The following is a 141069-nucleotide window of genomic DNA, read 5'->3' as shown; positions in this document are numbered from 1 at the left end:
CAGTGCCCCTCCCCCCCTCACATACTTCAGCCATCACAGCCTTCCGGTATTCATTGATCGAGCTTCGCAGAAAGAATAAGTCTGTTAATTAAAGACCTTTAGAGATGTCCTCTTGTTTCGTGTCGGAAAAGACTGATTACTAGATTGTTCTTAATGTCTCGGTAAGGTTCTCGATCTTCCCCTTAGTGGAAAAAGTAGTTTTGCTAACAAAGCATTGCGTGGTTTACGAACTCGACCTCTTCTCAGTAAACTTATGTCAGTGTTGTTTCTAGTCCTCGTCTTTATCTCTTGTCTTGTTCTGTAATTTCCAGCCTCTCTCTTCTCTCTTTTCTTTCTATCTACACACAAATCGCACTCAAACTTCTCTCTGTTACTTCCGACTGAAACACGTCTGAATCCTCTTTTACTCTCTCAGTGTTTTCCACGATCCTCCTCTCCCTCCTCATCCCCTTTTTATCTGTAACTACATCTCATGATCAAGCTTAGCTTCACAGAGTTTAAGTCAACTAACTGCTGTCCCTGCCATGTGTCCCATTCGATAGACCCCTCCCCTTACCCCACAGTACTACAACAACTACTACTACTACTACTACTACTACTACTACTACTACTACTACAAAGTCTGGTTGATCCAAACCAAAAAAACAGGCCGAACATCAGTCATCTCTTTTTGATCTTCTCTATGATTTTGTTTCTTCTTTCAGGGAATGCCACAACTCTACTCCTTTCTAACTCTGAGTCCCCCTTAAGACACTGCACCCGTTTGGCATTGAGAGAGATCTTGACCTGATATGAAATATAACCATCGGTGTCCAATTTGACTCCGATTAACGGAGCCACGATTGTAAAAAATACAGAGAGCAAACTAAAAAAATATCAATCAGTAGGATCAATCCAATTAGATTGAGGATACTCTCTTTGCGCGGATGCACGGCTGCTTGTATTGTGAAAGTGGGTTTTGAGGGAAATTGGGGGGGATGTTACTGGGATGGGTAGGTGGGAAGAGTTGGGGCTTAGATAGTGGGAGTGAAGTCAAGGCATGCTGCATGCTCTGTGTCGGGGTTTGTGGGATTTTATTTCTAGCGGGTGTGTTGTTGCATGCAATCCCCCGCACTCTGTGTCGCACGGCTCTCGAGCCTGCCGCTGCCTGCCGAGCGCTGTGGATGTTGGCCGATGCCCTCTGCCTGCCGCACTCTCGGCTCTGGGCATGCCCGACACTCGCACACACTCAGGAACACACTCGCACGTACACAAAACCCCACCGCCGTCAAACAACGTGCTTGCCATCGTGAGTGCCCAACGCTCATGTTCGTCGGTAAATCCGATGGACGCCAGGATAGAAACGGCAAGCGGCCCCAGGTGGCCCAGCTTGTTTTGTTCTATCTGCAGGTTTCTCCATTGGTTTTACTTGGTATAGACATGTAAAGACAGGGAACCTCCTAACAGGTGGGGGGAGCTCTATAGCAGATGCCTCAGTTAAATTAAACAGCAGTCTCCTGAAAAAAATAGCAGAATTACACCAGTGATACTGTTATTGTTCCCCAGTCGACCTATTTTGTGGACTCCAATTAAGTACCCTTAATTGGAGTCGGTGCAAATAATTGTGTGTAAGTAGGTGGGGAGGGATGTTGGGGTTGGTAGGGGAGGGTCGGTGTATGTGTACTGTTGTATACATCTATATCTATATGTGTGTAACCACAGAGATGTGTAAATGCGCCAGAGCATTCACACATTTAGGGAACATGGGCACAGGTTGGGTCGGAAGCCATTTTGGATCTGATTGTTCTTCCTTGTGGTTCTTGGCTCTCACAGTTGCTTAGCAGCAGATGGCCCCTCATTGGATAGCTGTGCTGTCACGTAGAGTATCACTGGCAAGAAAAAAAAAAAAAACAGGAGACACAGGAACTCGTCTTTCTTTCCTCAAGCAAATGCTCTCGCACTAATAAAAAGATCCGAGTGTGCAGCAGATTTAACACACGATCGCACAACAGTCACTTAATCTCACACACATATGACAGACAACATTAAAAACCCAAGAGCGGATATTCCCTGACTTGACGAATTATGCTGTGTTTATCAGATCTGAATAAGTAATGACCACAGTGAGGCTCAGTCGCTCTTGTCTAAACTCTAATCTGTCTCAGGGAATATCGAATAAAACCTGGACAGATCCAAGTCCACTTCTAATTGGCTGTTGTCTATGGAGCTCTCTCAACCCCGTCCCCTAAACCCCCCCGACCTGCTCCCCATTCCCCGGAGATTCAGGCACTCCGCTCTTTTAGCAAAGACGCACTCTCCTTCTCATCCTGTCATCCCGACTGGCTCTCCACAGAGGCTGCTGCGCATGGATCTGCCGGTCGCAGACGACAACACGGTGCATTTTAACTCCACCCTCATGGCTCTGATCAGGACCGCCCTGGATATAAAGATCGCCAAGGGTACGACTCAAAGTACTATCAACCCCTTTACTCTTTCATCTGTTCATCTTTCCTGTCTGATGTTCCCGGGTGGTTCCCGGGTCATTCACAAGTATTATCATATGGTTGTGTCCCTACTTTTATTCAAGTCGTCTTTCAGTTCTGGAGCCGGACTTTTTGATTTCACGTTTCAGTCTTTGTAAAGCTTTCACTCAAACTGTGCTTGTGCTCAAACTGTGCGCTTGCTCTCAGATTTCCTTCCCCCCACATTCAGCTCTTCTCCTTGTGCTCAGGCTGCTTCTGTGCACTTCTGTGTAATGTTGACAATTTAATTTGTCGACACTTCGCCTGGCATTCAATTGACTGACAGAAACTAAACCAAGAGCAGACATTTCACGTGTGCACAGAAGCAACGTGAGCGTGAGACACTGCAGCTCCGGAAGTCGGACAAAAAGTTCTGCGTTTGAGCACAAGCGGAGCAAGACTGAGCACAAGCAGCAGCTGTTTTACAAAATCAGAAATTGAAATCAACAAGTCCTGCTCTCAAACCGAAAGACCACGCTCTTAATTAATGAAAAACATGTTTTTCTGTTGTTCTCTCTTCAAAAAGGAATGTTTTTTATTATTGTTGACAAAATTATGATATTATGACACTAACACATTACTTTTTTGGGGGGGTTGTATGTGCATATGTGTGAATGGTTAAATATATTTTGTGTCATTGGGCCTCCCTTTTGGTCTTTTTCTATGTGTGTGGGATGTTTGCAAATGTGCGGATGTATGCATGTTGGATGCTCATGTGTGTTTGTGTATGTGTGTGTGTGTGTATGTATGTGTGTGTGGGGGGGCACTCTGGGTTGCTCGGGGGGGGCGCTGCACAGGGGGTGCAGACAAGCACCAGATGGATGCCGAGCTGAGAAAGGAGATGATGGCAATTTGGCCGAACTTATCGCAGAAGACTCTGGACCTGCTGGTGACGCCGCACAAGGGTAAGTTGAAGGAAGGTGCACATAGTGGTGTGTATGTGTCCGATCACCAACTCACCAAGAGGACAGCTTCGACCAGTCAGTGTCATTCACTGCTTCACATCTCCTGATCAGGCCACGACAACACAAACTCACTCTACATGGAGATACACATCCACTGCATACATGTACTCCAGGCTCACCAGCACATACATGCACACAGACCCTGTTCAGACCCGGTAATCTCAAAGGTCCTGAGTGATCCGATCACAGGTGGTCAGCGCTAAGTTCAGACCACATTCAGAGGAGGTCTGGGACACGTGTGGGACCATATGAAGGACGCCCCACAGGACGTCTCTGAGCCGCTGCCACATCTCAGTGTCTATTCGTCGGTTTGTTTTTAACATTCTTTATGAAGTTGTTGAAATCTTTTTTCATAGCTGCGCACATCCATTCATTCGGCCCCTCTAGACTCCGCCCTCGTTCTCACTCGCTCTCTCGCTCACACGGACACCAACAAAAGACAATGTTGTGTTTATTTGCCTATAGAACGGGGAAGTGGACACATTTGAATGACAGATGCGGACACACGTACTTAATGATGTCCAATTGTGATCAGGTCTCTCAGGACGGGAGACAGGTCCATACAACACACACACACACACACACACACCACACACACACACACACACACACACACACAGCTGCCCACACACTGGTCAGTCCTGGTATCAGGGGGTGTCTGCTATAGAAGATCCTCTATAGAAGTCTTTTCACTACAGGAAGAACTTAGAAGCAAATAAATTAGCACAATAGGCTGATAATTAAATTCAGTTTGAAAACTGAACGTGATGAATGAACATTTTCAGGTAAATCTGTTCAGGACCATAAGGATATTTGAGCGGTTTTAGTGCCAACATGACTTCAACTAGCATACTTCTGCATGTTTAGCTGTAACTTTGACTTGTTTGGCTACATGCATGGCAGTTGATGACATATACGATATGCTTTGTCATGTCTGATTGCCCAGTAATGTAATGAAGAGAGTAAGATATGTGTGGTCGTATCTTATCACGTGTTTTAATGCTGGAAGACTCGTAGCCGTGCCACTTTGAAAAGGTCACCGCCCATTCAATGACGCTATCTGAGAGCCAAAACAAAGCTCAACGATTTTTCTGATTTTAAATGTTTTATGTGTTTCATCCAAACTCTGGGGATACACGTCCGGAGTTTGTAGAAAAAAGTTGAGCTCCTGTTTTCCAGGGATCATTTGACGGAGGTGTCCGTGTCTTTCTTCGTGAGGCGGCTACTTCGGTCCTCAGCCTTAATATTGAGATTAAAGATTAAATACACTCAAGGTTTGATATGGATAGAGAACGATACGCGAGAATGTGAATTGATAGGTGAAGCATCTGCCTGTGAAAAGACTACCGGCTTTGTTGTGGTAATAACTGTGCGGTGATGTAATAACGTGTGTTGTTGTGCACCAGCGAGCAGGTTCAGCTGTTTCACTTCAGGATTCAATGTTTAAACGGAGGGGATCACTAATTCTTTAAGAAAACAAAAGAGTTTTAGAACTGCACTTTAATTAAAAACAATATAATTAATCCTGTAAATAAAAAAATGAATTAACCAAACAGAACAAAGGCTTGTGACAAGGAGGGGGAACACAAGCATGAAGGTGTGTGTTTGCATCCGTGTCATAATCCCAGCTCCTTTAGAAAATGTAATAATCAAATAGGTTTATCTATAGATATATATAAATCTATAGATATGTCGACTGTATTTAAAGATGGACGACGCTCCACAAAAGTGTCTCGGTCGCCCCCTGGTGGATGGCTCCAGTACAGGTCATAAATCCCACCTCCTCCACATTAACAGATGGGACATTGACCAAACTGAAAAGGTCAAAGTAGAAGTTAAAATTATATATATTTTTTTAAAAGGGTTCAGGATTTACAACTGACGCTGACTCGTGATTGGTCGAGTGCACGTCTCCATCCGCCAATCACGGTTCGTGTCTGCGATATTTTTGCTTCATCTCTGGATTGTGGGAAAAACATCGTCCGTCTTTATTTATATAAATCAATGGAGTAGTTTTAAGGTAATCCTGCTAAATAACAAACAAACAAAGAGGAAAATATAATAACTGGCAGAGGTAATGAGTTTGTTTCTCTGCCTCTGTGGGTGAGGAAGATGTAGTGACATTAATCTTTCACTCTTTCAATCCGACATGGTTTTTCTCAGCCATCATTTGTTTCCATAGTCTGGTTAAACTTTACTTTGGAGACGTAAAAATCTGAGCCCACTACAAGGAGACAGTTTGAATTCTGCTCCACATGAATCCGAGTGGTCCCTGCTGCTGGTGCACTCTGCATGTCACACTGGATTTCTCTTGTGTTGTCTCGTACCCCACTCCCATCCCCCCCCACGGCTCAGGGTCCCATACCACTCGGGTCTAATCTTGCAGGGTAACTTGTCATTTTCTCAGCAGCCACAGACTTGACGGTGGGCAAAATCTACGCCGCCATGATGATCATGGAGTACTACCGGCAGAGCAAGACGAAAAAGCTGCAGGCCCTGCGTGAGGAACAGGTAGACGCCAACCCAGAGAAATGCCTTGAACGCAGACATTTTTTTCTTCCTCTTCTCTTTCTCCTCCTCCTCTTCCTCCTCCTTCACCTGGTTCTCTCTCGTGACACCGCTGCCACTCTCCTTCAGACCGAACTTTGTCTCCTGCTAAATATGATTTGAAAAGCACCAGAGCCCTTTAGCTGCACGCTCCCTGAGAACCTGCCTCGTCCTTCTTCCAGCACCTTGTTTGTTTGTTCGTTCTTCTCGTGCTTGCGTGCAGAGGTTCTCCAGCTGTTTTAACTTTCTCCAGCTAGTCAGCAACTTCCCTCTCTGCTTCAAGTCTTCTGCTTCTTTTCACCGTGACATGTTTGCGCATGGTGGCGAGGATCCAGAGTTTGGAGGTTTACTCATTTGCAGCGATTGTCTGTGTTGTCGATGATGTTTTGCATTTTGATGACGATGACGATGACGAGGATGATGATGATGATACCACATGGCCTCACATTTTGTTCAGTGTCAGTGCTCTTCCCCCCCTCCTGTCGATGAATGCCCTTGAGATGCACTCGCTCCCGCTGCCTGGTCCACACTGTGAAACATCTCTCCACTCAGGCAATACCTCCGGTTCACTGCAGACTCCCTGACTGAGACACTTCCAGGGTTCCCTCTCATCCAGGGAAACACTTTTCCACTTCTGGAAACAACCTGGAAATTGTTCAAAATTACCAAATATCCTGGAAATAATCTTTATTTTCCTGGAAATTATTTTATTGTATTTGAGCTTCATGCATTGATCGTAAACGTGAGTGTGTGAAGCTGTGTAGTGTAACAGGAGCGCCCTCTCCTGCAACTCCCCTGTAACTACAGGCCAGTAACACCACTACTTTTTGATAACTCTCCTACGTCATAGTTTGCTTACAGTTGTTATTATTTTATTAATGTACTGATAGAGCAGAGTCATGTTATGAATATGAGGGAATGACTGGGAACCCAGACATTTCTTGCAGTAGTAGATTTGTGTTCTGCAGAAGGAAGGAGCGTGTTGGTGACTGGAGAGCATGTTACTCATTTTTATTTTTCATTTTTCCTTCCAAAGAGTTCGACCCTGCAGTCACAGTGTATGCTGGTATGTTCCTGAATGCAGCCATCCCATTGGACAGAATGGACTGGTCCAAACAGGCTCTCTCAACATCAGGCCTTTAACCGTCTCTGTGTCACTTTGTCCCACCGTCCGTCTCTATCGTGTCTCTGTCTGTGATGCAGCACTTCAAAGAAAGAATCCACTCAGAAACCTCTTAACCCTGTCACTTTGATATCTGATCATTTATTTTGTGTTGTTTCGATGGAGAATCCAATAAATTATTATTTATTGATTTAAACAGAATTAATAAAGATCCAGTTTCTTCCCTCAGAATAGAACAGATTAGAAAATAAAAGTATCAGATGGGTGATTCTCATTCCGTGTTCGCTGCATTTCACATTAACATAATCACAACGTCATTTATACTTTATGATAGTGAATGATTGGTTAATCTAATAATCTCATTGGATGCAAATGTTTATGCCACCGCAGTGAAGCTGTGATGACATCATTTCTATTTAAGCTCCAGGTTGTGTTAATAGTCCTGAAGGATGCAGAGAAACCGGGAAAAGTTTTCCTGGGATTCAGCTTTACATTGTCTCTCTATTATTTGCAGAGATATAATCTATTTTCTAATTTATACAAATACAAAGTTTGCTGTCAGGGGTGGTTTTGTAATTTAAATCAGGGCTGTAATGAGCTACTACTGTTATCTCTGTTATTTCTGTGCAGCATTACTGAATCTTTTTGATCATTTGAGCAAATGAAGGAAGCTACATTTTGACAATAAAGACAGAAACAAAGAATTTCCATCCATATCCTAAAGTATAAATTACAGAGATCAGAATTAAATTAAATGTGTGAAAGAGAAATGTAATGCAAAGATCACAACAGTGTGGAGAACCAGGAAGTGGATTCTTTGTTTAACTCCTCCTCTGTTTGCTCATCTCTCCCCCCCCCCCCCCCCCCCCCTCTGGTGTTTTCCTCGTGCCGAGTCGTTGCTGAGTTTTTGTCACGTGTCTGATATTCTGTTGTGTTGCTGTTTGTCTGCGCTCCGTGCTTCTCCTGTGTGTTGTGTGTAACCCCTCGTTTCCTGTCTCCCATGTCATCTCCAAACTTCTGACGCTCTCCCTTTATGCTTCCAGGAAGAGACGGGAGCTTGACTTATCAAGCTCTCCCTGTTTGGTCAATCCAGGTCGATTGTCACCAAGTTTCTTTAACCAGGAGCCGGTCCTGTGTGTTGGTGAATGTGTCTGTGGTGGTTGGTGGGATGTTGAGGTCCTGGGACCAGCGGCTCTGTATGTAATCAGTGCTGAGACTGATACATACGTCGCTGCTGAGGCATATTCCATTAGGAGCTGGTGGAGTTCCACAGCTCCTGGTTCCACCTCAACCCTCGTCTGCGTCCCTGGGGCTTTAGCTTTAGTGGACAAAAAACCAGAGTGTCCAGAGAAGGAAGGAGAGCCGATCCCCTCCTCGGCACAGGAACGACGCCTGGACAGGAACTGACGGACAGGCTGCGCTCCTAGAAGAACTTCAGTTGAACAGTCAGCTGGATTACTTGTCTGATCAGGAATCGATATTTCACACATTCAGAACAGCCACCATTTTAGCTTGATAACTATGGGATTTTCTTAGTAAGCCAGTCTACGGCGCACATTTAGAAATAAATCCACCACATCAGAACGGCTCCACCAGTCAACTAACCACCCTCTATTCAAATCTGTCAACTGGTTAAAGTATAAAAACTAAAGTGCAGCTTGACGAGCTTCCTGTCCAGCAGATCGGCCTCGTGTGTCTGACGAGGTTTGGACCTGATTCGGTTTCTGAACAGATCCAGCCTTTAGCCCCCCGGCTGTGGAGGGGGCATGACACAAGCTGTAGTGGTCATGAGGACTCCATTACCCAGGACCCCCTGGGAGCCACGCTGCCTGACCTCCGACCTGTCAGATGGAAGCACATGTTGCTTTTTAACACAACTGGTTCAGGATCAGATGTGTTCTTCCCACAAAAATGGCATATTACCCAAAAGATTCTGAGATCACAGCGATTGTTAAGCAGTGATTTTTGAGTAAAATGTCTTTTTACCTTTGTGTTTCATGAGTGTGGTATTTTGGTCCATGACCTGTGATTTAAGAGCAGTTGTACTTTTAATGCCAAAGTCAGAAGTTCCCCTCCGACACAGATCTGAGATCAGCCTTTCCTCCTCGAGCTCCAGTCCAAAAAAATGACTTTGTAAAGTGTCTCTTTAAACACGAGTTCGAGGAGGTCAGCAGATCCCTGATCAGTGGCCCGCCAGGGAACTTTACCTTGGCTACCCACAGCCATGTGTTTGCCGATGGCGCCCCCATGTGGGTGCATGCTGCGAGTGCATCCTGTGTTTGTGTCCTGTGTCCGCCCCCTGTGTGCCTGATGCCAGCCTGCAGGCCATGTCGTGTATCTCACACAGAACCGAACGCCATTAATGTTTCAGCGCATGGAGCCGCCCCCTGAGGGAGGGGGCACGGAGGGCCAGGGGGGGCAGGGCTTGAACGGCCCCCCCAGCACCCAGCCCGACAACATCAACAGCATGTGAGTGCACCTGGGGGGGGACAGGGGGGGCACATGTACTCTACTGACATGACTGAGACAGAACATCACATGAAGACACACATTTATATCCTGTATATATGTTAATGCACTATATATAAATATACTCTGTCTACATCCAGTCATTATATTTTAAATATTGGCTCCTTCATCAGGTGATTAGGGAGGAACCATGTTTGATAGTTGGTAAACTAACAATAATAATAAGCTCTATTCATTGAGCACCTTTCAAAACACAGTTACAAGGTGCTTTGCAAATTAAAAATCAAAACTCAAAGGCAAACAGAAGGAAGCAACTTCAAGATCACCCAGCGTCAGAGTAGAAATCTAAAAATAAAAAGTGTTACAGAGGAGAAAATAGTCAAAACAAGATAAAGTCAAATAAGTTTGAGATTTGATTTGTCAGTAAAATCAGGAGTATGAGATAACAGATCTATAGATGTGTCCTTAAGAGAGATTAAAAAAGAGAGAAGGACTTTGTGCTTATTTATTAGGGTCTTTATCACAACACAAATTGTCACTTATTCGACAATTAACTGAGAAAAGATTCACATATTCACATTCGGGAAACTGTCTCTTGGTTTGTAGTTCACCGACTTGTGTGTGTGTGTGTGTGTGTGTGTTACTGCCAGACCTCCAGAGGGTTGCCTCCCAGAGAGCCAGTCGTGGGTGTCGGACAAAGCCCAGGAATCGTTCCAGAAGCCGGAGAACTGGAGCCCGGACAGGCCGTACCCCGACGAGCTCCACGAGAACCGGCACAACCCGCAGGTAGGATGTGGTCACGATGCTGTGGTGACAGTCCATCCTCATTCACAGCTGAGCCGTCATGTGACCAAGCGCTGATCCACCAAAAGCATTTTAATTACAGGTGGACGCGTTAAGATGCATCAGTAAAAATCTGTCCACGAAAAGAATAGACAGCGACTCAGTGGAAAGTTAAATCCTCTGATTTTATTCGTCTCATCAGGTGAATATTAATATTTGTGGGATTCGTTTCTGACCTCAAATGAACGAGGATCAGTCAGAATCCATCCTGTTTCTAATTGAAGTCTTTCCTGATAAAAAACACAAGAGCTGTTTGTCCTGAATCCTCAAACCTCCGATGAACGACTCGTATCTGAAGAGCTGGACGTGGTTGTTGCTCCAGCTGAGACGACTCTGTCCTCTCAGCTCTTTATTCATGTTTCTCTCTTCATCCTTCTGCTCAGAGACATCTCCTGTTTACAGTCCTCCCATCTTCCCTTTCCTTGATGGTTTTCCTTTTTTCCTCCTGGAGTCGGTGGATGTGTTTTATGACGTGCACCTTTTCCTCCTCACTGCCCCTTACCTTCGTTTGTCTGTTGGGACGTCCCTCCTCCGCCAGCACCTCCTCTCTCACTTTAACCCCAAGTACAGAATGGATTTGGAAAAGAAAAGGCAGAGATCTGAGACACTTCCCTTCCTCCAGTCTCCAGAGAAGAACGTTTTCTTTCTGCAGTGGTCAGCGTTACACACTGATCTATTACATCAGTCGTTTTTAAAAACCAAAACACAGGTTGCAACCATTGATGTAAATAAAGATGGAAGACTCCACTTCCTCCCATGACCCAGAAATTAAGCCAAAATAAACCCCGGATTCGAATGCTTCTCACCAGAACCATGACAGAAACCATCTTTGCCTTGGCCCATGTCTCACCTGCTAACATGGAGAAGGCAGGGTTATCGACCTGTACTGCGGGCAGCCACTAGGGGGCGAGCAAGGCACTTTGGCTCCACTCTTCGGAAGCCGTCATGTCGTCCATCTTTATTAAAGTCTACAGTTGCAACAGTGACTTTCAGTTGCCTAAGTCCAACGAACTAGAATGAGCTTTATCTACGACTCATTGAATCTATTTCCTGGCCCGTTTGGTCAGCGAGCCCCTCCCCCTGTGTGAGTCCCCTCCCCCTCACAGACAGCGGTCACGCCCCCTCTCGTTGTGTTTTGCAGACGGTAGAGATGAGGGAGATGGGGCGCTATCACCCAGTGGATGGGCATGGGCGGACCCTCTCCATGCCCCGCCTCTCGGCAGACAACCAAGTGAGCACCTTCATCCCACCATCCTCACCTTCACACCTCCACCTCCACCCATTAGCACCATATTAATATCATTGTCCATTATCGTGAGGAAGTGAATTTGAAAAGTGTCTCCTTGCATCCCTGAAACTAAAACTTGTTTCTCAACCCGTGAAGGTTTATTCACGAACACACAGATTTTCTTTTCTTTCTGAAACAGTAAAAGACAAAATACAGGAGACACATATTTAACATCACAACTACAGTTAACAAACCAACAATGTACTTTTGATTCAGGATTCAATTCATTTTGGGGACAACTGGGGACAAATGAGCTCTTTAGTAATTTAGTAATTAAATTGTAGAATCCTGTGTCTTTGATTTAATGGTAACATTTCATATTCCTGTTTGGATGAATTAGATCTTTGTGCTAATTCTTTATTCTGCTTTATTTCAAGATACAATTTGTATTTCTAATATGCATTATTGTTACAGATCAGATATAATATTATTCATACTTTACAATAAATACATACATTTTCTGGAGATTAAAATATTTTATTTTTCAGTTCTCTGAATGGGAAACAAGGGTTAGGATGCAACACAACAGGACTTTTATAAAATTCACTTCCTCTGTCCCGTTCCTCTGTTTGTCTTCCTCCCTCCTCCTCTCCCTCCATCTCCCAACCCTCACCCCTCCCTCACTCTCACCCTCCACTCCTCCACTCCTCCACTCTTCCACTCCTCCACTCCTCCACCCTCCGCTCTGAGACATATCAGAACAGCGGAGCGTCACGCTGACGTTAGAGCAGCGTGTACGTCCGGGGTCGAGAGGCTGGATGAAGTGTCCTAGATATATATGTAAATATATATCTAGAAGACCTGAATGTGTAGAATATTATTCAAACCTGATCCATCTCCATTAAATCCTTGGTGTGTCTGTCTTGTGTAAACTGTGGCCAGAGTTCACGAGACAGGACCACGGACTCATCACGTTCGTATGGATTTCTGCAGCGTCTAAACAAAATCAGATAAAATCACACAGTGTCCAAATCACGCAACTTTATATCTGTGGTGACAGGTTCATAAACAACGGATGATTGGTTTGATCCAAGAAGTCCAGGGTCAAACTTAAAGCAACACTATACAACTGTCACTGAGCAACAGCGCCCTCTGCAGCGAACACACGGTTCTGTTGGGCTCCGTGCAATCAACCAACTATACTACCCATGATCCTCTGCTTCCTGATCCAGACGAGCTGCTGATGTAACAAATCCACCAAACTCTGATTAGAATTCTTAATGATTAATATGTTTCCCGATGAATATGGGAGATAAACTGTCTTTTTAACTGATCTACAGTTCAGCTTCAACAAAAAGTTGCATAGTGTTGCTGTGTAAACGAGGCGATGCAGCTTTTTAAAACTATAAAGTTAAAGATTCATGTTTTAATTGAGCGGCACGTCACAAGAGTGAAAACTGTACAACTTTGTGCACAAATTCAGTGAGAAGAAGTGATTACTAACAACTTTGGGTTCGATGCTTTTAACAAACATTCATATTTAGCTTTTACAGTTAAACCCCATGTTTAAAAAGGGACACACAGGATAGAGGATGTTTTGATTTCCTGTTGCTGGTTAGAAAACGTGTTGTTCTCTCCATCGCTTCAACCTCTACTTCCTCTTAAATCATGTGTCCTGTGGGTTTCTCTAAGTATTAGTAACAAAAAGTATTTCCAAATATTTCAAGCGCTGAGGATTTGTGTATCCTGTCCCTCTGAGGCCTCTGGCTGCAGTTTCACACGTTCACACTCACACGCGTGGCCACTCCGCCATGCCACCGCATCCATGTTGCTCTCACTCTGGTGTGTTGGTTCCTGCTGAAGTGTTCCTGTTTGAGCATTTAACCGGAGACGGACAGAGAATTAATGAGGCTCGCTAATACTTTGTGCTTGTGAAATAACAGTGCAGTTGTGCGTTATCATCATACAAATAGTTTTGTAGCTGTAGAAGTGTTGTGTATGTGTGTAATCTTTATATTTGTACAAATCAGTACAATTCCCATTCACTAACCCTTAATTCTTTCATTAATAACGTGCTGCAACATTTCCCCCCCAATTTGGACAGTGGGGATGAAATACACAACTGTACAAAATATTGCATCAGATACAAAACGTTTTCACTCACTCACAAAAAGTGACACACTGACCTTTTTTCACAAGCACCAAATATTATTGACCATAGTTTGATTCCCTAAATATTTATACTGAGGACGATGGTCCCTGACACATTTAAGACTGATTAGATTAAATTATTATTGGAACATTCTTTATGTTTGTAGTAACTTTTAATCTAAGCTCTGTTGTGTGTCTGCTACTGGTCCTGAAACACGCAGCACGAGTCCTGGTGTCGATATCATTAGACGCTAACTTGAAGGAATTAACACAATTAGGACGTAACTCCACATGAACAAAGGCAGAGGTGTGTGTGTGTGTGTGTGTGTGTGTGTGTTGTGTGTACAGTATACATGTGTGTCTGGACACTGTTACTTATTGTCTTCTAACACTGCTCTGCTTTACAGAGAGTTCATGCTGTCTCGGTAAGTGTGTGTGTGATTGTGTGTGATTGTGTGTGTGTGTGTGTGGACGCAGATGCATCTTGTCCTCTGTCCTCTCTCGCTCACTGGCACCTCGCTCTTATTTGTGTGCTCTGTTCTTCTTCTGCAAATTAACTGGGTTCTCTCTTTCTCCTCTTTCTGTCCCTCCTTTTTTTCACATCCTTTTTTACCTTTCCTCAATCTTTCTTCATCCCACCTTCATTTCCCTCCCTCCTTACCTGTCCCACATCTCCTTCATCCTCTTCTCCTCTCTCTCCGCCTTGATTTACTTTTGGTCCTGGCGGCTACGCTATGTCGGGCCTTTGCTCTGTGTGTGTGTGTGTGTGTGTGTGTGTGTGTGTGTGTGTGTGTGTGTGTGTGTGTGTGTGCGTGTGTGTGTGTGTGTGTGCGTGTGTGTGTGTGTGTGTGTGTGTGTGTGTGTGTGTGTGTGTGTGTGTGTGTGTGTACGCTACACTGCTCTACGTGTCATCTCTGTGTTTGCCTGCTCTGCAGCGGAGGAGACACAGGCCCCGTGGAAATAACCTCAGTGTATGTACCTCCCTCTTTCTCTCGACCTCTCTCGCTCTCTCTCTCTCTCCCTTCCTTCTTTTTCAAACTGGATCTGCACCAAATTGTTCTTTTCTGGTTATTTGGCTCCATGAAGATGGTCTGAGTCTGACTGTCGGACATTAAAGTGACTCTCTGACATTTGCAGACATTCCTCCTCTGCCCTTTAATCAGCAGCCTCTCAGTTGTGTATTTGTATTCTGTGCACACCAGGATCATAGTCTGACGCTCGGGGGGGGGGCAGCAGGTGAAGGGCGATCAGTCGGGTGTCCGTCACACACATGCTGCACAGTCCCTATCAGCTCAGACATCACTTTGTATCCACAAATAGAAAATTCTCATGGTCATGTCGTCCATCTTTACAAAGAATGACCCAAAACCCCCCACGTGCACAGCTGTTGTGTTCACTGCTGTTGTCTGATGTGTGCGACACCACAGGCAGAAGTGAACTCTGCAGCTCCAGTGTGTTGAAAGAAACTAATTAGTTTCTTTCACTGTTGCTGCCGAGGACAAACGTGCATATTTGAAATGTTGAGTTTGCATAATAATGCATCTCGATTCGAGTTTTCCTCACGTGAAACTGCTCAGAAGTCAGTTTACTGTGCTCGTCATCAGATCTGTGTTGATGCAGCGAGCCCCCCCCCCCAGCCTGGTGCTCAGAGCCTTTCAAATCCACTGCAGCAGAACTGTCTCTGTTCAGATCTACTTTGATCTTCTCTCCGTCTTTTCTGTCTCTCCATCCTTTCTTTGAGCTGTCCCAGCCTCTCTCTCTCTCTCTCTCTCTCTCTCTCTCTCTCTCTCTCTCTCTCTCTCTCTCTCTCGTGTCTGCTCGTGTTGAGGTCACTCTGCTCCTCCATTGTTGGTTCTCTGTGATGAGTTTCCCTGGAGATCTGCTTGTACGCAGTGTGCGTGCGTGTGTGTGCGTGCGTGTGTTTGTGTGTTTGTTCCTCTCCGTGCGTCTCGTGTGTGTTTTTTTCCTGCTGCATCGCTGCAGACTGGGTCAACAGTATATGACAAAAGCATGAACTGGCCTGATATGCAACTGTTGGCCTGTGCGGGGCACTGGCAGCGTGCCGGCATGTCATTGGTCGTGCATGACGTGGCTGAGCTGTGGGGGTGGGGGGGGGGGGGGGGATGCTATGGTGGAGTGAAAGCTGTTCAGAGGCAAAGTGGAGCTCTCATACATCGTCATCTGTACCGTCGTGTCTGTCTCTAGTGAGATGACGCCATTGTTTTTAACTTTTCCTCTTTCTTGTTATGAACAGGGATCAAAATAATTACAGAAATTTCCTGACTCTGACACATACAGAGGGATAAACTATGAAAAGACAAATTAACAGTAACTCAGTAGAGCTCATATCTCCACCAAGGACCAAGAGTCTCCTTATGAATCCACATTTACCTTCACTACATCCAGACTTTTATTTTTCTCATCAAGATGCATAAATTATTCCCTGAAAAATCGATGAAAATGTTCAAGAAAGAGAAAAAACATATATATACCGGATCCATCCCCTGTTCCGGATCCACAGCAAACTTTGATGGGTTCTTTCCTGACCCACAATGCATCCTTCCAACAAGTTTTGTGGTAACCCGCCCTGTGGTTTTTTGTGTAATCTTGCACATACACAAACAAATGTGCCAACAAACAAACAGACAGGACTTGGTGGAGGTAAACAAAAACAGAAGCTTTAACCATCGATTACTTTCATTAGGGATTGATCCGCCAGATATTTTCTTTCAATCTCAAGAATTTTCCGGCTCATGTCTCGTGCTTGAACCAAGTTTTCTTAGAAGTCAGTTCATGTTTAGTTTTAGTGGGATGCTTCTTCTTCTTCTTCTTCTTCTTCTTTGAGTGTTAAACAAACAAACATACAAACGGGGGTGAAAACGTGACCTCGTTGGTGGAAGTAATCACAACCCAATTATCAGGGAGTTCTTTGTCAACGTGTGTCACATCATTTTAAAGTGTGTGTGTGTGTAGACGTGTGATAACCTGCAGTATACTGTGCTGCCACCTACAGGACATGCATGGCTTGTGTGAAGCTGCTGGGTGTGTGCAGTGCTGATCCTCTTCAGGATGGGGACTGACGATGTGTGCTCAGCCATCAGGGCGACATGAAGCTTTCAGCGTGGGGGGGGGGGGGGGGGGGGGGGGGGGGACTCACAGGGTCAGAAGAGTCTGACCTGAACCCAGAAGGAAATCACAAAAGTCTGGCTCCAGAACGCAGCATGTAGACTTTAACTGGAGAGAGTTACCTGACATGTTAACGTACTCCTTCATTAAAAAGCTTGTAAAGTCAAGAATAGAACATCTCTCATCTCTCCAACACTCTCTCCATCACGTCAGGCCTTGGTCCTGATACTGTAAGATTTTAACATGCAAACCATCCTCGTGTTAAAATCCTACAACTTCCCAACAATTTAGATTGGGGGTTTTCAACCAGGGGTCCGCGGCCCCCTGGTGGTCCGCGACGGTATTACAGGGGGTCCGCAAAATTAACTTTGATATTTCAACACATTTCCAGATTACTCTTGAATATCGTGAAAAATATCTAAAATAAGAAAAATATGTCTAAAATAATATAAAGTTGATGAGGGGAATATTGAAACTGGCTTGGGGCTAGAAACTGCCAGTATTTTCCCCCTGTGCATGCGTGTTATAGGGAGATATAGGGAGTAGAAGAGCGGTTGACCTAGGGTTAGGGTTAGGGTTAGGGTTAGGGTTACACACACACGTAGGCACGCATGCGTAGAAACATCAGTGGGCCGCGGAATACTTTCTAGTCAGAATGATGGTCCCCCGGACAAAACCAGTTGAAAACCCCTGATTTAGAGGAATAAAATCTGTAGGATGTTCCTGTCGGGTTCTTGCAGAGCTCTTTGACCAGACTCAAAGGTTAAATAGTGTCAGTTTACCTCATCTGCTCGGCTGCCATGTTTGATTCATGTCACACTCTGTGTTGGGGAACACGCGAGTCATCTTCGGACGAACGTATATCTATCTCAATATCAAAATCAATTCAAGTAGAAAGTGGATTATAGAGATTTAATTTCTTTCCGTATCAGCGTTTACGAGATCCTCTACCGACATCTTCTTTGAGTTGTTATTAAACTTTGAATCTTCCAGCCTGGGTGTGACCTGAATGAAACACGGCTGCCACTTGGAAAGCGTCCAGTGGGCTCCTCTGCCGTTGTGCATGTGAGGCATGGTTTCTACAGCCTTCCTTCATGCTTGCTCTGTGTCTCTCTGCCTGTCAGCCATGTTGATCTCCGTCTGTTTCATTACCTCCATGTGTTGGTGGAGAAGCATGTGCTCGTTGATGGGTTAGCGATCAGGGAACTCAGAAACCATTATAGTGTCTTGTTTCAGATCAGAGCCACACAGGACAACACACAACCTGAATATGAATTGTCTGAGTGTGGTTCACCACCACCCAGTTTGACCAAAGTCATTTTGATAGAGGCACATGAGACAGAATCTGGATTTTAAACTAGATGCAGCTCTGTAGCTGTGTCAGCTGCTCAGTCAGAGTCAGTGAAGTGTGAAGAGAACAGACTTGGATTCATTAAATCTCACCTGCTTTCTCCTTTCTCTCTCTTTCTCTCCCCCACTACTTTTTTTATCTCTTTTCTCCTCATCACCTCACTTCCTCTCCTCCCTTTTGTCCCCCCCCCCCACCCGTCTGTATTTCTTTGTCTCCCCTCTCTCCTTCGTCCTCACAGACCATCACCGACACCAGCCCGATGCGGCGCTCCACCTCCAGCCTGGTCCACGGGCGCACGGGCCGGGGTGTGAGGCTGGACGACTACACCCTGGAGAGGGTGGTGTCCGAGGAGGGGAGGCACGGAGGAGGAGGACGCAGGCACCGGGACAGGAGTCATCGGGCGTCACAGCGCTCGCTGACCAGATACACGGACGCAGACACGGGTGAGGCACTCATCACGGCCATCTGACATGAACATGTGGTTTCAGCTGCTGCAGGTCAGTCAGTCTGTCCGTCAGTCGGGAAGTTGAGATTAAAGAAGAGGTCCCTTAATCAGAAAATACAAGTCTCACTTTGTGAATGTGAAACCAGGTAATGAAATCGTGTCCATCTCTGTAGCGCGCACAAAGAACCCAAATATATATATATATATCAGTTCCCTTAATATGCCTGATGTTTGTCACCAAGATTCCAGAGAAATCCATGAAAATGTTGAAAAACGCTCTTTCCTGCAAATCCCTCCGTCCGCCCCTTGATCCAGATCCTTTCCAAACTTTCACGGGTTCTTCTCTGACCCATGATTATGATTATTAGCAGCAGCATCGTTCGTAGCAGATTGATTTCAAATCTCAGGTGGATCCTTCCCGGCCCAACATTACACCAGAGGATGTGGCCCCTGAGCAAATAATGTTCTTCAGTACTTACACTAGAATTTGTGATGAGTCAAGTTTTTTATTAACAACACAAGAGTTTCCCTTTCAGCTGCTTTCGGGGAGAGTTGTTCCTTCTGAAGTTCCTCGGTTCTCACTCTGTTCGTGTTCCCGTTAAATTCTTAACTTGAGTGTGACAGAGCGTAGACTGATAACAAATGATGTCCCTTAAAGAAATTAGAGAAGTTATTCCATCTGGAAATAATGAAGACACGTGTACCGTAGCCATCATTTTGCATCGATGGTGAAGAAACATTGTCGTCATGTCAGGCGTAGCGCGGCAGCATTATGCAGTGAAGCTCAGTGAAGCGCGACTCAGCCGCAGTCGTTTGGGCAATTAAGCAAAATCTCTGCGTTCATGGAGGTGAGAGGCAGCAGGCTCGTGGTGGTAGTAGTCTACACATTTCATGCAAGTCTCGGCACAAAGACGTCCTTGAAAAGAACATTGTGCGAGCACATAGTTCACTTCATCCCTCATTTGGAGAACAAATTGGATTCTTCAGCTGTAAAACTAATCCAACAAGGCTGCCACAGTTAAACTCTAAATCCCCTTTATAATTGGAGAGCGCTCTAATCTGATGGATCCTTTGCTTCCCACCCTCAGTCCTTTTTAAATTACGTTTCCATGTTCCACCTTCAGGTTTTGCTTGGTTTTACCATAAAGTTTTAATATAACTTCCTATTGATTCTGCTACATGTCAGGAATCTAACCCCATAGATTCCCATGAGCCATGAGGCAGAAACACCAACACTTGTCCCAATAACAATGTGCGTTAGGTACCCAAGAAATATGAGACCGATTGGCCAGATGGTGGCGCTGTAATTAAGAACTAAAAATCAAGTTTAAATTATCTGTTTGGGTCGCACCATAACTCTGATTGACTTGAAATTTGAGTAAAGCTCAATGTGCTCTTCACAAAAGTTCTCTTGGACCTTTTTTTGCCCATTGTTATGTTGCCAGCACCAAATTAGTTTGTAGCCTCACGGTACTGAGATACACATTTCTGTCTTTCACTAAATCTTTCATCCAATACAGCAGCTGTCAGGACATTTTCTTTGTGTCCCTGTCCTCACGCCATATCTTGACAACGTAACGAATCCATTTGCACGTCCAAACGTAAACTGAGACATCTCCTTGTTAGGGCTCGGCACAGACCTCAGCACCACCACTCAGTCGGGTGACCTGCCAACCAAGGAGCGTGAACGGGACCGCGGCCGCACCAAGGACCGCCGTCACCATCATCACCACCACCACCACCACAGCTCCATGGACAAGGAGCGCTACGGCCACGAGCGTCACGACTACCCTCCCAGGCATCCGCAAGACCACCACTGGTCCCGGTCGCCCAGCGAGGGGCCTGACGGGCGAGGCCACAGACAGGTGGGCTCCAAAGACACCAAGATTAATGCCAAGGGTCGTAGAATAGAGGCGTCCCATGTAGTTTTCCTCTTTAATTTCCATATTTGTTAAATACCTTTGTATAAAGTGTTTTTTACCTAACACAGGTTGGATGAAACCTCTTGTAGTTTTAGTAAATGTTCCATTCTGTCATTATGGATATTTAAGTGCTGACGATACTACTTTACTAGTTGTACTGTACTTATCATTAAAAACACAAGTGCTTATGTTATCATCAGTCGAGCGGAGAGGAATATCATTTAAAAAAAAGACTGTTGTTTCAGAGCTGTTGTTTTTTAGGCGCCCGAGTAACAACTCCGGAGGCATGCCGTGAGTGAGCCTATGTGAAAAGACTGACTTAACAAAGAGAATACAAATATCTCAGGATGAAAAAGAGTGGACATTTATGTAGAAGACATCAAAGAGGATGTCCATATGGAGCTTTTCGTGACAGCGGGATGTCCCCTCGTCCTGCTGCTCCACACGGCTGCCACCCCTCTCCTGAACAGACTATCGATTGTCTGGAGTTCAATAATAAAATAGTTTTAATAAAACCACAGAGGAGAAGGTTTCTAGGCAGACATGTTAAAGTCCCGAACCAGCGAGAGCAGTCCAAACAACAAGAGTGCAACAGAGAAGAGACAGGAAGTAACATCTCAATCAACACACATCATTTTTTATATAGTCCACACAAATCGTTCACACAGTGAAACAGATCATAAAACACTGACTTATTGATATCAATCTCTCTTTTTTCTGTTATGCTTATTTTCTTTGTCACTGTTTCTCTCTGTCCATTTTTCTTCAATGTGGGCTTCTTGGTGTCAATTTTTTGCCTCATCACTGTTTTTCAAATGATTTTCAATGGTGCTTATCTCTTCTCTATCTATCTATCTATCTATCTATCTATCTATCTATCTATCTATCTATCTATCTGTCTCTCTATCTATCTTTACTATCTATCTATCTGTCTGTCTCTCTCTCTCTATCTATCTGTCTCTCTATCTCTCTCTATCTATCTGTCTCTCTCTCTATCTATCTGTCTCTCTTTCTCTGTCTCTCTATCTGTCTCTCTATCTATCGCTCTCTCTCTCTATCTGTTCACCACCTCTCTGCTCTACTCTGGTCTCTGTTGTTGTGGTGCGTTTTGATTTTCCTTGTTTACATTTTGCTGTAGGGCAGTAGTTCGGTGAGCGGCAGCCCGGTCCCCTCTACCTCGGGGACCAGCACTCCACGGAGAGGACGTCGCCAGCTGCCCCAGACCCCCGCTGTCCCCCGTCCACATGTCACCTACTCCCCCGCTGTCCGCAAGCCCAGCTACGGGCCCCCAGGGCCGGGCCGTCTGCGCTCACCCTCGCCCAGACACTTCTCCCCACCAGATCACGACAGAGGCTACCACCACGGACCCCCGTCACGTCAAGGCTCTCCCCATCACGGGGGTTCGTCATCGCGACACGGCTCGCCACGCTCCCCAAGGAACCAGTCCCCTCGCTCGCCCCTCCACGGCTCGCCTAGGTCCCCCCGAGGCCGCTGGAGTGGGCCTCCGCCTGGGGACAGCCTGGAGGGAGACGGGCCCTTCTATGAGCATGATTATGAGTATGAGCGGCACCATGAGCCCCCTGCCTATGAGCAAAGCCTCTCCCATGGCAACCCACATCCACATGGGGGAAATCCTCACCCACACCCACGCTCACCAAGGACTGCCCGCCATGGGCCCCCTCCGCCCCCTCACCCGCACCCACGGAGGGTCCCCAATGGCTACCGTTCATCCTCACCTTCCCCGCATCGACGGGGACCACCCGGGGCACCCCCCCATCCGCACCACCGCGCCCCCCATGCCAGAGGGCCCCGCAAGGGCCTGCATGAACCTTACAGTGAGACGGACGAAGATGACTGGTGCTAGCGACGACAGGGAGCGAGGGATACGGGCAAGAGAGGAGAAGAGTAGCAGCAGCCTCCGGTGCTCTGGCCTTGGATATGTAGACTTTATTAAAGCAGTGGTGGTGCAAACGTTGAGGGGGGTTGGACGCCCCCCCAAACCCTCTACCCCCACCCCTTGGACTCTGAATGAGAAGGGGGCGGAGGGGAGGGGGGTGATGGTGCTGCTGTAGGCTTTTACACATTTTGTGTAAGACTCAAATCAGCGACAGAGCAGCACACGAACATAACCAGAAAGACACAGCCAAGATAACTAGGGCAAGGCCCAGGCCCAGTTTACCTCTGCTTCTCTGTCTCAGAACTACACTTCCCAGAATTCTCTGCTTGACCAGCAAGGCCAGGCTGCAGGAGAAAGAGAAGGCGCGGGAACAGAAATCAAGGGAGGAGCATGTCGCTGTAAAACCGGCCGTTGATCATTGCTGTTTACGAGGCCTAAAAGCACTTCTCCCAGACTGACGCGTGATTGGTTAGTTTCATCAGACGTGTGCTGTCTGTCGCCGTCCAGTTTGCTGATGTAAAAGCCTGAAAACGAGTTGGAACGCAGCTCCACTGATACGTTTAAAGAAAAATACACAAAAAGCCAGGACCCCCCCAACCCTTACATGCCAAGCTATGCCTCCAGAAAATCAAACTTGAACAATGAAGAACAAAATGAATCTTTACATGACAAACAATGAAAAGAAAAAAGGGAGAACAACCACTTTATCTTTAACCTTTTTCCTTTCCAAGGGACAGAACCAGGAAGCTCCGCCTATACTGCAAAAACCAGCCAATCACAGCGCTGGCTGATATTTGATGAGTTTTATCATCTCTGTTTACTGTTAAAGACTCACCTAATGCTGGTGTGGCATCACTTCCTGTCCAGGGGCGGTGGTAGTGGAGGGGGCGGGACATGGCGTGGGCTCACTTCCTGTTTGAGTCCGCTACCGGGGGGGCCAACTCAGTTAACTAGAGAAGGGAGTCGGACACTCGGTAAAGCCCCCTCCTCCTCCTCCTCCTCCTCCTCTTCCTCCTCGGTTACTCATCTCAGCGCACGGCGAAAACGGTGACCCGACAGGAAATGACATCACACGGTTGACTGGGGCGGAGGAGAGGAAAGGAGGGATGGGGAAAAAGACTAATTTCTTCTGTATTTCTTCTATCGATTACTTCTCCTTCTTGTTCTTCTTCGGACATTGGAGCTTGGTTCTTCTGTTGCATTCGCTCAGCCTCCTTTGGTCTTTTTCCGAGTCCAAAATTTGATGGAAACCTGCATGATTGATTAAATACATACTAGAGAGGAAGTCTAACTGGTGTGGATGGGACCTGGGGGCTTTATAGGAAACTTTGCTTCTTTAGGTTTACAAAAGAAGTTCTCTTCTTTCAATCTCTCTCTCTCTCTCTCTTATCTTAGGCAGAGTTTTCGGTTCCGTTTTGCCGGAAACAGGCTTTGACAGTTGGCTAATTTCTTTGTCTGCCAATCCGGTTCAACGGCCACGTTTCTGCAACCTTTTAAACGACAGGAAACGCTTCAGGATCACGTTTAAGTTTCCTGTTGCTCCTGAGAAACAAGAGGGAGAAAGAGTGGAGAGAGGCGGACTTCTACCACACTTGATTTATTATTGTTAATGATGATTATGAATAATGATATCAATGTCAATGCAAAATGACGATGACAATGATGATGATGATTGACTGATTGATAGAACTGTAGATTTGTTGTCATGTTACTTGGAGTTCAAGTTGGCTATGCTACGTCCATCTTGTTTACATCCTTTATGTTTTTATTCCCCTGTTTAATAACGTTTACCGGGTTCCTGATGCCTTCACGGAACATTTCGGGGCAATGACGGCTTGGGGAGCATTTCACTTTGCAGCGTTGCGTGTTGTAACGCAACTCTCTCTGCAGAACGGTGGAGGGGGAGACCCGGGGAGTTTCTCTGTACCTGACCTGCAATGATTGGTGGGGTCAGTACTCTTGTCAAGGCAACCCAAAGATCAAGAATCCATGTTCAGAGCCAGGGGTATATTTCCGTTTGTTGACCATGAAGAAACCTCTGCTCTTTCCTCTGCAGAGGGTTGAGTCTAGTTTTAGTGAGGTTAGAGTTTTACCGAGGTTGAATTCTTCTGCTTGCTGCCAAAAAACTACAAATCTCTTTGTTTGGTTCTGTAGTTTCGAACAAAATCGGTTGCCAGCAGTGACAGCACAGTATTGGTGGAACAGTGTTGGTGTGAGTATTAGGTGGTGGTGTTTTTGTTTTTGCCACCAGGGTGCAGTTAACAGCACACATTTTCCACCCTGCCTTCCCCCTCTACAGGACAGCCTCCAGGCCACATCCTCGTTTCTAGACCTTCTCTTATATCTTATCTAGGTGAGATATACAGACACGAGTCTCGTCCTGGTCAGGACACGTAGGATGTAGCCTGGGAAATGCCATATCTGTCCGTTTGTAGGTCCGTCCCTCTGTCTGCCTGACTGTGCCAATGCTGACCCCCCCTCCAGCCCCTACTCTCAGGTCTGGATAACCAGAGAACAGTCACCAAATCACCAATCCAATCATGTGAGGTTGTAGCAAAGCTGACACCTCCTCTGCCAAAACCCACTTCAGTATCCACCAACCTCTCTTTCCTCATTTGCCTTTTTCTTTTTCTGTCCATTTACTTTCGTTCTTTTGGTTCTTGCCAGAGAGTGACACTGAGGACACTCAAGGCTTCACGGGACAGAAACACTCGGAACTGATGGTTTCATCCTTGTTTTTATGAGGGAGAACAATTATTTATTGACTATTCAATAACTCTAGGACAAGATAATAAAATAGAGATGATATAGATGATAACCTACAGATGAATCTAGATATTATACCGTAGATGTAGTTATAGATAACAGACAGAGAATAAATAGAGTTTCAGATATTTATTTATTTTGCACACCGTTCATGCTCATGGCACGGTCTACGACTTATCGACTCTTTTAACCTCGCGCTGTTGTCTTCGCAGTCGGAGACGCCGGTTAACGAACCCCAGTTCACAAGTTTTGACTCTATGCAGACCTCATAATAATCCTCATAGTATTATTTTGGAGGAGAAACTGCGACGCTGTGGTACTGTAATACGGATTAATGAAACTGGAGCGCGCGGATCTGAGAAAATGTGAAGATGGACACCACTTTTGCACACGTCACTCGACATCACACCCACAATGACCCCCTTGTCTTTCATGGGCCTCTGTGGCTGTCTTTTTCCCTCTCGTCTTGCGGCTGATTCCTTTCCCTCCCCCCATCTCTCTCTCCTCTCCCGAAATGTGTTGCCACCACGCCAACTAGTCGAGCAAAGCGTAGTGATAATGGGGATAGGGGATCTGTTTTCGCTGATTGTCTATATGTCAAGGTGTCGAGGGGCACAAACCTGAACCCCCTCTGCTCTTACCTTCCTTCTAGGGAGGTTACGGCAATTGGGGAAGCTTCCCCCCTACAGAGCCACAGTGCCTTCTGTATCAGAGTCACATTCGTCACCCCCCAAGCTCCTCACCCTAAGTCACTCCCGTCCGCCACCTCCTCACCCTCTGTAGTAGATGAGATCAACCACACTACGCCTTAAAGTCGAGTCCCCGCGGCTCCCGTGCTAGCATAGAAATTGGGAGAGCGGTGAATTGAGACTGGGCCATGGTGAGGAAAAAGCCAAGAGTCTAAACTTGACAAAGGGAAATCAGGACTTTGGACTCAGTCGGTGTAAATTTGTTAAAAACATTCAAAGACTTTAGCAAAGTTTGCCAGTTAATCAAAAGAGCCTCGCGTTTTTTGACTTTAAAGACTCAACTTTTCAGTGTTACCCTCTTGGCTTCACCTCCCTGTCAGGCTAGGCACAAGGGCGCCATTTTGTGTCCATCCCAGAGATGTCCTAGGTCCAGTTTCAGGCGGTGTAGTGAGAGGTTTACAGAGGTGCAAAGCGGTTCGCTTACTTCTCAGGTCCCTCTAGAGTTAGGTAGCTAGCTAGTTAGACCATGTGGGGAAGAGTCGGCTACGAAACCAGCAGGCCTCGGATTGAGTTATTGTATGGTTTTACCTGGCATTCCGTCAGACATGTTGACCCCACCCCCTCTCTCTCCTTTCACTAACCCACATCAACAGCCTGCACCAACACTCCACTCCAAGCGTGTTGACGGACAGGCCGGAAAAAAAAAAACACCTCCATTTTTGGCTCCACGACACCACTCGCTTGTCCAGAATTGTAACAGCGGATCCAAAATGGCCGACACACAACACTGCCCTTGTGTGAAAGCATGTTGTGTGCGCACTTTCCCAGAAGAAATCCCATTCTTTGGAAAACAAAGTGAACATTTGATCTTTTTTGTTGTTATTGTTGTTGTTTTGCTTCTATTTCTTTTCTTTTTTTGTGAACGGGATCGTGGGGGGAGGGGTTGCAAGTTTGTTTGTTTTTGCGCAGTCACAGCTTCTCTTCCACATTCGCTTTCTGTGTCGTCACCTCCAGCTTCCGTCACCCATCGGCCCCTCGGTTCATCGTTCGTTCCCATTGATCCTTCGTCCCGGGACGAAGGAGGAACTAACAACCGCACCCGCCCATCCACTCAGTCGGATGTGAAATTGTGTCAGTGGGTCAGTCGTGAGGCGCCGTGTCGACAGAAACACGAATAAGGGCTCTCTTTAAAAAATACAAACTTACCAGTGGGTTTTAAATGTACAGTAGTGCTGCCAAAAGTTGTGCTTATGTAGCTGAAGCCACGCCGTGGTCTCCCCTTTGTACAGCACTAGATGTGTGCATGCGTGTGTGTGTAGGGGGGTCAAGAGTGAGGCGGGGAGGGAGGGGGCGGGGTCAAAAGGTGATGAGAGAGAGATTTTAATGATGTGATGCTGTGTGGGGGGGGGGCAGTTATGGGGGGGTTGGGAGGGGGGAGCAGAGGTCGTAGTGATGTTAACACACAATTTCACAATGGCACTGGACCACATTTCCGGGCTCATCTTCATGCTCTGAAGCCATTTTATCACCGTCGCCACGGGGGGGGGGGGGGCTACTGCGACAGGGAGACATTTACTGTGTGTGTTTGTGTTTGTGACAGTGTGTCAGAGTGTGTGTGCAGTTATTTTGAAAAGCGTTTTGAGCCTGAACTGAAAATGTCATTATAAGTTGATCTGGTAATTTATTTGTTTATTTTAATAGTCAAACAGCCGATAGAAAATTGGCTGTTGAGCTGAATCCTGAAGAAAACATAGATTTTTCATAATATAAATAGAAGGCGAATTGAACAAGAGCTAAAGCAACTTGTCCTTTGGATTAAACACTAAATTGTATACATTCATAAATATCTGATTAATTTTCTTTTGGATCTTTGAGTTATTTCCAGAGAAATCAACAAACATTTTGAAAAACACATTATCTAGAAATGATAAAGAACTTGAAAAATCCTCACCATAATGTACTGAGCTCTTCCCTTCTTATGCTGAGGGAATCAGAAATCTGCATTACATATTTTCAAAGATACTATGAGATCATTAAAATTATAAGAAATAATTCTAAGCAATGTATTTAAGCATCTTCTTTATAAGTAAAGATAGAACAATTAAATTGGAATTTCAGATTCAACAACCAGAGAGGTTTTCTTTGATTATTGACCCTAATCACTTGATTTCACTGTATTTTTTATTAGTTTATAAAATGACTAATTGTATGTGTGTGTGTGTGTGTGTGTGTGTGTGTGTGTGTGTGCGTGTGCGTGTCCTGACACCATCAGCTACAGTAGGTTACCCTCAGTGCCTTACACTGTACAGGACACAGTGATATCTCCGTCTGAGCAGTGTCACAGCACGCACGCAAACTTTTAACGTCCTCGCCGCCGTCCTCTTTGTCTCCCCCCATCTCTCCCTCTCTCTCTCTCTCTCCCTCTCTCCCTCTCTCCATCTCTCTCTCTCTCCCTCTCTCCCTCTCTCCTATGCCATGTGCCGTGTGTTTCCGTTCTGTATTTCCCGTGTATATAATCCATAAAGTTTCTGAAAAACTGTCTCATCTCACTGTTTTTCATTCTTCTCTCTCCTCAGCATCTTCAGACACAGAGTTGTCTCCTCATTCTGGTTCCTTTACCACATCGCATGTAATTCCACTCATTGACACAGGGTGGCGGGATTGAGCTTCATCACTCATTATGAGAAGTGTGTTTGTGTGTTTGTGTGTCTGTGTTTGTGCAGGTTGAACGAGTTCGTGTTCTTGAGTTTGTGGGAGTGTTTTGTCTGTGTGTGTCTGTGGAGTCCAGCAGGTTTTAGGACTGAATCTGTCATTTCTAGTCATTTTATTTCTGTGGACACATGAACTTAAAGCTGCACTTATCTTGTTTGGCCACTAGGGGGTAAAATAACTCAAAAACAAGGTAAAAAAACTGATGTATTGCAACTTCAAAAAGTCGTTATAGCTAAATTTGTAATTTCTCTGCAAACTCTCAGATGTGCACAACTTCTGAAAACTCCTGAAACGTGCCTGTCTCCATACGTGTGTGTTCATGTTTGTATGTGTGTGTGTGTGTTTGTGTGATTTACAGTAAACCGGATTTCTTAAAGAGACGTAGGTGAATTGTCTCCAGCTGTCGCTATAGCAACCTTCAAGGCCCCTCTCTCCAGTTTCCGTCCATCTCTCTCTCCTCCTCCTCCTCCTCCTCCTCCTCATTTCTCTCTCCATTCGTTTCCCATCCCCATCGACCCGGTGGAGACTCGTTGCTTCCAGAAGATTTCTCCTGAGTGAATCAGAGGATCTCTGTGGAGCCACAACCCTCTGGAGCTTAGATCTGATTGACCCCTGACCTTTCAAACACAATATACGTCTCTTGATTAGTTCGAGAGCATTTGGGGTCTTATAGGAGAGTTGTTATTTTGTTATTTAGCTTTTGCACTCAGTTGCTTCAAATTGGCATAAAACAAACCTTTAGCTCAGTTATTTAATTGACATTTATCTTGATTGATGTAAAGTTTAAAGGGTAATTTTTTTATTCTGGAAACTTAAGCCAAAGATTGTGAAAATCACTTGTTTGTATCCGATGCCAATAACGATGGCAAGGAGTAAAAAATTCAGTTTTTATATATTAAAAATAAACTGGCGACAAATCCCTAAGATCTTATGATAACTAAGAAATGCATTTGAGGTTTGATATTTTACAGTTTATCCATAAACTGTTAGAAATAAAAGTAAAAGATGCATTGTGGGAAAACTCTCCGAAGCAACTACCATCCATCCATCTCATCACCGTGCAAACCATCCTACACTCGTCCCAGTAGAGACCGAACCAGTGCCACAGTAGAAAACCATACAGGATTCACTCAGCAAGTGGGGGGGGGGGGGAAAGAGAAAAAATAAATAACCATACATGGCAATTTAAGATAAAAGAGAAGTATTTAATTACAGATTTGCATGTGCAATGTGCATGCCACTATGTGGGGTTACAAGTCAACTTCAGGAATTAAAAAAATGAATATAAAGAAAAAAGTATATATATGTAAAAATATATATAGATAGATGTTTTTAAGAGCAATGTGTTTCTTTTTTCTTCTATTTTTAAAAACAAAAAATGTAAAACCTGACCCAAAAAAAAATATCAAAGACAAAAATGCAAAAAAAAAAATGCTGACAAAAAAAGGAAATGACTTTGGTGATGAAATCAAAGAATGTTTGTTTGTTATATTTGCCAGTTATTTCACGGGGGATAAACCGTGGGGGGGGTGATCAAGGATAGATAACACTTTAACTAACATTACAAAAAAAAAAAAGAAAAAAGGTTTTAAAAAGTGGGAGAAGGAACACGAAACTTTTCCTTGATGATAAAACAATCCCCTTGACAGTAAAGAGCTGCCTGAACCTGAATCTGGTGATGTTATTCCCGTTTATTCCGGCTATGAAATCCCTTCTTTCTCTCGCCCTCTCTCTTTCTCTGACCACCTCTGTCTCCCCCTCTGTTTCTTTCTCTATCTATCTCTGCTGTTTCTACCAGTGCATTTTGTAATTTCAAACAGAACTCTTCCTAAAGAACCTGAATAAACCAGAGAGAATGCATTCTACCCATCGTCCCGTGTGATTTATTGATGCCCTGTCGCACACACTCGAGTAATCAGATTACACCTGAGCAGATTACATTTACACAGGTGCAACATTTTTCTATTCGGGGAAAAAGGTTCATCGTTTAAGATGTACAAAAAGTCAACAGTTCATTTTAACAAAACACAGCAGGTGCAGACACAAATAAACTGATCTGTGGTATTAATTTTTGTATCATTTTACATGATGAATGGAAAGTTAGATAAGTGGAGAGAGAGAGAGGGAGAATATTACAAACAATTTTTTTTTAGTTTCCAGTAAAAATTAGTAAGACCATAATCAACAGTTACATCACTTCTGAGAAATACTTGATACAGTTTGTCTCATCATGAGTCTTTGTTCCTCTCATTTAAAGACATGTCGTGTCTCCTGATCTCCACCCGAGGGCTGATTCCTCTAATCAGACTCACATCATCAACACAATAAATGCAGGACTTAGTTGTTTTTTTTTTTAAATCAGCGTAAAGATGAAGGTTAAACTGAACCTTCATCTTCCTCAGACTCAGGATCTGCCTGAACGAAGAAGAACCGAGAAGCAGTGATGATCTTAGAAAACACACCAGGCTGTTTCTCCTTCTGTTTCCCAGTTTTAAATGTGAAGAAATCAAACGCCCCTGTACATAGTGTCCTCAGACTGTCTCCCTCCTCCTCCTCCTCCTCCTCCTCCTCCTCGTCTGGCACTACGTCACTGATGACACACACAGACACACACACCCACCCACACACAACCTTTTGCTGCATCTTACACTCCCTCCTCCCTGTGTACTCACGTTTTATTGACATCCCTCCTCCTTCCTTTTTTCTTGCTTTGAACAACGGCTGCTCTTCCTGCAGTCCCCCCCCCCCCCCCCCCCCAAATGATTTCCTCCATTCTCCACACACACACACACACACACACACACACACACACACACACACACTGGAGCATTCAAATGACAGCTAAATACACACAAACAATTGTCCTCTAATTAGATTTTTTTTTTAAGATACCTTTATTTGTGGACTTCTGCCTCCCTACCACACACAGACACACACACGCACAGACACACACCACACAATCACACAAGGCCAGATGTATTGTCGAGCTCTGTCCTCCTGCAGCTGAGTCTTAAAATAGCCTCCTCCTACAGATTCCGTCGCCCGCCAGCATCAACGCATCACTTCCTGTCTCTGCCAGCTCTGCTGCTGCTGCCAGACACACACACACACACACACACACACACACACACACACACACTCACACAGCCGTGTATCCATGACTTCAAAGGACATTACATTCACTTCCTGCAGAATAACCCAAACCATCTTCAGCTTTAAATGTTATGATGTTATGAGGAATTGCGTTTTGTCCCCATGAGAAAGTCCCAATAATGTGACTGTGTAAACCGGATATAGGTCCCACAACATGAGTAACACCTGGACCACACAGACACACACACACAGACACACACACAGACACACACAAACACGTGGGAGTTCTTACTCACTCACACTCAGAATTAGTCAGTGCTCGGCTGTAATGAAACGTTTCAGTCTGTCACACAGTCGCTACTGTGGGAAGCATGAGGTCATGTGTCCACAGCCTCTTGACATGTGATCATCAAATGATCACATGCACACGCACACGCACACCCACGCACACACAATAACACTTGACTTCCTCATTCGATTGCAGAAAAGCATGAGCCACTTTCTAATCACATTTCTACAGAGCATGACTTCCTGTTCTCTCACACACACGGTTTGATCAGTTGTTGGAGGTTGAAACCAGATAATATATCACCAATATCATAATACAAATATCCATGAAATATTGATTGTGTCATAGAGAATTTGAATCCTTTAATTAACGGAAAGAATATTGAAATAATCATTAAAAGTCTGTAAAAAAGAGGAGGTTTGAACTTGTTTGGTAGAAAGCTTCAGATTTTTTCATTTTGAGTCTGAGTCCAGATTCATATCTGTCTCCTCTTATTATGTTTCATCTGTTTGCTTGTTTGTTGTTTAGCAGGATGATGCAAAAACTGCTCAATAGATTAACAGACATTTTGTGGAACAAGGAAGAAACTATAGTATTTTGGAGCAGATCCAGATAAACAGGCGGATCCAGGGGTTTTCCTCCACTGTCTTTAACATCGTGAGATGAGGTTTGCTGTTTGTAGCCTCCCAGTAAAATATCCAGAGAAAGTCCGAGTGAGTCCATGTGAGAAACCAGCAGGACAATGTGTGGAAGCTTCCCAGTGAGCCAGTGGACGTGTGGATGAGGTTTCTAACACGTGACGGACGTGAAACTGGAAGAAAACAAACATCTCAGGATGAAGAAGAGGAGCCGGACACGTAGAAGATGAAGACATCAACCTGGACAGACGAGGAGATCCCAGAGCGAGATGATCATTCCATCAATGTATTAAGGTTTCAGTTGATGAGGTTTGTGTGCAAATCTGTAATTTATTCAGTTTAACAACACAAACCACAGCCATGGCTCCTCACACACATATGTTGAGGTTACATTAACACACGATGCGCACTGCGACGTGAAGGATCAGAGACCTCGGCCCCCCCGCACACATCTGGCTCCATCACCCCGGTTGGCCCGGCAGTTCATCAGCCTCCATCTCGATGTGTGGTGCATGCATCCTGTGTGAAGACATTTCCTGTGCTGATCTTTTTTTAGCTCCTGGCTGTTACTGAGCTGTTGGAGCCGCACGTCACTGCGACTGTCTGGCCTCTGCACTCTGCATCTTAATGAAGCTGCCTCACACGAGGCCATCGCTGGAGACATCTCTGCTGCAGCAACAGCCCTTACTATAGATATTATTGTACTGTTGTATTTTGTTGATTTAACTAAATGTCTGTTAAATCTATTGAGCAGTTTTGCATCATCCTGCTAAACAACAAACAAGCAAACAGATGAAACATAATAAGAGGAGATAGATATGAATCTGGACTTAGACTCAAAATGAAAAAATCTGAAGTTTTCTACCAAACAAGTTCAAACCTCCTTTTTTACAGACTTTTAATGTGATTATTTTATTATTCTTTCCGTTAATTAAAGGATTCAAATTCTCTATGACACAATCAATATTATATGGATATTTTTTATTATGTTATTGGTGATATATTATCTGGTTTCAGCCTCCAACATTTCTACTAGAAATACCTTATCCCCACTGCGTGTATCGTAGAAATGAATTAAATAAAAGATAAATAATCAATCATCCAATTCTATTTGAATAGCCCCTATTCAAATTAATTAACATTAAGTGGATATTAGAAACAACTGGTTTGTGTCTGAAAGCTTCATTGTTGTGGATGAGTCACTGAGGTGCAGTGAATTCTCTCATTAACACGAACATGTTCATGAAAGATTCTGGTTTTTGAGCTTATTCTGAAATAAGAAATATTCCCACTAAGCTGTTTGAGTAGAAGATGAAAAGCTCCGTCTTTCATTCCTTCAGCGACCTTATGGACAAGGTCATCACAGTGGAAACATCAAAACAGCTGAGAGCAGAGACCACACCCACTGACCAATCAATCAATCACTCAAATGTTATTTGTATAGCCCATATTCACAAATTACAATTCGTCTCATAGGGCTTTAACAGGGTGTCCTTAACCCTCAGCAAGAGCAAACCGCAATCCATGGTGCGGCCACAGAGGCCCTGGACCTGCGGGTGATAAAGCAAAGGGATTCCGGGGAAGGGGGATAGGGATGGAGAAGAGGAAGGAGAAGCTGGAAAGAGAAGCTCCGTGTGTCATGTGTCATAAAATAGAACAAGTAACGTTCTGCCGCACTAATTAGCTCTAACTATAAGCTTTATCAAAAAGGAAGGTTTTGAGCCTACTCTTAAAGGAACAGATGGTGACTGCCTCCCGAACTGGAAGTGGTAGATGATTCCACAGCCGAGGGGCTTGATGGTTTGATGACCAGACACCTTGTGTTCTCTGGTTGGCCGTCCGTCCCATTCTATCACATCTCATCCAAAGACTCAATTGGACTCGAGGTGAACTGATCAGATTTTAATAGTCAAAGGTCAAGGTCACTTTTTTACCTTTCACATTTGGAAACAACAGTTCATTCAGATTTGAGGATTAAAGTGTTTAGACTTGGTTCCTGGAGGTCAAAGGTCAAGGCCCAAGATGGTGGCACCAGGCTATTTGGACTTTATAGCAAAGTGTGTTTAGTTTGTTGGTCATGTGCCGCATTAACTCTCTTTAGAAAGTATGTTGGCAGAACTGATTTCAGCACATGTTCAAGGACGCGTTGTGTCATCTGAGGAACATTGTGTGTCTCTGCTGTTGTATCTGTGTGTGACGAACTTTCAGATTAAACAGCTCAGCTCTCAGTCTCTCATCCACGTCATCCGTCCAAATCACACGGAGCGTAATAATAACTTAATAATATTTTTCATTGTTATACTCTAATTTGCATTCATTAGTGACCTGATCATCCTCGTTTTACTAAATAATAAACTCAATTACAGCCTGAAATCCTCTTTGGCTGAATAATGATTGATCAAGGAGCTTAAAGATGGATTTCTACGTGGATTTTTAAATGTCAGCGTAAACACACACACACACTGAATGACCCAGATCTGGAAGATGTTTTTCATGATAATCCAGTGATGCAGTAGATCAGGGTCAGTGTATGATAAAACTGTGATCTGAAGGTTTATGTGTCCAAGCATAAGCTGCATGGGTATTAACACTCACGGTGCCATAATGCAGCCGCTGGTTCATAAAAACATCCGTGGACACACAAAGAGAGAAACTGGAGAAAACAGGAAGAGGAAAATTTCACAAATGATTTTTCTCACACAAACCTGTTTACTTTATTCACCTTTTGTAATTTGTCATTCAAAGCAGATTAACAGAAATATAACATTAGCATATATTTGACTAGTTTATCATGTGAACTTGAAAATAACCTATAACTTGACCTTTGAGCAAATATACACTAAACAGTAGTTTGATGCTTCTTTGAGCTCTCGCCACCCGGTGAAGTGTATGTGCTCCGTCTGTGACTCTTGTTGTTTGTGTGTGAGGTGAAGCAGGTTGTGAGGTTCCAGCCTGATGCACCGGAGTCACATGAGTTGTGTTGCGGACACAGTCTACACCGCACACGCAGACCCCAGGTCAGCAAAAGCCTGAAAGGACCCGACCTGGTCTAGGTCCCTTAAGGCCGTTTGCATCGGGAACCATCACCTCTTTGTCACTGGACCCGGGGAGAGGTTGAACTGGGAAGGATCCACCTGCTGGAGCCTTAGTTTCTCTGGGATGAAAGGACAAACATTGGTCGTCCACATTTTGAAAGGGGACCAGTCCAGTGTTCAGGTGCGGCCCTTTAATTGAGACACAGCTAACACGCAGTTCTATGAGGCATAAAAACAACCTGGTGTTGCTTTCAGGAAGCTAAAGAAACCTCATCATCAGACCTTTAAAGGGTAAAGAATCATCATCACTCCTCAGTTCTTCATCATCATCATCATCTTCCTCCTCTTGACTCACGTGCTGCGTTGACATGTGGATCGGGAACATAAACAAAAAGGACGGTGACGATAAACCCGAGCAACGAGAACAACCAGATCAACAGCATCTGTTTCAGGGCGTAGCCACGGCTTCCAGTCACAAGCAGGAGGTGCACAGCTGACGATGATGAAGACGAAGGCCTCAGGCTGTATAAACACTACCTGTTGCTCTCTGCATTATTCAGTGTTGGGCCCCAGCTGGAGCTGTGACGTTGCATAACTTGTTTATTATCTGAATCAGGCCATGTTGGGAAGGAGGGATATGATTCATGTCGTAATCCACAGGAAATTGTACAACCCTCGAAGCTGTGTGTTTGTTTGTTTATTCCAGCGTGTGTGTGTGTTTGTCTTTCTTTGAGCATGAGATTAGCGGCAGCAAGCCAGACTGGCGCTGGGTTGTACCAACCTCCTCCCTCTCATAAAGGATTGACCCCGTGAACTGTGGCCCAATATAGACCAATAGCCCCTTTAATTAGGAAATCACTGTGTGTGTGTGTGTCTGTGTGTAACTCAGCAACAAAGAGCTCAGGACGCCTCAGTTCCATTTCAGCATTTTATTACAAATATTTACAACATGAATTCGATCAAACGAATAAAAAGAGCAGCTTGAAATCTGAGGTAATGTTTTTGGTTCACACTTGGACAACAGGAACATTTCAGTGACTTGAAAACACAGAAAGTTTAGATTAATGCTCCCATCACCAGGTTCGTCCTTCTCCAAAGCTCCACGTGAACACAGCTTGTAGGACAGTGCAAAGCAGTAGTATTGATTTATTAAAGTCCACAGCAGCAGCAGCTGGATGTGTGTGTGTGTCTGTGTGCGTCTCCACTGCTCTTCCTCTCTGTGTCAGAGTCTGATGTCCTCGTACAAAGGCAGGAAATTCCCTGAAGTCCTGCTCCTGTGTGTGAGTCTGTGTGAGTCTTTGTGTGTCTGTGGTCAAACGTTCAGCAGCGCCTCACTTATTCTCTGTGTGACTCACTGATTCTCTGCTGAATCACACATTCACACACTTTGAGTCAGCAGCAGTCACTTGTTTGGACTCATCTCCGTGAAGGTGAATCACTGGGGGGGGGGAAGTAAGTGAACCAGTTCCCCTTCGGTTTTCCCCTCAAACTTTCCGGCCTCCCCGGTTCCCCTCCTCGGCCTGAGTCTCTGTCGCGCCTCCTTCTCGGCGTGTTGATCTCCGCTGGGGGCTTTTACGTGCCCGACCGGCTCACGCAGATCCGCCGCAGAGGTCGTGTCCCGGGACGGCCGATGTAGGTCAGCACCTCGGTGCGCAGAGGGATCAGATCGCCCTAAACGATCCACTCCTCTCGTAAGTCTCATTGGAGGCTATTTTCTCCCTCCATATGTTCAGAAGGCAGGTATAACCCGATTTAGAGACAAAGCGGTCAGGGACTCCACGGCCCCCGCGCGACAGCTGCCCAGCATGGCCGCGTACCTCTCCTCCCCGGGCTCCAGCCTCGCCCTCTTGCTGGGAAGGAAGTCAGGCGCCGCCGACACCTTCCCCCGGCGTTTCCTGGACTGCCTCGCGGGACTCTGGTTCTCTTTGTCCTCCGTGGATTCACCATCGAATTCTTTCTCCGAGCAGTCAGGCTCCTCCACCGCGGGCTCAGCTGTGGTCTGCTCGGACTGAGACTCGGAAGACTCCATTTGATCCCACGAGCAGGAGCCGGCTTCCATCGGCTCCGCGTCGGCCAGCTGCGCCTCGATCTCCCGGGAGGAGTGGTAGATGTCCCGGGCGGACCTCATGACCAGGGAGAGCAGGAGGCTCCGGTGGAGTCTCAGTCCGCCTCTCTGGGTCCGGGACGCGTACAGCTTGCTTATCGACACCGCCAGGATCCGTCTGGCTTCGGCGTTCACCTCCATTGCTGCTGTGGCGCTCATTGTTTTTACGCGTAATTACGCACGGTCGTTATTTGGCACTTTGACCGAAAGGCTCGAAAAATCTACTTTTTTCTTTTCCTGTCCAGAGTCAGACTTCGGTTTGGGTCTCTGCTGTTCACCCGGTGACGAGCTCAGAGAATTGAGAGCGTGTGAGCAGCAGGGTGGCGTTTTATTTCCTCTTTGACGTAACGTGGACTTCATTCCTCAGTGACAAACAGGCGCCGCCCACACCTGCTAGCTACACACAAACACACACACGCACACACATACACACACACACACACACGCACACACACGCGCGCGCGCACATACACCCCATCTGTTCCGTGAACCGTTTTTCTCACGGTCGATGTCTTTTATTATTTAAATGTCTGTGCGTAAAAAAATCTGTGGGTTAAACTCAGTTCCTCTTCCTCATGTTCACCTTTTATTATCTTCATGCATTACGGTAAATTCCCTCACTTAAAAACAACGTGGACCAACCAGTAAATCAAGATGAGATTAACAACACAGAAAGACAAACGCGTTTTATTCAATTGTTATACATCACTATACAAATATTTAAGTGTAATAATAGAAGAAGTCCCCTGTAACATCCCTGCATATCTTACAGTTTATATTTAATTATTAATTAATGATATATTTACGTTTCTGTAATAATTGAGATTTTCTTATAATCAATTCTCATCAAAATAAGGGATTTATAACATTATTTTAATTAGTCTTTGAATATCTATAACTTATAACTATATTTGTGGTCAATATAAGATTTGATATTATATGACATGTTCCACAGGAGATTGTTTGGACCTTTACAACATCTGGAGGAGCTGGACAGATGTTTGAAGAGATAGTTCAATGGAGTGAATTTAAAGAGTCTAATTGAAACATGAGGGAACAAATAAAAACAGATGAGTTGAGACTTTGTCAGTTTTAAATTCTGAGAAAAAACTCAGTTCGAGGAAATTACAATGGAGAAGGAAACGTGTCACATACACTAACACACACTCACACATACACACACACACTCACTCACACACACACATACAAACACATACTGCAACACGTCACTCACTCGCTCTCGCAGCCTCCATATATGGTCTATCCGGTAGTAAAGTGCCATGGGTACGCGCACAGTGGAAACGCCGTGACGCGAACGCGAACGCGCAACCGCAGCCTCCCTCCTCCCTCCCCTCTCTCTCTATCTCTCTCTCTCTCTCTCTTTCTCGCTCGGTGATGACATCACCCCTCCTCCATATATGGACCTGTAACCGGTGTGAACGAGGTCACCCACCAGATACCGTGATGACGTAATATGACAACTTTGGACCAACAGAAGAGGAAAGTGGAGAATTCTGCAGCCACATTATGTTTCAGTCATAAAATATTGATTATGAAAAATATTTTAAATACTAAACAAATAGTCCTGCATGACTGTGATAGTTGGACGGTTCATATTGCACATTGATATATGATCTATTTATCTTCTACAGGATACTTTTATAATAATAGTTCATATTATTGCACATTTATATTCTAACTGTTTCTAATTCTATTCTAACTAGCTGCAAATTCATTTATATTCTATTATGTATATATTGTAAATTTGTGTCATATTTTACAATCATTTGTCTTCTATTTATATCATATTACGTAGTATTTCATGATATTCAATATTGTTACTGTGCGAATGTGCAATATCTTTTAATTGTATTTATGTGTTTGTCGTGGACGCTGACGCTTGTTGCTCATTCAACAGAAATAAAAATGGTTCATTTTCACCTGTTGTCATTTTTCATGTGTTAAATACACATTCTTATAGTAGAAGTAATTGTATATCCTATAAAAACAGTGCTCTACATATATAAATTAGACAGCTGGCTGCAGTCATGTCATTTGGATCAGAACACGTACGACTAAACTCCACTTGTCACATGTGTCTCAGTCACTGAGTGAATCCCCCCCCCCCCCCGAGAGTTCAGCTGCTGGAAGAGCGGCCAAGTAGTAGCCATGGAAACCTTCACTTCTCCCCCCCCCGCGTGACGTGAACACGCCATAAGAAACACAAACACTGCGATGGATACCACATGTTCTTGCTGTGCAACATTTGTTTTACTCTAATTATGAATTAATTTGACAGTGACAGTTAGGATTGTTTTATTTCATCGTGAAATTATTGAAATTGAAATAAATGCGTTTCTTTTTGTACTGCATGTTAAAAAGTGTGTGATTAACACATTTAAAAAATACAGATCTTAGGACGGAAGATTTGATTTACACATCCCAGAAATGTATAACAAATGCAAAAAACACAGAAGATACATAACAGGATTCAAAACCTGTAAAATTTCAGAAAATCAAGGCAGAATTTTTTCAATACGCGGCTACGGAAGAAATCATTTCTCCTCAACCTTTTAATTGTCTGCAGGAGACTTTGTGACCCACAACCTGATCTGTTGTTGCACGTGTCCCAGGTTTAAAGCACGGTTTGCACTTTAACCGCACGTTCGATGGCCGGCTGTGTGAGACGAGCAGAGAGAGAGAGAGAGAGAGAGAGAGAGAGAGAGAGAGAGAGAGAGAGAGAGAGAGAGAGAGAGAGAGAAGCAAACAAGACTTCAACTCAGGTCTGTACCCGACTGGTCGCTATGGGGACAGTGTTATGTGTGATTATACTTACACTGCCTCTGCTTAAGGCCAAATGGGCGGTGGTGTGTGTGTGTCTGTTTGTGTGTGTGTGTGTTTGTGTTTGTGTGTGTCGACCAGAGGGTGGGGCTTACTTTTGGCACTCTTCACTGTTTGATAGTATAAACAGAGACTTGTCTTCCTTGGAAATGACCTAGTTTCCATATATATAACATGAATTTTGACATCACGCTCCCTGCAGCCGGTCATTGGTCACTGATTATTATTTGAATGCAAACTGGTCGGTTGGAGATTTTTCCTTTATTCCTTCCTGTGGAGTTGAAACGGTCACATGTGTTGTGTTGTGCAGTTTAAAGCTGATTTTATTGATATTGTTTAAATAACAATGGATCAAATGAGTGAAGGATTTATTGAATGTTCTCCAGTGGGACCGAGACTCGAAGCTGCTCTGGTTTGAAACCAGTGTTTGAAACCAGTGTTTGCTACCACAGTTACCATAGTGACTCCACCATGTGATTATACACTCACAGACTCTTTATAAGTCACACCTGTACAATGTACTGCAGTACTACTCGCAAAAAGTACTTTTACCAAATGGCTTTCACTTCATTTTTTTGTTGTTTCTTTGGTTCTTGTTCTTTTGCACTACCTTTGTTTTATGTTGTACTGTTTTATATAATAATAATAATTATAATCACCATCATATGTTATCCATTGGAGAACGTGCTGTTAGTTTAATTACAATGTTTTACCTGATTTCACAGATATTTATCCGAGTATGACGACACAAACAATAACTTGTAACGTGTGGAATTCATCCACTTTTCACCGGCTTTAATTTGAAGGTGGATTTCTTTGCAGCATTTAAAAGGATTCTGGCTGAACTCAGATCTGTGGTGAAAGCGTTGGTGTGCACGCTGCAGATTCACGACCCACACGTCTGTTTGTTGTAGTTTTCAGTTGCATCTCGGCCTCGTATGTTATCAATTAGAGCCATGACGTGTACCTCCTCCTCTTTTCCTCTGAAAGCTGACGCCTTCTAACATGTAACTGCTCACAAACCATGTTTTCTTTCTTCTCGACTGAATGTTCTTAGCATCACCAGCAAGTTGTCTTTGTGTCTTTCCAGCAGGAAAGTGGGTCATGCTTACGAGAGGCACTTAAAGGCACCATGAGGGACTGGGTCACAGCGACTATATTTAGACGGGAGCACTGTTCCCTCCTGTTTGTTGACCCTCGGCCAGTTTCTAGTGTTATACCAGACTTTGTTCAAAGAGGAAACGTTTTCCTGCTGCATCCCTGAGTCTGAAAAGAACTCAAAGCTTCCTCTGAGCTGGACAGTACACGAGCCACAGCCATACAGTGAGAGGAAAATATAAAAACTGCTTCAGGTATCGATCTGAAGGTTTGATTGTGGAGTTTTACTTCTGAGCAGAAGGACTGAGGGACAGATTGTTCAGTGCTTTGAGGCAAGTTAGTTGTTTTAGGCCACTGCTTTCAGGCTTTATTTAGGGAGTAATACACACAACAACAAAAAACTATGTTCCATGATGGTAATAAACTGGGTCATGTTGTTTGCATGTGTCAGTTTTAGTTCTGATGCATTGATTTAGAGCCGCAAACAGACTATATGACCTGGTTAGTAAAAGTTAATCAGTGAATCAGAGACGAGTGTTTTCCACAGTCAAAGTATTATATATTCAAATAACTCATTAAATGGAACATATCATCAGAAAGGAGGACATTTCTGTCAACAGAAAAATGTTTGCAGAGATATTGCCTGGAAATTCAAAACCTCATATTTAAATTTGATGTAATTTCATTCAACAAACCTAACTGGTCTTTTCTCTCAGAGTGAACATGGGACGTCGTCACATTGAGAGAAAAGTACCAAAGTCTGCTGTCAGGAAGTGACCGGGTTTCTGGGATGAATAATAAAATCTAAACTCTCTGACTCTCTCAGAGTGTGTGTCGGGGAGCCATGTTTATAACTGTGGCTGTGAGGTTTCACAGGAAAGGGAGGGAGGAAGTGGAGCGGAGGAGGAGTGGAGGAAACAGGATGACGACAGGAAGGAAGCAGCAGGACAGGACAGGACAGGGTGGGACTGAATGGAGACAAATGGGTGGGACAGGAAGGACAGATGTGAGAAGGGAAGGAGAGAACGCCACTGGAGGATCTGCTGCGTGTGCATATTTCTTTCTTTCACCGATCGGCTCCGTTCATTCAGTCATTATTCATTTTTGATGAGCGCTCTGTGTGGTCGAGAGGATTCCTCAACTGATTTACATTTCATCTGATTTGAGAGAGTTAAAGAGGAGTTTGTTTTCAGGAGGGTTGAGAAATTCAAAGGTTTATCTGGAGAAAGTCTGGTAGTTTTTAATGGTATTTATACAGTAAAATCTTCATTAGTGGAGTAGAGTGGAGCTCATACGTTCACCAAGGCCCGACTGTCCCCTACAATCACTGAACTGCACAGATTCTTAGAAAACCTGTCAAGAATCTCAAAGTATCTCTGCAAATAATAAAGAGAGGAGCTGATATCGATCAGAAGATAATCTCTCATGATGTCATGGAGAGGTCAGAATACAACGCCATGAACAGTCCAGGTATCTCTAACTGGACCTGACCTCAAGCTAATGTAGATTAAATAACTAATGTTTTGCAGTATTCTGATATATTTGCAGTATTCTGATGTATTTGCATTACTCTGTTGTTTTGCAGTATTCTGATGTTGTTGCAGTACTCTGTTGTTTAGCAGTATTCTGATGTATTTGCAGTATTCTGATGTATTTTCAGTACTCTGTTGTTTTGCAGTACTCTGATGTAGTTGCAGTACTCTGATGTATTATCAGTTCTCTGATGTATTTGCAGTACTCTGATGTAGTTGCAGTACTCTCTTGTTTAGCAGTATTCTGATGTATTTGCAGTACTCGGTTGTTTAGCAGTATTCTGATGTATTTGCAGTACTCTGTTGTTTAGCAGTACTCTGATGTAGTTGCAGTACTCTGATGTATATGCAGTACTCTGATGTAGTTACAGTTTTTTCCAGCTGCAGCCTGCAGAGCGTCAGGACCGTTTGGGGAGTGCGCATGCGCGGGCTGTGGAAGCGGAAGTGAGCATCATGTCGGTGGAGGACCCGTTCTTCGTCGTTAAGGGGTGAGACACGAACTAATTCAGACTCAAACTCAACGTTAACTCGGGTTAATTCAACCCGGGTCACGTTCTGACTCGATCCTATAACAGCGAGTGTGTGTTTCCCCCCAAAGACAAAGTTACACCAGTGAAGTTAGCTCAGCGGCTAGCTGCGGCTAGCTAGCCTCGGTGCTAGCAGCAGCTGCTGCTCCCAGAGCAGATGTTAGTTTGACAACAACAACAACAACAACAACAACAGACTCGAGTCAAGTGAGATTCACGTTTGTCTGAATCTGTAGCTTCAGCTGGAAAGAGCCGAGCAGCTCCGGAGACTCTGCGGGCAGACAGCTAGCAAGGGGCGGCTAGCTCCGAGCTGGAGCCCCGCTGCTTGTTTGGGTTCAGGGAGGAATGTAGAGTTCAGACTGGAAAACAACACATGACAGTAACTTTCCTCTGTGTGTGTGTGTGTCTCTCTCTCTCTCTCTCTCTCTGTGTTTCTCTCTCTCTCTGTCTCTCTCTCTCTCTCTCTCTCTCTCTCTCTCTGTGTGTGTGTGTGACTCGCTCTCTCTCGCTCCGTGTGTGTCACTGTGTGTGTGTCTCCCTCTCTCTGTGTTTGTGTCTCTCTCTCTCTCTGTGTGTCTCTCTCTCTCTCTCTCTCTGTGTGTGTGTCTCCCTCTCTCTGTGTTTGTGTGTGTGTGTCTCTCTCTCTCTGTGTCTCTCTCTCTCTCTCTCTCTCTCTCTCTCTCTGTGTGTGTGTGTGTCTCGCTCTCTCTCGCTCCGTGTGTGTCACTGTGTGTGTCTCCCTCTCTCTGTGTTTGTGTGTGTGTGTCTCTCCCTCTCTCTCTCTGTGTCGCTCACTCTCTCTCTCTCTCTCTCTCTCCCCCCCCCCCCCCCTCCAGGGAGGTGCAGAAGGCCCTCTCCCGGGCTCGTAGCCTCTATGACCGGTGGGAGGAGCTGCTGCAGGACGGGACCCAGGTGAGACCTGAGTAAACAGACCACAGTCACAAATCACAGGACTTAAAGAGAGACTTCACTGTAAAATGAAACTTCCCTCATCATCCACTCACCACTGTGATGGAGGTGAAGTGTTAGAGGCACCAAACCCTTCTGGAGTTTCAGGGCTATGCAGCGTTGCAGCCGTTACAATGCATTAGAAGTAACTTGTGATCAATTCTTCAGACATAAAAATAAACAACGTCAAAACCACAACACGCCTCCTTTCTGCTCCTGTGCTGTCGTCCCAGTGTCCACAAGCCCCGACATTCAAATTCCACTCAAACCTGCATCATTCACACCATGTTCATAGTCTGAATGTTCTCTGATCACTGTTCACACACACACACACACACACAGACACACAAACTGCACGAGCTCTCCCCCAAGGGGCACGTGACAACATCAGCGAGGACACTTAGGTTAAAACACGGAGTCAATGACGCCGTTTCGAGTGGAATTTGAACTTCGGGGCTTCTGGACACTTGGATGACATCACAGAGCTGCACACACACGGGACTGGTCAAAGGATTTAGAGGATTGCCAAAAGAAAAGATCCGATATGAAAGGGCTTCGGTATTGTTTGGGTTTTTCTCCTGTGGGAGTTCTGAAACATACAGATGCCTGAGCGGTGCCTGATGGATCAGATGATAGTCGACTATAATAGCTAAGGCAAATTGGAATTAACAGTTGAAAGTTTAGAGTTAAATATACAAGTATAAAAAAAGTGCACAGCTCTTGGTTTATCCTGCCGGGCAGCGTGGAGTATTTATTCGATATCTTGGTGTCTAGTTAGTGATGTGTCTTCTCAGGTCAGTCGGGATGAGCTGGACTGGAGCACCAATGAGCTGAGGAACTGCCTGAGGGCCATCGACTGGGACCTGGAGGACCTCAGTGAAACCATCAGTATCCTTACAGCATGAAAACAGTGTCTCCCCCCCCCCTACAACCCACATCTCCACATGACCTTCTGTATTTTTAACACAAACAGAATCTTTGTGTTGCTCTCAGCCTCCCCCATTTATTCTCCAACTGCATCAGAAGACTTATTAATTATCATAAAGTCATGAACCCTTTTATTTACATGGTTATTAAGCAGAGGATAGAATTATGAAAAGACTCTTTCACCAGTCGGCAGAGGAGCGACCACAACCGGCCTCTGCATCTCACTGGGCTGTGACCCAGGACTGATCCTCTGGCTGCTCGGCCTGTGTGACAGGAGAACCACCAAAAAGATGTGATTGGTTGTAACTTTAATAATCATATAAGAAGATTCTGCAGGGTTCTAGTGAAGGAGTGAATTAGATGCATATTCCGTTTTAAACCCATTTATCTTTCTGCACTTTTATCAGCTGTTGTCCGTGAGGTCTCAGTTGTTGTTATCAGACACGTTGTTTGGCTCCTTGACTCACTCAGGTATCGTGGAGTCGAATCCAGGGAAGTTCAAACTGGAAGACAATGAACTTCTGGAGCGGAGAGACTTTGTGGAGCGAACCAGGAAATCTGTCCAGGTAAATTCCATCAACACAAACTTCATTTGGATTATCTCTTTCTACCGTGTTGGTTTTATCTAACTGTAAATCCTCTAGTCTCTGATCTGATCGTCTCTTTTGCGGGTGCGTCGATCGTTCTAGTTGTTGCATGAACATTTGTGTCAGAGCCTAAATTGACTGTGCAGGGATATACAGTGCCTTGCATAAGTATTCACCCCCTTGGACTTTTTCCCATTATGTACTGTTACTAACTGGAATTCAAATGGACTTAAATAAACTTTTTCCCGTTTGATCAACAAAACATGCATAGTACTTTGGAGGTGCAAAATAAATTTTATTGTGACACAAACAATAATGAGAACAAAAAAGTTGACATCTGTTGGGTGCATAAGTATTCACCCCCCTGTGTCAATACTTGGTAGAACCCCCTTTCGCTGCAATTACAGCTGCAAGTCTTTTGGGGTATGTCTCTACCAGCTTTGCACATCTAGAGATGGAAAGGTTTGTCCATTCTTCTTGGCAAAAAAGATGAAGCTCAGTCAGATTGGATGGAGACCGTCTGTGAACCGCAATCTTCAAGTCTTGCCATAGATTCTCTATTGGATTGAGGTCTGGGCTTTGACTGGGCCATTTTAAGACATTAACATTCTTTAATCCAAACCATTCCTTTGTAGCTCTGGCTGTATGTTTAGGGTCATTGTCCTGCTGGAAGATGAACCTCCGCCCCAGTCTCAAGTCTTTTGCAGACTGCATCAGATTTTCTTCAAGGATTTCCCTGTATTTGGCTCCATCCATCTTTCCCTCTATTCTGACCAGTTTCCCTGTACCTGCTGAAGAGAAGCATCCCCACAGCATGATGCTACCACCACCATGTTTCACTGTTGGGATGGTGTGCTCAGGGTGATGGGCAGTGTTGGGTTTTCGCCACACATAGCGTTTTGCATTGAGGCCAAAAAGTTCAATTTTGGTCTCATCTGACCAGAGCACCTTCTTCCACATGTTTGCTGTGTCTCCCACATGGCTTCTGGCAAACTCCAAACGGGATTTTTTATGGATCCCTTTCAACAATGGCTTTCTTCTTGCCACTCTTCCATAAAGGCCATATTTGTGGAGTAGACGACTAATAGTTGTCCTGTGGACAGATTCTCCCACCTCAGCTGTGGATCTCTGCAACTCCTCCAGAGTAACCATGGGCCTCCTGGTTGCTTCTCTGATTAATTTTCTCCTTGTCCGACTCTTCAGTTTGGGTGGACGGCCTCCTCTTGGTAGGTTTGCAGTTGTGCCATATTCTTTCCATTTTCTTATGATGGATTTTATGGTGCTCAGAGAGATGTTCAAAGCTCTGGATATTTTTTTATAACCTAACCCTGCTTCATATTTCTCCACAACTTTATCCCTGACCTGTTTGGTGAGCTCCTTGGTCTTCATGATGCTGTTTGTTCAGTAATGATCTCCAACAAACTCTGAGTCCATCACAGAACAGGTGTATTTATACTGAGATTAAATTGCAGACAGGTGGACCCTATTTACTAATTATGTGACTTGCAAATGTGACTTGTGAATGCAATTGGTCGCACCAGATCTTTGTTAGGGGTTTCACAGTAAAGGGGGTGAATACATATGCACTCAACACTTTTCAGATTTTTATTTGTAAATAATTGTGAAATCCATGTAATATTCCCCCCCACTTCCAAATGATGCACTATTTTGTGTTGGTCCATTACATAAACTCACGATGAAATAATTTTTAATCTGTGGTTATACCATGACAAAATGTAGAAAAGTCCAAAGGGGGTGAATACTTATGCAAGGCACTGTATCTGACTGATGCCTGTATGTGGTCCCTGTTGGAGGAAACCAGCAGCTGTTATGAGCAAAACAAACAGGTGTGGTACAGTCATACTCATTCAGGAGTAGTTAGGTGTGTCGGCCTCACCCGTGCACCGACTGGGTTCTCCTCCAGCTACCAGTGGTTACTGGTCAACCAGCTGCAAGAGGGACGACCAAACAAACAGGTTGTTCAGGCCAAGTCAAACATCAGGGAAGCATGCAGCCATTTCTGTGTTTTCATTTTGTTTCTGTCGTGAGGAAACAGACAAAATCAATTATCTATCAGCACCTGTCGCCTTGTTTACCTGCAGAGCTGAGTCACTGTCTGCGCCTAGAACCCAACAGAAAACATGAGTCAGGTTCTCACACGAGTCTTATGAGTAAAGGTTCCGTCCTTAAAATAGACCTGAGAAGAAAAGAGTCATCTGAGCCAAACACAAGAGATTCACCGAGGAGGAACAAAAGACTCGTTCTCAGGCTGGAGATTCGGAAAATGTGATAAATGTGAAGCTGTTCGGCCACAGTGCAGATTTTAAACTGATGTTCTTCCTCCATGTTTGTGACACATTGTGGAGTTAAAGGTGTTTATCATTTACGTGTGTGTGTGTGTGTGTGTGTGTGTGTGTGTGTGTGTGTGTGTGTGTGTGTGTGTGTGTGTGTGTGTGTGTGTGTGTGTGTGTGTGTGTGTGTGTGTGTGTGTGTGTGTGTGTGTGTGTGTGTTTGTTTGTTTGCAGGAGATGAAAGATCAGTTGTCCAGCCCTTCTGCCGTAGCTCAGGCAGAGAAGAAGAACAGGCAGGTTGGTGAACACACAGAGAGAGAGAGAGAGAGAGAGAGAGAGAATACATACACACAGGAACAAGTTGCCTTTGTTGTTTACCATCAACAAGGAACGAAATCATGAGACAGGATGAGACAGGATTGATTGATCACCTCATTCATTGCAGTAATTAATCAAAGCACAGTCGACTTTTTAACGGCTTAATTCAGCCATTTTTGTTTCTATTTTATCTTTCACAGTGCAGCTGATGTGTTGTCAGGTCGCGCACACAACAAAAATAAATCACTGCGGCATCCTGTGGTTTGGAAAGTGTAGTCGCCAAAAATGTTTACAGCATTAATCCAACAAACTTTCAAACACTCAGGCCTGTGATGCCTCATTACACAACTAAACACACAACTCATCTCCTGGTAACCCCATGTCTGTCTGTCTGTCTGTCTGTCTGTCTGTGTGTGTGTGTGTGTGTGTGTGTGTGTGTGTGTGTGTGTGTGTGTGTGTGTGTGTGTGTGTGTGTGTGTGTGTGTGTGTGTGTGTGTGTGTGTGTGTGTGTGTGTGTGTGTGTGTGTGTGTGTGTGTGTGTGTGTGTGTGTGTGTGTGTGTGTGTGTGTTTGCCCAGGCTCTGCTGACTTCAACAGGCCAGGACAAGTCAACCAGACTGGAGGCTCATCTGGTGTCCTCGAATTCCAGATACATCCAGGATCAACAGGAGCAACAGCAGGTGAATTAATGGACAAGAGGGAAGGAGGAGAAAATGGACAGAAGCTTAATTAACAATAGTTTAGTAGAGGAAGAAAATAAGCTTTTGTGAGAAGGAACAAACAAAGAAGAGAAAGACGCAGGGTTTGATAAAGAACATGGGGAAAAGGAGAGATCTCATTTGTGGGGTTTATTTAAAAATTCCATTGTAGAATAAACATGCAGCAGGAAGTGCCGCTCAGTTTCCACCAGTAAAATCTGTCTTCACTGTTTAATGTGAATCAAAGACAAATGTGAAGATGAGGAAGACGAAGATCTGAGTCTCCTCCACTAGGTTCACACACTGTGATGAAGAGACGCAGGATTAAAAGCAGGTGAACGGTTTGTTTTCGGCGTCAGACTGTGAGACGTCGGTTTCCGTTTCCTGTCGAATGATGAAAGTGTGTCGTCACACATCCGGTGTCAGGTCGTGGTTGAAGTGGTAAATGAATCAAAGATAGATCGTTTGAAGATGTGTGGGTGTGTGTGGATGTGTGTGTGTGTGTGTGTGTTTGTCTTTATCACATTGTGGTGTCTGGAACCCGATCTGGAACCCGATAGCACAGTCACGGGGGGAATGACCCCAGATCAGTGAAAAGAAGGTCAGGATAATGCCCTTTATGATTTTCAGGGTTAACCCAACAATGAACAATAACCAACATTTTGTGATTAGGTGTGCTTAGGCGAGGTAACTCAGTACCGGCCCCTAGTGGCAGTGGATGATACTGCCTAAACACACTCTTCACTTTGAGAACGCACACATCCTCGTCTTTGTGATATTGTGAGGACACCATACAAGACCATGCATGTGACATTGTGCATATGTGAACGTTTTTTTCTTTCTGTAACTGATTAATCTGCTATCATAAAGTTAAGCTCACATTGATTTTAAGTTGATTGAAAAAATTAACTGCAAAGAAAGGCTAATGAGTATCAGGAATAATTGCTAAATGTAGGTTTAATGTACACGTCGTAACTATATCCATAATGTTCAAACACAAAAATGTGTGTGTGTCTGTGTGTAGCTCATCGTGCAGGAGCAGGATGAACAGTTGGAGTTGGTGTCGGGCAGCATCAGAGTCCTCAAAGACATGTCAGGACGTATTGGAGACGAGCTGGACGAACAAACAGTGTGAGTACACACACACACACACACACACACACACACACACACACACACACACACACACACACACACAAGCATCATTTTACTTGCAATTATATTGAAGTAAATTTTCCCTGATCGACTGTAAGTGACTGCAAGAATTCCAGTCATTAAGTGGAACCACGTTCTCAAGAGAAGCTCTGATCTAACCCATTTAGACCTGACGGGACAGACGTGTATACACCTTTAAGACCCAGAGAGACGTGTGTGTGCCTCTCATCCACCGTGTCGTCCTTTTCAAGACACGTGACTGGTGAAACACAAATCAGGATTCGTTGAAATACTCATGGGAGATGTAGTTTGTTTGTTTTCAGGCCCCTTAGGGGAGCCATGTTGAAGCTGGGTGCAACAGGATTTGACCAAGGCTCAGTCATTAGAGACTTGTTAAAGGAGGAAGAGGAGGAAGAGGAGGAAGAGGAATCTTGGTTTTATCTCTTTGTTTTAATGTTCATGAACTTTAAGGAGAAGTCATTGATTTACAATAAAAGCCAAATGTTTAAGCTTTAAAATGTTTACTCTGCTTCAGAGGCTGAGAAATTTAAAGGTTTAGTAAATGTATTCAATGTTGTCAGCTCTTCAGAAAACTCTCAGGTTTCAGGTGGTTTATATTTATATTTATGTTATTGTCCTAATGGGTCAAAATGTCCTCTGAAGACGGACACTCCTGATGAGCCTTCCTCTTCAAGCTGTGTGTTTATTTGGGAAGATTCCTATTCATGTTTCCTGTAACTTTCCAGTGTCTGGACTTGTTTGGTCAACACACACACACACTCACACTCACACTCACACACACACAGACACACACACAGACACACAGTGATGTTTGTTTGTTGTAGCAGAAAGTGTCAGTGAACGGTGACTAATCACCCTGGTGAAAACACACTGAGGGCTGAGCAGAATAAACACAGGCAGCGTGCCCCCACACTTCATCACCTTGTTGTCGTCAGTGCACACTGACTCACCTCAAGTCATGAGAAAGGAAATGTTACTATATGTCTTACTGAGCAACAGCGCCCCCTGCAGCCACACGTGGTGAATCATTCTTTGCGGCTGCGTTTCGTGAATATCTGCAAGAGTTTGTGAGCTGCTAATTTTAGCCACAGAACAAAAAGGAGAAAGCTGAGTTTGAGCAATATGCGCTTAAAGCAGAGTATTGTGGGTTTTTTTTGTGTGACACTAAAGCTTTATAATTCAACAATCACCTCATGTTTGTTTTTCCTCTCATGTTAGCATGTTGGGGGACTTTGGAGACGAGATGGACCAGACGTCCTCTCGCATGGACTCGGTCCTGAAGAAGCTGGAGAAGGTGTCTCACATGACCAGCAGTAAGTTATCACACACACAGACACACTAACACACTAACACAGACACACACTCTGAGAAGAAGACCATTCAGAATGATTCTCCACGCTCTAACAACTCAGTGAATATCTCGTAGCAGCACAGTTCCCTTAAATTCAGTAAAGCTGCAGCACATTGTTCAAACTCCTTGGATCCTCTCCTCCCTGGTGGAGTAACGAGCTTTGTGTCCCTCGTGTCCCTCGTGTCCCTCAGGTCGGAGGCAGTGGTGCGCCATCGGTGTGCTGGTCACCGTCATGATCGTGGTCCTCATCCTCTTCTTCACTCTCTGACGCCGGTGACCTCCGACCTCTCGGCCACACTCACCGACTCCTCCCAGTCTGTGCGGTCGGATGGATGGACAGATAACGAGGAGGAGGAAGCCGTCTCTCCTCCCCCCCTCCCCTCCCTTCCTCTCTTCTCACCGAGGACAAGCTGGACAGACGTCTGGACGCCGTCGTTCTCCTCCCTCTGCTTTTAGTGATTCTGGTGAATGTCGGCAGCAGGGGGGGGGGGGGACTCAGCTGTGTTTATGTTTTCATACTGGTACATTTCGGTTAATATTGGAAATAAAGGTACCGAACGGGGGGGGGGGGGGGGGGGTCAGGATGTTAAAGCTGTCGGGATAAAAACACATTTGCAAAGTTCAGTGTCACCCAGTAGAGAACATTCCCCTGCCAGGGCCCAACCGGCCCAACTGGCCCATTAAAACCAGTCAGACACACTTTGAGTGTCGGTTCATCAAGATCCACGACTTCTCTGAGAAGTGTGTGAACGACACTCCGTGATGAACCACACACTAAAACCTGTTCAGTAAGTTATTAGTTTCAAGAAGTAAAACGTTTTGAAAAGTATTTTAGAGCAACAATCAAATGATCAAAGAGATGAAGTGACATTAATCTCCTTTTTGCGTCTTGGCAGGTTTCCTCTTCTTTTTTTTTTTAAACTGTTGAATCTGTCAAATGTGATGATTCGTGCTTTTAGCTGACAGAAGCAGCGCGGGGAGGGAGGGGGGGGGGGGGGGGTGGTGGAGGGGCGGGGGCTTTTCAGAGTTGCCTTAAATCTATTTTTATACCGTTATTAAAAGCGCATTCTGTTGATGTGCCTATATGATCTCCAGTCAGTGGTTAAACGGGCAGCAGTGATTGGACAGAAGGTCTGTGAGTTCTCCCCCCCGCACGACAGCGGCAGGTTTTCCAGGTTGAAGAGGTTTGAGTTTGAAAAGGTCACGTGTGAAACCTGCCGCTGTGGTGTAACCGGGGTCAACTCAGACCAGGAGGGGCTCCTCGTGACCCCGTGTGGCTGATCAGAGGTCAGGCCCAGGCGCCGTCCTGCTGCAGCATGTGACCAGCTCACGATTGGCTGAGGCTCCGTTACTCTCGCCTTGGCTCAGAGCAAATGGGTTTCCCCTGTTTTTTTTGTTTTTTTTGAGAAGCTTCAGCTAATGAGTGGAGGAACAGTTGCTGGGCAGGATGTGTCCACACGCCGCCCAGACTTAGGCCTACAGCGCCCTCCGCTGGAGACTGTCTGCCATGCTTTTCCTTTGTGTCACGTCAGGTAACACTGCCCACATCAGGGTGTGTTGCAGCATATCAACTGATGCTGTCTTTTTTTGTAAATGAACATTTCTCCTGTACAAAGGCTTGATGCAGTGTCTTGCTTCCATCGACCAGTTACAGAAAATACTAAATCCACAACGTGCAATTTTATATTTTTATTTCCTGTTTTTACCTCTGAGGTCAAACCCCCTTTGTTCGATGCAGGCGAGGTTCAGGATTTAAGATCTGTCACTGCCAGAGCTCTTTTTGATCCAGTAGTTCACGTGTGCTTTCAATGTGCTTTATGTATTCCAGCCTCAAATGTCACAGTGTGGGAAACTAGGCTAATAAATGATGCAGTTGTGATTTCAGCTCCAGTCGAGTCTTTGTAAGATCTCAGGCTGGTGAAGGTGAAGCCATCGAAATATGAGAGGACTCTTAGTAAATCTGTTTCTGAAGTCAAACCTGATTCTTACCTGTGTTGCACTACACGTTCAGCACGATGGTGTCAGATCACATCTGTGTGAGGTCACCTCTCTTTGATTCTTAGTTTTTGTTTAATCCAGATGTGGAGTGTTAGCGTCACTTAGAGGGAAATAATCACAGATGTTGAGATTAAGGACAAAATACTACAAGAATAAAGTCGTCTTTTTTGGCCACGTGTTATTTTCTTACATGTGTGTTATATCTGAGTATAAAGTGAAGATATTGGGAGAATTTATCACTGACTTAATCACAACTTTATTCTAGTAACGTGACTTTTATTTCCTCAATTAAAAAATGTATTCTCGTTATGTAACTTTTCAGGTACGTAATATTTCTATTCTCAATTGCAAGCTCGTTCTTTTCATACTGAGTCTTTCCTCTATCACAACTTTAATCTCGTAATATTACAAAAATACATAGAATAGAGTATCCCAGGTGTTTAATTTGAATTTTAGAAGACAAGTTTTTGCAACTGAATTTAAGCACCTTCAGAATAATATACTTTGAATTTTTTTAACTTGAATTCAGGATTCTGGATATGTGAAAAATACCCAAGAATGACATTTTGTGGCAACAAATATAAAAAGCATAAAATTCAATGTAAAAAGATTCAGTACTAGAAATTCTGAGGCATTCAAATATCAGAATCTGATGAGACTCATTTACTTCAATGAGCCAAAATGCAATTTCTAAAACCGCAGTAATCGGTGATTTTAAAATGTAACGAGTGTAGAACAAACCCCGGCGATGTAGAAACTTAAGTTCTGGTTAACAATGACAGAATAAAAAAGTTATGAAGTGGTTGACGTGCTTTTTAATGCCAGACAGCTTCATCTACTGTTTTACTGCCTCCAGCAAATAAAACGTTTTCAAAACCTTTCATTCTTTTCTGTTCTCCTAAATTTTGACTTGACTGTCACCGGACAAAGACATGAGGCGGTCACACATGACTATTGTTTCTGAATGATTCAGTGAGATGTTTTATTAAACCTGTTCAACATGAAGAAGTTAAATGGCAGTGGCGTATTATTATTATTATTATTATTACCAGTATCATTTAATGTGTTCTGGTTTGCTCTGCTCCTTTCCAATGCCCCATCAAGACCTGTTCAGACTTGAGTCTTTGTGTCTTTGCTGTCTGAACTGAGGCATCTGGGCTGTAGTTCTCTCACTGTCCTGCAGGTGTTATAGGAGTGAGTTTTAATTGAGATGCACTCTTCAAAATGGCAACCTCATCACAACCTGTTCTGAGAACAGACGTGACCCTGTAAAAGGACATTAACAGGGCGCAGGCTCCTGGTGGCTTGTGAACTACAAGTCGTTCAGAAAGCCCCACGTCAGCAGCCAGGAGGCCGACTCGTTCAGATGAGACACAGACGTCATGTTAAACTCTGCAAGAACAAGAGCATCACACTGGTCTCTGACAAGGTGGTTTAGGTCCTGTCTCATGTCCTCTTAAAATACGACATGAAAAGCTGAGCTCAGCTGAAAGTGCACAACAGGACAATGTTGCCAACCAGCTTGTTGGTACCAGGTCGATGCACGGGGGGGGGGGGGGGCAGCCAGCCAGCTCACCCAGTCCTTTATACCTGTTGAGATGGCTTTTATCTTTTTAATTTTGTACTTTCAAGATTTACCTTCAAAGGCTTCTTCTTCTTCTTCTCTGTTCGGTCTACCGGCGTGGCAACTAAACACCAAGGTTCACCACCGCCAGCCAGTGTCACCTCCTCTTGACCTTCTCTTCTTCTTCTCTTCGGTTTATCGGGGGGGGGGGGGGGGGGGGGCATTCCTGGTCATTCCTGGTAGTGGGGTGATCCCCCCCTCCTATAAAGGTGTCTCCCTTTTATTGTCCTTTAATCCTCTGTGGGCCAGGATCAACATAAAGTGGTCACAATATTCATTATATGAAGTCTGGGTCTAGAGATCAAAGCCTTGAATCTAGATAGTTGTTTGATGTGATAAAGACTTACATGGTCCGTTATAAGCCAAGAAATATAGATCTTGATATTAAAAATTTCCAAGACTACATCAAAGGACCATATAAGTCCCATGATTGTCATGGTCCTTTGATTCTTTAGTATTGGAAATAACTAAAGAGATTTATATGAAGTTAAACCTTGAATTTAAGACAATCATCAAACAAACAAACATCACTTCAGACAAGCGCCACGATGGAGAATGTCTCACGTGGAGACGGTGCATATACTGACAGAGCTAGTAAGTACTCTGTTCACTATTTTATATGGAAACTGACTCACAGATTAAGTCTGTGATAACGTCTGTGATAATTTAACATGTTTCTCAACGTGCAGGAATGCGTGTGATCGTCAATGTGCATGGAGATTTGCCGCCAGCTGATCAGGACCTTTACGTGATGGATTATTTAGGTCGACTCGGACTGCGTCAGGCTGACGTCGCTATAAATACCAATTATTTGGATTATCGCAATCTTGTAAACAATGAAGACGACAATGGCGCGACTGAAGACTTCGGCCATCTTGATATCAGCGAAGAAACTGGAGTGGGCGCAGGTGGTGTTGAGGTTGATGACCCCCCCCTGCCTGAAGAGCCCAAGATAAATGAAAGAGAGGAGGATGATGAAGAGGACGATAAATTAAGGTGGTGGGAAGACATTTATTACGATGATTCAGAGAGTGACGCCGACTACGAGCCTGACAGCGACGATGACACGGACGATGACACGGAAGATGACAGCGCTTCATCCAGTGATGATGGTGTTGAGGACGTGGTTCCCAAAGAGGAGGAATCCACGTCCAAGGAGAAGGATGATATAAAAAGTCCAGATGCTGTCGTTGTTGTGTGATAACTGTTATTTTGTTGATGTTCTCAGTGTGTTGCACGTGTCTGCTCCTCACATGAGGCTCTCACAGGTTTCTAGGTCGTTTCCCTCTTAAGAGGCGGGTGAGATTTGTCTGAGGAATACCCAAATTAAATCTAAAGCCTTTCTTGAAACATTTGGAGTACATGCATGGTCTTGGTCTCTTTTGAAAGGTCACATTCTGAACTTTCCCCCCCAACAGTCAGAATCACTGTACTGGCATTGAGTGACAGCAGTTGGAACTAGGGTTGCAAAGGGGCGGAACATTTCCGGTAAATTTCTGGAAACTTTCCGGAAACTTCCATGGGATTATTCAGTTTGGGAATATTGGGAATTTCGAAAAAATTACACAAATTAAACGCTGACCACTAAAAACATCATTCAAAACTCTATTTTAAAGATGCATGGAATGCAGCACATCCTCCACTGTGCATTTCTCCATCACTTGTGCAGATAATTCCCAGCATCCTTCACACTACAGCAGGGCTGTTGAGGCCTGCTGGCGTGTGCAGGACTGGTCAGGGAAGTTTCGATGATATTACTGGGGGAAATATATTAACATGCTGACTGAGGATTGTTCGTCTGTTCATCTAGTCTATTTCTATTCATTTATCCATCAATTGTAAAATATTTTTAAAGATGATTCCAATTGGCCAACTATTTATATCTCTGGCATTGCTTTGGTGCTTTTTTACAAGCTTTTTTCTCATCCTATTCTACAGAACACTTCCACGTGCACTATCTCATGTGTGGAGACATTTCACCTCAGCCAATGTAGAAGGAAAGGCTGTGCAAAGACCGGTCACATGGTTTACAATGTATTATTCAAATAAGCTGAAGATGTTCACCTTGTTAAGCTCTACAAGACCTTAGAATGGTTGACCTCAGTTGAATGATGATGAATGATGTAAACCATAGGGTTGCTGACAAACTAATACTAAATATATTAAATGCAAACAAACTTAATATGATGAAAATATGCTTTCAGAGCTTTAGGATTTTATCAAGATCCCACAAAAGGTCAATAAAGAGCCGACACAGGCGTTAGGTCATTCCTGTTTGTTACAAACCTTTTATTAAGATTTTTTTTCCTCATTTTTAATCATTCTGGTTTACTTTTCTCTTTACAGTAGTTAATGTGCAATTATCTTTATTACTGGGTCACAGTTAGGAATTCACAAAGTTATTGGCACTTGGAACACATGGGGGAAACACTGGCATGTACACAGGGCATGGGGGCGGGGGGGTGGCGCAACGGGGCATCAGGGCTATGTTTTGGATTGGGGGGGGGCAGGGCAGGGTAACACGGCAGGGCTGGGGTTAAACACGCGTGTTCAGGTGAGGTTGGGTATTTTCTGACATCAGTAGACGCTACTGCATTGTTTCTGTTATAATTCTTTAAAAGTCCTTTTTTCCCTCCTTTTATTTCCAAAAACTGTTATGTCACTTTTTCATTTTTCTGAGATATGAAGAGTAATAAAGAATAATACCTCATGCTGCGAGTGCACATCTAACAATCAAACTTCGATAGTGCTTCTATGTCATAATGTACAGTTTATATATTTATATATTTATAGTGGAAAAACAAACGAAAGAAGAGTTCTGCCGAGAATCTTCACCCAACACCAGAGACAAGGAAGCGAAGGAATAAAAAATAGTCATTCACTGTTCTTATGGTCATATGTAAGCCCTGCCCCCCCCCCCCCCTCCCCCAACCTGTTATGTAGTATGATTCTGAGGTAAGACTGTGTTGACATGGACTCTCGGCTTGTTTCTGTAAGAACCCTGCACTGTATTCATTCAGATGGTCCGAGAGCCTCTGCTGAGGCTCCCAGGTTCGTTCCTGACAAAAAGCTGAAGAGAAAGTTATGTACCTGCTTGGTAACAGCAGCCGCAGCCGTTCAGAGGCTGAGCGCTGACATATCTGTAGGGATTAAGGTCGGCTATGGCTGAGAGCTCCCGAGGTAAACTGGTACTTTTTTTATTTAACTGCATCAGCGACACGGAGACACACACGTGTCCTGCAACACACCCTGAGAGTCTGCAGGTGTGTGTGTGTGAGCTTCTGTATCTCAGAGGTTTGCCCGTTTTGTATACATGTATGCATATACAGTATATATAGATATATATGTGTGTCTGTGTCTTTTGTCTCTGGTGTGTGGGGATTTGGGAAAGAGCAGAGTAACTGTTTCTGGATAGAAGACTACAGGCCTGCAGGCGGCAGGATAAGAGACGAGTGGAGCTTAAGGAGAACAAGGTGGAGAAGCTGGGCGAGGGGTGATGAGGTCATCCGCAGCGCTGAGGAAGAGGCGGTGCTGACGAAGGGATGGAGAGGGAGAGGGAGCGATTCACCAAGAGGATTCACCACCTTGATTCCACAGAGTCTCGTGTCTACTTCCCTCGTTCTTCTCTTCTCAAGGTATTCCAGTTTTTAAAACACACAATGACACAACTCCAGGGTTACAGCAGGGTTCCTAGCAAGGAGAAATCCACCCTTTATTTAGTCTGGGATGTCCTACATTAACCAGAATGCATCAGCTTGGCACGGCCCCTTTGTGAGGCTCCTCCCTCGGCCTCTTCTATGGAGGATTTCGAGAGAAGCTTTTGCTTTTCGATATTAAAGCTGCACATGTTCATGTTTCTGACATTGACAAGTTTGTGTTAATTTGGGAAGTGTCACTCGTACCCGAACCTGCCGCCTCCTTCGGCTCTACATAGCATTTTTGGCATCTTTCAAATGATTGCTTTGGTTTTATGGCCCATTACCTTCAGCAGCTGCTGCCCAGCACCGAGCTGCAGACAGACAGGGTGAACTGAAGAGCCAGATATCTCCCACAGGAGGTGGTGGACGCCCAAATGGAGCAAAAAGGAGGCTGAATACCGGACTTCAAATCATCAGGTGGCCAGAACGAGGATGCAAATAAAGCCTGATGTTGATCAGTGTCATTAGTAGAGCCAGTGTTGTGTTAAAAATGGTGTAAAGGTTTTTCCAATATCCACAGTTGGCTGCTAATGTAAAATGTAATTTCCACTTTTCAATAAAAATCAAACTGGCCATTATATCAATATGTGAGTGTGTGGTTACTACTCAGTGCACTTTCCCCAACAGGCCAACCAAACAGAGTGATGCAGCTTTAATGGAGAAGCACCTGGAGCAGAAGCTCTCAGGAGAATATAAGTGATTTAGATTTTGTATATTTGAGGGGTGGACTTTTCCTTTAACAGTTTGACGGGATTCTAACATATGTTAGAAAAATAAAGACAAATAACAACCAGGACTCGCACCAGACATTTCCCCATGCAATAAATATGACAGTGAAGTCAAACACCCAAAGCATTTTGACAGAATGGATAGAAGGAAGGAAGAGAGTAAGAGCTGTAGTCAACCATAGAGAATCTTGACAATGTGTTGGTTGCACAGGGAAGATTCAACTCTACTAAGAAGCACAAACAAACTCTAGCACATTACAAAATGTCAACCCAATTATTGAACCCAAAACTCTTTGTTTGCCTATTTCTTTATACTTCTCTGCTTTTCAGAGTAAGACCTGCGATCGACCAGGAGACTACAGCCCTGCACCCTCCTCCTCCTCCTCCTCCTCTGCTCGATGATTGTCAATCAAACCGGATTTTTAAGGGGAAAGTTTTCACCAATTTGTGGAAATGTTTGTGACGCTGAAAGTTGTGCGTTTGTTTGGGTCTGAACCATCAGATGCTTGTCGTGTGCTCACCTTCCTTCTCTGTGATTTATGAACGATAACATTTCATTTCCTGACAACTTCCCAGGAACTCTGTTTGAAACAGTTTGCACCTCCACCTCCTCCTCCTCCTCCACCCTTCTGCTGACACCCCTCACCCGGCTGAACTCCCCCTCCGACCACCTGGAGTAGAGTTTGCACAGTCAATGCTCCCACTTCCCACCTGGGGGGGGGTGGGGGGAGGGAGACGGGTCGATGGCCACGTTTTAATTTTTTCATACAGTAAACAACAAACGACAGAGTGAAGAGAAAACATACAAAATAAAAAGGGAATAGTACAAAAAGATTTAAAAAAAAACAAAAATAAGGAACTTACACAAATAACCCTCACACTACATCTCAATCCCCCCCCCCCCACACTTCTGACACCAGCAACCAAACCACAGACAGGAAGTGACATAGTGAGTGTGCTCAGAAAGGTGCAGAGGGCTTTGGCTCTCCAGGAAAGTCGAGCGTTTGCCCAAAGGTGCATTTTTTTAATTTTATGTATAAAGATGAATTCACTTTCTCCTCGTCACTTTGGTTCCTGTCCGTGGATCGGCAGCCGGGACAGAGACCAGGAGAGAGAGAGAGCGATGGACGAACCTGCGACTGGACGAGTTGAGGCTCAAACGGCTGCTTTGCTCTTTTCTTTTTGGAAGTCGTGTCAGTAACTTTCAATCGACTGACCACAGGTTATTTGGCATCTTAGCCCACGGGCGGTGGACGTTTTGGTGGCTGAGTCTTGTGTCGGGTTGTAGAATGAGCAGCAGGAGCCTCCGGCGGTCCGCTGTAAGGTGCTCGGGTGAATACAGTGATCGAGACTATTCCATTACAATCGTAGCTTGTGTAGGATCACTGCTTTTTGGAATTCCGCCCTCTGGTGACCGAGGCAGTACCTGCAGCTGCTGAGTCCCCCCCCCCCCCTCTGTTTCTCAGCGTTGCAGTAGCTGCATTTAGTCACCAGGTGGCGTCTTAAGAATAACAAAACAGTCAAGCAGCAATAGCTTATTTGTAGAAAAGCTGGTCCAAGAACCAGGTCAAGTAAACTTACTTTGGGTCGATTTAGAATTGACGTTTGTGTGAGATGTGTGTTTGAATCGTCACAAGACAATGGAGAGTAATACTTTATCCTCAAGGAGATTTTTTCTAACAGACATTCAGACTTGTAGCCTTAAATGAAGTGAGCCTGGCAGCCGTTCGATTCCCTCAACCGTCCATCCGCTCATCAGTCAGCTCGTCCAGGAGCTTTCAAGGTTTCTCTGATTCCTGCCCCGACAGCAGCTGCAGCACAGTCAAAACCAAACATCTGGTCCAGCATCAACCCCTCAACCCCATCCCCCCCCACCTGCAGCACCGCAGTCATACAACAATCACAATGCAAAAATATGTGGTTCTCTTTCTCTAAACTATTTTACAGCTAGCCGTGTCTCTCCGCTCTGTCTTTTTTGTAAATTTTTTTACACAACTTGGCAACTCTACATACAGGTGTTAATGTTGAATTATTAGTATCATCTCCTTTTAAAATACCTCTCAAGGACTACAGTACACTAGCTCAAATGTAGAAAACAAAATAACAACAAAAAGGCAACAGAAAGTGTGAAACAAAAAGAAAACTTTCTGAAATGTGTACAAAGCTCTTCTAAAAGTGCGACAAATCTCGCTTAAAAAAAAACAACACAACGTCTTCTCCGGCCCTGCTCGACCTTCAGTCACATCTGTGCTCAGACACGCCCACAGCCTGATGACTTTAAAATAAAGATTACAGGTGAAATATGTACGTCTCTTTGTTTATGACATTCAAAAACAGTTCCGACACGATGATGAACTTAAGTTAGCATGCTAATCGGCTAGCCCGTCCGGTCTCATAATACCACTGCACTTTAGGTGGCGATATTGAGTCACTGTAGCGTCCGGTATGCCCTCAGTCTAACGTGAGGGGGGGGGGGGGGGGGGGGGGCGAAGTCACGCTAATGACAATAAACACACAAACGGCTAAACGGCTTTGCCACCAAAGTTCGACAGCAAAAAAAAAAAAAAAAAAGGATAAAAATAGAAGCAAAACTTAACATTGTTGCTTTAACTGGTGGCGCCACCTCTTGGAATGTACAGGAATTAAATTTGAAGTGAAGATGTTTGTGTTGATGCAGCGACAACACAAACCTACATATAACAACTTTATGGGTTTAATGAAAGGTGTTTGGATTTAACACACACACGGTATCACTGCTCAGTGTCATCTCTGCAGAGGAGTGTTCTTTGTTAAATATCTTTCTGAATCATTCACTATGGAAAACTGTTTCATCTCAGCAGCTACTAACTGCTGTTTTGTGGATTTTGGTGGATTATGTTACAGCAGCAGCTCTTCTGGTTCAGGGAAGCAGAGGATCATGGGTAATATATTTAGTTTAATGTGTGGGACGAAATATCGATAAATCTTTTTTTCTGGACATGAAAACCACTTCATCTTCCCAACAGAGTGAGTGGCTGCAGGGGGCGCTGTTGCTCAGTTAGTGACATAGTGTTGCTTAAATATTTGGCTCCTGCTCCCTCAGAAATTCCCAGTTTTTTTCCAGATCCCCAATTCTCGAGTACAGCTGAAGATTTTCCAGATCACTTCTTCCATTCTAGTCAAACTGTCTTCACATTATCGTGGTTTCGTGAAAGCTTTAGACATTCAGCCAAATGTGTTTCTGGATACAAGATATTCTTCAATTCTTCTACGGATATTTAGTGCAATTTCAAGCTAATTGTCATTTTCTCCAGACAAGCTCAGTATTTGACAGCGTTCCTCTTTCTCTGGATCTCCATCAGCTTCCATTCAGTGGCTGCTCGTCCAGAAGGGCTCGTGTTAAAAAGGCTTTAAGGAAATCTGACGTTTATTTATTCAGCCTCCGACCCCTCACCGCTGCAACGCCACGGTACATAAACAAACAAGCAGCCAGGTATTTATCTTGGTGGCACCGGGCCAGAGAGACGCTCGCTCGCCCCCCCCCCCACCTCCTCCTCTTTGTCATTAGTCTCCTCTCTCCTCTCACTCTTGTGTCTTTGTCTGGATTGTGGCTTCGCTCATGTGACGGCACTCTGCCGCAATGCCTCATCTGTCCTGGGAGATTCTTAACAAACATCTCCTCCTCAGGAAGAACAGCGCCCGCCTGCCTGCACACACACAGACACACACAGACACACACACACAAGCACGTCACTGCTCAAGTCTAGGACGATTAGAATTATTTCTTTCACCGCACTTGTTCAATTGATTCAACAGTCTGGTCGATATTAGCTCCACGATTGGCTGCGTCTCTCCTGTGGATGCTGTGATTGGTCGGCGACAGCAGCCAGGGGAGTTTAGGGACACAGACTTTTCTCATCAATAGTCTGATTATTAAAAGTGCAATAAACACACACACACACAAAACAAAGGAAATATCACACAATCAGACCACAGTGTCCCAGGAGAGGGAGGTGGGCAGAACGCACTCACTCACTCAGACACACAAAGCACAGATGTGCCTGGTCAAACGTACCTACGCCCATTTACGTGCACATTTGATTTCGAATAGCTCACATGCATGTGACAGCACGAACACACACACACACAGACACACACAGTTGGCAGGGATTTGCATTCGACGAAGGAAATGGAGGCGACACAGAAATGAAGCAGCAGTAGATGTTAAATGATGGTTCGCATAATGAGGCAACAAGGGGCCAACACTATTTAGCTCCTTCCTATGTGTATATATGAGAGAGAGAGAGAGAGAGAGAGAGAGAGAGAGAGAGAGAGAGAGAATGTATACATAATGAAGGGATGAGACAGAGAAATGTAAACAAAGAAAACAGAAAAGTGGGGAGGCGGCAGGGGGGGGGGGGGCAGAGAGGGAGGAAAGTGTCCTGGCTGCAGTTGGAGCTGCTCACACAGGAACACGAGACGCTCACCAGGCAGACACCGAATAATTAGAGGAGGAATCTGTAGGATTCAAAAAAAGAAGAGGTTCTGCTTTGTCTGCCATCTTATTTTACACTGACGTGTTCCCCAGAGGACAGAAGCTCTGCAGCCACACGTGCAACATGGCCGCAGTACGTGTGCAGCCCGCTCGTGTCACACGTGTCTGAAGTCTGTGGATGAGTGACTCTGCAGATGTGTGCGCAAGTCAGGGGAGGACAAAAAAAAAAAGAGAAAGAGCGATGCTGCTCTCTGAGGCAGACAAAAACAAACAGCCACTCATCTCAACCTCTGTGCACATACCACCCACCCACACACACAGACACACAGACACACACACACACACACAGACACACGTATATACAGACCTTGCAGAGCTGAGCACCCAAACCACCCACACACAGCGACAGACATGCGCACTCTCCACACCAAGCCAGACACACGTATGCAGCACATAAGAATTAGACGCAGACCCCAGCCTGGCATAAGCATGCGCATTACACACACAGACACACACACACACACAGACACACACACACACACACCACTGTCAAAAGCTCTTTCGAGTGAGCAGGCACACATTAACATGCCATAAATGGGGATGGAGGGAAGCGAGGGGAGGGGAAAAAAACTGCATACATACATTAATATGCACACGCACAACCACGCGCAAGCACACAAACATTACAAAAAACAACACACACCCACTCATTGTGTTGGCCCACAGATGCACACACACACACACACTTTACAAACAGCTCCCAAACACACCCTGCAACAAACTACACACACAAACACAACAGTATGCATGCATTCACACCAAATCATCCAAGCGTCCCAGCCACCCCCCTCCTCCCCTCTTTCTCTCCCCCCCCCCCCCCCCCCCCCCCCCCCCCCTCGGGGGAGGCGCAGAGTGTCCTCTCCTTCCCTCTTCGTCTCTCTGAACATTTCTCCTGACTTAAGGCGGCAGTTTTACACAAAGCATCGGAATATATAAAAAGAAGAGGACTTCTTTTAAAAAGGGAAACAAAACAATGTGCAAACTGTCTCCTCTCCCCCCCCCGCCCCTCTCTCCTCCTCCCTCCCCACCCTCAGTTCCCTTCACTCCTCTTTTCCTTTCTTTATCTCAACTCTTCTTCTCCTTAGTTATTAAACTTATTGGTCAGGTCTCCACAGATCGTACCATGTGCTCCAGAATATAGGGTGGGGCCGGGCATGGATGCTCGTCTCAGGGTTCTTTGACCGTTAGTGAGAAATAATAAAATAAAAACTGGATATACATGTTAAAATATCAAGAGTCTCTAAATATCTTTCTTTAAAAGCCACGTCGTAAAAAGGGGCAACAAAACCAGTTCAGTTGAAATCAGTTCGAACCCTCGACGGCTGTTTTTGGTTTGGAGTGTTTAACGTTGTGTGTTTTACTTAACATGCGACTTAGCAACAGTCCCTTCAACTCGAGGAGGATGTGTGTGTGTGTGTGTGTGTGTGTGTCTCAATCCAAACATAATAACCCTGTAGCAGTGACATGAAACAGTTCCACTCACACACTTCTGATCCCACACGGCCGATAAGGTCCTTCAGTTTCCTTCTCCATCAATAATAATAATTTATAATAAAACAAATCTAGAATATGTAGTATTTTTGGGGATTTTAAAATTGTACTCTTTAATTTGTTTGAATTTTTATACAATATAATGTTTTTTGCTGTGAGATTTTATATAACAATTATAATTTACTTCTGGCAGATATGTAAATTCAACACAGTGGTAAATGAAAACAGTAGAAGATATTTTAAACGTCACAGTTGAAGCAGCTCATTGTGTAGCAGCAGCTGGATTCCTTTTTAAATTGAAACACTCGACCTGCTCCCCATTTGACCCACGAGGGCACATCTGACTGATTTCAGTGAGAGGAGATAAATCAGAGACTTTGTCCCAAATCCACACAGCATAGAAAACAACTTCACTAATTATGATCTGTTCTTTTGACAGATTTGAGAACTTGTGGCTCCAGAGGGAAACTTTTCTTTGTGAGCGACTGTTTGTGAGAACGCAGATGTCAACTAACACTGGAAGAACAAATATCTCCGACAGAGACGTCAACTTCCAAAGATGACAGATCTAACTTTTGTTGATACGGGCCTGGGCTGATATGGATGTGAACGAGTCGGACCCGGACAATCTCCTATGTACTTACTTCAAAATGAACTACTGATGATTGAAAATTAATGTTTTCACGCTGGAAAGGGGATTGTGTGTTTAAAGAAATCAATTAGTATAAACGAGTAATAAAACCAACGAGTGCATTAATCTAAAAAGGTCGGGTATCTTTTCTTTTTGACTCAACTCGGTTTTGTGGAAGATCTGAATATCTGTTTGAAACACTGCTAAGATGATCACGACCGAAATATCAGTGAGAACAATTGAAGAAGTTCACCTGGAGCCCGAAGGTCAAACACCGGCCTGACGAGAAAAGATTTAGTGTTTCCATTATTTGTTTCTCTTAGTCTTATAAACACCTCATATTAGTCCATGAAACTCAAGCCTTCAGGAAATCCAGTGAATCTTTATCTTCTCCATCGTCTCCAGATCTCAGCTGCCTGACTACAACATGTGATGAGCGACGGCCACTCAGCTCTGCTTCGCTGCAACTCCCCCTTTTCTTCCCACAATGCTCTGGTGTACTGTAGCTGATGCAGCTGACAGCGCCCAAATGCGTATTAGTGTGTGTGTGGTGTGTGTGTGTGTGTGTGTGTGTGCTTGCCACTGTGGTGGGTGAATGAATCAACGAAGCGAGTGTGAAGACGTCTGGCCTCCTTCCCTCTCACTCTCTCTCTCTCTCTCGCTGTATTCCAGCTCACCAACAAACTGTACGCCCGCTCAAACACACAAACACACACACACCGACACACATGCACGCAGGGCCACATTTCTTGCCATGTACCGATGCTTGAATTAGCACCTTTGTCGGTGCCAGACGAGCACACGTCCAGGCAGCGAGCCGGAGGAAGCTCGTGCTGCTAACAGGCACGGCTGTGAATTTAAACACGAGTTGAAAACAAAAGAACATTGCCACTGTATCCACAAACACACAAACACACACACAAACACACACTTCTCGTTCCTAAGCTCACAGGCAGGAAACTTGCTTTTGGATATTTCTTGACTTTTCCTTCAGATTTTAAAAAATGAAAGCGGGTGATGAACAGACATAATTGGATTTTAGCTCGTATTTTTTCGTCTTTTTCTTTTTTTAAATAAAACCGCCCCTCTTCTCTTTCTTTTAAAACGTACAAAAACATAGTTGGATTGTACTCGTATCGCAGGAAATAACACAGTGCAAACTCTTTGACAATCATCAGTAACAAGTAGCCTTGGCAAAACTCACACATAAGGAACTTTAACAGTAAAAGTAAACAAACTCAAATTATCTTTTTCTTTAAGGGTCAAAAAGCTAAAGGAGATTAGGTGGTAAAAAGTTTTAGTCACGCGAATCTTATCTGCCACCAAAAATGGCCGACAAATCAACCAGCAGCTAAAAATGCTGCCGCTCGGAAGTCAGCAGTATCTCTCCAGCGGCCGGTCGTTTAGTTTCCCAGCATGCCCAGCAGGAGTCATGGAGCAGGGGTTGGTGAGGTGTGTGGATGGGGGGGTGGGGGGAATCATAAACCATGCCAATATACATATTAATATTAATTTCAACCCCTGACCTCGTCGACCCCACGCCTCTCAGAGAAGCTTCCATCGGGGCGTCCACATGAAATAAAGCAAAGAAATAATAAAACTGGGCTCTGTACAATCTCACTCTGCCTCCACCACCTCACCACGCTCCACCACCTCCACCACCTCCACCACGCGTACATTCAAAAACCACAGTGTTACTGGAATAGAGGGTGGGTTCACCCCCCCCCCCCCCTCCCCAGGGAATGTCTGATTGATTATGGTTAGAATAATGGCCTCAGTGACAGTACACACTTTAAAACATACAAAAATAAAGGCTTAAACTATCAGGTCTGGAAAGGTTGCAGAGGGATGAGGATCTGGGGGGGTGTCTTCCCTCTGCAACCTTTCTTTCTCTGTTGTCTTTCTATCTCTCTCCACCAGAACAGGAAGGAGGAACAACCCGTGATGAGGCGTTCAGCGTTGGAGAAAGATGGAAGTGAGACAAACAGAAGAAGGAAAGCAGAACAAAATGACCAGAAGAGTCAAAGTGGAGACATGTCCCCAAACAAATGGCGGCTCAGTGAGGACTGACAACTGTCGTCCCGGCCTCAGGGAGGCCACCGTTCTCTACTCACCCCCCCCATCAATCTGTCCATCCATCTATCTGTCCGTTCACTCACTCAAAACAAAGTGCTGCCGTCTCCCACCGCCCCATGGAGGGCGTCAGCTGCCGTGGCTCCGCCTCCTGATTCGTGACTGTTGGCGGCTGCTGCTGCCGCCGCCACGGCCTCCAGGGAGGCGGGGTCAAAGCCTTGCTCCGCCCCCAGCCCGTCGGCCTCCATCTTCACGCTGTCGGCCAGGAAGGCGGAGTAGGCGTCGCTGTCGGCCATCAGCAGTTTGAGCTTGGGGATCCAGCTCTTGCGGACGACGCGGCGAGCGTTGGTGCACATGTCGGCCGCGATGGCGTTCATCTCACTCTCCTTGAAGCTCGGCGCAAAGTTCTGGCAATAAACTGCAGGAAGAGAGAGAGGTGGAAAAAGAGAGAGAGAGAGAGAGAGAGGAGGTTAAAAACACACAAACAGCCAAACCACTGCAAGGAGTGTTAAAGTGTTTACATGTGTGTGTCTGACTCACATTTGACAGCGTGCAGAACTCGGTTGTCCAGCGGTTTACGACTCGGGTCGTTGGTTGAAGAGCGGATTCCTGTTCCACAGCTGTTTGCCAGAGTGCTCCTGAGCAAGAGAGAAAAAACACAACCATCGACGTGAACGTAAATTTAGCTACTAAAGTACATTTGAGTGTTTGGTTTAAACATCACGTGTTAATAATCATTAGCGACACACAGATATCCAGTAAATGTATATAAATTGTGTACAAGGCAAAACAAAATCCTTTCAGCAGCTTGGGTTTCACTCCTGCTGCTCCGGGTCCTACCCCCCCCCACCGGCCGAACGTGTGGGACACTGACCTGTCGAAGAACGCCGCCAGCAGGCGTCTGAGCAGCACTTTGTGGCGGGTGCCGGCGCTGACGTGGCAGTTCATGAGCTGAGCCCGGGAGATGAACACGGACGTGCCGCTCACCAGCTCCAGCTTCTCGGCCGGGTCGCCCTCCTCGTACAGCTTCGGGTGGCAGCGGTTGCCGATCTGGCTGATGAGCTCGGCGGGCAGAGAAGCCAGGTCCTGCCGAGAACGTGCCCCCCTGCCCCCCCGGCCGCCGCCCGAGTCCGGGGCCTGGTCCGGCAGAGCCTCCACCCTCTCACCGACCACTGAGGAGGAACAAGATAATGAGATGAGCTCTGATGTTGTTAATAAAGATGGACGACATGGCAGCTCCCAAAAGTGAAGCCAGATCATCTGGAACTCCCCCTGGTGGACGGCTTCAGCACGAGGGCAGCACCCGGATCTTAAACAATTTACATTGTACAGTGGGAAGTGGAGGTGCATCATCATCTTTCTTTATTCATGTTCCATGTTTGATACCCAGCTGTGACATCACTGAGTTTCCAAATATTATGACTGAGACCGTGTTCTGTTCAATTAGCACATTTGAGATTTCAAATTAAATTTGTCATGAATCCACATGTTGATGATACAACTGATTACCTACTGAAGTAATTACTCAGCTCTGCTCCATGAGAGGCCTGCAGCCAGGTTCTAAAGTGAGTTCATTCAGTTCTAAGTGGGTTTGATGGATTCCAACATTACTCTGCACTCCGCCTCCATTCATGCATTAAATTCCTCTGGTGTGTATTTTCCCAGCTTGTTGTTATGCAGTGGAAATGACAACATGGAGGTCAGACTCTGATAATTCAGTTTCAGGTCAGCGGAGATCAATGTGGATTCTCCCCCCCTCTTCCAAGACCTGGAACTTTTTGACTAAAAGAAAAACTCCTTCGACCACTGAGTTCGTCTGAAGTGTGAAAACACTTGTTTGGAAAGTTTGGACAATAGAAGAAGAGAAAGAAGAAGAGGAAGCAGCTGCAGACTTCCCCTCCTACGATATGAAGTTTGAACGATGAGAATCAGAATCTACATCTTTAAACGTTTCTGTGTTTTCAACATGAGAACTTTGGACAAACAACACGACAGCGAAACTTAAGATCCATTTAGAGATGAGACAGAAACTTCCAGATCTGCAGGAAACCCCAGAGACCTTGAGGTGAACTCACACACTTTGTACTCAGAGCTTACCGGCTGCCCCGGCGTTCAGCATGCTGTACATGGTGTACATGTTGCAGATCTGTCGGTACTGCTCTTCGGCGCTCTCATCCGCCACGTCGTCCTCCTCCTCGTCATCGTGGTAGCTGATTGGCGAGTCACTGGTGTACATGCTCAGCGTGCCCGGGCTCGTGCCCTCGGGGGTTCCACCGTTGTTGTGGTTATTGTGGTTGTTGTGATTATTGTTGTTATGGTTGCTGTTGAGTCCGGCTCCTCCCACTGAAGTGGTGCCGCCGCCCATCATCACAGCGTTGCCAGATGCAGGTCCACGACCAGAGGCATCCTGGGTAGTGTTGTTAGAAGAGGAGGAGGAGGAAGAGGAGGAAGAATAGCGTGCAGCCTTCCTCATTCCGCCACCACCTCCGGACCCTCCGACCCCGTCACGGTTGCCCCCTTCCCACAGCCGCTTGGCCACGGGGGTGCAGACCACCGAGTAGGGGGAGCCCTCCTGCTAAGGAAGAGAGAGAATTACCCGTTAGTGACCATCACCCGACTGGAACGCCACAAAACAACTGACATTAACCAAAAGAAGAAGAGCTTGTGTCGTTCTTAAAGTCCCCTTCCAGTCAAAATCAAGATCTTATGCCTTTTATATAATAAAAAACAGATTGTATGAATTAAACATATAGCGCCATGGAGGAATGTTTCCATCTTAACCCTGAAGTAAACAAATGCCAGTTTTAAAAAACTGCTTTCGACAGCCAGGGGTTTGTGATGTCACAAACCTAATGAACCAATCCTGTCAACCTGTCGATAGGCTTCAGGGGCTGGGAAAGCCTCCTCAACAGCAGGTGGCGCTGTGAGGGTGGAGGGACTGGGAGCAGGGGCGGGGCCATATTAGCATATTTGTAAATCTTCGTCCTTAATTGAGGAATGCATAGATTCAAGAAAATGATTAGGCCACTGGGGACACTTTTTTCAAAAGAACTTTTGAATATGTTATTTTATACAAAATAGTTTTAGGGGGTGAAATAAGCAGCTGGACTGGGGCTTTATAAACAAATATCATATTTGATCATTTCCACCGATAAACGATACTTAAGGTAAAAAGACACGAGCATCAAACAGTCTGTAAATAAAACATGTTGCAAAGTTTCTCTTGGGACATTTAAAAAAAACTAAATACATGAAAAGACCATCTGGTGTTTGAATGAAGTCACCGTCATGTCACAATAGATGAGGTTTCATTTTACTTTAACATTAATATTGATGATGAAAACACAAACAAACCACACTTATCTGTATTAAGGCTCTTACTGCCACCTCCAGTGAAAGCTTATATAAAGTGGTTGACTGTAAACAATGTAAATGGTGACCATCATAATTTATATCACTTGGTCTGTGGTATATTTCAGAGAAGACTTTCAGGTTATGATTCATTCAGAAGCTTTTCAGTCACTGTTAAAGGAAGTGAGTTTTTTTATAGCTCTTCTTGAAAGTCTCTCAAATGTCAAACTCAAAGAAACGCCTACTCAGGATTCCCTTCTTCAGATGCCGTCAGTGATTTACACCAAACACCACAGGTGGTGTTAACAGCTGCGACCGAGCGGGGAGTGTACCTGCTGCGGGTGGGGGGTGCTCTGAGGAGTGGTCGACGTCTGTTCTGTCTTTACCTTGGACACCAGGGGGAGGGGTGTGAGACATGAGGACGGCCTCCCTGTGGCCGCTGCCACAACACCACCTCCACCCCCTCCCACTGTTTGAGTGACAGGGCTCTGAGGCTCGGAGGGCGGGGTCTCCTCAGTGTGGAGGCCCTGGGAGTCACAGCTTGGAGATGAGACCTGGAGACGGGTGATAAGATAAGAGGTCATGACTTCACCTCCTAAGGAATAAAGATGGACGACGTGTCTCCACTTCCTCCCACAGTCCATCAGCTTGACCAGTAGCAGTCTCAGCTGTCAATCATGACCTTTCACCCCATTTTATATCATAAAAGAACTTATTAAAACCAAACTTATTAGCAACATGAAAACGTGAACATACTTTAGTGTGATATGAACGAACCAAAACGACAGAAACCGAGAAAACAATGATTTAACATGACTTCGACTTGAGTTTGGTCCACGTCCAAAAATATGCTAACGTGGAGGAGGCAGTTTTTTAACCTATAATGCAGCTGACCACCAGGGGGCTATCTACTCTAGTTGCCCAAATTCCTTGGTTGCTTGAAAAAAATCGCAGCAGATGAAAACATGTTTTAATGTGATTGAGAGTTGACTTTTCCAATTGGCTGCTTCAACATGATTTGGCATAACCAGCTGCTATGACATCATCACTGAGCTCAGCTTGTTTCTGTTGGCGGCTGTTCTGCGCTCGGCTCCAGTTTCAGGTGTTTCTCCAGTTCGGCCTGTCAGCTGAGAACTGAACGCTCTTCCTGGAAAAGCTCACAACTAAAACACAAACTGCCAGCTCTGTGCTGAGTGGACACCGGCACCAGCAGGTGGACACTCCGCACCGCCACCGTGCCAGCTTCTCTTCTTACATCTACTCTCTCTCTCTCTCTCTCTCTGGGCGTTCCAAAGTGTACATTCAAGGAAATCAGTTTTCCGTGTTAATATGCAGATTTATGCAGCGAGGCACTCCGGATCTAATCAGATCTACAAACACAGATAACCCCTCAGTGAAATTACACCATGCCCAATGCCACACACAACAGGTGCCAGGGAGGAAGCTCAAAACCTAATGTGATGATACTCACGTCTCAGATACTTTTAACTCCATGATTACACTTTGCAGGATTATAAATACGCAAGAAACTGGTTATATAAAATTCCACATTCATCTGATAAAGTCTTAAATTGTTCCACATTAAAGCTTCATTCACAAGTTACCTTGAGGAAGAACTCTGTGCCTTTCTCCATGATCTGTTGGATCTGGAGGAAGCCGGCGGTGTACATGAGCAGGAACTGGTCTCCAACGTTCATGCTGAGGCGTCCTGTGTAGCAGAAGGCCAGGATCTGCTGGAAGCTCTGCGGCTGCACCGCCGGGGGCAGCTCCACCACCGAGCTCTTACCCCCAGCGTTGAACAGATCCCTGAAGTAGGAGCTGCTGGCGGCCAGCACCGCGCGGTGGGCCTGAGGGGTAAACAGCAGGAAAAGGTAAGTTATCAGTGGAACTCGACTGATATGGATTAATGGGGCGGAATCTATATATATATTCAAATTTGGCAATGAATACCAAGATGTTATCAAACCCTCACGACAAATAAATGCAAGTGAGGTTTGATATTTTATGGTTATTATAGATAAAAAGAAAACGGCAACTATAAAAACTTGGTAAACTTGGACTTTTTTGTAAAATAAAAATCTTTTCTGCATTTTTTCTTCCAGCCAAACACACATGCAGATTGGATTCATCTGTGAACAACTCATATCGGCAGATTCTTATCAACCAAACAATAAATCGGTCGAGGTAAAGTTTGAACCCGTGACATCACCCAGTTTGTGAGCTGCCGTCTGAAGCCTCGAGTTTGACATTTAGTCCAGCGCCATCTGGCTTTTTGAAACCAGAAGGAGCAGGTGGTGCTTTATGGTTTATTTGACTCTGAACGGGACCATAACTTTCAAACTGAACATCATGCTATATTGAAGAAGACTTGACGCGAGAGATTGAGACCATAAAGTCCTTATGAAAGTGTTTACTGACGTTATAAATCAAGGGGGAAGTCGAGTCATTTTCTCTTCTATAGAAACTGACTTCTTCAAAACCAGCAGTCACACTCTGTGGTCAGAGAACACACACATCAGACTCTTTGGCATTAGCTTCATGTGGTGGAGCTGCTGTCTGTTATATACAGTCAATGGTTGGGCTCCAGTTATCAGGGTGTTAAAGGTAAACAGGAAGATTGGCTTCGTCTCATCTGGCTGACAAATGTTTACAGTAATCTCACTTTACTGGAGTTTTTTCCAACTCGTGTTAAAACAGATAATCTATTTTTTGAAATACTGACCACAACACAAACTGTACCAATCTGTAAAGGAATCATTTCCTCATATGAAATACGACAAGTTCTTAGCCTTGGCCGTACAAAGTGAAAGTGTATTGAACGAATCCAAAAGATTTATGCCTCCAGTGAGAGAGGTCGCCGAATGCAGCTCAGGAAATCTATTAGAAATCATTTAATGCACAACACTGGTTGTTTTTCACCTGGGCCATATTTCCCCGTCTCACCGATTGATTCTGAGCTAAATCTTATCAATATCTTCAACTAATTACACTTTACTGAGGTCGTCAGAGTCCGATACAGGACGAACCAACAATCCACCAAAATATAACACAAACAAAGCATGTCCACAGATATTACAAGATGTTTATCATCTTTTTTTTACAAGTATTACATATTTATGTCTTAATAATGAGTAGCATGTACAAGTATTCTTATTATTGTACATTTACTTTGATCATACACATTTGATTCAGTTTTGTACATTTGTTATTATCATTATTTTTCTGTCTTATTACTAACTTTTCTTTAATTTGGCTACAACTGAGATTTTCACACATTTATTCTAAAATATAATTTAGCTTTCAAGACAGGTCTGCTTACCGAGCTTTAAGCTTTCATGGTAATGGTGTAGCAGTTTAGATCATGTTTAATTATTGAGATGACAATATGATCATTACTTATGCACAGTCCACACTAATTGATTTTAAGCTAAATTTTCCACTCGCCGTCAAAAGCCCCGCAAACTGTTTTTGTTGTTTAAACAGAACACAAAGCAGCAAGTTGTGTTGGGAGAACCGAGCAGTGACCCGATGACTTTGAAGGTCAAGTAACCTGAACCTGGGGTCAGCAGGTAAAATGACCAACAGGCCAATGTCCCAGTAACGTTCTTTCTTTACCATCTCAGGATAACTGGTGCAGTTATAAGCACTGTGGTCACACTGCACAGCTCCACAGTAAATTAAAGATTCTGAGCACAGAAGAGAAAACACTAATAGAAAGAAAAAAAAAACTTCTGACCTTGAAGGCATGTCCCTTGACGACCACAGAGACGTCACAGTACAGGCCCTGCAGCCGCTGCTCGTTCAAACACTCCAGGACGTTGTTGCCAAAGTTAGGGATCGCCATCTGCAGCGTCTGAGCCATTACGCTCTGCCCAGCACCACAGGGTCTACAGGAGAACAGAGAGGTAGAAGTTAGACCTGACAGAGGACTGGATGGGGCAGAAGGACGGAGGGAGGAAGGAGATCTGAGGGAAAGAAGCAGGGACTTGTAGAGGAATTAAAGGAAGGTGAAGGGGGGGGAGGACGGGGGGGAATAGAGAGACATTGGAGGGGGTGATGCGGAGGTGAGGACAAAATGAGGCAGCCGAGCAGGAGAGGAGGAAACACGGTTACCAGCGAGCGATGAGACAAGGATGAAAGAAGGTCGAGAAGCTGTTTCCAAGATGGAGACGAGGAGGAGACGAGGAAAGAGACTTAAAATAAAGGAACAGGCTAAATAAAGTGTATGATGATTAATGGATTAAGTATTTGGTAAACAACTTTAATTCTAAACTCCAAATGAACTTCGAATGAAAGAGAAGTTCGGGGCCACCAGCGACAGTTATATAAGCCGTCTTTCTCTTTTTTTCCCGAAACCTTGTTTCATTACATCTAATTCACTGTTAATAAACTGTTTTGTGGTTTTTGGCCTACTTTGTCATTTCCTCTGTCAAAACACAGTCGCTTACATAACTCGTCTATTCCACTCGTCCTCGTCACGATTCCAACGAGGAAGCCCGAGATGAGAGAAGTGGGGGAGCTGTCAAATTCGTGACAATAAAAATAAACAAAGGACATGTAAACATCCCTCTAAACACATCTTTGTCTCTGTCCTGTGGACCCTTTATCTGTGATAATGCACAAACAATATTTAGGATATAAATCCTCTAATGCCAAGTATGATGGAGCAGAACTAAACGGATGAGAACAGTCATGACTACGCTTCTGAACAAATACATTCAGGATCATGATCCTTGTGACGGATGATTGGAAACGTTCAGCATCAGCTGGACAGTAGCTGGTGGGAGTGGACGAGGCCGGGCTCCTCCGCTGGCTGCAGCCCAACACAAACCACTACCACAGAACAATATTATGGTGATTAGCTCCGCTGCTCCACTGGGAGAGACACTCACAGACGAGACCCAGTAACCTGAACAGCTCCATCACCTCCAGTTCTCCTCATGAACGCTGCAGCAGAAGCCCAGAGGTCACAGAGGGGTCACATCCGCGGAAATATCACCATCTTTTCACAACTTTGATCTGACACACAACTCAACCCTGCAGACAGAAACTTCAGACCAACTTTATATTGTCTGCTTGACCCCAGAGGGGAAATGAAGCCGACTTTATGATAATAAGAAGAGAGATTGATGAGACGTCTCTTGAAGTATGGAAAATGTCTACAACTCGCTGCTCGGGTCATGACCGACTCACGGCTTGTGCTTAAGAGGCAAAATTCAGTTTATACAAATGAACAGCTGCCCTCGGCCTCGTGCCCACAAACTTAAGTTAAGAGATTATTCATTCATTTGTCCAAGCTTTGGTCCACGATTAAAGAAAAATGGAAATTGTAATGTTGCTGTATATTCAGTACGCTGCATCGCTCTGGCCACAAATTACTATTTGCATTTCCAATCCTTTATTTAGTGTCAGATTCTGCTTCTTTTTACAACACAGCTCAAAGAACTTCTACGTTTCTGAATGCTCAATGTGTCCGACTACTAAACCAGTCGTAACACACCGGCCGGCAAACAACATGTCGCCAACTACAGCTGCTTATGAACGCAAACTGTCGGATTCAAAACAAAACATCTCTATCACCCCCTGGTGGCTGTTTGCAGTAAAGGTCATAAACAAAGCCTCCTCGATGTTACCATATGGGACTTTGAATGGGATGTGTAACTCCACAGCTTGAAACAACAAACACAATCCACCAACGGCACAACCAGCAGTACAACTTATAAAAACTTTATTTCTGCTTCTGCGGGAAGAATTCAGGTGACAAATGTCATTCATTTCTAGAACCTGACACTTTTCTTGTGTTTAACGAGACAAATGTAAACTTTGTTCTACTTTGCGCGGGCGATGAGGTAAGCACTGTGGATTCCTCCACTTCCACAAAGCTCTGAGCCGGGCAGCAAACCTTGAACCTGTGTTGATCTGTGGGAGGTGGTGACAGCTTTAACGTTGTCTGAACAGCCAGGCATGACACATCATGAAAACGTCTCTTGTTGCAAAACCTCACATCCAGAACGCAGCACACAAAAAAAAAACACCCACTCCGTTCGAAGCTGAGAGACTTAGGTTTACCAAGTAACTTCACCAAAAACCTCCTGGTGTTCACATCACCGACAAGAGTAGAAGAGTCTCCAAAAGGTGGAGCTGATCCTGGGCCAACAATAAGAGGGCAGTAGTTCTAATGGGAAGCTTCCAGATGTGAGGGTGCTACTGTATCGTGCTACGCTAACCTAGGCTAGCGGAAAAACGTAAGTGAAAGTAGAAGAGAGCAAATTCGTCCACCAACAGTCATTTGAAATTCAATCCAGCCAAACTAAAGTTACTCTCACTCATAGATACAGAGACCACTAAACATGACAAATATGTATCTTCATCTCTTCATTATTTCTTTAGAAATTCACCGAAAACATCCTCTCTCGCAATTTTAAGTAAAGCTGGAAAACAATTCCCAGATGAGCACAAAAAAAAAAAATTGGGTTATTCCCTGACCCACACAGCAGCCTTCTACTAAGTTTGGTAAAAATCCATCCAGCAGTTTATGAATAATCTTGCTCAATAACAGAATCATATGAAAACATAACTTCCTTGGCAGGAGTAAAAAAAAAAAAAAAAGTCCTGAGCTCCAGCCTTACGCCCACGTTAGGGCAGCTCTGAGAATAGGGGGCCATTAAAATTTCATTGAAATTAATTTTTAAGCTGATAGCAATTAATTAATCTTTCTAATTTGCTGCACTGGGCTAATAGAGGCAATAAAGCAGGAGCATTTACGACACCAGTGCTACACATTTCATTACACGTGTTTAATTTTAGAATGTTGAAAATTCTGGACCAATTGACCAATGCACTTTTAGATGGATACAAAATCAATGGAATATTAATAGTGCCAATAATAAACCTCGATGTATGAGAACAAGTAAGATCAGTTTTTTGCACTGAGGCCAGTTGATGTGATCTGAGTAACATTCCCATCATATCAAAACACATCAAGCGCCTGAGCTGCATCAACTACTGTCGAGTTTTCTCCTCAACTTATTTAGTTTAAATCAATAATGTTCTGACATGACTAAGTCTAAGTTTGATTGCCACTGTACCTCAATACATTATTGTGCCTTAACAGTTTCTGTCGATGTAAACAAATCAATATATACATCACATTAATGTAATTATAATTTAACTGAAGTGCATTTGGGCCATATCCAGGATTTGCATTACTTATACTTTAACTGGTGCATTGAGATCTCAGTGATATGACGTGTTCTCATCTCATCTACTGGGATACTGGGTTTGACCTGTGCCACCAGCTGGGGGAAATAAAAAAGCCACTAAAAATGCATGATGGCCGCTGTCCGCTCTCCAGCACCTGCACGTCCCGTGGCTCCGAGCGAGAAATTTAACCGACAAGTGTCCCGGTGGAGCTGCTCGGCCCCGAGGGTGGAGGCCCCTGATTGTTTCCAGGTGTGAACATGTGTGCAATCACATGAATAATAAGCAGGCAGCTGCTTAGAGGGAACACGATGTGAAGAAGATCGTCCCCGAATAACCACGTTCAACGGACAGTAGAGAGTAGATTGACTATAAAATATGTTCAAGTCTTAGTGACATGTTGGAAAAAATAAAGTTGTAATTATTATGAGAATACCATTTTTTCAGGAAATAAGCCGCAAGAAGAACCTGTGCACGCAGGAGTTCCACTCACGCTAGATCCAAAAAATCTTTAACCAATGTCATTGTTTATTGATAAAATCTCTTTGAATATCACGACAACGAAACGTGACAACTTCCTTCATGTCGGTGGATTAGACTCGGTTTCCTGCACAATCTTTTAAAAGTCGTGACACTGATGATAACGAGGAGCTGAGGAGACGAAAGATGAATCACGTTAAGAGACCGACACGTAAGAATAACTAAACGTGATGCTCCACATTCCTCATTGTGACGCAGGCGACAGGCGGATCTCCGGATGTTCCCTCTCCCATACGACACGTAGCCTAACATCATGACCTTTTCCTGGTCATGTTTCCCTGCTAGGCCTGAACACTCTGTCGTGGATCTTTACCCTGACGCAACAAAACTGGTCACAAAAGAAGAAACAGTCCGGGCGTACTTGGGTGGCTTCCAGGTCAACTTCTTCCTCCCGTGCAAGGACTACAAATACTTTTCCATTATGTCACAAACTGTTTCTTCTAATCAATGTTGTATATACTTTTATTTTATGTTCAGTTATTGTACTTGTGTGCGTCCTGGGAGAGGCATCCTCACACTCTGGGGTTTCCCCCTGTACATGGGGTTATTTTGGTAGTTTTACTCTGGTTGAGGGTAAAGAACAGAGGATGTCGCACCCTGTTAAGAGCTGAGACAAATTGTGATTTATGAATATGGGCTATACAACTAAACTTTTATTCTGAAGGGCTTCACAACTTTCTATAGCTTCAGTTATTCGTCTTTAAATCTGTATTTATATTTGGTTTCAACACTCGGCCTCTTTACTTGTGTCTTCCAACCACCTCCAATATAATATGTCCACTAGCAGACACTTCTTTATGGTGACAGCTCTGTAGTAGTTGTGGTGGCTGGACTCTCACTGCACTCAACTGATTCTAGACTCATTTTGACCTTTTGTTGTTCTTGTGCTCCTGTGATGGACTGTTTTGTGAGGATGTCTAAATTTCCCTCAGGATCAAAGGAGTCCATCCATCCAGGAGCCGTGTGCCGGATTTGACCTGAACACAGTGCCGGCGACCTCTTCCTCCTCAAAGGTCAGCGAGGTCACAACAACTTCCAGGGAACATAAAGGCAGGGTTAATTCACACCACTTGACCTTTGCCCCTTCAGTCCCCTTGTGCCCCATTATGTGCTTTGACTCCAGTTTCACGGTGTGTGTCTGTTTGTGTCTCTCTCTCTCTGAGGGTCTTCGACAACTTTATTAGATTCAACCATTTACGCAGACTAACCTCAAGCTCTGGGTAGATCCCCCCCCCCCAGGAAAGGTTGCTTGATCACCGCAGACAGCTTGTGCACAAATAATAAAAACAACAACTATTGGAATCAGTGTCAACAGGAGCGTGTGACTTCAGCCCCATCAATCACAGCCCTGATCACACTCAGTTTCCTGGTTTAGGGAGGTTAAAAGGTGGCCTGTTAGCAAGTAGCAAGCTAAAGCTAAGGCTAACCCAGTGGAAAACATCTCCTCAGGATAAGGAAGTCGTAAACACACCTTTATATCCCCTGTGCTGGGCTCCAGCGCCGGGGAACTCTCAGGTCAAAGGGCATTTAAGGCTAGAAACCGCCGATATTCACCCGACACTCGTGGGCACAGAGGAGCCCAGAATGCGGCTACGGTGTAGCCTCCCCCGAGCACCACCGGAGCTCCAAGTTCAAAATAACGATGCGATTATTCTTTAAAGATTAATTAAACTCCTGCGAAGCGGCCCAGGGGGGGACAGAAGCCCGCCACCAGCGGCAGCAGCAGCGGGGCGGCAGGGGCAGGCAGAGCGGGCAGGGAGCTGTCGGTGCCCCGCCGTGTGCCAGCCTCGATGCCCGGTAGGATTTTGGGAGTCCTCGGTTGGCCCGGGCCGGTGCGTGCGTGCGTTCAGCGGAGGGAAGGAGGGAAGGAGGGAGGGAGGAAAAGAGACGAAAAAAAGAGAAGGAGAGAAGGAGAGGGAGCCGCTCTATCTGAGGAGAGAGACCCGGTTTAACCCCCCAGCCGCCCGCAGCACACACGCGTGTATCGTCCGAGGAACCGGGGGCTCGCGACCCGCCACGGGGAGAGTCGGGACGGATCAAATATTCAGCAGTTTAGCGCCTCCGCCCCCCCCACCGGGTCTCCTCCAGTTCCGTGCCAGCGCGGTGCGATGTCCGCCTCCACCCCGGCTTCCCTCCTCCTCCTCCCGCGGCCGAGCGGCAGCCACCGACACGGGACAGACACGCGTTGCCCCCCCCCTTCCTCCTCCAAAATGTCGCTGGCGAATAAATTATTTAAATAAAACCAAAATAAATTTAGAACGAAGCCCCACGGTGGACTGGTGGGTTATTATTTATTTTTTTTACCGGAGCGGGGAGGAGGGTCTACCGCGGATCCAGGCACTCCATCTTTACCCGACATCAACAGGTCATCCCGGGACACAAATGCGCTGCAACTGTGGGCGAGACAGACGGATGGATCCGGCATGGCGAGGAGGAGAGGAGGGGAGAGGAGAACCGGGGGCCGGCTGTAAAACCTTAACCCGTTTACCGACATGGATCGATGGGGAAGAACCGGGACTTGGGCTTTTTAACACGGTTTGTTCGGTAGTTGGTGAAACTGCCTGGCTCGGAATAAAAAAAAGTAGTTTTATAGCGGGGGGGAAAGTTGAGGAATGCGGGAGGAGGAGGACTCGTCGAGGGGGGAGGAAGGAGGGGACAGCCCGCGGTGAATGGAGCCGGTGAAGTGGTTAAAGTTTGGTCTGTCCCCGGGAGCCCATCCCCCACAGCGGCCACCAGAACTTTACCACCTCCGTCCCCTTTAAAAAGAACCAGAAAAAAGAACCGCTTCCAGCCGCACACACACTTCAACACACCGCCGCAGCCCTGCACTCGAAACCCCGATACAAGACGGCACCCCCCCCCCCCCCCCCCGGCCCCCCACGACACCCTCAGCTCCACCGACCCGGAGCCCGAACCCGAGCCGGGGCCCATGTCCTCAGTGACCGGCCGCGCTCTCTACTCACCCCGCCGTGGGCTGTGCGTAATCCGCTGGAAAGTGCCTCAATGGAGGAGCAGCCGCCGGAGGAGATGAAGAAGAAGAAGTGAGAGCGGGTCTAGCGTCTCCCTCCGCTCACAGGCAGCCATTCATTGTGACCGTGCACCGGGAACCAGCAGCCGGAGCACAAACACCGACTCATACACACACTGGACGCGGGCACGCACGCACACATGCAGGGGAGGAGGGAGAGCGCAGAGCCATCGAGGAGGAGGAGGAGGTTTTTTATTTGCACTCTCCCAGGAGCTGCAGACAGATCACAGAGCTACCGATCACACAGACAGACAGACAGATAGACACACACACACACACACACACACACACACACACACAGTTGGACTGACTGTCTCACCACTTTTACCACAACTGCACCTCACGCACAAGTCAGCGAACGATGCTTACAAAACTTTCTATTTTTAAAATAATTTATGTAAAATGCAATGTATATCAAAATGTAAAGTAATGTAAGTAACAATGTAATGTAACTAATCTACAGATAACAGAGCAGGTAGGCTATTTACTGTCTTATGTATTGTATATCAAAATGTAAAGTTACGTATGCAACGTGTAATGTAACGTCATATAATTTAATGTATATAAAATACAATATAATGTATGTATCAATGTAATGTATTTAAAATATAATATAACGTATGTCAAAATGTTATGCAATATAATGTAATGTATGTAAATCAAATGTACTTCTGATATAATATAATGAATGTCATGTATTGAAATACAAATATAATGTAATCTCTGTAAAAATATAATATAATGTAATCTATGTAAAAAAATATAATATAATGTACGGATGATTCAGAGCAGAGCGTGAGAGTAATGTAATAAAGATGGTGAAGTGAGAGTAATGGGATTACATCGCAGAGAGTAATGGATTACAGGTCTGAGCCGCTGCAGGTAGACAGGCAGCGTCCCCAGCCGACCCGACTGTCTGAGCCCCACCCACCGAGTCCACCCACTCAACCCCGCTCACCCTCACCGCTCACCGGGGTGTCTTCTCCCTCAGGCCGCTGCTCCTGGAGCCTCCTCCTCTTGCTCCTTCTCCTTCCCCGGGACCGTGAGGCCGGCGGTCGGCGGTTCGATCCGTGCTGGTGCGTCTAGACTCCGGGCAGGTGAGCCCTCCGGGGCCTCCAGGCGCTGCGCACGGTGAATGCTAAACAGGATGAGACTGCATCCAGGCTCTGCGCTCCCCGCTCCCTCTCGCTGTCATGCCAAATACCATTAACTCTATAATTCTCCTGTGTCAGATGTATAGCGCCACGCTCTCTGGGCATTTATTGTCACAGCGCCCCCATCCAGATGTTCAGTGTGCAGACAGTGTTCCCTCTGCTCTCTGTCGAACATGTGCACGTGTGTTTCATGGGAACTGGATGCAAACCACTAAATGCAAAGAGGTGATTATAGATTTGACAACATTAAATGAGCAAATACCTAAATACATGTGGTCTTCCTGTGTGGATTATGCAATTATTATCTTGTATTATTATATACGGACAGAGGATGTTTGCACCTTGTACAGATGGTTAAAAACACTCATGAGGCAAAGTGTGATTTGTGAGTATGGGTTACATAAATATGATTTATCAATTGATTGATTGAAAGTTGAAATATGGATCAGTATGAGGCATCAGGTGCAGGTGGAGCAGAACCTGTCGAGTCATCGGATGATTGTCTCTGATCGTCAATAATCCTCATGTATGAATGATTTATTCTTTATAATGACTGTTTATTTATGTGTTTTCGTTTTCTCTTCAATTCTTTGTGTTTACCTGGGTTTTGGATGTTTCCTTCATCAGGTCTCCAGGTCAATGGGATAATCAACTTGTGTCTGTTGTGAAAAATAATAAATTCTGCTCACAAAAAAAAACAGACTGAGCCTTAACAAACCTTCCCTGATACAGTGCTGGGGTCAGTTCAGTTTGCCACCTTGGTTTGAGTGGATCCAGCCTTCTTCAATATAATAATAAAATAAATAATGTTTTATAGGGATGAATTAGGAAAAAGATAAGACATACAGTATGTACATAATATACACAGAAATATTGTTTGCATTGAAAATGGACTTCAGTACAGTGCAGTGGCACAGGATGATCACACAAGTATGTAAAACTGTACTTGTGAATTATGGGAATATTAAGATAAGATAAGATAAGATGAGATCAACTAAGATAAGATAATCCTTTATTAGTCCCACAATGGGGCAATTTCCAATATTACAGCAGCAAGAGTCATACATAGGCCTCAGTGAGTAATAACAAGTAAAATGCAGGACTTAAGTGTAAGGAAATATAAAAATATAGATAAATATTGAGATAGACAAAAGATGAATGCATATGTATATTAGGCTGCTATACGTATGTATAGACAGATATGATATACACAAATATTGAGTATAAAGTGCTTATATATGTGTGTTTCTGTGTATAGATGGGTACCATGGTATATGAAAAACACACAATATAAAAAGGTATGCGTGTGTATATATATATATATATATATATATATATGGGTGTAGGGTGTAAAATCACAATGAGAGATATATATGTGGAATAACATAAGATGATAATAGTTATATGTTACACGGTTAATGTGCAGAATTACACAATAGGACATATAGGATAGTATTTTTTGCTGTATTTTTATGCAGTCGAATGCATTCAATGGTAATAAGATTATAACATATGGTGATTAACCTAAAGCATAAATATAATTTTGCATGTCATTTGTATTAAAAAATGACATTAACTCTCTCCATATACACTCAGCCTCTCTCTCCGGCTCTCACAGCCTGGATCTCCCCTCCTGACCCGCATCGATCGGATCTCCTCCGAGCTGGGACCCGTCTCCTCCTCGGAGGTTCGGCGGATCTCGGTGAATCTCGGCGGATCTCGGCGGATCCTCACTCTATGTTTATCCTGCTCGTTACGATGCATTAGCAGCTGCGGGCTCTGCGAGATTAAATTAGATTATTCATGAGAGGCCTGATGTGTTTTCCAGTCTCGTCACATGTGCAGTGGGAGTAAAGTAGGCCATGCAGGGTGAGCAGACCCCCCCCCCCCCCCACGCCCCCTCCTCCATCATGTCCTTACATTACACCGTCCCCCCTTCGCGGTTTCCTACCTCTCAGGCTTCCGTAGATCCGCAGCTGAAAACATGGCCGCCGCCTCTTGACAGCGTGAGTGAACGGGGTGAAGTTTGTGTTGCCGCAGCGAGGACACACGCACACACACTGTTCCATAGTTTATTTCACTTTGACAAGAAACACAATTAGACCCCAAGAGCAGCGTCTCCTCCCGGCTCGGGTGTCCCAGGTAAAAACCTCCAAACGCCGCCTGCTTAGCCTTAGCTAGCTAGCATGCTAATAGCTCCTCTGGTGGTGATGTGTGCAGCAGCTCCAGATGTTTGAATCCAGTTTTATCTCATTGTCATCAGTTAAAGTTTGATTTACTCAACACGGGGTTTAAAGCGTTTATCTTGCTCCAGTGTAGTTTTCTCCTAAACGTACGTGCACGATGCTAAGCTAACGAGGCTAGGGGCTCATTCTGAAGTGACACAAAGATCCTCTCAGCAACAACTCAACACTAAACTTTCTGGAGGCTTAGGTAACACAAACTAACTTGGGTGAATATAAGTTTAACTTTGTTATGTTAGAATAACTCGTAAAGCGGTTATGTTTACATGTTGGGGATAACATGCTGCTCAGATACACATCAGAGAAGGGTAAAGTGCCCGCTGACTAGTTAATGGCAGATAAAGAAACAACTACTTTCAAAATATGGGATATGGAGTGTAGGTGTGTGTTTGTGTTGTAAGCTGCCAACATGTCCAATCAAACCTACCCTGAAGGCGAGGAGCCCAGGGGAGAGAGAGAATGAGAACAGGCCCATATCTATATCCTTAGTGAGTGACACCTGCCACCACATTAATCTAACGCACCTCCATGTCTGCAGGCTCCTGTAGGGGGAGGTCAGCTGACCCCAGCAGAGAGGGAGACCTTTAAAATTACCTGTCAACCATCTGACTTTTAACCACGTTAAGGGAGATGGGACCAGCAGCACGATTAATAATCAATCATTCCAAATATTGAAGTGTGCACTTTTATCTCGTGGCCACATTTGATCTGGAAATTGGGTTAAGAACATTTAGTGAATGTTGATGTATCTGCTGTTATCTTCCAAAATGAGATTGCTGTTTTTATTGGCACTTTGTACTTTTAAACTGCTTTATAAATACAAATTATCATCATAAGCTATTTAATGTATTGATCTTTGACAATTTGCATTTCTGTGATGGAGGGTGTCATTTGTTGCCTATTTGAAGAAAATACATCCTGAACACTAGAATAGCACTCAGAGTTCATATCTCTTCCAAGAACCAACTGTCCCTTTAATACAATCAACCTGATTTTTAAACACTTGGACGTTTAGTTCTTTTGACATCCATGAAATATTCTCAGGAAATTGGTGAAAACATAACAAAATCTCACAATGTTAAAGAAAGAGAAATATTCCTTGACTTGCCCCCTGATCCGGATCTGCACACATTTAACGAGCATTCATGCGTTTTACTTTTCCAGGCTCTGTCCCTTTATGCTGGTGAGGTCAGCTCGGCTCTTCCCCTTCATCGTCTCCAGTCACCAGCAGCATCGTCTCACCTCTGCTGCTCGACACGTGTCTCAGTGGAGGATCAGCAGGGCTGCTGCTGTTCTCAGCAGGGGACTGAAATCTATGGAGCCCCTGAAAACCCATCAAGACCCAAGGGTTCCCAGTCATAACCCCCCGCCTGCATCTACTGGACCCACAGCTGGTGTTATGACCCCAACAGACGCGGCACCTGACACGGAGACGCCTCCGCCCGTGGGTCTTCTACCAGGGGAGACGGTGGTCAAGGAGGGCAAGGCGGCCATCTTGTTTCCCAGTGCAAATGAAGTGTTTTACAACCCGGTCCAGGAGTTTAACAGAGATCTGACGTGAGTATAAACCTCCGGCTGCTTCAGCCTCTGCTCTACAGACTCGTAATTATTTTACAGCACAGACACAACTCTCCTCAGATTGTTTTATAAAGTGAATCAGAACTCGGCAGGTTATTATACAATAGGAGGATTAGGGAGGTTGTTAAATCTGAGAGTCAAACCTCTGCAAAGGTCGATGAGTTCCTCAAACAGAGCAGTTTTGTTGTTGTCCCGTCTGTCTGTTTGTTGTTTGTTTTGCAGGATAAACAAACTACCAACAGATTTCCGTAAAACTCAAAGGAAGGATGAGACATTGTCCCAGACAGAGCTCATAAAACGTTGGCACTGAGACACTTTCATTTAGTCTCACACTTCATAATTTTCATTCTTCAGCCATATTTTACTTTGCTGATCCAGCCTCCCCTCATCTGAATTACATGATCAGTGTTGTGTGTTGCTCTCAGTCACTTCATCATTCACAAGAAAACACTTGCAGGAAAGAATGATTATTGAGTGAGCTGTAATCTCCCGCCCTCTGCAGATGTGCAGTGATCACAGAGTTTGCCAGAGAACTGCTGGCTCAGCGCGGCATAAAGGTGGTGGTGCCTGGAGAGAAGGAGAGGGTGGTGGTCTCCCTGTCGGAGGAGACGAACGAGGCAGAGGCTCCGGTGAAGGAGGAGAACAGAACAGAGGAGCCGGTGGAAACTGCAACAGCGGGGGAGAAATGTGAGGTAGGAAGGACGGGTTTTATAATCGAGATTTTCCTGAGGCTGATTTCAGTTTTGTTACGACGGTCATCAAACAAAGCTCTGTGAAAGAAAGCAGCAGCTATAAGGTGGTGAAGTGTTGTTTCTCTTTGGTTCAGCGAGGTCTCCGGGTCCTTGAGGGTCTGGCGGCGTCGGGTTTACGCTCTGTGCGTTTCGCTCTGGAGGTCCCGGGCCTGCAGAGCATCACCGCCAACGACTTCTCAGCCAAGGCCGCGGGTCTGATCGCCAGGAACTCCGAGTACAACGGGGTGAACCACCTGCTCCAGGCCAGCTGCAGGGACGCCAGGTCTGACAGCTCATCACCCGGCCGCTGTTATTTATCTGCTTCACTGATTTGCTGTGTGTTTGTTTCTCCTCTTGTATTTTTCCGGTGTCTCTCTCATCTTCATTCATCTCCAGTCTTCACCTCTGACCTCTTGTTCTCTTCATTCCACGGCTCCGGCTCTGATCTTTACTTTCTTTCTTTTATGAGCTCTTGTCCCTTTTCTTTCTGTCATGTCTCCTTTCTCTTTGGCTTGATCGTCTCCACGCCTCCCATCACTCTTTTCTCCTCTTTCTTCTTCTCTTTCACTCGTCTTCTTTCTGCTCACTTCCTTCCTTTATTCTCCTCTGCTCCATTTTAACTGCATCTGTATTGTTAACTCATATTTCTCTCAGATGTGAATCACTTTTTCGTTTCATCATTGACGTGTTTTTTCCCCCCCCAGTATGCTGATGTACGAGATGCGAGGGAAGAAGGAGCGCTATGACGTCATAGACCTGGATCCGTATGGCAGCCCCGCCCCCTTCCTGGATGCCGCCGTACAGGCCGTCAGTGAAGGAGGTGAGGAGTTCAGCCTGTCAATCATCTGTCAGTCACTGTTGCAATGATGTTGTGAAGCTGCAGGAATAAAACAAACAAGGAGAGTTAATCTGATGTTTGGTCAATTAAAGGATGTTTTTTTTAAATACTTTTTGTCCTCTTTGCCGTCTCTCTCCTCTCCCCTTCTTTCTCTGTCTCTCTCTCTCTCTCTCTCTCTCTCTCTCTCTCTCTCTCTCTCTCTCTCTCTCTCTCTCTCTCTCTCTCCAGGTCTGTTGTGTATAACATGTACCGACATGGCCGTGATGGCTGGAAACAGTGGAGAGACCTGCTACAGCAAGTACGGTTCAGTCTCCATCAAAGCCAAATACTGTCATGAGATGGTGAGGACACACACGGAAATGTCAAAAGTTACGAGCACGCACAGACAAGTCCCCGTGTGTACGACTTTAAGTCTTTGAGCACAAGTCTGAGCAACACAAACAGTGTTGTCATTGATACCGACCTGATGCTACATGTTGGATGTGTGTGTGTGTCCTTGTGTCCTTCAAACTGATCAATGATGAAGGATACCCGGTGTTTAATGTAACTCCTTCACAGTAAAAGCCCCCCTGTGCTTTTTGTAGGGTTAAGATGTTTTATTGTGAAGCAGCAGCATTAGTTTGATTTGCATTAACTGAGGTCACATGGTCCAGAAATTAAACCTTAAGGATCAGTTGGAAGCTCTATGAATCTGCCACTAACAAAAGTACAGCAAAGAAATTTCCAGATGTGTTTATCAAATGGCTGCAGCTGAATTAACTGTGTCCCTGTGTGTGTCCCTGTGTGTGTCCCTGTGTGTGTCCCTGTGTGTCCCTGTGTGTCTCTGTGTCCCTGCAGGCTCTGCGTATCATCCTCCACAGTTTGGACCAGAGGGCGGGGGTGTACCAGCGATACATCCAGCCCCTGCTGTCAGTCAGCGTCGATTTCTACATCAGAGTCTTTGTGCGTGTCTTCACGGGCCAGTGCACAGTGAAGAACTCAGCCAGGTACACACACACACACACAAACACACAGACACACACACACAGAAATACACAAACAGACCACCCACCTCTTCAGAACTGCTTTTAATGTTTGATTAATCATGTTTATATATCTCTAGTTATTTGCTTCTGTCAAACCATGGAAAGTGTCTTTGAGTATTACAATGATTATTATCATTATTTTTATAAAAACACACGTCAATGGTCACATTTAGGACCAGAACTAATAATAAAGCAGCTCTAGAAACTGTCAAATAGTTTTTATATTTAATTATAATCATTATTCTGACATTCATTATTATTAATAGCTCCTTTGTTTGAACTGATGATGGATTCTCTGTGCAGACGTATGATCCCTGTCTGTTATTACTCTGCAAAATCAAGCTGCTCTTATGGATAAATAACCTTTTGATTGATTTAAGGTGAAACTCTCTCTCTCTCTTGTCTTCATGTTGTTTTGCAGTAAACAGGCTCTGGCCTACAACTGTGTCGGCTGTGGGTCTTTCCACCTACAGAGAATGGGCAAGAGAATGATGAATGGGAAACAGTAAGAAAATACACACTCAACAACTGGTTCTTATTTTCACTGACTGACGATTTAAGATCCAAAACTTTACGGAAAAACTAATTCGGTGTCAGAAATAAAGTAAAAGACTCGGAAAAATGAAACTTCAGCTGAGCAACAGATGAATAAAGTTGTTACCATAGACTGAATGTAGACATGACAGCTCCCACAAGTGAAGCCAGAGTGCCTCACTTGCCCCCCTGGTGGCTGGCTGGTGTATCGGTCATAAACCCCACCTCCTCCATGTTAGCAGCTGGGACGTGGACAAACTAAAAGGGGAAAGTAGATTCATTTTGTGCAGTGGGAGGAAGTGGACACGCATCGTTCATCCTCATTTACATTCTTTGGTTTGTTTTGTTTTTATAAAATATTTATATTGTTGTGACAGCTCAGGATGTTGTGTGTGTGTGTGTAGTAAAGTTGTATACCATGTGTTTTCAGTATGAAGTATTCTGCTGCTACAGGACCTCCTGTTGGACCAGAGTGTGAGCACTGTGGACAGAGACATCAGGTAACACACACAGTAACACACACTGACACTCATTGATATCTGACTCATGTAATCTATTACTAACTATGCTACAGGTAAATATAAGGTTTACATTATTTCCTCTTGGATTTCCTGTTTAACTTGAAATTGTGTCCAAACCTCAGTGCTTGTGCGTAGTTGCTTGTGCGTCGTATGAAAACACACACGTGAGCTGGAGTTGTGTTTGTCCTCTCTGCAGATGGGGGGTCCTCTCTGGGTGGAGCCCATCCATGACGTGCCGTTTGTCCAGAAGGTTCTGTCCGCCGTGTCTGGGAAACCGTCCAGGTTCGGGACGTCTAAACGCATCGAGGGGATGCTGAGCATGGTGACGGAGGTGAACTCCATTTCCCCTCTCTGGTGTTATCCTGTGGAGTCGCATCAGCTGACTTCAGACCACGGGCTTCCTGCTCTTCAGCTGCTGCTTCCTGCTCTTCATCACCTGTGGTGTCCACTTTGTTTCAGGAGCTGGAAGACGTTCCTCTGTATTACACGGTGGACAGTCTGAGCAGCACGATACACTGCAACACGCCGCCGCTGCTCCAGTTCTGGTAAACGCACAAATTATTTTTCTACGTTTGAACGAGTGATGTCGTAATATAACGATAATCATCTAAAGTCGCCCTCGGCTCTGGGAAACATTTTAGTGTCTTGCTGCTCATCGTTAGGGTTTGTCTCCTGTTTCCTGACCTCTGAGAATTCAACTAACACGACGCTAACCCAACTTCCTGTGCGTCCTGTCTTTGAGAGACATTTGTGAATTAAACTTGACCTGTCAGATGTTCCCTGCCTCCATACATCAGCTGATTCTCTCTCTCTCTCTCTACAGGTCTGCTCTTCTTCACGCCGGTCACCGGGCTTCCCTCTCTCACGCCTGTAAGAACGCCATCAAGACCAACGCCCCCCCTGCAGCCATCTGGGACATCATGAGATGCTGGGTAAGTAGATAACATTGGTTTGGAGAAGCAGTCTTTGCATGTGACAGTCTGAACTGGAAAACGTATGTTTGCTTGGTCGTCCGCCACAGGAGAAGTCGAACCCTGTGAAGAGGGAGAAGCTGTCTGAGACCAGCCCGGCCTTTAAGATCCTCTCCACTGAGCCCAGGTGAGACCTCAGCTCCTTTCAGCTCCTGACAACAGGTGGTTGTTGTTTCATGTTGATTATAAAAACACACTGAGACAAACCATAGATTTTATATAAAGACGAATCGACTTTCTCCTGCTGTACAAAAATGAAGCAAAAACATCCCGGATACAAACGCTGCCATCTGGTCCCGGCGACGAGTCTTTGCAGTTGTGACACACTGGGAACTCACCAGTGATGTACTTCTGTTGTGTGTCTGTGTGCACGTAGTCTCGAGGCCTGTTTCACTGTGAGGGAAGACGCCAACCCCCAGTCCCGTAAACGCCACCTGACGAGGTTCCAGGAGAATCCTCAGGCGTTCTGGGGACCTAAAGCTCGGGCCAAAGCCAAGTAAACAAACACACACACACACACACACACACATCTCTGAGGAGGGGACAATATAATATTTAATGTTTTAATGAGTTAACTTGGACGTTTGATGCTGTAACCCTGGTTTGAATTCATTCTGTTTTTGTTGAAGCCCCAAATTATTATGAAATGTTAAAATACAGGAAAGAATCTTGATTTTGTTTTACTCGTTGCACCTTGCGTCTCAATCTCCTTTTTATATCTCATCCTCATCCTTCTCTACTTCCTTCCTCCATCTCTTCATCTTTCCTCCTGTTTCCTCCGTCCGTCTCTCACCTTGTGTTCTCTCCTCCAGCGGCGGCGTCTCTACCAGCCTGAAGGAGAAGAGAGAGAAGCACCAGAACAAGAGGAAGAACCAGATCACAGATTCTTCTCAGTTGAAAAACCTCCCCTGCAAGAGGTTCCGACAGGTCCGTGAGTCTGCAGCTGATCAACATGAGCCTGTTAGCAGTAGAAGACCGAGTGATAGGATTCAAGGATTAACAACTAAATGCACACTCATCATTTTACACTTGTGTGGCTCCTCACTCCAGAGTTTTAAAGACTTTTCTTGATGCAGCTGGTCCAGTCTTAGGTTGAAACCTCTTGAGACATGAGGAATGATAACGTTCATCGGACAGATTGTGGTGAATTAGCCGTCGTCCATTAGCTTCGTTGGCTTATTGAGGTATTTTAATAAATTTCAATATATTATTAATATTAATGTTCTTCTCTTTTTTCTTTCAGGGAACATGTTCACATGGAGAGAGATGCTGCTACTCCCACGACCTGCCGCCGACCGACCAAGAGAAGATGGAGTGATTCTGCTGTGGCAGCTTTTTTTTTTTTTAAATATTTTTATTCCTGGAGTTTGAAAGTGACAATGAGGCTCTGCAGTCAGATTTTATTTTGCTGAGGACAAGGAACTAAACTCTGTTGATGTGCTACAGCTGGCTCCATGTCCAGATATTGACAATAACAGTGATGCTTTAAAAAAAGAGAATAACTGATATTGTTCAAGTTACAAATGTGTCAATCAAACCAGTTTCTCTCTGTTGTGATGCAGTTTGTTCAAACTGTAGCACGAGTCACTGGATTGGAATCAATAAACAAACCACCGCGCCCTCGTTCCCTCTGAGGCCGACTGTTTCATCTGAATCAAACACACTAACTATTTCCAGCTTATGAGAATATTGTTGTGAACAGTTTTTTTTGTTAACAGCCCGAGAACACAACAAACAGTTCAGTTTGATTTCATAGGATATTTTTTGTTTTATTCATCTGACTGCTGTCAACATGTCTTTCAGATCAATAAAGTCGTCAAAGTGACTTTAAACATTCTTGCTTTGTTTCAATCTTCATTATTTTAACCACCATGGGACGTTAAGTGTAGTAGCAACGTCACACACTTTAAATTACTGATAAACGAGAGGTCACTCGCTTTTCATGAAATGTGCATCACCTGTTTAGTGACGATGGTAAACAGCAGGTGTTCAACTTTTAACGGCTGCAGTAAAATGTTATGTCACCTCATCTCAGAGACCAAGCAGTTAAATCCCAACTTTGTGTTTCAAGAGACGGTGAAAACCACGTAACAATGAACATGACAATAACAGTAGAGGAAGAAAGATTTATTCAATGTGATCAGTTTAAAATTATAGAAAGTATGTACACACACACATTGACAGAAATAGAAAAGTTGCACATATTGCACAGGCAGTCGGTGTGAGTGTTGGCACCAGTTTGTGAGGAGAAGGTATCAGAAGGCAGCTTCAGCAAATACTGTGCATGTGTCTCAAATGAGAGAAACGTTCAGACTGGGTCCCTGTGTGGCACGGTGACATCAGGCCTCAGCACCGTGTCTGATCAAGTGTCGAGCTGGTGTAAGAAAGAAATCAAGTCCTCGCTTGGTCCAATCAAATCCAAGCAGGAGGCCACAGCAAGATTCATTAGATTGACTTATTATCGCTTATTCGGTTTTTGTCTCTTTAAAAAGCCAAAGTGAATGATTGGCTATCTGAGGTGAACTCTGAGCAGGAAGGTTCGAATCTCCATCGGCCTCAAAGTCACTTCCCACGTGGACGGGTCCTCGAACGTCTTCAGCAGAGGAGGCTTCTTATCTGTGAGAACAAGAGCAGCATGTAACAACCAGCAGGGGGCGCATCCCTGCCACTATATCATCACATCCCATAAATGTGTGTTGAGATCATGTGAGTTTAAACATTATATTCAGATATGATCCCATGCTAACACACATTAACTGGTTCACTGAGGCTGAAATGAGGGGAGTGTCCTGTACCTGTTTGTGGCGTCCAGTCATAACGCTTCATCTCGTCTTTCCACTGATTGGCTGACAGGTTCAGCTCAGACACGCCCACCACCTCCAGAGTGGAAAACAGCTTCTATACGAACAGAAAAGTTTCGATTTATAATTACTAACAAGAAGAAGCTAAAAATAATGTATTGAATAATTTGTAAAATAAAAAAACAGTGCACAGGTTTCCTTTCATTAATATTCTATAACTTTAGATATTAAGTTAATAGCGGTTAATTTCAGTGACAGTGATGTCATCAGATTGTCCGGGGGGGTCTGACCTGCAGGTTGACGGTGACGGGTCGAGAGTTCACTTCACTCTCCCAGATCTGGAACTGATGCTCCAGCCTCAGCAGCACCGAGTCGCCGTCCCACTGTGTCAGTGTCAGGAGGTGAACAGCAGGGGGCAGCGCAGCCTGAAGACCTGAGAACTACACACACACACACACACACACACATACACACAACTGATTTCACTCTGTTCCGACAGCTTCCATCCACAGTCCTCAAAACATAGCATTTCCCTTAGCTGAGAATAAACAACACGTGTTGTATGATCACATTTAAAGCTACGAATTGAAGCTGATTGTAAAATTTAGTCAATTGGTTTATGATTCATAACGTCAGCAACTTGTCTTTCCAATTATTTTTCCGACGTCACATGAACAATTCACTGCACAAAGTCAATTTTAAAAGCGTTTATCTTCTTTACATTCACCTAAAAGCTCGATAAGTCTTCTCGTCTGTCAGGATGTTTGCAAAGTCTTAACTCGTCACTCACCTCCAGTCGGGTGTCCGGGCTCAGAGCTCCGTCAGTGAAGGTGAGCAGCGGCTGCAGTACCACTTCCTGTGCCAGGGGGCGGTGTGTGTCTGCAGCGGCCGGTGGGCGCTCCAGAGAGAGCAGCAGGCGGCCGCGGACCACCAGGCCTTGTGGGAAGATGTCGGAGGTCTCGTTGAGAGGCTCGCCAACGCCACGGACATCATCATACAAGAGCCGGCGGTGGAGCTGAGGGTGGGGGGGGAGAGGAGGGTGGGGTTCAGAGTGAGTGTGTGTGTGTGAGAGAGAGAGAGAGAGAGAGAGAGAGAGAGAGAGAGAGAGAGAGAGAGAGAGTCTCAGTGTCTCACCATGATCTCCAGGGAGCCGTTCTGGATGCTTCCTCCTCCCTGAGAGCGATCGGTCACCACAGTGAGCTGATCGACATCGTCCTGCAAAACAAGAGGAGAGAGGAAATTAAAAAGACGTGTTTATCCTCAGGACAGATGTTCCCACCAGGTGTGAGCAGGTAGAGAACTGATCCTGGAACCTTTATGCTTCTGCAGAATAAAATAAACACACACACACACACACCTTGATGAATGCACGGGAGTTGATGGGGTAGTAGTTTCCAGCGATGGGCTCCGACTGCTTCAGGCTCCACGTGGGGCGGAAGTCTTTCCTGTGGAGGAACACAACACACACACACACAGGGTGAGTTCCACACATCACAGCTTCCCTCTGACCCACACAGGGCCGGGTCGCCCACCTCCTCTGCAGCACCTCCCTGCCGTTGGAGTCCGTGTAGAAAATCCCGGAGGTTTTAATGCTGGTGTCCAGACGGGTGATCACCTCCTTCCCCAGGCTGTCGCTGTGTGGCAACAAGGTTCTAATGGTCAGAGAAGCATTGGAATCAAACGTTTTGTCAGCATCTGTCCAGATGTTTGCAGCTCACTCTATGGGCACAGGCCCGACCGTCCACTCCAGCTCCAGAGCTCGGCTGTCGGTGTAGAGACGAACCACCTGAGACGCCCAGGGAGAAAACCACTGCCTCACCTCCTGCACCACCGACGTCTGGGACAGAAACACAAGGATCCTTATATATATATATATATATATATGTTCACTCAATCAAACAAATCTGAAATGTTTAAGTACATTTTGAAAAGTCTTATCGGAGACAAACAGATGTGGCACAACCGCCTGTTAATAAACACACGTCCTAATAACGAGTCATAAAACTCAAAGTGAAGCTGCTGCTCTCTCTCCCTCTCTCTCTACCTCTCTCTCTACCTCTATCTACCTCTCTCTCCCCCCCCCCCCCCTCTCTCTCTCTACCTGCACCGTCTCCGTCTTGGCCGTCCGGCTGATGATGAAAGGTGTGGACGAGTTGGGTCTGAAGATGTAGGCTCCTGACATCTGGTTGCTCTCCGAGTTGTTGCCGTCACTGGCGTTGTACCTGGAAGTTGGAACAAACACACACACACACACACACACACACACACAGACACACACACACACAGATGAACAGGGAGGACAGTGCGGGTGTCTCTTCTTCTCAGGTTTTGAGAAACACTAACCAGTAGAAGTTCTGCGTCAGCTTGATGCTCTGGTTGGTCTCCAGGTTGCTGAGGCTGCTCAGGAGGCCGGTGTCCGGGTCAAAGGTCACTCGTAGGAACTGGAGCACACGGACGCAACAAATACTTGAATATAAAAAACGTACTTCATGCATGTAAAGCTTATAAAATCATACAGGTAGATTGAAGAAGAACTAAGTACAGTCAGATCTTCTAAGAAAGGAATTGAATGCAGCCGTGTTCTGACCTTGTTCTGGATGGCTGCCGGAGTGCGGGGCCTGGGGGGGGCGGGTGGAGGCCCGTTCTGAAGCAGGGACACGGAGTAGGTGGTGTAGCCCAGAGGAGGAGCTTGAACCTGGAACACCAGCTCGTTGACGGCGTGGCCCCGGTTCTTCCTCAGCTCTCGAGTGGCTCTGGACACCGGAACCACCTGGAAACACATCCGGTCACGTTTCCATTTTATATCTTTACTTTGTCTTTAAGTTCAACAACAGGATGTGACTATCAAAATAAAATGACACAAACAACATGACGGCAGCGAAGTGGCTAAAAGAACTCATCTGGATTCTGTCACCTCGGATTTTAATGTGGATTATTACAGTTGATGATTTGAAGGAATCGTTTTATATTATACTGAAATATGGACTAATCTAAAATAAGAGTTTAAAAAGTTATTCTCACTACTAATCATCAAATCTTGTGTTTAACTATCTCATATCTAAATGCTGCCCCCCCCCCCCCCCCCCACTAACCTGACAGTCCACAGCTTTGCCTTTAGCGTCCGACACCGAGTACGATTCCCCGTTCACAGGCAGCCGGACGGGCCACGTGACGGGGCGAGCGAGAGGGTTGTACACACTGACTGAGAACTGAGAGAGAGAGAGAGAGAGAGAGAGAGAGAGAGAGAGAGAGAGAGAGAGAGAGATGAGACAGATGAGAGAGAGATGAGACAGATGAGAGAGATAGAGAGATGAGATTTTGTCCAACAGAGGATCGAATGCAGCTTGTGTGTGTGTTTGTGTGTGTTTGTGTGTTTCACCTGTTTGCTGGACGCAGTGAGAGGACACACACTGATGTTGAGGTTGTCACAATAGATCCGTTCAGCAGACGATCGACTCAGAGCAGCCAGAGTGTTACTGACCACAACCTGAGAGGAGACACAATCAAACATGAGCTGAAGGAAACACAACATGGAAAATAACACAACAAGTAGTTTCAGCTGGAGAATAAGAAGCTACATTACAAGTTAAGGGGGGAAAAGTACTCATACAGTAACACAGTAGCGTTGTTAAGCTACTTATATAAACTATTTGGACTATAAACTGTAAATAAAGATGGACGAGGCATTTCCACTTCCTCCCATTGTGCAGAAATGAATGATCCCAGGTTCGGGTCTCTCAGCTGATATCACAACGTTTCTCCCGATTTCTATATCATGAAATAACCACGGTACAGTTTCTGATCAGGACACAGGATTGTGAGGTGGAGCCTGAAGCACCTGACAGCGCTGCCAGCCGGTAGCCAGCCTGCGGGCGTAGTCGTTGGCCACGTGCTGCTTCTCGGTGCCCGACACGGCATCGTGGTGCTGAGCCACCGCCATGGCTTCCTCTGCCAACCACAACACAAAGAAGATCCTCGTCACAGAGAGAAGAGGCCGACCATCAGCAGGGTGCATGTGTACATGAAGGATATCTGTGTTTCTTAAAGAAGCTGCTCTCACTCATGGTCTGACTCTCCCCCTCCCCATGAGGCCCCTTCCTGGAGGCCGGACCCCCGAGCACCTCCAGCTGGTTGCACGTCTGAAACAGGGAGAAACTTCACTGCACTGTGAACTCAGAACCTTCAGAGTTTAGTGTCCCTGGCACCAGAGGGTAAATCCAGAGTTCTCCTCTGGTAAAGAGGAGTTGGAGGTTCACCTGCAGGTTGCTGTTGCTGACCCGCTCGTAGCGCTTCAGCGCCGGGCGGCTCGTGAAGAAGCCGGTCCAGAAATCATGAGCGCTGTCTGCGTACGGGAAGAAGTCGTCCGTCTTCAGAGCCCTGCGGTGAAAACACGATCATGTTGCAGAAATTAAAAAACAAACTCACGAGAAAACCTCTTTGCACCGTTGAGGTATAACTCGTTAAAAAGCTGCTACCAGGTGAGGTTGGCTCGGTGCAGTTCCTGGAGGTAACAGGAGGGGGTGGAGTAGAGCAGGTGGACTTTGCTGCCGTTGCCCTGCCGAGCGTTGACGTGGTGGATCAGCTTGTCCAGGTTCTTGTACCACAGGTTGGCGTTCTCGTACTGGAAGTCCGAGCCCATGGTCATGATGATGTGGTTCGTCTTGTACACGGTGGCCTGAGAGAAGAAAACATCCAAAGAACATAAAGAAGATGAATCCAGTTTTTACTTTTCAGCATTTTTGTCAAATCTGGGGTCGGAAGATTCTCGTGGAGCCTTTTTCTTCTTTTCTTTAATTTGTTAAATAATTGAGTTTATAATAGAAAACACTGAACGTGAGTCGGACCTGATCGTTGGCCGTGTCGAGGAAGCGCCTCACCACCTCGTCCACATTATAGTCCTCCAGGTCCGGGTCGTCTCTGATCGGGGGGTCGTCACAGGACTGGTCCCAGCAGAAGCCCTCAGGAGGGTTGTAACCGTTGGGAAGGATTCCTGTTGGGTCGGGGGGGGCAAAGGTCAAAAGATCAATTCACATAAATCACGTTTCTTTGTCAGAGGAGTTTGATAACCACGTCTCAGGAATCCGTCCCAGAACCTTCTTATCCGTCAGCTTCTCCTTTGAGAAGAGTCGTGGAGTTCCAGCTTGTGATGGAGGTTTGTTTACCGGTGAACAGATCAGCGGCCGGCGGCGTGAGGCTGTCGGACGCTCGCCACAGAAGCTCCTGCTCCTTCGCCAGCATCCTGCGGACGCGGTCCTGGTAGTCGAGTCGACCGAAGAAGAAGCCGTCGTATCCCATCTGCTCGAAACAAACAGGTCCCAGTGGAGGGAAACAGCCGTTAGCTTAGCTTAGCTTAGCTACAAGCTAGTCTTTAGAGCTCCGCTATCTTCACCATAGATATATAAATAAGGCTAGATGTCTCGGCCAACGGAGTCGAACATAAACATAACTGGCTCAATTTTTAACCGATTTTTAAACGGTTTGGTTTGTTATAAATGTCAGAGATGTAGTTATGACACTGCATACTTAGGAATAATGATATTTTCAAAAAATAGAATAATGTTCTATATAGGTACAAGATTTCCCTTTACAAATATACATCAAGAATTATTTTATTTTATTTTAATTAAAAAGTGAATGTACCACTACCAACACAATGTTATGTGTGGGCGAGCCACCTGTGGCAAGATGGCCGCCATGTGCGGACGTTCGATTCCGTTGGCCGGCAACGCGGACGAGACATCTAGCCTTTATATCTATATCTATGATCTTCACCACATTAGATAAAAGTAACAACTATGAATTTATTCTGTTTGTACGAGTTACATCAAAAGATTTTAAAAGTTTTAAATTAGCAAAGGAATAAAAACCAATAGAGAAACAAATGATCTCATTGGAATAAGCAAAAATCTAAACTCTTAAAAGATACTGGAGAAGTAAACAGCTGGTTTCCATGACCAGTGTCTGATTGAGATTATTATTAGATGCTAACTTCTCTTTTTCCAGTGTCACAAAGTTCCAGCTACAACTTTGTCACACTGAATGAAAAACAATCTGTGTTATTGAGAAGTTTACTTCTATCACTTCGGAAGTAAAACGATATTTCAGATTATTCTCAATCAATCTCTAAAATCTGCACAAACACGTGAACGGTTTATTCCTCGTGTCAGAACTCCGGTGGCAGGAGAGAACTCGGTCTGTTGTTGAGTCACCTGTGCAAACATGGAGGCGTGTTCGCGGGCGTGGCCGAACGGGTCGATGTGCCAGGCGACTCGGGGTCGACCACAGGACCCGAACGTCTCGTTGAGGAACCTCAGGCCCAACGTCATCTGGTCGATCACCGCGCTGTAGTGAGTCGTGGCCTCGTCGCTCATGCACCAGCCCCCGTTCACGAACTCCAGACGACCTGGAGGAGGAGGAGGAGGAAGAGGAGGAGGAAGAGGAGTCAGGTGACAGACTGAAGACTTCCCAGGGTGAACCAGGAGACTCAGGTTCACGCACCTTGGTTCACCAGCTGTGTGACCGTCTGCTGGACTCCGGAGCTCTGCTGCTTCCACCAGCGGAAGAAGAACGCCGTCTCCACGTAGATGAACCTCCTGTCGGGGTTCTTCAGCAGCTGATCCACCACCGAGTCCAGGATGTACTGCACCCCCGCATGCTGGATATCGTTTCGGTCTGCACACACACACACACACATACACATACACATACACACACACACACACACACACACAAAGTTTGAAGAAGAAGAAAAGTCTGAACTCATAAAAGACGTACTTGAATTTCTGCTGCACCTGACACACAACATAACAACTCATAAAAACTGTTTGTCTCTGAATCTCAGAATATCTTTTATGTGTATATATATGTGTTTATAAATGTGTATTTGTATATATACGCGGTCGTTCTCAGTATAAAAAGACACGTGATACTTAAACATGCAAACTCGTGCCTGAACCACAGTAAAACTATTAAACTGTTAACTACAGTGTTTACTATGTGACACAACAGGTGATTTTCATCCTTCATTCTGTCCAAGATCATTTCTGATTAAAGTTCAAATCTGAATAATCTGCATCAAAGGGTTTTTGAACTCTGATTTAAAATAAAAAGTTCTGCTGATTATTATCAGGACGATCAATAAATGACACTGGGATAAAATGAAGGGGATTTCCCATGTGCACTATTAACATCTGTGTGTGTCTGTGTGAGTGTGTGTGTTGTTTCTGACCTCCATAGTAATACTGGTCCACAGTCTTGAGCCAGCCGACATCATCATGTGTGTGAGGAACCAGGTGAACGTTCAGCATGTTGTGTTTGGTGACATGACATGACTACACACACACACACACACACACACACACACACACACACACACACACACACACACACACACACACACACACACACACACACACACATTAAAACCAATGTATTTAAACGTTATTTCCTCAGTTCCTGTTCCTGTTACAAACAGAATCAGTGAAAGTGAAACTCACTTCAGTTTAAACTAACTTCACATTTTAAACCTTTTAAAACGAGTTAAAATATAATTAATAAAAACTGAGGAACTCACTTCGTAGCCGCACACGTGACCGGGTTTGTTTTCTGGACCGAGAGGAAAAGTTAAAACTCCAGAAAAGAAGAAGAAGAAAGAAGCTACAGACAGCTGCTGCTGCCCGGCCGCCATGTTGGAAAACCACCGAGGGTCATGTGACCTGTGTTTATGTCACCTGATCAGAGACTGTTGTATCCTCAGTTCAGACTGACAGGCACCATCCAGTGAGGTTTGTCCCTCAGTTTAGACTGACAGGCAATATTAAGAGTAGGAGGTTTGTTCCCTCAGTTTAGACTGCCAGGCACCAATCATCAGCGAGGAGGTTTATTCCCGCAGTTTAGACTGACAGGCACCATTGCGAAGATGTTATGTTCCCTCAGTTTAGTCTGACAGGCACCATCAATAGAAGTTTGTCCCCTCAGTTTAGCCTGCCAGGCACCTTTGAGAAGAGGAGGTTTGTTCCCTCAGTTAAGACTGACAGGCACCATCAAACAGAGGTTTGTTCCCTCAGTTTAGACTGACAGGCATCATTGATAAGATGTTTGTTCCCTCAGTTTAGACTGACAGGCACTATCAACGGAGGTATGTTCCCTCAGTTCAGACTGACAGGCACCTTTGAGAGAGGAGGTTTGTTCCCTCAGTTTAGACTGACAGGCACCATCAAACAGAGGTTTGTTCCCTCAGTTTAGACTGACAGGCATCATTGATAAGATGTTTGTTCCCTCAGTTTAGACTGACAGGCACTATGTACGGAGGTATGTTCCCTCAGTTCAGACTGACAGGCACCTTTGAGAGAGGAGGTTTGTTCCCTCAGTTTAGACTGACAGGCACCAATCATTAGCGAGGAGGTTTATTCCCGCAGTTTAGACTGACAGGCATCATTGCGAAGATGTTTGTTCCCTCAGTTTAGACTGACAGGCACCATCAATTGAGGTTTGTTCCCTCAGTTTAGACTGACAGGCACCTTTTAGAGGAGGATTTTTGTTCCCTCAGCTCAGACTGACAGGCACCATTTAGAGGAGGTTTGTTCCCTCAGTTTAGACTGACAGGCACCAATCATAAGCGAGGAGGTTTGTTCCCTCAGTTTAGACTGACAGTCATCATTGAGAAGATGTTTGTTCCCTCAGTTTAGACTGACAGGCACCATCAAACAGAGGTTTGTTCCCTCAGTTTAGACTGACAGGCATCATTGATAAGATGTTTGTTCCCTCAGTTTAGACTGACAGGCACTATCAACGGAGGTATGTTCCCTCAGTTCAGACTGACAGGCACCTTTGAGAGGAGGAAGTGTGTTCCCTCAGTTCAGACTGACAGGCACCATTAACAGAGTAGGTTTGTTCCCTAAATTCAGACCTACAGGCACCTTCAACATGAGGTTTATTCCCTCATTTTAGACTGACAACCACCATCAGAAGAAGGGTTGTTCCCTCAGTTCAGACTGACAGGCACCATACAGATACTATTAAGATACATTTATTTATCCCAAACACATGCACAGAGATGCACAGGCACACTCATGCAATTGTAGGGAAATTTAACCTCTGCTTTTAACCCATCTGGTGCAGAACACACAGAGCAGTGAGCGACCATGTACAGATCAATCCAGGTTCGTCCAGAGGGGCAGGCTTGAGCCCTCAGCTCAGACTATGACATAATTGGATAATGATCTACACTGCACACTACGGGGAGACCAAGACACTTTACTTTTGGGGAGCTCTCAAGTTTTCCATCCTTATAAAGTCAGTGATCTAGAAAATCGCTCCTTAGTTAGATTTTTTTTAGATCTAAACCTGAAAACATAATTTGCAGAAGACTGAACAAGTAAACAACCGCAGTCATGAATTGAATATTTAGCTCACTACATAATAATATTTATAATGTCTTCTGTATAAAATCCTCCATGATAATAAATTGTTCAAGAGTCCTAATCTTTCCAGGTATTAAAAAACGATACCTCAGCCTTCACATTCAGACCTTGATCGGTTTATTGCAAATGTTGAATGAACTCATCTTGGAAAAAGCGACACTCAGACGAATAAAACATATTTTACAGTCACGTTAAAGAACAACAGCACAGTGAGTAAACAGGAGGTGAAAATGCTACAAGGAGATAAAGTTAAATAGTCAACACCTCAGTTAATGGTACAATCATTCAGCTTGTAGAATAATGCACTTCATGGCAAAAAAAAGAATCTTCTTTACTTCTTTACGTAAATGACCTGCCAGATATAGTGAGGTCGGCAAATTAATTCTCTACACCTGCTCGTGTAGCATTGCTGTAATACATTTTGACATTTGCTGTATTAAACTGTGTAACACAGCAGGAATAGGATTTTTGTCTTTTTTTGAACATGCCTTGCATAAATGCATATAAAGTTATTAAGTTACATGTAACTGGAATAATCGTGTTGTGTGTTTTTTTATAATTCCTGACATAAAGGCCTTACACAGTGCTCGGTCAAATCATCACAATTCTCTGGAACAGATTTAAATAGAAGGAGCTGATGAAAAAACCCAAGAAAAGCTGTGGCCAGAGGACATGACATCCATTCAAACAGAAGACAAGCTCACTCTTGCACTCAAGTTATAATTAGCTCTGCAAGTGCATCCCTGTCTGTTGTGATGCTACATTCAAAGAAACAGTCGCAGATTTAAAATGATCAAGTTCTTGTTCTGTTGTTTCCTGACATTTAAAATCCATCTGATGTTCTATTGACAATGTGACAACAGATACAATTTGCAGTATGTCACTAATTTCCCCAAATTACTCTTTATTATTTATAAATGAATTAATAAAAATAAGATAACAGAATCAAACGTGATTGGATACGAGATTTAAACGTGACAGGATAGAATTTTGAGTCTTGCTAAGTAAATGATAGTTAACATTTTAAAATAATTTACCATAGGTCAAATTTATGACCAAAGTGTAATGGCTTCTGTTGCACCAGCATTAGCACAATGGAGACAATATAAAACATTATCAGAAATCTGAATTTGGTAATAAAGACCTGCAATGTTAACATATCCTAAAAATAATATTTTGCATTAAAGGTTCAGTGCGTAGAATTAAGGGACATCTAGTGGTGAAGTGTCCGGTTGCAGCTGAACAGCCCCTCACCACTCTCTTTAAGCCAACTTGAAAAGCTACCACCACCTCATGCTAACTGACTTTCACAGTGATGAAGCTCAAGTGAAGTCGATGTTTTTCTTATCCTTGGAACGAGCCTGGCCAGTCTTCGTGCTAAGCTAACCAGCTGCTAGCTGAAGCTTACTTGCTGTACAGAAATTGCGAATGAAGATCTGTAATGTAAATATGGCTCGAAAGGATCAATTTGGTTTTTATGCTTCTTCGGTTCCTTGCTGAGTTTTAGATTAAAAAAAAGATCTAAATCATTCTCGAGATTCCACTGTAAATCTGAAGCCAACATTACTGTATGTTAGCATAGCTTAGCATAATGACTGGAAATAGGGAGCCTGCTGCCAGCACCTGTAAAGTCCATTAACTAACATGTCACTGTCAAATGTGAAAACAAGAAGATGTGGGCAATGCGAGCAGATTCCCTTTATTTCTATTCTTTGTGCTAAGCTAAGCTAACCAGCTGCTAGTTTACTAGAGTACTTCCATGATCAATCTAAACTTCTGGACTGAATGAACAAATCTCCAAAATATTAAACTACATATCTAATTCATGCAAAACATTTCGCCACAATATGACATTTACGGTTTCTAAATCTGAAACTGAAGCCACTTTTCCTTCATGAGGTTGCCTATACTCGTTTTACTGAGGTAAATAAAAAACATGTTAGAAAATATTATCCATAAATACAGCTCGTTTCTTTTACCACAATGACAATACCACGGTGAATACTTTTGAGTAGTAAACCACTGAAGTGGATGTGATGCACCTTTTCAGGCCTCCTACTCGGGAGATGTCCCAGTTGGATAAGACAGGATGTAAATAGTAGAGCAGATGATGGCTGGTTTACAATAAGGTGTTTCAGTTTCAGGGTTCAGATATCTCACCTATCTCCTCACTAGCTTTGTCCCAAATCAAATGCCACATCCTTTAAGGACTTGAAGGCCTTTGTGGACAAAATAGACCAAAAAGGCCGAACCAAAATTAGACGGTCTAGTTCCCTATTTGCATTACCAGCTTGTCTCCCTCTCACGGTTGCATCGTTAGCTTGAGATTAACTGCGGTACGGCCACCGGCAGTGCTAACTTGTGCAATGACTCCTTGGATGGACTGACCCAAGAAGGATCCACTGATTGGATCCCTCATCGTTTGGGACTGGTGGGACGCACTTATCGTCCCAGCTTGAAGAGTCTTCGGAACCGGACCATCTAGTTGCACTGCTGTGAAGTGATCAGTCTTCAAATGCAGAAAGGATGTGGCCCCTGAAATGTGACACAGCTAATGTCACACTTCCACAGCTTCCAGGGACACCGTAACATAAATGAGCCTTTCTAAGTTCTATGCAGGAACAGGTCATAACGTACAATGTGAAAAAGGCATATTGTGAAAAAGATCAGCTACAGTGTTCACAGCTCAGCTCAGCTCAACTCATCCAACAGAAGAATATTTTGCAATCAAAGAAAAAATCAGTTTTTGCCACGAGACACAGAAATGAGAATGAAAGTCTGATTCCTGACTGTGATACTTCCTCCTGATGTTGTTCCCACTTCACCAACCCCCTAGTTTGAGTAATATCCATAAGCAGAGTGAACAGCCCTTTTCTGTAGGAGTCCCTGTGAATGAGGGCTCCTGGAGGAGGCAGGAGGGAGCGCTAGGTGACGTTTCCGTTGCCTCGCTCATGAGGGCAGATGATCAGGGTGGAGTCCAGGTCCAGGCGGAAGGCCGGGTACAGCGGCTGTGAGAACAGGCAGCGGAACGTGTACAGAAGCACCACTGTGTCCGACACGCTGTAGAAGGATAACACTCCCTTCTGGCGTTCCAGGAACACGCCGATCCTGGGGCAGGGCGGCGCGGCCACCGTGGTCTTACGGTTGTCGTGCCAGGCGGCATATCCGGCGTGAGTACACCTCAGCCGCCAGGAGTTCTCGTTGCGCCCTAAGAGGCAGGGCTTCCCGCCACCTTTGCGTCCGATACCTCGATAAGTAACGCCGATGTCAATCCACCCCCCGCCCCTCCACTCCACCTCCCAGTAACTGGCACCACCAAACTGGCCTTCCCTGCACAGGACCTGAGCCACTGAATCGAAGCGCTGCGGGTGAGGGGGGTAGGACTGGGGCTCCTCGCCACAGTGGGCACCCTGGGGCCCCTCCAGGAGAATCAGAGTCGGGTGGGCTGTGTCTGGATCCAACGACAGACGACACGAAACTGAGAAGAAAGAAAAGAAGTTGATGCAGAAATAGAAACTGACAGAGAGATATTCTTATTATCTCACATTGAGCTGTTTTTAGTTACTGATTTCTACACTCACATCTGATATATAAGTGTCTGGATAGACAAACTAGAAACAGCTGTTCTGGATGTGTTTCTGTTTCTGTAGTAGAGCAGTTACCTAGATTTAGTTTTCACTCTGTTTTTGGAAGTTAGGTAGATTTCTAAATCTGTTTTTATATATTTCCTTTGTTTGCTTTCTTTTAACAGGATTTCCCTCCTTCAGTTAAATCATTCATTTGTTTAATCAGGAGTTGTAAGAGTGCGATTTCAGGTATTTAAAAGTTTAATCAGGTTTATCCTCTGGGTTCTTGTCCCCAGGTTCAAGAAGCGAGTGGGGCCCCACACCGACAGCATCACGTTAAGCGGTCCATTGTTTCAACTAACATTTTGGCACAGCGGGGATAAATGATACATGTGACCTTAATCCTCCGGTGACCACATGAGTTATTGATGCCTAACAAGTTGCTGCTACACTGTCGGCGTGTCAGAAGGCTTGTTTCTACGGGGGCAAGGCGTCGGTCTTAATGAGGGACCTGGATGTCACAAATACAGTATGAAAGCCATTTGACATCCATCATTGATGAGGATCCAGACTGGGATCTCAGATTTCCCCGGCTGGACCCTCATCATGTGCAGAACTAGAAGCATGGAGAGGAGAAAGAGAAGAGGAGGAAGACGGGAGAGCAAGATGGGGAATGACATGCAGGATAGTCCGACTGAATGGGTGCAACAGGGGGAGAGGAAGATAGAAAGAGAGGAGAAGCGATGCATAGAGAAGAAGAGAGAGGGAGAGAGACAATTAAATGAAGAGGCAGAGGGTGACAGAAGGAGAATGGGTGGAGGATCTGCCCTAAAAGAAGATGGAGTACTTACACCTGAGGAAAGCTGCCCTCATCCTCTGATCAGCCGGCTGCAGAGACAAAGAGGACAGAGGGAATGACACGGGCACTGCTGGAGAAGGACAAATGACAAAAAGACAAAGAGAGATGCTGTTAAAGACGTTTGTCCCTATTAGAGGAGAGAAGAAGAACATAGGAATATGGAAGAAGAGGGGGGAGTAAAGAATTTTAATATGGAAATCAAATGACAAAGGAAAAGCTGCTCTTACATGCACTGCAGCAGTACATCAAGATATGTGTTGACACTGAGGAGGGACTGGTAGTGTGGGTGTGTGAAGGGAGGGGCCACAGGTCAGCCACCAAAGACTGGAGAAGTGTTTAGAAGTTTTTGAATATTACTGTTGTGACAGAGACGGGACAGTTAATAATACAATGTTAACAACATTAAAGTCGCTATATGTACAAGTTTTTGGATCAGAAACATCTTAACAAGTGGTTTTGTGTTGATGGTTCTTACACACTGATGTGTAGCATGTGTTTGCAATGTTCCCACATGTTTGTGTAGCGTGTTAGCATGTTAGATATCGGACAGATGACGACCATTTCCACTCCAACCAGCCTTTAAGACTTTTCACTGTGAACTGTCCAATCGATTAGTTATTGAGATATTTTGGTCTGTTTCCCAAGGTCAGAGCTGTGTGTGTGTGTGGGGGGGGGGGGGGGGGGGGGGGGGGGATATCCTCCTGGCACCAACGTACACATTTTTAAATCCCACACATTGCGGATTTAATGTTAATAATTTGATGTTTGTACAAGTTAAAGGTTAGTTTCACCCCACACACACATTTTTCCACTTACCCCTTGTGGTGGCATGTGGACCTGCAGGTAGTTGCGTGTGCTGAGGTTTGCTGTTCTCCACACACTGATTTCTGCCACCTCCCCAATACAATGGACACGAATGGTGTTTGATATATATTCAACAAAACATGTAAACAAAACAAATAACAACGAAACAAAATGACCTAACCGTGACCCATTTGTCCCAGTTCGCTGTGGACTGTTTTCAATAAAAGTCATCTGTACGTGAGTGAGCACAACTGGGACAGGGATGTTACAGTTTACAGGATTTGCTGATCAGTTGAAGTAAATTGGAGTTGCACTGAGTTCGATGGCCTCCACCCAAACTGAACCGATGAGGACGGAGCAGGATCTGGAGATGATCCCGGTGTTGGATCAGACAATCGCTCCGTCCTCGTCCACTGTCCCTCACAGTGTCAAATATCATGTCAAAACAGCAGCCTGGTAAAAATGGGTCAGACCTGTCACAGTGTGGGTGTGTGTCTGTGTGTGTCTGTGTGTGTGTGTATCATGTTTCTTATGCTTACCTTTTACACACTCTCCACCAGACACGTAGTTCTCATTGACTGGGGGAGAAAACAAATTGTTAAACTAGGAAACATAAATGTACTTTATCCTTTTATTAGCAGATGCTCAAGACTTTAAAATGACCCAACGAGCCACCGGGAGTGTTCTGTGTGTGTATTACTGTATCGTGTCATATCTTCCAGTCTCCGGGTCATTTGTTGTACCTGCGCGGCTGATCTTGTCCACCTCCTCCCTGCAGAGCTCCTCCATTCGGCTGCGGAAGTGGCACAGCGCTCCCCGGGCGCCGCTGAAGGCCTCAGTGGGCAGGCTGAGGGCTCTGGAGGGCCGACCAGTGGCGACCGGGCCGCACAGCAGAGGAGCCGCCTGAAGGAGAAAGAACGGAAAATACAGCGTGGCGTCACATCTGCATCCCAGCACCCCCACCCCCCCCCCCCCCTCCCCTTCTTAATTCCTTGTGCAATTGAATTTGAAAATAGCACCTCGGCAGGTGCCGTCTTTTTCCACTGGTCACTGCTGACTCATTCTCTCCTCTGCTCCATCCCTCCTCTACAGACTAATCTCTCTGGGTGTCTCCAATGCACTCTGGTGAGTTCTTAGTTTCCAGGGTGCATTAGATCTAATGAATGAATCTCAAATGCAATAATCAACGATGCATTTCTTGTCTTTTGGTATGAACCTCTCACGACTCGGAGGATAAAAGTGATTAGAGTTAATGTCCTGTAAAGTGATGCTGGCTGCTTGTGGGTTTATTCTTTTAAACAACAGCTGTTTATTCATGCGTTTCCTCTCATTCTACATCAGGCCGGGTCGATCATCATTTTTCAAACCGATTATCTGTAGAGATATAAAAACAAAAGACTAAAAGGAGTTCACTGTGGGTTTATTGGATGGCTGCAGATCATTTGCTTCATCCACATATTTTTATTCTCCCTAGTTTCTCCTCCTTCTCCTCCTCCACCCCCCTGTCCTCTCTCCCTTTTCCCCTTCTCTTTTTCCCCCTCACCTGCAGGAAGTGTGTGTTATCGACCGTTTGCAGCAGCTGACTGATCTCCTCGTCTCTCCTCCTCAGCTCCTCCACGTCTTTCTCCAGCATCTCGATGTCGCGCTCGGCCCGCCCCACCACCGCTCGCTCCTTGGCCTCCAGCCTCGCTCGAACCTGCGGCACAGGAGCAGATGATGTGGAGCGCGTACAGCACGGCGGGTGTACCACAGAAACCCCGAGCAGGAACCTTCTGACACACACACTCTCTCACACGTGTGGACGATTGTTCCAGGATTTTTTCATAGTTTTTGTTGTTTTATCGAAAGAGTCAATATACTACGGTCAAGATTCGACTTAGGTCACTTTGACAAGAATATAAGAATTATAATTTTACAAGAACCGAACGCATTTGGCAGTTGAAAAGTATTATAAATGGTAAAAATCCTGGTTTTTACGGCTCACTGTGATTACTTAAACTACTAAATCCTGACCAATAAGGATTTTCAGTGTTGATATTCGGAAGTAACAAACTTCTGATACCAAAATATTTGCGGACACATTTTGTTTTTAATTGGCAAAGATTCCTTAGATTTCATTATCAAACTCCTATGACACAGAAATGTAACTACGGCTGAATATTGAACAGTTTAACCATAAACTTTATGATAAATACTCATATAACCAAATATATAACTTAAATTAGGAAGATTTACATAAATGCATACATTTTCTGAGTTGTTTATACTGTAAAATAAAAGTTTTTCTTTTGGCAAAGGATGTTGATACCAATGTGTGTGTGAAAGGATCAAATCAGCCAGTCGCTGAACCGGCTCTAAACTCGGTCCCTGCTGCTTTCACACCGACACTGACCAGTACTCCAGACCCCCCCTCACCTCGGCCTTAGTCTTCTCCAGACGAACGGACATGTCAGCGAACAGAGCGTCCCCGTCCTCCAGAACAGCCGACGCTGACACCTGAGTGGAACGGAACAGCAGTGAGAGTCAAACTCGTACTTAAAGACACCGTGGTACACAACCTATATCATAAACTGTGAATAGAAATAAACTTAGACTCACGGGACAAAATGATGAACTCGAGAATTCTGAACATCAGCTCCTTCACACACAGCGTCTATATATAGAGTCACTTTACTCATCACTTCACACATGGAGGAATCAGGGCTTCAGTGTGTCGCCCAAGGACGGAACATCAATATGCAGACTGGAGGAGAAGGGAATCGAACCCCCGACTCGCTCTATCTCCTAGGCCACAGCGGCCATCGACAAAAACACTGATTTCAAACTAAATCTAAACCCACAAGGACTTTTCTGTCACTTTCTCAGAAACAGCAAATATTATTGTGTCAAATTAAACCTTGATGTTTCAACAGAAAATATCATATATAAGATAAAGTGAGTGAAACTCCTACATACACTTTCATACATGGAATAAGGTTTGCTTATAGTTTGAAGCATAACAACGACAATTCCCCAACTTTTTCTGTCAATACATTGATCATCTTGCTAATAACCACCAGGGTCTTTTTATCTTCACCAGGTGTGAATGTGAATGTTTATTTTTGTCTGTGAGGAAACAAAATTCCTGTGACTTTGTTCAGAAATGATCCTCCACAGAACGGAGAATAGAAAACGACTCGAGGTCAAAGTGAGTGTGATGCTGTCGTGAGCTGATGAAGTGGTTTTCCACTGCAGCCCGAGCAGCCACAGAGCAGACGGACGGAGATAGAGCTCAAGAGGAGGGAGGAGGGAGGAGGGAAGGATTTCCTGGAAGACGGAGGGAGTGGCAGAGACGAGGGAATGGAGACAGAGAAATGAGTCCTGAGGCCAGAGAGGCGATGGTGTGTTGTGTCCGTACATCTGCATAAATGTCAAGACGAGTCTATTTCTGTAACTTTGACCTCAATGTGCTTTAAATAGCTCCCACTGCACCACACCACTGTTTACATTACAACGTACAACAGCTGCATGGATATCTTCCCTCCATGTTGAGATCATCGTTTATCACATGACGTCACCCAGTGGTTTGTGAGCTGCCATCTTGGATTTATCGAAACCAGAAGAGACCATATTTGGAGGAGTAGGGGGGTGGAGCCAGACAGAGGACACCGCCCCCCTGGTTTGAAATGTCTGTGTTCAGACTTCAAAGCGCTCCACTGCTTGGAGATGGGAAGACGTCAATAGTAAACAAACCGTGAGAAGCGATGAACTCCGACTTGGAGTGGTGCTCCTTTGCACTTCTTAAAGTAGGACGTCGGAAAATGTAGACATCCGACTTGAAGCCATAGCTGTCAATCACACGGTGTCCACGCCCCCAATGCATGACTCGCTATCACTCCGAAACATCTTTGCTTTATGAAATTAAAAACCTGGACGAGCAGGGATGAGTGTGTGTGTGTGTGTGTGTGTGTGTGTGTGTCACCTTCAGGGACTCTAAGCTCTGTTGAAACTCTTCTATGTCTCGCTCTCCGATCCGAATCCTCCCCTGAAACATCCGCTGAGACTCCTGGAGCTGGAGCTGACAGACACACACAGACACACAATTATTAGATAACATGACAGAGACAGGATTTTTGTTTATTTCACGACATTCTCTAGAATATTGTTCTACAACAACTAACGGACTTATCGGACTTATGACTTTTAGCAAACACAGCAAACACAGGGTGATGCAGGTTATACTTTCAACAACACAAACAACTCTCTTTAAAAACACATAGTCAACAAAACTCAAACTGATCGATGCAGCGAAGAACGATGAACGAGTTCATGTATTGGTCACGTCAGTTATTTATTAACACATTAAATAGAAATGTTTGTTGTCTATAGTGTTTTTATTCTAACACCTGGTATCTTGTGAAAGCTCTAAATCTAATATCTATTGATCAGATATCTTAACTTTTAGAAATGGTTCCTCACGTGTTAAAACGTCCAGGGACCCGTAGACGGAATAAAATATTTCACAGAGTTCAGGTTTGTATTTTAAAGTCTCTGAAACTTCACAGTCTGTGGAATTTCTAAACTTTACAGGAACCTGCTGAATGAAGCTCCAGGACCTGACAGAGGACACATCAGAGTCTGTGGTGTTGTCTCTCACCTGTCTCCTGGTTCTCTGAGCGTCCCCCCCGTGCAGCTCCTCCTGATCGGCCTCGCACAGCAGACAGTCCCCGCTCCACTCCGCCTCGGTGCCGCTGCCCGCGGGCTCCAGGCCGAGCCGGTGCTGAGCGCACAGCCGCTCCGCCGGGCACTCCAGCGCCGCCACCAGCTTGTGCCGCCGCAGGGTGCCGACCTCCCGGTGCGGCAGGACGTGCAGCTCGCAGAAGGACGCCAGGCACACCAGGCACGACTTGACCGCCCGCAGCCTCCCCTCCGCGGGGCAGAAGTCGCACGGCACCTCCCCGAGCCCCACCAGGTAGAGCTGCGGCGCCGCCACCATCTCGCTCAGCTTGAGTTTGTCCACCACCTCGGCGAGCACCGTGTTCCTCCGGAGCACCGGCCGAGGGCTGAACGTCTCCCGGCACTGCGGGCAGCTGAGCTGGGCCGACTCCGCCTGGTCCCAGTAGCTGTTGACGCAGTCCATGCAGTAGGTGTGTCCGCAGGGGATGGACACCGGGTCCTTCAGCAGCTCCAGGCAGATGGGGCACCGGAACTGGCTCTCCGTCACCGAGATGTTGGCCCGGGCCATGTCCTCCTCCTCCGCCGGGCTCCGTGACCTCCGTCCGCCCGGAGAGGTTCCAGCTGCTGGGTGTGGAACGGGGGGAGGAGTCCGGGAAACAGGAACAGCCTTTCCGCCATGTCAGCCGCCCTCCGTCTGCTGCCCTCAGTGCAGTCTGACAGGCAGCGAAAAGGAGCAGTTCACCCAAAGTAAGCAAATAATATCAAAACAAATACAACAAACACTTTTTACAGATTTCTCTCAATGAATTCACCTTTGTTCTTTGTATTTTACAGTATTTTAACAGAAAATAAAGATCCTGTAAGTCATATAACGAGAATTAATATCTAATTAATATGACTTATTAACTCATTATTATGATGATGACTGAGGGCAGGGTGCAGCAGAGCAGGGAAGCCATGGTTTGTAAGTTGCTGTCCCCTCCAACAAGAATGAGTTTATTCTGCTATCTTTGATGAGGGATAAAAGCTATAAGTTATAAGCTATAAGTTCTTCATGAGACTGATATTGTTGGACTACTAGTTAAACTACTGCCACAAATACTATGACGTACTTACACTGGAAGTTTTGAATTTACTTCGGTTTAAGTTTTTGAATAATAAAACCAATCGTCAAAATGTGGGACAAGTGAGTTTAGCCTATGCAATATTTATTTATTCATTCAGTCTTTGGGTACATTTTTATTGAAGCCCAATTTCTACCACTTTTATGAAATAATCCTTATGGAGAAATAAACTTTCTCAAAACAATAACTCATCATCTCAAAATTGTCATTTGCAGAATACTTATTCAAAAGGCAAATTTGTATTATATGCTCAATTTATTTTGACTAATTACTGTACATGCAAATAAAGAAGAAGGGAAATGTAATGAATGTGTGACCTGAGTAATACAGAACACTAGAAATCAACCTTTATCCATAACACCTTTTCAAACGAATGATACAAAATATATTTCTTAAGATTAAAAACACTTGGTTACTGTCATAATGAGGTGAAATAAGTCTAGGAGTTAAAGGACTTTAATTATACTATTACTCTGAATTTGAAGCAAAAATGTCCTGGGGCTTTTACCTTTACTTTTCTTCAGACAGCTCTGATATTGTCAAAGTGAGACTCTGAGGTTCTGAACTGTCATTATGAAGCGAAATACTGTAAGTCAGTGGAAATAGGTACTTTCTCAATGACAGTCTCTTGTATAATATAAAGTTGATTTCTCAAGTTTTTGAAAAAGACTGTAATTATTTTATGAACAATTGAAATCTCATTTAGCTTCAGACAATATCTTATAAAAACTGTATGAACAGTGAGAAGAAGGACAACAAATCCACTGGCTGCTGCAGTTACACTCATAGTAGCTGCTGCTCTCGTCTGTGACTTCAAACAAGAAAAACGTCCACAGATAAATAATGTGCACAAGATGAAACTCAGTCACATCACAGACACGTCTACCTACAACACAGAAGAGGCTGAGAATAAAGACAGATTCTGTAAGATAAAGATACATTTAACTGTTAAACACCCCCCTCCCCCCCACCTTCCTTCCTCTTTCCACTTACATGCTTGCTGAGCCTGATGGTGGTAGATTAAACTGAGGTTTGTAGGACTGTGAAATCATCTCTAGTAGCTATTTATACCAAACCTGAATCATCCACATCACAACATCTCACTGACACAAGAAAGACAAATTTAAGGAGACTCGATAAAAGCTGGAGTGTTTTTAATCTCATCTGTTCAGTGTCTCATTAAGATGCAATAAAGATTGACATGCAAAAAAGACAAATTTAAGATTTAAAATTAAACTGGAAAATAAACTAGGTCATAAGCTAAGTCATTAATACTGTAAGTGAGATTAAAATATAGTAAGAGTTTCAAAACAAAAGCAAATTATAACAAATGAGCTTCACATTTAATGTAAAAAATCTAAATATATGAACAGAAAAAAAAAACACTGCAAAACTGTACATCACAAAGTTAGAAAAGAGGAAGTTGAGAGTGAACAACAAATGAAATAAAGAAGACTATAAATATGAATAATGTTGTGAAGAACAATAAAAAGTATAATTAACATCAGTCTCCTAAAGGTGCAGCAAAAAAACTTATTATGTTACTAAAATTACAAAAACTTATATTTTAAAAATGAATCAAACACCCTAATGAAGAATAAGTAATAATATATTATCTTTTTTGTAGAGCTGTGAAAAATAACGCGTTAACGCGTTATGATTAAATTACAGGATTAATTCGTTTTTTTTTTTTAACGCATTTAACGCATGCGCAGAAGGACCTTCCAATTCCGCCGCCTCTGCATTACGCCGGGTTCACACCGGACGCGGAAGCGACGCCGAAGCGAGGCGTAAGCGCAGCGCCAATCCTCTGGCTCCCATCCACTCCCATGTTAAACCGCAGCGCTGAACACACCGGAGGCTGAAGCGTAGCGTTGTGCCGCGGCTGCCTAGCGCCGTGAAGCGATCGTTTCGGCGTCGAGTCTATTTTTTCCGCTTGACGCGAGCGTATCGCGACAGGAAACACACTGAAAAATGATTTTAAACGATATAGATGACATATTTGATATGATATAAATGATCAAATATGCATCCCATACTTTGTATTCACGTTCTGTTTTCTTGGAGTTTTAATTTTACCACTTTTACCAACCACATTATTTAATGTCCCCCTCTGCCCATCCACTACAGCCACACAAGCAGTCATAAAGATAAAAAGAGAGGGGGGGGGGGGGGGGGGCTACGTATTCTCCACATAGGCTTGAGTGGAGAATACGTAATTTACCCTCGACACCCGACATTTACCAGAGCTAGCAGCGGAGAAGTTCTTCAACATGGATGACATTAAATGAATCATTGAAGTGGAGAAGTAACTTGAGTTGTTGATTCTCAGCATATGTTGTATAAAGACAACACCAAAAAAGACACATGTTGGAACGCTGTTGCTTAATGTTGGAGCAACAAGTAAGTGTATGCTTGAAAAAAATGATTAAATGCCTCACCAACTGGCTAAAGACCGAGTAGCTAAGAGGGCCTTTAGAGGCATTAGATTGTATCATGGTGTGGTTAATGGTTGTGTGACAAAAAATATAAAAAACGTCAACCATCCTATGGCTAAGAAGCTCAAATAATTTCTGTTTGATTTTAAAAAAAAAAAGTTTTATTCAACCACACAATGGCTAAGGAGCCCGAATATTGTTTAGGATGAAGATTATATTAATGTTCCATATGGAAAAGCAATGATAACTGCTGAAGAACTGCTGAGTTGCAGCACAAAAGAAAAGTTAAATGTCATAAATCTTGTTTTCACAAAAATATTCCGAGAAAATCGGTAATGTGATTAATCATGATTAATCCATAGAAACCTGCGATTAATTTGATTAAAAATTTTAATCATTTCACAGCCCTACTTTTTTGAGATACAATAGTGTAGAAACAGAAAGAAGTGAAAGGGACAGAATCCTCTCTGCGGTTTTATCAGTAAAACTCTTTACTACCATCTAGTGGCAGCAGTGTCACACTACAACTAACTAATAATGCTTGTTTTGATAATATTATGAATAGAAAAAAGTTAATTACAAGTTTACAGTTTGTCGACCTTCTGACACACACCGCAGATATTTTCAAGTTTGAAGCTGCAAGTTATAAAATGTTTGATATTTTTCATTCAGGCTAAATGTGGCGTTTTTAACAACTTCTACAAGTTGCTGATATATTTCAGATAAAAGTCGAGTCACCGAAGTCGTTTGGATTCATCCTCGGGGCAATTTATACATTAGCTGTCAAGACAAGTCACTTAAGACTGAAAATTCATTTCAACAATGATGCTGGAGGCTGACCGTCACCAATGAAGGATTCATCCTGTGGGGACCATGAACAGTTTTATGAACTTCTATTCAAATCCATCCTGCAGCTGTTGAGATATTTCCATCGGGACTAAGGTGATTTCCAGACGTTGGTCTAAACAGCAGGATGTTTTTGGACTGTGCTGTACAATGCAGCTGGATCCTCTCCAGTGTCCTGACCTCTGGTTCTGAAAGGAGATAAAACTAATGAATGATCAGGAGGTCATGGAGACGTAGCATTAAAGGAGACATATTGAGTTTCAAAGTTCTGCAAACTTAAAAAGTCCAAAGTCTGAGCTCCTCTCCTGGTAAAACAAGCTCCTCTGCCCCACAGAAAACATGAAGCTCCTGAAACACCTCACCAGTAGCCCCGCCCACACCTCTGCATCATCGGCAGAAGCCAGGGCTGTAGCAAACGTAGCATAAGCAGTTATTAAAATACGTGTTGAATGCTTCAATACAGGCTGAATGTCACAGTCTCTGCTTCCATCGTCTGGAACAGCAGCTTCTAACACCAGCATCTGGAGAGAACTTTAGAATCCATTGTGTCACTGCCTTTTTAAAACAGTCTCTGCTGATTGGGGAACACCTCTGACACACCCACCAGACGAGAGCCCGCTGCACACGGGTTCAAACAAACATGTCCTTCAACACGGAAACGCTAGTTAAACTATAAGAAATGATTTGAGATTGAATGTGTCCCTCGTAAAGTGAGAGTGGAGGATTTCCTACAAGCACAGGAAGTGGTTAACCAATCACAACAGAGTGGGCAGGGTGACCAATCAGAGCAGACTGGGCATTATCAGGAAAAAGGGGGGGCCTTAAAGAGACAGGAGCTAAAACCAAGTGTTTGAGACAGAGGCTGAAAAGAGGAGCTGCAGCAATAGACAGTCTGAGGAAAGTGATGTTTTCTGAACGTTAAACATTTTAAAATCACAACACTATGTGATGACCATGATCCAACGGAATATGAGCAGAATATGTCTCCTTTAACAAATACACATTTTTAAACAAAGAAAATGAAAGTGTAAAGACAAATGACTTCTAAAGGATATATCTCTGTTTATTGTGTTTTGTGGTGTTAGTGAGGATAATGGTCCTGAATGAAGAGCTGCTCACCTCGGGGCAGATCTGTTAAAGTTGACAGAAGCGTACGTAACCTCCTCCACCTCCTTGTGTTCACTGGGATCAGCTGATCCGACGTTGGAGTAGACGGGATCCGTCTCACTCTTCATGAAGTGGACACTGTCATAGTTAAGGTTTTCCTCAGACTGATTGGGTAGACGCTGCAAACACAAATTTGCTTTTGAATCTTGTACATGTGGCAGAATGAACAACGTTAGAGTCCAACAAGTTGTGTAACAACATTTAATTAGAGGTCGAGCTACACACAATATAATCACTAGACCCCAAAACTATTTGTCAGCAAATCATTGATAAAAAACTCTTTGAGGACTATATTTTGGGTGTATAGTGTGTATCATTTAATTGTGTAACACTTTAATACAACTGCAGGTCGACAGACACAGAGGCACTTAAAAAAAGAAAAGTCAGGCTCACAGAAACTTAAAGTGGACATATTATGAAAATTCCACTTTTGTAGTGCTTCTACACGTTAATTTAGGTATCTGGCATGTCTACCGTCCCAAAAACTCTGGAAAAAAAGTCTCGCCGTCAGTCTCTGGCGGCGAGACTTTTTTTCCAGAAGCTAGCCGAGGGGGGATGCTAACCAGCCGGGGAGCGGGGTGAGAGGCGAAGGTCTGGCTGAGTAGCAGAGCCGGCGGCCAGGGTAAGTTACGAGCCACAGCCCCCTCCTCAGCTCGGGGCGTTCCGGTCACAGTGTTGCTCGCTGGGTGCTGTCCTCGGGCTGCTGGCTCCACGTCAGCGGCTCGCTGCTGGTGGACGAGTCGGTGAGGGGACCGTGTCTCTGCCGCTGCGGCCACTTAGATGCTTTACGGGTAGCAGCAGCGAGCTAATGCTAGCTTGCTGCTAGTTTGTGTTTAAAGTTGCAGCACTTTCTGGAATGGTTGCTTGTGCACGTGTTTACAGCAGTACTGCCGGGATATGTGGCACCCCACCCGGGAAGCATCGGACTGGGAGGTGGGGGGAGTGATCCCACTTTGGGTCTGGTGTGGACAAACAATGCTCTCGAAGGCTAACCCGAGTCGTAGCTTCTGTGTGTGTGTCGCCCCGGTTGAAGCAGCAGGTATAAATAGAAAACAGCTGTTCGTGGGGAGCTTTGTTAGAACATAGCACCGGAACGTGTTCCAGAACCCCCCCGGTCTCCGGCTTCATTGTACCCGTGCTTGGACGCCCGCTCAGCGGACAGCCTCTCCTGCGATGCCCGGGCGGCGAAGCGGAGGAGGAGGAGGGGGGTAGAGCTCGTGGCCGGCCCGGTTAGCTCGGCGGCCCTGCGGTTAGCTTGCGGCCGGCCCGGTTAGCTCGCCGGCCTGGTGGTTAGCTTGCGGCCGGCCCGGTTAGCTCGCCGGCCTGGTGGTTAGCTTGCGGCCGGCCCGGTGGAGCCGGGCCGTCTCTCCCCGGAACCAGGCTTCGGCCCACCTGACTTTGGTTCAAAACAATATGGTTGCAAGATTGTATCTACGTCTCCGGTAGCCATATTTCTACAGAGGTAATGGATAGCTAAAAATCTGGGTGCTTGTATCTCGTGAAGGGCGGGGGGGCTATCTGAGGAGGGTTGTTTTAGACAGGGTAAAAAGGTGCTGTTTTAAATTATCCTTGTGGTATTTTGACCAAAATATGTTCCAGACATTTCATTAAGACCCCAAGGAACCATATCAACTGTGCTGAAATGGGCATAATATGTAGGAGCGTGAAGGAAGGGGGATAGGTCACACCCCCTTAACTCCCTTCTGTCTCTCAGATTTGTTCCGACCAGCAACGAGTACACAACTATCCGTCTCGTCGATGCACCGCGCCCTACTCACCGACACACAATGCCACACAGCGCTATCTCTCCAAACTTGTAACACAATCCCCTCAAATTCAAGTCAAAGGGCAACAGAGCCAACAGGTCTGTAGACGATGCAGTCAACATGGCCCTTCACTTTATCCTCCAGCACCTGGACTCCTCAGGAACCTACGCCAGGATCCTGTTTGTGGACTTCAGCTCTGCCTTCAACACAATCATTCCGATCTGCTACAGGAGAAGCTCTCCCAGTTGAGTGGGCCTGACTCCACCTGCAGGTGGATCACAGACTTCCTGTCTGACAGGAGGCAACAGGTGAGGCTGGGGAAGCATGCCTCCGATTCCAGGACCATAAGCACCGGTTCCCCTCAAGGCTGTGTTCTTTCCCCTCTACAATTCTCCCTGTATACAAACAGCTGCACCTCCAGTCACCAGTCCGTCAAACTCCTTAAGTTCGCGGACGAGACCACCCTCATTGGGCTTATCTCTGGTGGGGATGAGTCCGCCTATAGGATGGGAGATCGACTATCTGGTGACCTGGTGTGATCAGAACAACCTGGAGTTCAATGCTTTGAAAACAGTGGAGATGGTTGTAGACTTCAGAAGAAACCCAGCCCCACCCACCCCCATCACCCTGAGAGACTCCCCAGTCGTCACTGCGGAGTCCTTCCGCTTCCTGGGCACCATCATCTCCCAGGACCTCAAGTGGGAGCTGAACATCAGCATATCATCCGTTCTGCTGAGAAGTTGAATGGGTGCAACCTGCCATCTCTAAAGGACCTGTTTGCCTCGAGGACCATGAGGCTTGCAGGTAAGATTGTGGCTGATCCTTCCCATCCGGGTCACAAACTATTTGAGGTTCTTCCCTCGGGCAGGAGGCTGCGGTCCATCAGGACCAAAACCTCCCGCCACAAGACCAGCTTCTTCCATGCTACAGTTGGCCTTATCCACAAGGCCCGGGACCCCCACCTGACTTGGACTCTTATCCCGCCCCCACTACTCAATTCTGTGTTACATTAACCAACATAACAGTATATTGCATATTGCACATCCACATTTCTCTCCTGTTTTGCATTTAACTTTTCATTTAACTTTTTATATCTTGTATGTATTTTTGTTTTGTTTAATATATAGTTATTTCTTTCTTATGTGAAGTACTTATTGGGTTTTTATGTTTTATGTTCAATATATGCACCTTTTTACCAAAGAAAATTCCAGGTAGGTGTAAACCTACTTGGCAACAAATTGTTTCTGATTCTGATACTCACTAAATACAGATATGAAAGAACACGACTGCTCTGTGGATCAACCTTTAATTATAGACCTATACAGACTACGAACAACAGTCTCACACACACTCAGTCTCAAACAGAACAACGCACAATCAACGTGTTACACATCCACACCCAATGGTGATCTGCTCCACATTACAGTGCTCCAAACTAAAGATTTCTGAACCAATCAACACAATCTTTCACAAACTTCCACAAGATTTAAAGCAGCACAGGTTACAAATCAACAAATTTAGAGCAGCATCAAGTGTCATATTTAAAAAAAAAACTGTTGAACAAACTGCACAGCACAGAAAATTATAACACTCAGCAATTTGCTTGAATGGATAGATTACCAGAAGGAAATTCAAACAACTGATGATTTGTCTTTAAAATAAAAATTTTGACTGTGATTTTGATAACTAGTTTTTAATCTTCACATGACAGAGAAAAGGGTTTGATGTGAGAAATAGTGGCGTTTGAAAGGATTGAAGCTGAACTGTGTGTCTCACCTGCTCACTGTGGTCAAGTCTGTCCCCAGGATCAGCAGATTGATGAGAGTTTCTCTTTTTTCTGATCAATTGAACCAAATAACAAACAATATACATAATAATTGAATTGATTTAATTTAACACGACAGATTTTCAGGAACTCATGGTAAAAAGATTTAGTGGAACAGATTTTCTCACCTGATCAGTAGGAACACGGAGAGGAGAGTCACAGCGAGGAAAACTGCAGCAGCTGATCCAATGAGTGCTGATCTCCATGATGCAGGTAAAACTATAATGAAATAACTTTTACTTTATCACTTCACGAAATCACAATACTTAAAGGTGCAGGACAAACATTTACAAAAAAAGATTTGGTCATGTTTGCTAAACCTGTCTGGATGTTCTGACTAAATATAAAGACAGTTTATTTTCAAATAAAGCATTTTGAAGCGTTCTGAGTTCTCAGAGTGGCCTGTTTGTGGGCGTGTCTCTTAAAATGTTTATGATCCACTGCTCCCCCTGCTGGGAGGTGTATGCGGTACGTGTGCACAGGAGCAGGGTTTTGTTTTCACCACAGTCTGTCTGCTGAGAGCTGTTTGCTCGTCATGTGAATGTGCACAGTGAAGGAAATATATTTCAAGTTTACTGAGGATGGTGAAAGGTTTATGGATGTTTTTACTGACGCTGGGTGGATTCCTCTTTGTGCTGCTGATGGTCTGACTGTGAATATTTATGTGGCAGAAGTCAAACGACCCATATCTACACATTTAAAATGTAAAGGACAAAGAATGGGACAGATTCAATATATCTTCACTTAATAACCTGTGTTTCACTCACATGTCACAGTAATAAAGATGTTTGCTGAACTCCTTCCCAGCTCATTCTCAGCTGTGCAGTAATACTCTCCAGAGTCTGACGACCGGATGTAGCTGAGGACAAATTGTGTCTCTTCACTGAGAGGTTGAACTTGATTATATCCTCTTCTCTTGTACCAGGTGTATTTAGCTGCTGGGTTAGCATCACTGCTGCAGGTCAGAGTCAATGAGCTGCCCTCCATGATCTCACCAGAGGGACTCACTGACACAGAGGGAGGCTTTGGAGCATCTGAAGGATAGTCTATATTAACACACAGGATGAGAATACATCAGAAGACTGTCTGTATTATTTGTTAAAAGTTTACATTTTAATTATTTCCACATTATTGCAGCTTCATGAGGAGGAGTAAACTCACACAATGTAGGAGAAGGGAAACGCTCCTGTCCTTCTATAGCACAGTGATAGCTGTCTTCAGGATTAAAGTGTCGGAGGTGAAAGTATTTTTTTCGTCCAACAGGTTTATTGTTATTGTACCAAACGTAGGAAATATGATCAGGGAGCTGACACCTGCTGTGACAGGTCAGCTCTGTCCAGGTAGAAGATGGATTGGCTGTTGATCTCCTCACATGTACCAGGAGCTGAGGGTCTGTGAACAAACATGTGATTTTATTTCAACATACACACTAACATTTCAAACTGACTCTCATGAAAATGTTACCTGTGACAGACAGAGTGACTCCAGTATAACCAGTAAAACTCCCAGTAGGTTGGTTTGTTGTGAACCTGAACTTGTACACAGCTGAGTCGCTCTCTCTCAGGTTAGAGATTCTCAGAGTGCACTTGTTGTTTCCACAGAGATTCTCCACACGACCTGAATACTCCAGATCAGTACTTAGATCAACGTGAATCCCATTACTCTCTTTAATGAACCAGAAAGTTTCCTGAACTGTAGTATCACGGTGATTAACTGTGGATGGGTATGTATAGGTACAGTTAATGTCCACTGTTGATCCTCTGAAGGCACAGATCTCAGTAGAAGTGTAACTCACATCCCATTCAATCTGACTCCTTACCACTGTAACACAGAGCACATCAGAGAATCAGAAGATAAACTTATACATTTATAAAACTAACTCCATGTACTTTCTCTGGTGAATTACCAGTCGGCAGGTTTTTCATTTTAAGATGATGACGATGCCAAAATGAGGAAACTTTCAGTTCACATAAAACACAGTGAAGTTCCCTTTAGACTTCAGAGTGAGGGAGAAACACACTGTTGGAGGTGAGGAACATGAGGGACCTTGTATAAGTTGCTCTTATAATGGAGCAAACTGGTTAATATGGAGGAAATGATCTGTGTCTTTTATGCAGAGTCGATCAAAGATGGACGACACGTCTCCACTTCCTCCCACTCTCCAGAAATGAAGACAAAATATCCTGGATACCAACGCTGCCATCTTTGACATTTGGAACCACAGTCTGCACAGTAGTGATCAGGAGACGGAGCCATAGCATCAAGGTCCCGCCCATAAATGAGCTCGACCAATCCTGAGTCAGCGTCAGCTGTCAATCATGTTTAATCTAATTTTCATATCATTGTCACGACTACCTAGCTCACAGTAGTCATGACATAGGGAAGACAGACACCGTCTAGTAACGTTTTAACAATACTTCAAGTTTATTAACAAAATAGATACAAAAGACAGGTGCAGGCAGCCTTCCCGCCTCAGGCCAGAACAGGAAAGAGAGACCCTTTGGGGTTCAGGGACACCGTTTATATAGTGATGGCCATCACTCGGTGGCCATCACCTGGAGCCCCGCCCCTCATTAACCACAGCCTGCAATCTCCAGCTCCTCCTACATGTTGAACGGAGAAAACAGGAGACATGCACACATAGAAACCACAGAGCCTAGTGTCAAAGCCGGGGCGTCACATCACTCCCCCCCAAAAGACAGGAGCCCATACCATGGGTTTCTGGTAAAACATCTCAAAAACCCCAATCAACAATATTTCTACTAATAATTAACTATTATTAGAAATCCCAAAACACCAAAAAAAACACATGTGTACACAATCATAGGCCTAAGTGAACACCCAAACATGCTACACCTTCACACCAAACCACCATTCACCCAGTCCACACAGTCTCACTCATGGCCTTAATACCGTCCCACCCTCCCATATATCCGGCGCCAGACACACGGGACAGCTGAAACAGAACAAGACATGAGACAGACAGAAAACAAACAGACAGATAAACACATTCATTCATTCATTCCTCCGGGGCTCGATAAAAGGCGTCAGCCATCACATTTTTCCGGCCATGGATGTGCCGAATGTTCAGTCTGTACGGCTGCAAAAAAAGTGCCAAGCGCATCAAGCGCTGATTCGAATTTTGGAGAGACTGGATGAATGTGAGGGGATTGTGGTCTGTGAACACCACAACAGGATATAAACCTCCCCCCACATAAAGCTTGAAATATTGGAGAGCTCATATTAAGGCTAAACCCTCCTTCTCAATCGTTGAATAGTTCAATTGATGTTTATTGAACTTGCGCGGGAAAAAAAACACTGGCCTGTCCACCCCAGTGTCGTCCTTTTGCAACTTGGCTGGCATCAACCTGTAACAAAAAAGGTTGTTCCAGTCTTGGCGCAGCCAACACCGGAGCAGAGGTCAACAACAGCTTTGCATTATCAAATGCTTTGTGACACTCAGAGGACCACTCATAATTAACAGTGCCCTTTAACAAATCAATGGGGCCACCACTGTTGAAAAGTTTGAACAAAAATTTCTATAATAACCAGCTATTCCAAGGAATCGGACCACAGGTGGTGGCGGAGACTGACAGGGAAAAACACAATCATGTCCCAGATTATTGCCCATAATCAGATCAATGCCATCCAATGCCAACCCCGCCCCTCATTAACCACAGCCTGCAATCTCCAGCTCCTCCTACATGTTGAACGGAGAAAACAGGAGACATGCACACATAGAAACCACAGAGCCTAGTGTCAAAGCTGGGGCGTCACATCATCAAATAACAAATTAAAACCAAACTTATGAGGAACATGAACAATAGAGTGTGATAAGAACGACCTAAAATGACACAAAACATCTTTGAGAAAAATGTATTTGACTTTTTAGATTGGTCCATGTTCCTTCCACTAACAAGGAGGAGATAGGATGTATGTTCTATACTGCAACCAACCACCAGGGGGCGATCACAATGCTTTGGCTTCACTTCTGGGGAGCAGAAAATGTCTTCCATCTTTATTCCCACAAGCAGAATACTAGAACTAGTACTACACAAGTTTTCAGTACTGACAGTAGTATCCCAAGAGTTCAATGTGCCTATGAAGAAAAAAGTATTTAAAGACACATGAAGTTATGGTACAATGCATTATCTCAAATACTCCAGCAGATGGTGCTGTTAGTGAATTACTGTAGATTAAACTCACACATTGAAGGAGAGTGGAAATCCTCGTGTCCTTTAACAGCACAGGAAACTCTGTCTGCAGGATAAAAATAATCTGAATAAGATTCTCCTTCCTTCATCTTCTGTTGATTCTTGTACCAGACGTAGTTCAGATGATCAGGAAGACGACAACTGCTCTGACACCTGAGCTCTGCCCGGTTATAAGAGTAATACTTCACCGATGCTCTCACCTGCACATGCAAATCTGTGTGTGAGAATAAGGAATTCATTTTAGTCCAAACTGACAACACACACATGCATATAAAAGTGCACAGACACACTCAAGTGAACCAAACAAGATGTAGGAAATAAATGAATGAATGTTCAGATGTAAATGTTACCTGTGACAGACAGAGTGACTCCAGCTGAACCAGTTAAACTCCCAGTAGGTTGCTTTGTTGTGAACCTGAACTTGTACACAGCTGAGTCGCTCTCTCTCAGGTTAGAGATTCTCAGAGTGCACTTGTTGTTTCCACAGAGATTCTCCACACGACCTGAATACTCCGGATCAGTCCTTAGATCAACGTGAATCCCATTACTCTCTTTAATGAACCAGAAAGTTTCCTGAACTGTAGTATCATGGTTATTAAATGTGGATGGGTATGTGTAGGTACAGGTAATGTCCACTGTTGATCCTCTGAAGGCACAGATCTCAGTAGAAGTGTAACTCACATCCCAGCCATTCTCACACTGTACCACTGTAACACAGAGAATCAGATTCATAACCACACCAGAGAACACTTAGTTTACTTTTTACTTTCTGTAGAAAAGAAACACATTTCCATGAGCAGCATTCCATAGCATTTCAACTAATGACTCCACACACTGATGACAAGTCCTGCATCGAGAGGAGAGGAACTCAGTCATGATGATAACAATAATAATAATAACATGTTTCAGCCGTTCTAATTTTGAGCTCTAGACGATAGAAACTTCTGAACAAAGATACAACATAACACTGATGATAATTCCTTCATATATTTTCTTTCTGCATCACTTTACAGGTGGTGATCTGAAAATTAATGAATGGTTCATTTATATTTTTACTTTCTTTCTCAAACTCACTTCAGGTGAATCAGAAGTCAGAGTGTAAAATAGAGTGACAACATGGATGTAGAGGTACAGTACCTGTCACAGTGAGAAGAAGGACAACAAATCCACTGGCTGCTGCAGTTACACTCATAGTAGCTGCTGCTCTCGTCTGTGACTTCAAACAAGAAAAACGTCCACAGATAAATAATGTGCACAAGATGAAACTCAGTCACATCACAGACATGTCTACCTACAACACAGAAGAGGCTGAGAATAAAGACAGATTCTGTAAGAGAAAGATACATTTAAACTGTTAAACACACCCACCTTCCTTCCTCTTTCCGTTTACATTCATGTTGAGTCCGATGGTGGTAGATTAAACTTAAAATAAAGAAGTAACTTGTGTTTTGTACAAACTGTGAATTTCCTCATTTTACAGAGTGCTAGAAATTACTTTAGTGGCTGTTCATACCAAACCTGAAACTTCCTGAACTGAAGCTGTAAGCAGCTTTGAACAGGCCTTACTTCACTAACACGATATAACACAAAGTGCTTTCCTGTAAATGTAGATGTACCTGACACAGAAAGAAGGAAGATGACAAAGCAACTCGCTGCTTCTCTCAAACCCATCGTTGCTTCATAGATCAGTTAAGACCTTGGCTTCCTTCCTCTTTACATCATTAAAATGCATGGATGGGCAAACACCAGTAAATCCCCTCATTAAAATTAAGAAATGTTCTTTTATTTTGGAAATGAAACGTGAACTTATTAAAATATATTTCATGCAAATAACAGTGAGGGTAGTTTTGCAGCCTGACAGTGAATTGAACACTTTCTTAACTTTTTTGAGACCGGACTTAAAAAACATATGCAAACTTACATTACTTCAGTTTTCTTTACTCATTTCTCACGAGGATTCAACACATGTGAGTCAAACTTGTTTTGTCTCATACACGTGTAAAACAGTTCACTTGTGTAATCTGGACTTCATGAGCTCAGCACGCACAGGTGCACGTGAGCAGTAGAGCGACGCAGGAACCATTGACTGTTGGGACAGAGGGGCGGAGCCTCCCACTGTGCTCTGGTTGTGCGATAACGTGGAGTCGGAATGATCAGAAGAATTAGTTCCCGACTGTGAAATTCACATGAACTCCATCTCAACTCTGGAGCTGATTGTTCCGATTAGTCTGATACGACATTAAAGCACAAGCAGAACGTGGAGAGAGATCGTTTTTGTTCATAAACGCGGTTATATGGATGTAGCCAGAGTAAACACAACTGTTCAGTTAAATCAGACTAGCTGGTTTTACTTTGAGAGTTAACTTCACCTGCCGTTTTTAAGTTTGAACAATCTGACAAAATGGATTTACTTACCCTTTTCAAGTTGGATCAACTTCGTGGTTTGGGTGTATTGTGAAGTCTAAAAGTCAAAGTTGTCATGTTCTGTCATTTTAGTTTGTTTATTTCAGTCTCTTTGTGTTTTGTGTTTTGTGTTTTATTTTGTAGTGTCGTTTTCCATGTGTGTTTTCAGCTTCTCGGGTCTGTCTCTTCCTGTCTTGGTGATTGTCTTCCCAACTCCTCATGTGTTGCACCTGTGGCTAATTACCCCTGCCTCCCCTGTGTCTCTTTATAAGCCTCTGTGTTTCCCTTTGTCCTCTGTCGGATCGTTTGTTTTTCTACTCGCTGTCATTCAAGGTGATGTTGTGTCCTGCTGTCCTGTCTACCATCCCGTCCTGATCGCTCCTGTTCCCCATGCGCCTCTTCCTGTTCTTGTCTCTCCAGTTTTCACCCTTTAGTGTTATCCAGTTTGTCTACCCCTTTAGTGTTATGTTTTGTTTTTGTCTAGTTAAAGACTTAAATATTATTTTGTTAAAACCTCTGCATCCTGGGTCCATCTACTTCCACTAAACCTGACAGAACGAACCGACCAAAATATGGACTCAGCAGAGATTAGTTTTTTTCATGATCAAGTTTTTTATTTAAATTGTTTGGTTGAGGAGCTGGGTTTACCGGGAACCCAGAACAAGTCATAGACCCTGGAGGAGATCTCGGTTGTTGAAGCATGGCTGAAAGATCGGCCTTGGGTGAGCCATTTTTTCCTGTACCTCGTGGAGGTGCGGGACAGACTAAAAATAAACCGCAACCCTCAAGCCCCATCCCTGGACCTGTATATGGGAAGCCGTCTGGCTCTGGGTGGACCCCGGAGCCTGCAAAAGATGTATGCAATGGGGGATAGATGTAGAAAACCCTCACCTCTAAAGCCTGCTCACGGGCACCAGCCTCCAGCCCCATCTGCGGACCGGTACCTGGGGGACTGTTGGGCTCTGGGAGGACCCCGCAGCCTCCAAAGGGGTTCTGGTGTGGGGGGTGGACGTTGGAGAGGGGGCATCCACAGCGGGAGCCTCTCTCTTCAGCAGTGTGCTCGGAGGCACCAGCCACCTCCAACCATGACTGGGCCCCTGCCACCTCCAGCCCCGACTGGGTCGCAGTCAGTTCCTGTCCTGCGCCGGAGGGCCCCGGCAGACGCCACTCCTCTTCCGGCGTCGGAGGTCCTCGCGGCTCCTGCTCCTGTTCCAGTCCCGCGCCGGAGGGTCCCGGCAGACGCCACTCCTGTTTGGGCGTCGGAGGTCCACGCAGTGCCTGCTCCAGTCCCTGTTCCACGCAGGAAGTTCTCGGCTGACGTTCCTCCTATTGTGGCGTCGGAGGTCCTCGCGGCTCCTACTCCTGATCCTGTCCCATGCTGGAGGGCCCCGGCAGACGGCACTCCTGTTCCGTCGGAGGAGGTCTGTCATTTTAGTTTGTTGATTTCAGTCTCTTTGTGTTTTCTGTGTCCTGTTTTATTTGTAGTCTCGTTTTCCTTGTGTGTTTTCAGCTTCTCGGGTGTGTCACTTCCTGTCTTGGTGATTGTCTTCCCAACTCCTCATGTGTTGCACCTGTGGCTAATTTCCCCTGCCTTCCCTGTGTCTCTTTATAACGCCGGGATCACACCGGACGTGGAAGCGATGCCAAAGCGTGGCGTAAGCACTAATCCCTAGCGCCAGTGGCGGCTGGTGAAAATTATTCTAGGTGGGGCTGTAGGTGCCAGAAGCTTTCGGTAACTATCCCAATAAAAGAACCCAAACCAAAAGATACCATTGTTTTAGGGATAAACAATAGTTATTTAATTGCCCTTTAAAAACAACAGTTTGACAGATAATGACAATGATATGAGATGTATATTAGTGAATACTCTTAATACAAAATTCAAGTTCTTGAGAGACATTTACAAGTGGTTGATGATTAAAAATAACTATATACAAAGAAAAACTGTCTCATAGGAACATAAAATGTACCAATTGGATTACATATATTAGTGAATACTCTTAGTACAAATTACAATATCATTGTATATTATTGTAATATTTACAGGTGGATGATTAAAGTTAACTATATACAGTTAGCATTAGCTGTAAGGTGGAATCAGGGTCAGCTATGGCATGATAGAAGCAAGAGCGGCAGACAACGTTACTCACCCCGCTGGTGCGCGCTACCGCACTCGTCTTCCCCGGTGGAGCGACTCCACACTGTAAGCCAGTCCGGCAATGTGACAAGGTGTCTCAGTCAAGTGTGCCGACCAAGGTCCCGGAACGAAACAACAGCGCCAGGGAGACGCCAGTAAGAGTGGGCTGCTGCCTTAAATAGGGGCTGACAGCGCCCCCAGTGGCAGGGAGGGCACCCGCATCTGGCCACACTAGGATACTTAAAGCTTTGGGCGATATTTTTAGCGCCCCAAGCTTATCAAATTTGATGACGCTCATTGGCTAATTTACCCGTTGCTATGTGTTTTTTTGCCTCAGCAACAGCCTACCATTGGCTGAGCTGCTGCAGTGCTGGGGCGACTTTCCCAGCGCCCCAGGAGGGAGGAGAAATGACCATGGACACAAATTATCCCCTAACTAATGGTTTATATTATATGTATGACTGGTTCTTGATTATTCAAAACATATTTATTTGTAGAATAAGCAGTACTTAAATTATTATTTTGAAAAAAATTAAAAAATTAAAAAAAATTTTAAAAATCACTTTCAATCAGGTGGGGCGGCGCCCTAGCGCCCCCTATTGGCCAGCCGCCACTGCCTAGCGCGCCGGCGCTTGGCTGTTCACACCGGACGCTGAAGCGCCGCTGAAGCGCCGGGCAGCGCTAATAATATCACCCGTTGAGTCACTAGTATAAAAGCATATACATACTTGTTGCTCCAACATTAAGCAACAGCGTCCCAACATGGGTCTTGTCTTTATACAACATGTTCCGAGGATCATACATGTTGAAGAACTTCTCCGCTTCAATTATTAATTTAATGTCATCTGTAACTGCCGCACATTGGCAGTTTGTTTAGTTGGTTAACCTCCCGTTTTTGGTTCCTACTGGTTATAATGGCACTGGGGCGGAACTAATTGCCGCCGTCATATGTTTCCTACACCACACCTTTAAGCGACGTACCTAGCCAAACAGCGCGAAAGAAGCAGCACAATCAATAAGCTATAAATTAAAGTTAAAAGTAAAAGCACATAAGAAGAAGAAGAAAAAACTATAAAGGACAAGCAATAAGATAAGATTCCCTCAAGTAGTAAGCAGTGGACGAGGTATGTTTATCATTTATTTATATCTAAGAAGAATGTGAACGATTTTATTGTGTTGCTTTCAATTGCATGGTTGTGCGTGATAGTGATTTGCATACTATGTAAAGTTGTGAATATGTTTATGTAAGTTAAGTTTGTAAATGTGCAAGTTAATATTGAGCTGCGGGCTGTATGTGAGGTGTGTGTGAAGTGTTTTTTGGTGTAATGTAACACCTGTTGTGCTGCTGTAAAAACGGACATTTGCATATTGTGAATTTGTATTTATTTTCATTTATTTTTCTCTCTAAACCCAGTTCTCACGGGTTGGTTCGACCTGGAAATAAAACCCCGTTTTCTAACAAAGACCTCTGGCCTCGTGTGAACTACTTGGGAGCTACAGTGAGAACTCGACTGCTCTGCATGAGTAGCCGAGGAAGACGCAACCAGACAGCAGCGGCCATCTCCATGCCGCGTGTGTATCCTTTACCACCAGGACGGCGTGAACATGGCTGCAAATAAAAGACTTAAGTGTTTTGCACTGAGAGACTGAGATCATTTGTGCATTTTTCAGTACAGTTTATTTAAACCATTGACTTTAAGTGCACAAGAGACTGAAACTTTATTTTCATTTTCATATAACAAGTTGATGTTTACCTACCTTTTATTTGAAGCGCATTGATACTCACATTGTGTTGATATTGAGATTGTGTATATTGGTGGTTACACTGTAAAATTTCTGTTAAACCAATGACACTAAATTAAGAGACAACTGTATTACTGTGAATTTAAAAGTGTATTGCTGTTACTTAGCAAGTGTTTAATATGTCTGTAGCTTACCTTTTGAAAGAGGCAATGTCTTTGTGTTTATTTTTCACTCTGAGTGATTTAAGTTAAACACAGCTGTAAACAAATACCTAAAAAATATTGTAAGCTACCCTGAACCCAACTTTACTACTGAGTTAATTACTAAGCTAAAGATAATTTTGGATTTAAACCAAACTAAAGTAACCCAAGTAAAATGTCAGAGTTTGAGCTAGCCCCTGAGAGTGACGAAGAACGTGTCAGTGATGATGACATGAAGCAGCACTGCACAGAAGCACAACCACAAACGACCGAAGGCACTGAAGCTGATAACCCCACTACCTCACAAGAGCCACAAAGAGGCCAAAGAGTTCGTAAATTGACGGAGAAGGGCCAAGAACTGCACGATGAGCAAGTAAGAAAGGTTGCACACCGTTTCAGCCTGAGCTACGAGAAGTGGAAGACTATCATTAAGGATGCCAAAGGTACGCTGAGTGGTCAATGCTCAAACAACCTGCTGCATGAACACATTACCAAGGTCAGCAATGCCTCAAATAATCTAAATGATGTTTATGAAGAGCTAAGACACATCAAAATTCCAGACCAAGACACACGTCGCAGAGTAGACACCTGTGAAGCAGTAACAAAGAAGATAATCAAAACTGCAAGAGGTTATCTAAAAACTGAAAGGGGTGAATGTCAAGTGGATGATAAACAAGGTGTTGAAGAAACAGGATCTGTGAGCAAGTCTGTAGTCTCAGATAATATAAGCATTAAGTCTCAACACACCAAGTCCTCCAAGTTCTCTGCCCAAAGCTCTCGAAGCAGCTCAAAAATCACATCCAGACGTTCAAGTCAGTCTTCTTCACACAGGCAATACGCCGCTGCCGAAGCTGCTGCCAATGAAGCCAAGTTCTGCTCGAAAAGGAACGACATATCGAAGAACTTGAAAAACTTGAAGCTGAAGAATCAGAGAGGAAGAGGGTTCTTGAAGCCGAAGAATCAGAGAGGAAGAGGGTTCTTGAAGCCGAAGAATCAGAGAGGAAGAGGGTTCTTGAAGCCGAAGAATCAGAAAGGAAGAGGGTTCTAGAGGCCAAGCGCAGGCAAATAGAGCGAATGGATACATTAAAGAATCTAAAGGCTGCCAAGGCCCGACTGCAAGTATATGAGCAGAATGAAGGCTCAGATGAAGAAGTGGAACCGCTGCTCCATCAACATGTCCCCTTGAAGGAGGAAAGGAAGGAGGTCAAACAGGAACGTAACCTGTCAAAGCATCACCCTCAACCACAAGCTATGCCACTTCTGAACAAAGAAGATACCACTGCAGCCCTCGTGAAAGTGTTTGCAGACTCCATCAGCGCGAGTCGTCTTCCCATACCTGAACCATCAATGTTCAACGGCGATCCACTCAGATTCAACGACTGGAAGGTTTCATTTAAGACACTTATTGACCGGAAAAACATACCAGGTGACGAGAAGATATATTACTTGCGAAGGTATGTGGGTGGAGTTGCAAAAAGGGCCATAGAGAGTAATTTCCTTCTAGGCACAGAGTCCGCCTATTGCGCAGCGTGGACCATCTTAGAAGAGAGATATGGCAATCCATTCCTCATAGCCAAAGCCTTCAGAGACAAGCTTGATTCATGGCCCAAGATAAGCTCCAAAGGAAGCTCAGAACTCCGAGAACTTGCTGACTTCCTCCGTGGCTGTGAAGCCGCCATGTCTCAGATTGAGGGTCTTGAGATACTCAATGACTGCAATGAAAATCAGAAAATGCTTGCTAAACTTCCAGACTGGCTGAGCTCAAGATGGAATAGGAAGGTTATGGAAGAGGAAGAACATAGTCGCAGGTACCCAAGCTTCAGTCAGTTTGTCATGTTCGTTACACGTGAAGCAAAAATCGCTTGCAACCCGATATCATCCCTCCACGCTCTAAAACCAGTTGAATGTGAGAAGAGCAAGGATCCAAGGAACAGAGGTCCTGGAGCAAAGGTATTGGCGACAAATTCAGACGAAAAGGCTGCCGCCACAAGCTGTGTGTTCTGTGAAAGGACAGGGCACAGTCTTCACCAGTGTTATAAATTCAAAGATGAAACCGTCTCTGACCGGGTCAAGTTTGTGCAAGAAAATAAGTTGTGCTTTGGCTGTCTGAAGTCTGGCCACCGCTCAAAGGACTGCGAAAACAGAATGATCTGCAAAACGTGTGAGAAAAAACACCCGACTTGCCTCCATGATAATCGCACCAAGGAAGGAAGGAGGTCAACAATGCCTGATGCAGCAAGAGACATGTCAAATGGACGCAAAATTGAACGGTCACAGGATAGGGCAACAAGAACCTCACTTGAAGCAACATGCAATAGAGTCCTCCAGCATGTCAAAGGCACTCATACATCCACCATCATCCCAGTGTGGGTGTCGGCCTCAAGTGAGCCTGATCGTGAAGTTCTTGTGTATGCACTTCTTGATACACAGAGTGACACAACCTTTCTCCTGGACGACACTGCAAAGGCTCTACATGCGAAGAACGAACCAGTTCAGCTAAAACTCTCAACAATGGCTTCAAGAAACACTGTTGTGTCCTGTAGGAAACTGACTGGTCTGCAAGTAAGAGGAATGCATTCGGACAAGATAATTCCCCTGCCAGTGACCTATACAAGAGAATTCATACCTGCAAACAGAGATCATATTCCCACACCAGAGACGGCGAAAGCATGGCCACATCTCGAACACATCGCAGATGAGATAGCTCCGCACCAAAGCTGCGACGTAGGCTTGCTAATTGGCTACAACTGTACTCAAGCACTCGTCCCAAGACAAGTGGTTTCTGGGGAAGAAAATCAGCCCTTTGCACTGAGAACTGACTTGGGCTGGAGTGTAGTTGGCTACGGCAACCTATCACTCGACTATGGAGACGCGATTGGAGTGAGTCACCAGGTCATCGTTAAGCAAGTGATACCAGGTAATCCATCCTTTTCAAACCTCACAAGCGAAGTGCACTACGTCTGTAGAACACAAATCCAGGAAGTTGTCTCGCCTTCAGCTGTCATCAAGGTGCTGGAATCTGACTTTGTGGAAAAAGCTTCAGAGGACGGCAACATATCTCAAGAAGACCTCAGATTCCTGTCAAGGATGGAAAAAGGCATCAGGCTCAAGGAGGATGGTCATTACGAAATGCCACTGCCATTCAAGAAAGACAGACCTAACTTACCAGATAACAAGATATGTGCTATCCACCGTCTCAGATGCCTAGTAAGGAAGCTGAAGAGAAACAAGCAGTACTACCAAGACTACAAGACCTTCATGGACGAGACCATAACCCGTGGAGATGCAGAAAAGGTCCCACAAGAAGATATCAGCAAAGCCCCAGCATGGTACATTCCCCACCACGGGGTGTATCATCCACAAAAGCCTGGGAAAATTCGAGTCGTCTTTGACTGCTCTGCAAGATTTAAAGAGACATGCCTGAATGATCATCTCCTGACAGGCCCAGAGTTGACAAACACCTTGATCGGAGTCCTCTGTCGGTTTCGTCGAGGTCCTGTGGCAATCATGTGCGATATTGAGCGCATGTTTCACCAGTTCCACGTGAATGCAGAAGATCAAGATTACCTACGTTTCCTATGGTGGGAGAATGGAAATCTCGAAGCAGAACCCTCCATCTACCGGATGAAAGTCCACCTGTTTGGTGCAGCCTCCTCACCTGGCTGCGCCAACTTTGGACTCAAACACCTCGCTGCTGAAGGACGTGGACGCTTCAGTGAAGGCACCATCCGCTTCATCCAGAAAAATTTCTATGTTGATGATGGGTTGGCAAGTGTAACATCTGAAAGGCAAGCGATCCAACTAGTGAAAGAGGCAAGAGAACTATGTAGCACAGGCAAACTCCGGCTGCATAAGTTCATCTCTACCAGCAAGGAAGTCCTAGCCACAATCCCTAAAGAGGAATGTGCTAAAGTTGCCAAGGACTTGGACATGGCACTCGGAGAGCAACACATGGATAGAGCACTCGGTGTTCAGTGGTGCGTGTATTCTGACCAGTTCCAGTTCAGAGTGCTTGTCAAAGAAAATCCATTTACCCGAAGAGGAGTCTTGTCCACGGTTGCCTCAGTATATGACCCGCTTGGGTTCGTGGCACCCTTCATCCTGGTTGGAAAGCAGATACTGCAGCAGATGTGTCGTGACAAGCTCAGTTGGGATGACCCCTTGCCTGATGACCTTCGACCCTTGTGGGAATATTGGCTCAAAGACCTGAAAAACCTGGCTGGTGTGAAGATCCAGAGATGCTACACTCCACCAAGCTTCAACGTCCAGCACTATGAGCTCCACCATTTTTCGGACGCCAGTGTGTCAGGCTACGGAGAGTGCTCATACCTCAGAGCGGTCAGTACATCAGGTGAAGTCCACTGTACCTTAGTCATGGGAAAGTCAAGAGTCACCCCTTCTAAGGTCACGACCATACCAAGACTAGAGCTGTCAGCAGCAGTGGTAGCTGTCCGCTTCAGTGACCTGCTCAAGAAAGAGCTCGAAGTAGAATGCCTACAAGAAGTATTTTGGACTGATTCTATGGTTGTACTTGGATACATCAGTAATGAAGCCAGAAGATTTCATGTGTTCGTAGCAAACCGTGTAGAACGCATCAAGCGAAGCACAGAGTCAGCGCAGTGGAGGTATGTGACTACTGAGGAGAACCCAGCAGATCACGCCTCAAGAGGTCTCACGGCAGAACAGCTTGTAGCCTCTAACTGGTTCACAGGCCCAGCCTTTCTGTGGCAGAAAGAGCTACCAAGTGGAGATGTAAAGGTGGGAGATATCTCAATTAGTGACCCAGAGCTCAAGAAGGCCCAGGTTCATGATACTCAGGCAAAGGAGGTGAGGTCGCTTTTAGATCGCCTACACAAGTTCTCAGACTGGTTAAGAGTGGTAAAAGCTATTGCCAGGCTCCAGCGCCGTGCAAAGGAGGTCAAAGGTCTCGAGCCGAAGTCCTGTGAAGCCAGCAGTCTAGAGGAAAGAAGAGAAGCAGAGATGACCATAATCAAGATGGTTCAACATGCAACCCTATCTCAAGAAGTCCAGTGCCTCCAGCATCACAAGGAGATAGGTCGCAAGTCCAAGTTGAACAAGCTAAGTCCATTCCTGGATAACAAAGGAATCATCAGAGTGGGAGGCCGCTTAACTCATGCTGCCCTACATCCACATGTGAAGCATCCAGCAGTTCTTACAAAGGACAGTCATGTGTCAGCATTGTTGGTCAAGCACTATCACGAGAGAGTGCACCATCAGGGCCGAGGAATGACTATGAACGAGCTCTGCTCGAATGGCATATGGATCCTTGGATGCAGCAAGACAGTGTCATCCCATATTTACAAGTGCACTAAGTGCAGGAAGTTCAGAAGAGGCACTGAACAACAAAAGATGGCAGACCTCCCGGAAGATAGGATGGACACTACTCCTCCGTTCACTTACTGCGGGATGGACTGCTTTGGACCATTCCACATCAAAGAAGGAAGGAAAGAGCTAAAGCGTTACGGGCTATTACTTACCTGCATGTGTTCTAGAGCAGTACACATAGAGATGCTTGATAGCATGACCACCGATGCCTTCATTAACGCTCTGCGCTCCTTCATCGCTATTCGGGGAATGGTACGGCAGATAAGATGTGATAGAGGGACAAACTTCGCTGGTGCAAGGCGTGAGTTTGATGAGGCATTGAGAGAGATGGATCAAGAGGAGCTCAAGGAACTGGGATGTGAGTTCATCATGAACACCCCAGCTTCAAGTCACATGGGTGGTGTCTGGGAAAGACAAATCCGCACCATCAGGAGTGTTTTGACGTCTATTCTAGAACAGTCAGCCAAACAACTTGACTGTTCCTCTCTACGAACATTCTTATACGAAGTCATGGCGATCGTGAATAGTCGACCTCTGACTACTGATAACCTGAATGATTCATCTAGTCCAGAGCCTTTGACACCGAACCACATACTGACCATGAAGTCTACGATTATATCCCCTCCTCCTGGAAAGTTCGTTAAGGAAGATATTTACATCCGCAAGAGATGGCGTCGGGTTCAACTCCTAGCCAACAACTTCTGGTCACGATGGAAGAAGGAGTACCTCTTAAATCTCCAGCACAGACAGAAGTGGGTCAAAGACTGCAGAAACGCGAAGGTTGATGACATCGTTCTACTAAAGGATGAGCTGACGCCGAGAAACCAGTGGAAGTTAGCTAAGATTATCGAAGTCTATCCCGGGAAGGATGAGAGAGTAAGGAAGCTCAAGCTGCTCATCGGCGACTCAACTCTGGATGTAATGGGAAGGCGCACCTCCAAGCCGGTTCACCTCGAGAGACCCATTCATAAAACAGTCACACTGTTGGAAGCAGACTGAAGACCACAGGGTTTTAAGCCTACTCTGTTTATTAGTGACCAAATTTACTTTATTTGATGTTTTATATGCAGTATA

General features: G+C 44.8%; 8 protein-coding genes and 3 long non-coding RNA genes across 21 annotated transcripts in view; 4 read left to right on the top strand and 7 right to left on the bottom strand.

Annotated features, from left to right (window-relative positions):
- The window catches only part of cacna1ab (calcium channel, voltage-dependent, P/Q type, alpha 1A subunit, b), a 75688-nt gene extending 53153 nt beyond the window's left edge, over window positions 1-22535 (top strand). The window contains exons 40-50 of the mRNA XM_053418436.1: window positions 2333-2438; window positions 3299-3406; window positions 5874-5977; window positions 9484-9605; window positions 10256-10391; window positions 11590-11679; window positions 14235-14252; window positions 14763-14798; window positions 18543-18747; window positions 20376-20614; window positions 21810-22535. Of these exons, the coding sequence (XP_053274411.1) occupies window positions 2333-2438; window positions 3299-3406; window positions 5874-5977; window positions 9484-9605; window positions 10256-10391; window positions 11590-11679; window positions 14235-14252; window positions 14763-14798; window positions 18543-18747; window positions 20376-20614; window positions 21810-22535 (1890 nt within the window). The remainder of the gene's footprint in view (window positions 1-2332; window positions 2439-3298; window positions 3407-5873; window positions 5978-9483; window positions 9606-10255; window positions 10392-11589; window positions 11680-14234; window positions 14253-14762; window positions 14799-18542; window positions 18748-20375; window positions 20615-21809) is intronic.
- A 14169-nt stretch (window positions 22536-36704) lies between these two features.
- ier2b (immediate early response 2b) lies at window positions 36705-38233 on the bottom strand. Its single transcript, XM_053418406.1, has one exon. It carries the CDS (start codon window positions 38051-38053, stop codon window positions 37520-37522), a length of 534 nt encoding a protein of 177 aa, XP_053274381.1. The 5' UTR covers window positions 38054-38233; the 3' UTR covers window positions 36705-37519.
- A 5544-nt stretch (window positions 38234-43777) lies between these two features.
- LOC128429497 (syntaxin-10) lies at window positions 43778-53065 on the top strand. Of its 2 annotated transcripts, XM_053415517.1 has the most exons (9): window positions 43778-43853; window positions 44729-44804; window positions 45635-45728; window positions 46239-46333; window positions 48880-48942; window positions 49541-49642; window positions 50685-50791; window positions 52055-52149; window positions 52379-53065. In XM_053415517.1, exons 1-9 carry the CDS (start codon window positions 43819-43821, stop codon window positions 52453-52455), a joined length of 744 nt encoding a protein of 247 aa, XP_053271492.1. In that variant the 5' UTR covers window positions 43778-43818; the 3' UTR covers window positions 52456-53065. The 2 variants fall into 2 exon arrangements, with proteins under 2 accessions (XP_053271492.1, XP_053271493.1); XM_053415518.1 differs by lacking the exons at window positions 52055-52149; window positions 52379-53065 and adding an exon at window positions 50983-52010.
- A 15138-nt stretch (window positions 53066-68203) lies between these two features.
- On the bottom strand, window positions 68204-76198 carry nacc1b (nucleus accumbens associated 1, BEN and BTB (POZ) domain containing b). Its single transcript, XM_053415516.1, has 7 exons — window positions 76052-76198; window positions 73920-74162; window positions 72648-72869; window positions 71062-71536; window positions 69839-70136; window positions 69505-69602; window positions 68204-69382 (listed from the first exon to the last, which is right to left on the bottom strand). Exons 1-7 carry the CDS (start codon window positions 76175-76177, stop codon window positions 69051-69053), a joined length of 1794 nt encoding a protein of 597 aa, XP_053271491.1. The 5' UTR covers window positions 76178-76198; the 3' UTR covers window positions 68204-69050.
- A 9988-nt stretch (window positions 76199-86186) lies between these two features.
- Window positions 86187-94514, top strand: trmt1 (tRNA methyltransferase 1). Of its 3 annotated transcripts, XM_053418918.1 has the most exons (16): window positions 86201-86379; window positions 87645-88037; window positions 88561-88750; window positions 88885-89072; window positions 89494-89609; window positions 89856-89968; window positions 90465-90613; window positions 91074-91157; window positions 91617-91686; window positions 91904-92038; window positions 92167-92252; window positions 92531-92639; window positions 92729-92805; window positions 93055-93174; window positions 93491-93605; window positions 93922-94514. In XM_053418918.1, exons 2-16 carry the CDS (start codon window positions 87658-87660, stop codon window positions 93994-93996), a joined length of 2007 nt encoding a protein of 668 aa, XP_053274893.1. In that variant the 5' UTR covers window positions 86201-86379; window positions 87645-87657; the 3' UTR covers window positions 93997-94514. The 3 variants fall into 3 exon arrangements, with proteins under 3 accessions (XP_053274892.1, XP_053274893.1, XP_053274891.1); XM_053418917.1 differs by lacking the exon at window positions 93922-94514 and having other exon boundaries at window positions 86187-86243; window positions 93491-93910; XM_053418916.1 differs by lacking the exon at window positions 93922-94514 and having other exon boundaries at window positions 93491-93910.
- A 276-nt stretch (window positions 94515-94790) lies between these two features.
- man2b1 (mannosidase, alpha, class 2B, member 1) lies at window positions 94791-103217 on the bottom strand. Its single transcript, XM_053418919.1, has 23 exons — window positions 103053-103217; window positions 102708-102810; window positions 101978-102151; window positions 101689-101882; window positions 100642-100774; window positions 100324-100469; window positions 99955-100154; window positions 99736-99856; window positions 99540-99618; window positions 99318-99427; window positions 98859-98966; window positions 98572-98688; window positions 98067-98249; window positions 97823-97920; window positions 97581-97701; window positions 97198-97316; window positions 97012-97113; window positions 96837-96924; window positions 96614-96694; window positions 96270-96494; window positions 95770-95919; window positions 95474-95576; window positions 94791-95294 (listed from the first exon to the last, which is right to left on the bottom strand). The coding sequence occupies exons 1-23, from the start codon at window positions 103164-103166 to the stop codon at window positions 95188-95190; spliced, it is 2976 nt and encodes a 991-aa protein (XP_053274894.1). The 5' UTR covers window positions 103167-103217; the 3' UTR covers window positions 94791-95187.
- A 1784-nt stretch (window positions 103218-105001) lies between these two features.
- On the bottom strand, window positions 105002-115383 carry LOC128436940 (E3 ubiquitin/ISG15 ligase TRIM25). Of its 3 annotated transcripts, none has more exons than XM_053418893.1 (9): window positions 114767-115383; window positions 114092-114187; window positions 112546-112626; window positions 111674-111826; window positions 110874-111033; window positions 110670-110708; window positions 110143-110220; window positions 109319-109396; window positions 105002-108379 (listed from the first exon to the last, which is right to left on the bottom strand). In XM_053418893.1, exons 1-9 carry the CDS (start codon window positions 115352-115354, stop codon window positions 107826-107828), a joined length of 1827 nt encoding a protein of 608 aa, XP_053274868.1. In that variant the 5' UTR covers window positions 115355-115383; the 3' UTR covers window positions 105002-107825. The 3 variants fall into 3 exon arrangements, with proteins under 3 accessions (XP_053274868.1, XP_053274869.1, XP_053274870.1); XM_053418894.1 differs by having other exon boundaries at window positions 109319-109393; XM_053418895.1 differs by lacking the exon at window positions 110143-110220.
- Window positions 115384-118821: 3438 nt separating this feature from the next.
- Window positions 118822-120867, bottom strand: LOC128436971 (uncharacterized). The gene is made up of 2 exons (XR_008338147.1): window positions 120314-120867; window positions 118822-119382 (listed from the first exon to the last, which is right to left on the bottom strand). It is a non-coding gene; the product is annotated as an uncharacterized LOC128436971 (long non-coding RNA).
- A 3225-nt stretch (window positions 120868-124092) lies between these two features.
- LOC128436960 (uncharacterized) lies at window positions 124093-125743 on the bottom strand. Its single transcript, XR_008338137.1, has 3 exons — window positions 125114-125743; window positions 124720-124998; window positions 124093-124171 (listed from the first exon to the last, which is right to left on the bottom strand). It is a non-coding gene; the product is annotated as an uncharacterized LOC128436960 (long non-coding RNA).
- A 636-nt stretch (window positions 125744-126379) lies between these two features.
- Window positions 126380-129842, bottom strand: LOC128436950 (uncharacterized). Of its 6 annotated transcripts, none has more exons than XM_053418910.1 (5): window positions 129783-129842; window positions 129304-129382; window positions 128517-128873; window positions 128159-128380; window positions 126380-126555 (listed from the first exon to the last, which is right to left on the bottom strand). In XM_053418910.1, coding segments are annotated over exons 2-5 (636 nt in total). In that variant the 5' UTR covers window positions 129359-129382; window positions 129783-129842; the 3' UTR covers window positions 126380-126553. The 6 variants fall into 6 exon arrangements, with proteins under 6 accessions (XP_053274885.1, XP_053274884.1, XP_053274882.1 ...); XM_053418909.1 differs by lacking the exon at window positions 129783-129842 and adding an exon at window positions 129531-129776; XM_053418907.1 differs by lacking the exon at window positions 129783-129842 and adding an exon at window positions 129535-129776.
- A 3716-nt stretch (window positions 129843-133558) lies between these two features.
- LOC128436958 (uncharacterized) lies at window positions 133559-134171 on the top strand. Its single transcript, XR_008338135.1, has 2 exons — window positions 133559-133830; window positions 134121-134171. It is a non-coding gene; the product is annotated as an uncharacterized LOC128436958 (long non-coding RNA).
- The last annotated feature ends 6898 nt before the right edge of the window (window positions 134172-141069 follow it).

Source organism: Pleuronectes platessa, chromosome 3, assembly GCF_947347685.1.
Source record: "Pleuronectes platessa chromosome 3, fPlePla1.1, whole genome shotgun sequence".
NCBI lineage: Eukaryota > Metazoa > Chordata > Actinopteri > Pleuronectiformes > Pleuronectidae > Pleuronectes > Pleuronectes platessa.
The sequence above is the reverse complement of the archived record's forward strand: the minus strand, read 5'-3'. Positions and strand labels throughout refer to the sequence as shown.

Excerpts from the sequence above, each read along its gene's own strand:
- LOC128436950 (XM_053418910.1), bottom strand. The coding sequence starts at position 129,358 with ATGAGTGTAACTGCAGCAGCCAGTGGATTTGTTGTCCTTCTTCTCACT. Across the intron at positions 128,874-129,303 it reads CCTTCTTCTCACTGTGACAG|TGGTACAGTGTGAGAATGGC; the intron begins GTACTGTACCTC and ends TCTGTGTTACAG. Across the intron at positions 128,381-128,516 it reads AGTCACTCTGTCTGTCACAG|ATTTGCATGTGCAGGTGAGA; the intron begins GTAACATTTACA and ends TCTCACACACAG.
- LOC128436940 (XM_053418893.1), bottom strand. The coding sequence starts at position 115,354 with ATGGCCCGGGCCAACATCTCGGTGACGGAGAGCCAGTTCCGGTGCCCC. Across the intron at positions 110,709-110,873 it reads GGACAAGATCAGCCGCGCAG|TCAATGAGAACTACGTGTCT; the intron begins GTACAACAAATG and ends TTTCTCCCCCAG. Across the intron at positions 110,221-110,669 it reads TGGTGGAGAGTGTGTAAAAG|GTGGCAGAAATCAGTGTGTG; the intron begins GTAAGCATAAGA and ends TGTATTGGGGAG.
- LOC128429497 (XM_053415517.1), top strand. The coding sequence starts at position 43,819 with ATGTCGGTGGAGGACCCGTTCTTCGTCGTTAAGGG. Across the intron at positions 45,729-46,238 it reads GGACCTCAGTGAAACCATCA|GTATCGTGGAGTCGAATCCA; the intron begins GTATCCTTACAG and ends TGACTCACTCAG. Across the intron at positions 50,792-52,054 it reads GAGCTGGACGAACAAACAGT|CATGTTGGGGGACTTTGGAG; the intron begins GTGAGTACACAC and ends CTCTCATGTTAG.
- man2b1 (XM_053418919.1), bottom strand. The coding sequence starts at position 103,166 with ATGGCGGCCGGGCAGCAGCAGCTGTCTGTAGCTTCTTTCTTCTTCTTC. Across the intron at positions 100,775-101,688 it reads ACGCCTCCATGTTTGCACAG|ATGGGATACGACGGCTTCTT; the intron begins GTGACTCAACAA and ends TGTTTCGAGCAG. Across the intron at positions 97,317-97,580 it reads CCAAGACGGAGACGGTGCAG|ACGTCGGTGGTGCAGGAGGT; the intron begins GTAGAGAGAGAG and ends TTTCTGTCCCAG.
- trmt1 (XM_053418917.1), top strand. The coding sequence starts at position 87,658 with ATGCTGGTGAGGTCAGCTCGGCTCTTCCCCTTCATCGTCTCCAGTCAC. Across the intron at positions 88,038-88,560 it reads GAGTTTAACAGAGATCTGAC|ATGTGCAGTGATCACAGAGT; the intron begins GTGAGTATAAAC and ends CGCCCTCTGCAG. Across the intron at positions 92,039-92,166 it reads TGCTGAGCATGGTGACGGAG|GAGCTGGAAGACGTTCCTCT; the intron begins GTGAACTCCATT and ends ACTTTGTTTCAG.
- ier2b (XM_053418406.1), bottom strand. The coding sequence starts at position 38,053 with ATGAGCGCCACAGCAGCAATGGAGGTGAACGCCGAAGCCAGACGGATC.
- nacc1b (XM_053415516.1), bottom strand. The coding sequence starts at position 76,177 with ATGGCTCAGACGCTGCAGATGGCGATCCCTAACTTTGGCAACAACGTC. Across the intron at positions 69,603-69,838 it reads CTGGCGGCGTTCTTCGACAG|GAGCACTCTGGCAAACAGCT; the intron begins GTCAGTGTCCCA and ends TCTCTTGCTCAG. Across the intron at positions 69,383-69,504 it reads AGTTCTGCACGCTGTCAAAT|TTTATTGCCAGAACTTTGCG; the intron begins GTGAGTCAGACA and ends CTCTTCCTGCAG.